We start from the raw sequence: 144,179 nt of genomic DNA, 5'->3' as shown, positions 1-144,179 counted from the left end.
ATGGTTGACGGCCTGAATGGGGAGGGGGGGGGGGCAATGTTCAGATGATTAAATCTATCTACATAGCCCTTTTCTTCTTGTGATGAATACGTACAGTCCACCATCTGGTGTATATTCATACTGTCTGGCAGATCTGGCAGTGTCCCCCTTCTAGTGGAGCTGAAATTTTTACATCTGTACATTTGACGAGTTCCATATAGCCTTATGGAATCGGGGACTATCTGAATGACTTCTGGTACAGTAGTGTTCTCCCAAAGGGTACTTGAAGCTAATGATCCACAGAATGTCCTCAATTTGATGTTGTTACAGCAATACATCACTATCATCTTGAGCTGAGCTTTGGCTTTCTTGAAGAGATGGTCAACAAAGTTGATGCAACATTAATGTCACTCTACTTGTCTGGTACTGTGTTAGTGAAAATTGCCACGCTGCAAAATTTTGTTTGTGCATTTTGCGCAACCAGAAACTACTGCGAAAATAAAAGCACATTAATATTTTTGCTTGCTATATGTTTCAGTAATTGATGTCTTGATTCCGCGGGATAAAAAAATAATCAAACCCACCTTACTCGACTGAGTGTGAAAATTTACTCACTCGAAAATATCCACTTTTACAATGATAGCCTCCTATGATGAAGCGGGTGTATTGGCACTGAACCATTTCCACTTCCTGCATGGGAGTCCCAAACCCTGCTTATATTCCAGGATGGGGTGAACTTATGCTACTTAAAAGTAGTATGCAGCATTTTGGTCTTTTTAGGACAAGGCCTGATGTTTTGTTGCAGGAATGCACTCGTGTTCCTTGCTTTCTTGGTGACAACTTTTTCTGTGATGGGTCCATTTCTTTTTGATCTTGAGATGTATGCCACAGCTGCACAAGATATCATATTTTTCTTAAGATGGATACCATATGGATGCTGTAAAAACTAAAACCACTCAACATGACAGCTTTCCTCCTTCATGATGGTGAGGAGTTGGCAATCAAGGGGTTTGAATAACATAGGCTAGTCCGACATCTGTCCCATTCTTGCATTTGCAGTTCATGCAACATCAATAAACGGCTTCAAAACAGAATTGAAATTATCAATGGGTTACTATTTAAGGGCAAATAGCCCCTTCACCCTAGCCGCACTACATTGGTACACTAGGTGTCACTACCAAGACGGATGCAGCGCTTCAGTAAGAGCAGGGCATCTTGAGTTTGCTCTGAGTCAGCCTCCGAGTCGATCCTAGATAAATTTAATTATAATGCATGCTGCAGCTGCATGCATTCATCACTGTACAGTGAAAAACCTGAAGGTGCAGTTGCCTTTAGATTGTGTAGTAAAATTTGTTGCTCTTCTCTCAACATTTTCCACATCATGTGTAGCACGCCGCCATCGTAGGGCTTGCATTCCAAACAGCATGCCACATGCCACACTCAGTAAAATGCAGATCTTAATTTCAAACTAACCTTCTAGAGTCTAACAAGTTGTCTAGTTCTAGTTAATCTAGAAACCATCACGTGGGCACTAAGCGAACTTAGAAATTTAATCTGTTTCACCAATCTATTAAAATTTAGATTAAACTTTTAGATTTAGAAACTGGTGAAGTGCTAAGCCTAAGTGCTTCACTCCTTCACTTCAGTTTCACTAAGTGAAGCCCAGGCAGTGAAGGACATCTGGCGATCTTCTACTGAGGAAAGAGCTAATGTGGTCACATCTCAGCCACATCCTTTATCTACTCTTAACTACCTGGTACACAAGACACAAGAGTGACATTGATTGACATCGAGGCATTGATTACGATCACACACAGCAAATGCAGTGTATGGGACTTCAATGACAATGCCATGAATGGCGAGCTGAGAGAAGACGTGCAACCATATCAGCATTTATAGGCCTAACGTTAGAAATAGAAGTTCTACTCACCTTCCGTTTCTCTATCTGCATCTTCCTAAACATTTCTTGACGCTTTTGTTTATTCTTTACATGAGCCAATGTTCTTTGTGGCATCTGGGGACACTCATCTTCTTTTCCGGCCTCCATTTTCGCTCTTCTAGCACGCACATGTGCTCAATCGATACTCGTTTGATAATCGATAATCGTACATCTGAATCGATCTTGTTGTTGCGCAACAACTCCGAACAATCCAACTTTGGAGGGCTACTACTAGTATTTCATAATTGTCAGCTATGAAGAGCACAATGTCGAGTGTGAGGAAAGAAGAACTCTTCTTCATTCCATTGGTACCCCCATAACCATGTTCCATAACCTTGAACATGGCCACCTGTCCAATAACTTGATCACTCTCACAAAGGCCAACCCACACAGTCCATTTTTCTCTGTTCATATTCAACATAGCTTGCAGTGACAGACCACATGACCACATCTTGATTATGAAGAGAAAAATGGATAATGGGTTAGGGTTTGTGGGAGTGACCAAATTATAGACAACGTGCCATGTTGAAAGTTTTTGACCATAAATGGTTAAAAGAAACCCTTAACACAAACTTGCAGTTGTGCAGGCTGGCCTGTTCATCTGCATGAGCACTTTCAATGACAGATATCATCCATTCAGTGAGACATTCATTGTGTCTTCAGGATAACACTCAAACTTGGAAATAGTGCAATTTGTTGTCTTAAAAATTTATGTGCTGTCATGCATGACATTCATCAACATAATTAGGTATCAATGGAAAGAGGAGGAGTTCTCCATTCCTCACAACCAACATTGTGCTCTCCATAGCTGATAATTATGAAGTAGTTACTCTCCAAAGTTGAATTACCTTTCTTGATATGCACTGTAGTATCAATGAATGGTTAAAAATGATATTGTTTTGAAGCCACTGATCTCCATGTAACCTTCATAGAGATCAGCATTTGAAGCACAGATGGGGAATCTCCATTACAATTAACTGCATATAAACAAAAAAGTCAATAAAATGTAGAATAAGATTGCTTAGAACAGAGCAAACATCATCCTCAAACCATGGAGCTACATGCTCATACTATATTTTCTCTTTATCTGAAGAGGTAATATGTTTTTGATGTTTTGTGCATGTTTCTCAAGAAATCTTGATTGTTAGTAGGTTTTTTTTTTTTTGTATCTTGTTATCTGGTTCACTTGCAGGTCTTCCTACAATTACTAGTAGAGCCTATCCATCTGAATGAAGTACAAGGTGTACAAGCAAAAAACAGTATGTAATCCATACCCCTCCCTTCCTCTCCCCAAGATGTCATTGTCACTGTTTGATGTTGCAACAGCTGTTTTGATTGTTCAAGAGGTCTGCTCTTATTCTTATATATATATATATATTTTTTTTTTTAATTGGACATAATATATAAAAGAATCCTTTATGTTTAAACAATACTGTAATTGCTGTTAACATGTTTCTTAACACTGGAGTTTGTAACTTATCAAATTTAAAGTAAAGTAGTTTTAATACACACACACATATAATATAAAGGGATTTTAACATCAAAATTGGGTAAGATTGACTAAAGGAGTTGAATTAGGTTGGTTTAGTCATCAGTTCATACATGTGCAAACCACCAAAAATATCATCATCTTGATGTTTGTGTGTGTGTGTGTGTGTGTGTGTAAAGTGTGACAAAATCAAAGGACAAGTCCATCATCATGTACATAAGGATTGAGAGAATGCAGCAATATTAGTAGAATACATCAGTAAAAGTTTGAGGAAAATCGGACAATCCGTTCAAAAGTTATGAATTTTTAAAGTATCTGTGCAGTCACTGCTGGGTGAGAAGACTACTACAGTGTATGACGTCACATGTGTACAACGATATAAGGAAAATAAAAAGAGAATTTCACAAAACTTGACTTTTTGATTAAAGTGCACACTTCTTTGACTTGATACTGACGTATATTAAGGGTAATATTATTCCCCCTGCCTTCTGAAAGAGAGAAGTCGAGTGTTCTTTTGTTGTGCGAGAAAAATGGAAAAATGTTGATTTTTTTTAATTCTTTCTTTATATCGTTGTACTCATGTGACATCACAAGCTAAAGTAGTCTTTTCATCCAGCCGAGACTGAGCAGAAACTTCACAAATTCATAACTTTTGAACAGATCGTCCGTTTTTCCTCAAACTCTCACTGATGTCTTCTACTATTAATGCTGCATTCACTCAACCCACATGTCTATGAAGGTGAACTTGTCCTTTAATACTGAATGTATGCATCTCACAAGGAAGAACAAAGATCAATGACAAATGTGGCACACATACTTGCACACACACACACACAGGCACACATATCATGCAGCCACTAAGGACATTATATGCTGTTAATGTTGCATAAAAGTAATATAAGTAGGCACATACAATGTACACCTCTACCTGTGAAACATGGTGCCACAGCAGATTGATACTCACACTGCTGAAACAAGCCAATAGACTGCATTTTCATTGACCATGAACTACCAAGAATTTAAACACAAAATACTAGTAAAGATTCAAACTTTGAATGCAAGAAACTCTAATTGGCTGTTTAAACATGGATTTATATTTCATACATATTTGACAACATAATCTCACATATCAAGTGATTGCACCTAATCAATTCATAACAATTCATTTGCTGCCATAATATTAACATGAAATAGTACAATTTGTACTTTGAGTAGGCCTATATAAAAGCAATATCAAGATATCATGTACATTTCTGTGAATTGGTTACAAGGCAAGATTACAATGGCCATGATACTAGTAGTAAAAAATTCATGCAGTGTCTTACAATCCTAGCCTTAACTTGTGTGGCTTCTGTCATACACACAATCACTTTTTTTTTTCCAGATTCCAATAGGCAGACCACTATTTAAACAAGCTAAAGCGATTATAAGCATATTGGTATGTATATTCTCAATAATAGTTGCGATCAAACTCTAAATGGTTGTCATTGTTGCAAATTGATAGTTTTCCTTATCATAAAGAAATTTGGAACACGTTCAAAATTTCTCAGAAAACCTACAATTTGCTACATTCACAAACACTCTTTTGAAAGGTTAACAGAATATTTCTGACACAAAAATACACCATACTTTCTTTGTTAAGCCAGGAAGAACACTAATTCAAATCAAAGCGTTTTTGATAACATTTTCGTGTATTCTTTAGCAAGGGCCCTCACTTTTCAATATTCTGATGCTGTTCCATCATGGCTCTCAGAAAGAGAAATGAACTTGCGGCACTTCTTGATTGCGTTCTGTAACTGGCAGTATAATCATTGTATGCATGCAACAATATTGAATTCAGAAAATTTCACAAAGAGTGGACCTTCAACTGCATTCAATAGCAGTTTCTGATTTTAAAATAGCCCATGATTTTGCCCACTGTTTAGTTTGATTACAAATAAACAAATGAATAAATAAATAAATCAATGCTATATTCAAACAAATTCATCTTTGTCTTTCTTTGTTTTTAGGCCTGATCTCATAATAACAGGAACTTCGAATTCCCATAGGTTAACACACAATGTTACCTTGGACCAGACAATTTCTCATTGTATCCAATCTCATCATTAACAGGATTCCCTTGTTAATGTATAATAACTCATTGTCGGTCAGAAAAAAAGAATGAATAAAGCTTTATCTCCATTTTCCTGTTGAACATTGAGATATTGGCAAACACACATTAAAATGCATAACACATAACATCATCCGATCATGGAATTGCACTGCATGCTTGCATTTCAATGTGATGTACAGTGCACTCCCGTTACATCGAACACGGTTATTACGAAATTTCGTTATAACGAAGTAAAACTTTTGGTCCCAAAATTAACACCAGTATAAGTCTATGATAAAAAATTCGCTTATAACGAACACGGTTATAGCGAAATTTTCGTTATAACGAAATCTTTTTTGAGCGCCACTGACAAAGAAAAACAAAAGAAATGTGCTCCATTATAACGAAATGCGAATTGCTTTCGAAAATACGTAGCGGAACAAGCATTTATAGCGTCTCTGCATGGGCGAACGCTTCACATCACTGTGTGTTCGCTCCTTGTGTCATGCTGTTTCTGAGGGGAACTTGCGTTTAATATTGTATAATACAATAATCCCATCCCATGTCACATAGCTTTCAAGTGTATGATGAGTATTCAGCAAACAGAATATGATACATATCCATGGTTTCCTTGTTTTCATTATATATTGTATTTGTTCGGTTTAAATACACTGTATAACGAAATTTCGTTACAACGAAAGAAAACTGCCGGTCCCGAGCATTTCGTTATAACGGGAGTGCACTGTACAATATGTACAGAGGTGTGTGCAGCTGCGTACCTTGCATCTAGTGAATACACTTTATGAGAGTTTCTTGAATTTTGCCACATTGGCTTTTAGATATCTTGCATAACAGAAATCTAATTCTGGCTGGTGTATGTGCTGAATTTTCTTCTCCTGAATTCCCTGAATTCATGTACATGTGAGAAAAATGAATATGCACCATGTTAACAATTAATCCATGAGCCCATCTTGTCCTTTATCATGAAAATTGTGCTGTTCAATTAAAACCACTCATATATGACAGTAATTGAAAAACTGTGTCTTCAACAAATGCCTGCACAAAAGTATTTTTCTGTAAGTTATTATGTCATAGAATCTACATGTATTAGAATCAAGTAGATGCTTTCCAGCTATGTTATTTCAAATTTTGAAGTCTTTTTGTCAGGACTGACCTGAAATCAGGCAGGCTTTTAGAAAAATATTTCTCCTCAATGAAACTAAATACATTGTATCTATATGCATTGATTTGTAAAAAAATTCCAACAGATTTTGGAATGATAAAAATATCTTTAGATGAAAAACTCCTGAAGCTTTCTGATGATAAAATTAATCTGGATATAGTTAAAACACTTGCAACACAAAATTTGTGGAAGATATCAAATCACAAGTTTGAAGCCAGTTTGTGCCACAAGATTGGCCTTGGTCTTGTTTGTTTCACTGGTTTTCTGTTTGAGTCAGCATACCATTCCCCTTTACACCTGGAAACAACTCGCTCCTCAACCTTCACCAAAAACCACAGTGAGCAGGGATCACCTTGATCCTCCCAACATACAACGTCAATGTTATCCCCGACTCTCATCTCTCCTACGTACTCTACTGCAAACGTCTTGACTAGGTAGTACGCCATGTCTGTCCTGAAACCTGAGAAGACGTTCCCTTCCATGGCAGCTACACTTGCACAGTCCATACAATACTTGAAGCTCAGCGATTGGTTGACGTGCTGATTGCTGTCTGTGTCACTCGGGAAAGCCGTGGTTGAAATGGTATAGGTGAACTCTCTCCCGGGAATCACAGGAGGAAAGTTGAACTGTGGATGCCCAGATCTGGTCGCTGTTTTCTGGTAGGCGGTGGCGACCTCCTGAGGCAGTGGGACTGGACGGCGTGTGGTCCTGTCCACCCGCACAGCCTGGCACACACTCCTACCAAGTTCTATCCTAGAGCTCTGGCAGATGATGGCATTGTCCATGCATAAAGAAGTCTTTCCAACATAACTGACCCTTACAGGCATATCCCAAACTGTAGTGACATTGGCCATAGAATGGAAAGTTTCAGATAGGTCTATCTCCTGGAATCGTACAAATAATCCTATTCTAGAATCTATTTGTATGCCATCCTTCAGTCCTTGAAACAAAGCCGCTGACCGTCCACTTTCGAAGGCCTTTGCAATTCTCCACAGGTCAATTGTGCCTGAAGGTGAAAAACATCAAAAGAATGTTAGTTTCTGTGTGAAGACAGTAGGCTTACAGTCTGACCTCAGTTATCCGACCATCACTTATCTGGATGGATCTCTCTATTATCCAGAAGTGGGCTGGCTTATCCTGGCTAGCCAATTCTCTTCATGCTTTTATGCATTTTCAATGCCATTATCCCTACTAATCATGGACTTTATATTCCTGTAGACAATCTGTCAGTGAACCTGTAAAATTTGTGCAGATAGTATTAAAGTTCAGTCAAACATTTGAAGCAGCTACGAATATGTTGGGTGTATAAACCACAAAATTCAATTCATCATCAGAATGTAAAATTGCAAATTACAAATACACAGAAATATATTGCATACATTATTCGATCATGAAGAAAATTACTTGAGCTCACACAGCAATTAATCCCGACTAAACTTGCTTTCAAACATATTTTACAACAGGCTAAAATATCAGCAAAACATGATTTAAATGTCAGCATATGTGACCGTGCATCACAAAACCAAGTTGCAAATGCTGATTTTGTTTGAGGACTCAAATTAGGTGAGATGGGTCAACATAGTCAATCTTGAGTATTTCATATTTTCTGAAAGAGCAACAATTTTTGTACATTGTGTTAGTTGTGGATCATAAAACAAATGAGAAATTGTGTTTTTAGCAGTTTTTTTCCAGAACACCTTTTTTGTAGAATAGTGTGATTAGGTGTGTCTTAGAGTCCCCTTTTCATTTCTCAAAAACCCTTTGCACTCTCCATGTTCAATTCTAATAACTTTTGACAGGATGATGCTACTGCTTTAAAAGTTATTGTTAGTCATAGATAAAATGTGTTAATAGATCCCAATCAATTTCAGATCAATCTGATGATCCCTTCATTGTTGTTGCTGCAGAGTTTTACATCCTGTTTTTTTGTTGTTTTTTTTAGCATGGCTCGGTAAAATTAATTGCTTGAGCAGACCCTATATACTTTAGAGCCCCTATTCTCTGTGAACACTTTTCTAGAGTACTAGTAGCCTGTTTGTTTTCTTTTAATATCTAGATAGGTTAGGAGAGTCAATTTGAATTGAGTTATTTCTTTACATTATTTTAAAGCTTAAAGTCTGTTTTTTTTTCAGAATCTGTCCTTTAAAAATATCTAATGTCTGGTGACTATTTGTAGGTTTTGTGAAGCAGGGTCACATATAAGTAGGTATGTAGTTTGAGTCAGACTGATATCTAGACTTTATGGCTTTGACAGATAGTATCAGATCTATCAAGTGGGTAATGTTACAGCAAATGAGGAGAGTTAGGGAAGGTTAGATATTCCATTACATCTAGACAGTACAAATTATTAGAAATATCGAGACTTTACCTTGGTGGAAAAGTCTCATATTTGAATACACTGCACTCCTGTTATAACAAACACAGTTATAACAAAATAGTGAAAATTCAGGCTGCAACAGTATCCAGTTTATGTTTTTTGTTTGTTCAGTTATAATGACATTTTGATATAACAAAAGAAAACCGCTTGTCTCAAGGACTTTGTTATAACAGGAGTCCACTGTAGGCCTATCTGATATGGACGTGATATCAAAACCCAAAGGGCCTACTTAGAAAGACTCACTTGCTTTGTTGAAATCTCCGTAGGAAAATTTCTGGCATTTAAGGCCCAAATTAATCTGCTGCACCTCTTCTGTCGTCTTACTCTTTGTTCTTTCCTGCATGATGTCTCCAAATTGATGTCAACTTCTGATAGTCCTGCTGTTTTCTTTTTCCCATTAAATAAAGGCCATGCACTTTAGAATACAAGTATCCTGAAACAGAAAATAATATAAAAGTACAGAACAGGCAAAAACTTTAGATTTTGTGCAATATACCGGTATCATGTTGAATGAAATCATGGTAACTGACTGATCCTTCAGATTACCAATAGAATTAGAAACTGACCAATTTTATGAAACCATTACTATTGCCACTGTACAGTCAGAGGAAGTGGTTCATCACTAGCAGAAATTTCAGTTGGAGAAGTTTCTGCTAGTGGTGTAAGCATTACCACAGTTAACTGAAGATTCTAAAGGTACAGTTGGCTGTTGAGACAGGACAGAGCCTCTACCCCAATCTAAACTAGATTCTTCTAGTACGGTACCGGTAACAACTACATGTATAAACTCCTTCACAAGTTGCATCATTCATAAGTTGCCAGACTCTTTCACAAGTTGCATCATTATGGCATCAGTGACAACACCCACAAATGGATCACCGACTTCCTTCACAACCGGAGCCAACAAGTAATCCTTGAAGGGTCAACATCAGGTGCTGCCAAGGTCACCTCTGGTGAGTGGTGTACCTCAAGGTAGTGTGTTAGGCCCGCTCCTCTTTCTCCTGTTCATTAATGACCTGCCTGAGTATGTCTCGCTCGGTGGCACCGTCAGGCTCTTCGCTGATGACTGCATGCTTTATCGAAGAATCAACTCAGAGGCAGACTCAAAACACCTGCAAGAGGATCTGGACGCCCTGCAAGAATAGGAGAGTGACTGGCTTATGGAATTCAACCCCCTCAAGTGCCAAGTCCTCACCATCACAAACAAGAGGAAACCTGTCCAGTGGTCCTACAACATCCATGGCAGGATCCTGGCAAAAGCAGAAACAGCCAAATATCTCGGAATCCATCTCAAGAACAACATGAACTGGACTCCCCACATAAAAGCTGTCACCAAGAAAGCAAGTAGCATCAGTGCATTCTTGCAACGAAACATCAGACCTTGCCCTCTAAAAACCAAAATGTTGTGCTACTTGGCATTAGTTCGTCCCATCCCGGAATATGCCAGCACAATTTGGGGCCCCCATACCCAGGAAAATATCCAGAGGCTGGAAATGGTTCAACGTCGCGCGATATGCCCGCTTTGTCGTAGGAGACTATCACAGGACAAGTAGCGTGACAACGATGTTGCACCAACTCCAGTGGCCATCTCTTCAAGAATGCCGAGCTCAGCTCAAGATGATGGTGATGTATCACATCCTCAACCGACTCACAGACATCCCTCATATCAATCTACTTCCGGTAACAACATCAAACCGTGGACACTCTCAACAGCTTTCAAGTACCCTTTTGCAAGAACCCTCCCTACTCTACCAGAAATCGTTCTTTCCTGACTCCATAAGGCTGTGGAACTCTCTGCCAGAAGCCCTCATCAAATGTACGTACCTCTGCTGACAGTTTCAGGCAGGAGGTACAGAAACTCCAGCTCCGAAGGGGAATGCTGTTTTTTAGCTGCACTTACCGTACTTAGTTATCATGTATAGGTCTAGACCTAGTTATTTTATATGCCATGGCACTGTCTGTACATACACCACACCAGACCCGCCAAACAGCGCGAAAATACACCAGACAGTGGACTGCACTTACTCGGAAGAAGAAGAAATTAGCAGGCATACGTCTATAGAAACGTCTGTGTTCATCATTCCAACGTTGCACCGGAAGTACTGGAACCAGGAAGAATGCAGAAGTATGCATATAGGGCCTACTCCATACTAGTCCCGACCAGACGCTGTTACAGCGACTGGGTTGTGTATACATGTAGTTAACTCCAATTCCAGAAACCTCAAAATTTTTGACGCATTCTCTCCCCCCCCCCCCCCCCCCCTTAAAAGTATCAAGGGTAAGGCATCATTTCTTCCCAAATATTACTTTTAAAAATCTTTATAATACTAACTGATATAAAGGCCAAAAGAATGGCTACTATACCTCGTTCTCTTCCTCGTGACCTCGGTGGTCTCCAACTTGTGGACTTTTACCAGTCCGATGTCCAACCGATCCGCCTAGCTAACGATCGCTTTGGGAGAACTACACGATCGCTGCATGCATGCCCGTACCCGGCGGGGCGTATAATGTTGGGGTCGTCACGTGGTAGCCGGTGCAGTTATCCCTGCCCTGCCCTGGCCCTGGCCCTCGGTATCACATTGCACGGTCGGCTCTTATATCGGGAAACGCCGAGTCGCCGGAGCGGGCCGGGGTACCGGCCGGGTCCGGGTCGGCGCAGCGCCCGGGCGTCGACCGCTAAACTGCTCTGTGGCTGGCTTGCCCGACTCTTCAGTTGATATGGATGTGACATTTTTAGGAACCGCATCGGCGCATCCATCTCCATCTCGTGGTGTATCAGGCACCATTTTGCGAAGTGGTAAGTGCCATCAAAATTTGAAGAGTTCACGTCCACTGCGCAAAAAACAATCTCAACCAAAACGCTGAGCTGAGATCTGTGATCAAGTTCACGACCCGTTTAGGGCGCGTTACATTTTGTCACAGTCCTATTCTATCATATTTGTGTAGTGTAATGTCAGAACACTCCTTTCATTTTGTTTTCCTTGTTTCTAACTTTGATTCAGTATTCCTTCACTCGTAAATAGTTTTTTAAAGGATTCAATGCCGTGAAAAGACAAACTAAAAAGCTACCAATTACAGGGCTGCCAACGTTGGAAACTAGTTGAGAGTCGAGTGAGACTCCCACATACTACCATATTTTTAGGCCAATATGCTACCCTAACTTAGTTTATATAGCATAATATAAAGATATAATATAATAAGGTAGCCCGACCAGACGCTGTTAGTACGCCGTGCGAATGTCGCTACTTACAGCGACTGGGCTGTGTATAGTTAATAATGAAGGAGTCAAAATGAGTGAGATCAATAGATATGAATGCAAATGAAATAAAGTTTTAGAGTGAGAAACGACCAAAATGAGTGAATCTCACTCTCAATGAGTGAGAGTTGGCAGCCCTGACTGAAGTGCGTGACTGACCAAATAAAGCAGTGTGGACCTTGATATCCCCGACTACACAAGTCGTACAGAACACGGCTGGCCCCACGTTTTAAATGTGTGTGTGTTTATGGGGGATGGGGGTCAGTTTTTTTATCCCAGGTGAGGCCACTTTCCAAGGTTTCATCAGCTAACAAGCAAAATAGAAAAAATGACCTTCACGGCCTCAGCCCAACTTCTGATCTGCTGCCACTTCAGGGTTACATCAGCCAACAAGCAAGCAAGCAAGCAAGAAGAAGAAGAAAAAAAAAACCCAAACAATTCTACAACTCGCAATCTGCAAAAGCTTACTCTTTAACAGTAACAGTCTGAATTCTATTTCTTCTTTTGCCACTTTTGGGGTAAATAAAAAAATGTTGGGGGAGGGAACAAAAGGGTTACAGCCAATGTATTCCTATGTATTGTGGAAAAAAAGAAAGGTAAAGGAAGTGCCCCGGCCCTGCAGATCGATCTTTTGGTCAATATAAATAATCTTCTACACCGAGCCTAGCTAGGACGGTCTAGAACTTGAAGTGTTGATGATATGAAAAGATTCTTTATGAGATGTACTGTACGAGCTGAAATTTTCGCGTACAGATATTTACGCGAATTGCTACTTGGGGGACATTTTTGCATGTTGTTAATTTTGCGGTTGCGAGGGTCTAACTGGAAAGTCTGAACTTACTTATTCGTGCATTGTTTTCGCTTGTTATTTTTGCAGTTCAAAGGCAATTCGAGAAATTTGCGCAAATTTCAGCTTGTACAGTATTTGCACTAGAATTTTAGCAGCTAGTATTTCTTTTCTTTGGACAGATCAAGGGGTGTGGCTAGTGGACTGTGGGGAAGGCACACAGATCCAGCTTATGCGGAGCAAAGTCAAACCAGGGAGGCTCTGCAAGATTTTCATCACTCATCTCCATGGAGACCATTCCTTTGGACTGCCTGGACTGCTGTGCACACTCAGCTCAGCCTATGTAGACCCAGAGGAGGGCAGGCGAAGGACAATTGATATATATGGGCCACAGGTTTGTATTAGAGTTATTCATTAGTTTGAATAAATCAGTAGGGCCTACCGGTAGATTTCTGGATGAGATTTCATTGTGTGTTTTTTCTCCAAAGCGTTTGGTTTATACCGGTATTGGAGTTCTTCAGTTTGAATAAATCAGTAAGTTTCGGTATAGGATTTTGTTGTTTGTTTTTCCTCCACAGCATTTCACTTGTGGTTGGTGATCATTCTTCAGAAACAGAGCTGTCTGATAGCAATGATTAATTCAATATTGTAGTGTCCAAACTTTTAGATGTATATCCTCCCCTCTGTAACTACACATGTATCACCCATCTATACACCAATGCTTCAGCCCATATTCATAATACACACACATATACAAAAACATCAGGCTCTCCCTGCCTATCACATACACTCTACTCTTACTTGTATATCTGCATCTATAATCCAAAGGGACATGACATGACACAGCTTTACATTTTCCTGCTCTTTCTCTTCTCACTGATTGGCCTTTACAGAACTAGAAACCTATTATAAAACTCACTCAAGCATAGATAACCATTAACATAATATGAATATTTGGTTATCAGTCTTTGTTTTCATATTTGCTTGTACAAATTTGTTGTTGTTGTGATAAATGAGTGGAAACAACAGTACGTGTGACATCATCTCGAAAGTTTGTTCTTCCTTATATTTGTAAATCCAAAAATGAGATTGGGTTCATTGTTATGAAAGTCCAAAAATGATAGGAATCTTTGTTTGCATCTTTGCACTCTCAGAGTGTTTTTCTAGTTGGAAAATGAAATTAGGTTCCTTAATCCAAAAAAGAAAAAAAAAAGTAAGTATACAAACAATCCTTAGGATTACAAACTTATTGTTTTTGGTTTAAAGAATCTTCAAAATAATTAACCAGTACATGTCATTTTGGGATTAACGACCCTTCAGAATAACAAATCTTGGAAGTAGCGAATTTTTGGAATAATGAGCTTTAGGAATAACAAACCTTTAGAATAAAGAACTGCAGCCAATTCCAGAAACCATTATCTTTCATATGTGTTTTCATACTGAAGCTTGAAAGTACAGACAACTTTATGATCTCTCTTAAATATGAAATTAACACAAAATTAATGAGATAGCATCGTATTCATCATTGCTTTTCAGCTAATGACGAGTATTCAGTAAACAAAATGCAGGGTACGCATGGTTTGCATGTTTTCATCATCATAGGCGCCGGAAGTGGGGGGGCAGGGGGGGCGGCCGCCCCCCCAATCCAAAAAGTGGGGGGGCAAAACGCATTTTTGCCCCCCCAAAAAGCCCCCCCCCCCAAAAAAAGAAGATAATAATAATAAATAAGAAATAAATAATAATAATAATAAAGATAAATGAATAAACAAAGAAAATAAAATAAACATGTATATATATGACTAAAAGGGAAAAAATATGGCTACAAACGGCAGCTTTTGGACTGTAAAATGTCAAAATTTTTCAAGCTCGCTCGCTTCGCTCGCTCGCATCCAGCAGTTGAGCCCGGTGCGCCTCCCCCTTAATTTCTAAAGCGAAAAACATAGCTACGACGGCAGTTGTTGGACTCTAGAATGTCAAAATTTTCAAGCTCGCTCGCTTCGCTTGCTCGCATTGAATCGTTATGCCACTCTCCTAATGTTGCTGACAGTAATTGCCAGTAGTTGCGCCCGATGCCCCCCCCCCCTTAATTTCCAAAGCGAAAGATAAATATAGCTACAAACGGGAGTTTTGGGACTGTAAAATGTCAAAATTTTCAAGCTCGCTAGCTTCGCTCGCTCGCATTGAATCGTTATGCCACTCTCCTAATGTTGCTGCCAGTAATTGCCAGCAGTTGCGCCCGATGCCCCCCCCTTAATTTCCAAAGCGGAAGGTATAGTTACAAACGGGAGTTTTTGGACTGTAACATGTCAAAATTTTCAAGCTCGCTCGCTTCGCTCGCTTGCATTGAATCGTTATGCCACTCTCCTAACGTTGCTGCCAGTAATTGCCAGCAGTTGCGTCCAATGCCCCCCCTTAATTTCCAAAGCGAAAGATATAGCTACAAATGGGAGTTTTGGGACACTAACATGTCAACATTTTCAAGCTCGCTCGCTTCGCTCGCTCGCATTGAATCGTTATGCCACTCTCCTAACGTTGCTGCCAGTAATTGCCAGCAGTTGCGCCCGATGCCCCCCCTTAATTTCCAAAGCGAAAGATGTAGCTACAAATGGGAGTTTTTAGACTGTAAAATGTCAAAATTCTCAAGCTCGCTCGCTTTGCTCGCTCGCATTGAATCGTTGTGCCATTCTCCTAATGTTGCTGCCAGTAATTGCCAGCAGTTGCGCCCGATGCGCCGCCCCATTAATTTCCAAAGTGAAAGATATAGCTACAAACCCCAGTTTTGGAACTGTAGAATATCAAAATTTTCAAGCTCGCTCGCTTCGCTCGCTCGCATTTTATTGTTATGCCATTCACCTTATGTTGCTGACAGTATATAGTTTGTCGATCGTTTCACACCGTCATTCCATAATCCATATAAGGAAAACTTACAATGTTCCTCAATGACTGCGTTGTTGAATGTATCACATTCCGTAATGTATTGTAGTCCCATTATTGCTCACGCACACACGCACAAGCATACAGATCGTCAAAATTACTTTATGGTTCCCCCCATGTTTCGACCCACCGTACGCCACTTTACATACATATGATAGATGTGTGTGCGTGTGTGTGTGTGTATGTGTGTGTGTGTGTGTGTGTGTGTGTGTGTGCATGTGTATATTGTGTAACATATGCATGGTCTAATCTTGAGCCCCCTCCAATGTTTGCCCCCCCAATCCAAAACTGCTTCCGGCGTGCCTGTTCATCATTATACCTTACTGCCTTTGTTTGGTTACAATGAAATTTTGTTATTACAAAAGAAAACTGCTGGTCGTGAGGACTTCATTATAGTGGGCCACTGTGTTGTACATCCTGAAAACCAGTTCGTGAAGTAGAATAGATTTGAGATACATTTATGGCCCTCGTGTTGAGCATAATGGGCCACTATTATCATGTCAGGTGATTATTACCAAACTGTAGATAAAATAGTGTTTATTTATTTTTAATTCAAGGTTTACTTACCTTCTTTTCTTACTCAAATGATAATGTGTTCCATTAAACCTTTAGCAACTAAGAGACAACAGCAGTGAGCTGCTAAGAGACAATAATAAACTATGGTGGTATATATTTCCTTATTTCTCACTAGTTTTATACAATCTCCATTGACTGGCCAGTGGAAAAAAGCAAATATATTTGTACGTTTATAGTAATAGATATTACTTCAATGTACAAGGTTTTCTGCCTTTGAAACAATGTGTAAAGTCTTGAAAAAAAAATTCATGGCATATGATTGACATTCCTGTACAAAATGTATCTCTTTTCTTCTTTTTTTTTTCATTTTGTTAAACAGGGATTGAGGAAGTACATTCGTGTGAGCCTTGAACTGTCTCGTTCAGAGTTGACATATTCATACACTGTTCATGAATTGAGAGTTGCCGACACAGAGTGGCCTGCAGACTGGGAAGTAAGACAAAGTTTCTAAAGTATTCTAGTACATTTTAATGTGACTAATCACTACATTTCCCTGAATACTTAAAATGAGACATTTTAGCTTAGAAAACTGAAATTGGGTGATTTTACTGAGACATTTTGTATTTGAAAACTAATACAGGTACTTTAATGCTGTAATCTACCCAATACATGCATGATCTGCATCTAAGCTTCAAAGCTGATTTTTCTCAAGTACTGTTGTCTTATAGCCAGCTTCCTTACCATTTCTGTGATAGGTTTCTGAAGAGAATGCTGGTATCACCAGAGAACAAGTATAGAAATCTAGAAATGTGATCATATGAAGATCAGAAAATCGTTGTTCAGCAACTTTATCAGATTTTTTGTAGTGATGCATCACATATCCTTTCTTCAAGAGTTAGGATAGTAAGGCTACTTCTTGACAAACATTTCCCTTTTAAGAAGAAGTACTGTTAGTAGTGTCACCAATTTTTGCTTTCTTTCATCAACAGTATTCAGTTGAAATTACTGTCGGTACTAGCAAATTATATGGCTAGTTATTCACCCATAAATTTGAACCAAACTTCAATGAAGAATTGGAATTTTCGAACGAAGCAATTAGTTGTATAGATTATGCAATGGGAGAGCAAAATAATGATATGTACAGTGTACATAGTGAATAAATGTATACTGTAAGTGTGTATGTTAGTTACTGATGAACTGACTGCTTTCTGGATTGAACGTGGGGTATTGCATACCGTAACAGAAACCATTTTGTGTGTGTCATGTATAAAACCGTGTTCAGAAAGTTTCTAATTAAATATTGGAATTGTCACACCATGATATGCTCCGTACTCTCTATTTGAATTACATCTACATAATCTAAGCACACAAAAAGACTTCATCTACTACTGAAAGGCATTCCATATACTGAAAGTTAATCACAGTTAAATAACGAGTTTAATCTTGGGAATAAGTCACAAGATTAGTAACAATAATATGGACCTTTATAAACTTTGACTTCCGTAAAAATTTATATCACAACTTCAGAAATTTTACAACTTTTGGGGTTTCAGCCTTCCATGCATGAAACTTATGATATTGACCATGAAACTGAAAGTGAAAGCTGAAACTTCACCCCGCAGCTTTTCCAACTGCTTGAAGTCTGTTTTTCTTTTCTTTTCTTTGTTTTGTGTGGCAATGCTAAATGTAGTCCTGGCACCCTTCCCATAATGCAGAGGAGACACTTCATCCAAATGAGCAGCAAGGGCGAGATATTTCCATGAATGAGGGAACCAGCACCTACCATCTGTAAGTCAATTATTCCTCATGCAATCCCCACAGAAGAGAAAAGTTGTTTGGCATTACTCACTTACTAAATGAGCTGAACTGTGCTTTTCAAATTTTCATTTTATATGTATGTCTATGATACACATGCATTTTTTTTTTAATTCTTGTATGCTATGTACAGTACATGCATTAATATGTAACCGTGCATCACAAAACCAACAAAAAGTTGCACCACTTGATTTAACTTGAGGAATCAAAAAAGTGAAACAAGTCTGCCAAGTCAATCTTGAATTTTTCATACTTTCTGATAGAGCTATTCTTCTTCTACATTATTCTTAAATTTGGGATCATAAATCGAATGGGAAAAATGTGTTTTTAGCATTTTTCTACAACCCTTTTTTTGTAGAGTAGTGTGATTAGGTATGTCTCAGAGGCCCCCTTTTATTTCTTAAAAGTCCTTTACACACTCTTCACTTTCAACTCCAATAACTTTTGAAAGGATGATGATACTCCTTTGAAAGTTAGCAAGGGTCTATGGGAAATGTGTGTTGTAGCAAAATCAAACCGTCTTCAACGGGTAATAGAGCACACTCAATTTTAGCTTAATCACATTATCCTTTCATTGTCGTTAATAAGGTGGTTTACATCCTGTTTTTTGTCCTGTTCATTGCACAGCGAGCATGACTTGGTAAAGATTAAAAGCACTTGAATAGACCCTGTACTTCAGAACCTCTTTTCTCCATTCACACTTTTCCAGAGGATGTGCTTTCTTTCTAATATTTAGATAGGTTAGGAGAGTCCATTTGAAATTAGTTATACATCATTTTAAAGCTTAGATTCTGCTATTTCAGGGGCTGCCCTTAACTAAAAATCCATGTCTGGCGACTTTCTGTTGGTTTTGTGATGAGGGTCACATTTGTGTCAATGTATATCATGTCTGTGTATGTTTATATGTATGTGTATGTGTTCACATATATCAGGGCTTAACAGTTACTTTTATATATGGTGGCCCGTTCGGGCCACTACAATCCTTTAATCTGAAAGTTTGGTGGCCCAAAAGAGATACGTAGTGGCCTGAAATAAAAAATGAACGTAACAGTCCATTTTAACTCTTAGTTGCCCAATCAAGCCACCAAAGAATGACCTTTATGGAATTTTGGTGTCCTGACATCACTTTTTAGTGGCCTCCAAGCCACTGTGAGCCGCATATGTGCATGTGTACTGGTATTGTGTATTATGTTATATATAAATGTCTAAGTTAGAGAATCCATGGGCAAGCGTGTTCTTTCTGAGTGCCTACTATTTAATATATTACTGTTTTGTCTTTGTAGATTTGAGGATGATCATTTCACTATCTGGGCAGCCCCTCTTCGTCACAGGGTACCAAGCTTTGGTTATGCTTTCCATGAAAAGCCCCAACCAGGCAGGTATCTATGCAGAAATAAAAACATTAAGATAGAATGTATAAATCTGTAAAGTGTTTCTTGTACATTATATGTGTTGTTGAATCATTTCTTTTTTCTTTCCTTTCAATCTGTATTTTCAATATTCAAAGGTAATCTGCTTTAGAATTTTACCAGATCTTTATTACATTGTGTCTTGGGTAGTGTAATTGTAATACTGCATTGTTAAATGAACAACGGAGAAGAGCACTCAGGTTTGCAAATTGGGGATGAAAATGACACATATAATATTATCAATCACAACACTACAATTCTGCAGCAGAGAAAATACATGGTAATTGTATTGCAGTGTTTTGTTTTTATGCCTCCGCCACGAAGTGGTGCCGGAGGCATTATGTTTTCGGGTTGTCCGTCCATCCGTCCGTCCGTCCGTCCGTCCGTCCGTCCGTCCGTCCGTCCTTCCGTCCGTCTGTCCTTCCGTCCGTAATGAATTTTGTGGACAAGGTAACTATCAAAACCTTTTGAGGTATCCTAATGAAACTTGGCATGTATGTGTATCAGGGGGTGAAGTTGTGCCTATCAACTTTTGGGTGCACATGCTCAAGGTCAAAGGTCAAAAGGTCAAGGTCAAATACATGAAATTTCACTATTTCCATCATATCTATGCAATGCCTGAAGATATTTTCTTGAAACTTAGTGTATACATGTATTACCCAATTAAGATTCTCTGGTGAAAGTTTGGGTCATGAGGTCAAAGGTCAAAGGTCAAAAGGTAAAGTAGAAATATTAAAACTTCACCTTTTTTCTCTGTACCTTGGAAATTGTTCAAGGTCTCTTCATGGAACATAGTACATATACATGTACTGACTGGCAGTGATTATCCAGAGAATTTAGGGTTCATGGGGTCAAAGGTCAGGGGTCAAAGGTCAAGGGCAACACTTCAAAATTTTGCTAAATATTTCCCTCATGTTTATGCAATGCTAGCAGGATTATTATTTTTTTTTTACACTAGGTGTATGCATGTTAAACCTAATAGAGATTCTCTGGAAAGTTTTTATTTTCTTTTGTTTATGCCTCAAAGGTCAAAACGTCAAAGATCAAGTGAAAGTGCTGAACTAAGTTTTTCCTCCATATCTCGGAAGTGGCTCAAGTTATCTTGAAACGTACTTCATATTCATGCATCTTCTGCCTGACAGTGATTATCTTATGAATTTTAGGGTCAAAGGCCAGATGAAAATGGTAACAATTTATTATTCAATACAGAAATTGCACTTTTTCTCCATACCTTGAAAATTACTCAATGCATAAACGTGTGAATGGGTCAAAGTCAAGTTAAAGTCCGTAAAACCCAAATACATACTCTCCTATTCATCCAATTAAACCTAGGTCAAGGAAGGTGAGCATTCAACACATTTGTGACAAACTTGTCATTTTAACATTTTGCCAATTTTTGTGAAAATGTAATCACACATTGTCCACATGTACTATTTAGACCTATTGGGAGAATCATGCATTATGGCGGAGGCATACCAGTCGCCATAGCGACATTTGTAGTTCTTAATAATGTGACTTTTAAAGTAAAATTTTACTATTTCACTGAGAAAAAATTTGTACACCACAACACTTTGCTCACCATGTGGCTGTGCGGTTGTCATTGGTTTTCTGCAGGCTAGATCCGTCCATTTTACGGGCAAAAGGCATTCCACCAGGCCCGCTTTACGCAAAGCTCAAGTCAGGCCAAGACATCCAGGCCCCAGATGGGACCACCATCAGACCAGAAGATGCAGTAGGACCCCCTCGACCAGGCAGAAAAATAGGTGTGAGAAATCTGTCTGGACCAGTTATGATTACAAAGTACTAAAAACTATCTATTCTTGCTGCTCCGAGGAGCTTCAAACTTCGTGAAACTGCTTCTCACATTTTGATTCATGTATTGCTATGTAGCAAGAGGCAATTACAGGATTAATGCCAGTTATTTCTGCCTTTACCATTGTTACATGTCCGATGGGTTACTACTATATTGCCAATATGAACTAAGATGTGAAATACACTTATGCAACCATATTCTAGTCAAAAAAAGTTTAAATGAAGCCTTGAATGATTGACCATTAATGGAGGACAGAAGCTTGGTTGCTAAAAGTCTTTTTTCTTTCAGATGGGTCAGCTTTCAAGACTCGGCAATTATGTAAACAACTCTCCTGCATAAATGTGGAAAATTTGTGTTGAATTGTTGAAGATGACATGGCTATTAAATATCTTAAATGCTTTCATTTGTGTTTGAGTGTGCTGTTTTGTTTAATATCAGTATGATTATGTTTGCGTGTTCCATTGATCAATACAATATCTCTCCAATAAAGAAAGGATATGATAACCCGTGCTTCTATGTTTTTTTTTCTCTAAAGTCATCCTTGGAGACACCAGCGATTCTTCCTGTATGATTCCCATTGCCATGGAAACAGATCTTCTTGTGCATGAAGCCACATTGGCCAATGAGCATCAGGCTTTGTGTCTAGAAAGAGGTCATTCTACTCCAGGTATGACTGGTGGAATATTCGCTCCTCCAAATCGGTTTTGAGTATTAAACTATATGCAATATATATATTATATAAAAAAAAATCAGACATTGTAAATATCAATGTGACCTTTCAAGTAATTTTCAAGTAATTTTGTTCCTTTGATAATCCCTGAAGCATAGTTTTCTTCACTTCAGTATCATATGAAAAGTTAAGCATTACTCAGGATTTTTGTTTCCTTGAGGATTGCTGTGGTTATATATATGTGCAGCATCTATTAATGTGTAGTTGTCGTCACAATGTCACTTTCTTTCTTTTTGTTTTTTTGTGGTGCTACCTGAGGCTTAAATTTGTATGAACATGTATGTTTTGCATGCTGTATATTTTATTTGTTTATTGTATTGATAGTGTTACAAAGAGAGAGAGAGAGAGAGAGAGAGAGAGAGGGGGGGGGGAGAAGGAAAGATCTAAGGAAAATATGTTGTGGATGTATTTATTTGTTATCTAAGTTTGCAAGACTTAAAATGAGAAACTATGATTTAAATATTGACAGTACTACTGCTATGTGCTTCTATTAATGATACTAATGATAATGATAGTAATGATAATGACTATGATTTTCAGAAATTATGTTTGTAATTATAAAGATGATATCAAAATTGATTGCTAAAATTCATCCCCATCACAAATATCATAGTATCGCAACAGTTTAAAATGCAAGTGCCTTTAATTCTTTTCAAATTCTGGTAAATCTTCTATTTAAAAGCATGGCCATAACAGAATATAAATCAACCGGCAAAATGTGTTTCCTTATAGATTCTCACCATTGGCATTTCTATCTATTTCAATAACCATGCCATATATTAGATTGAAGATATATGCACTCACTGTTTATACAAAGTTTTTACAAGCTAAACTCTTATTTGCAGTTTTATTTTCTCTTCATTTGTCTCACAGCAATGGCAGGAGAGTTTGCAGACCAGGTAAAGTGTAAGCACCTAGTGCTTAGTCACTTCAGCCAGCGGTATCATACTATATCTCATGAGACAAAGGTAAATTGCCCTATACTCTGTGTATCTGTTTCATCAGTGCATGGGTATAGTCACTATTTATGCAGAGCATTCATGGGACATTAACAGTGTGCTGGATCATTGCATGTACCAGTACTTGCAATTTGTTTTTATTGTTGTTAATTTTTGGATGTCTGTGATATTGTAAAATATAATGCATAATCCTGCTGAGTTATACCAAGCTTGCTTTTAGCATTATCTCTTATAAACACTAGTTCCCATTGTCATTACTAGTATATATTATAATTTTGGTGTATTTTTTGCAACAAGAGTATGAAGAAAACAATGTTCTAATTTGTTAATTGCTAGGCTGTGTATGTTAATGGTCAAATTTTGTAATTTTGTCCCTGGTATAGTAACACTGAATTATGTTACTGTTTAGTTATGTATTAAACCCATTGACGACGAGTCCCGAGTATACTCGGGCAGGTGCCTATGGGAAATATGTGTTGTAGCAAAATCAGTCCGCCCTCAACAGGTTAATTGAATGAAACTTAATTTAAAAAAAAAAAAAAATCTCTTGAAAAAAAGGTATGTTTGTGTGTGTTTTACAGATCATTGGCATTATTTCTTTTTATTTTTGTCCCTCACAAGGAAGGAGATGAGTCTGTCCAGAAACTCTTGGACCAGGCCCGGGCAGCATTCCCAGGAGGAAAACTGACGGCAGCAGAGGACTTAATGACCATCCCAGTGCCTGCCATAAGTTGACCCACGCCACTGGGCACAACAGTGAGAGAGACCCCCTAGGGAGTGGAAGTAGAGTAAAAATACACCTTTAACCCATTGAGGACGGGTTGATTTTGCTACAACACGCATTTCCCATAGACACTTGCCTGAGTATTGACCGATTCGGGTTCGTTGAGGGCAGCGGACATTTTATGGCACTGGGCGCAGCCATAGCAGTGTCTCAGCTGACCCTCCTGCTCTCCCCCACCCCCGGGCAACATGTTTATCACACACTTCTAACAAAGGTTCGCGCACTAAGCAAGCATTCGCGCACTCAGTACGAGACGCCCATTGGCTAAAGCAGTTTTTCATTCTGCGCGCGTGCTAATGTAGGGAGAGGGGTGGGGAGTGGGAAGGGGGGGTCGGCTGAGACACCGCGTAATGGCGCTGGCCATGCCAAAAATACACATAGCGCCTCACAGAATCGGTCAATACTTGACTCTTGGCCTCAACGGGTTAAAGACCCGGGAGAGTGAGGATTCGTGGAGTAGGAAGGAGGGCCTGGTTCCGTTACATTCGAGAATCCCCATAACAAATTGTGTACATCTTTATCACTGATCTTTATGTAATTAGCCTACACACACAGCCAAAGAATCTTGACTTGATTAGACTGTTACCAATGAGCGTATGCTCTGCTACACATATTTCGCTGACCGGTGCTGTTCGTGGTTTTCGTATGCACCGCGATGGTCAGCGAATGAATTGGGCAACCCACGAATCCCCTGTGTACCGGGTCTGTGAAGTAGACAACTCCTGTGATGCCAGGATTCATTTGTTCTAAATCTGTTGGCCATAGTGTGAGGATTTCGAGACACTTACAGTGAATACATGCTGCAGTGACACCTGCTCCTTGTGAGAGTCTGAAATCCCTGATGAATTTGCTCAGAATCACCCATTAGGTTGCCATGGTTACTGGAGTAACAGGAAAAGTTTATCATGGGAAGGCATTTATTCCCACAGAGAGTTTCTACCTCCACTAGACATTGATGACATATACAAGTCACCCTATTATTTCATTATGCTAGAAAAGTGAAAATATGTCAAAGTTTCTTTATATATTCTGTATATTATTGTTGTCCATAATGATGTCATGAGCTGTAGTTTTCTCCTTATCCAGCTATGACAGCACCAAAACTTTACAAAGGTGTAACTTTTGAATCGCTTGTCTGATTTTCCTCAAACTTTCACTGACGTGTTCTACCACTATTGCTTCGTTCACTCAATCCCATTCATACTTGGGCTTTGGTTTCCTTTAATCTCTGTAAGCTCTGCTCTGTGCAATGAATGAGACAAAAAAAGAGTGTAGAACTCCACAGCAACCACAATGAAGGGATTATCAGATTATGCTGAAATTCCGCACACTATCTAAACCCATTCGATTCATTACTAATGCAAACTTTCAGTGCAGTAGCATCACTACATGCTTAAATTGGTCCAAAGTACTAGTATGCTGTATACCGCCAGCTGCAAACATGATACTTATTCACCCTGCACTGCACATCACATTATTACCTTTCCGCGTAGTGTGTGATAAGGTGTGACGTAGGCCACATGTTTTGTGTGCGGGTCATGTGTACATCGGTACAAGATTGAAAGTCAAGCAATTCTTATACTTGCCTGCCATTTTTTTTTGCAATCTGGTGGTAACAGATAAAGCAGATAAGGGAAATAATGACAAGTTTTCTGGTAACATTCCCTCATACTATCGGAATCCCATTATGTATTTCTGAAACTAGTTGTGCAATAGATGTGCATGTAAAAAAAAAAAAAAAAAATCTGTACTGGGAAAATCCTCTCACAAATATGAATTCTTGTTGTGTCAGTGTTTGTGATAATAGGGTCTGCCTGTACATATTGGCCCGAATTCACGAAGGTGGTACAAATGAACCATGGTTTAAACCATGGACAAGTGTCAAGTGCCAAGTGTCGCATGGAATATTTCGTTACGAAACCAGTAATTTCGTCGATGAAATGATTATTTTGTACAAAATGACATTTTGTAACTAAATACGAAACGGTCATTTTGTCGACGAAATGACCAATTTCGTAACAAAATATTCCGTGCGACACTTGGCGCTCCATGGTTTTTGTCCATGGTTTAAACCATGGTTTCATTTGTACCACCTTTGTGAATTCGGGCCATTATATTTGTGTACATATATACATATATGCATGAATACACACATGTATATTTGATGTATATACAGACTAACTCTAAACTACCTAGTCGCCGAGGCAACAGCTGTATTTTAGTATTATAGATATGATTGATATAGATATATAAAATTATTACAGATATGAATAACAGTGGCATAGTTATCCATATACACTGTATTACAAATGGTCATTTGTATTACATGTAACTATATTTTTTTACATCCATTTTTTGAGTCTTTATTCTTAAATACATATATATGTACATACTGATGCATATTAAAAGTGTCTTGTTTTGTAGGGTTATGGATATTGTTATCCTTTTTACCATTGCAATTATTTATTTCCCTTTAATGTTAGCATCGGGTGAACACAGAAGCCCAAGGTTCATTGGCAAGGCTGATATTCAAATATAATAGCAATACATATCATGTGCTGTTGGAGTATATGATATGGTTAGTGTGTAATTGACTCAAAGTTGGGTTGGAGACGTCTTTGTGGTATTCCAGGGTACATCAGGGACACGAATAAGAAACAACCAAGTAGAGTCTTTGTTGGTTTTCACAGGTTTTATTGTTTGCAAATGTCTTGAAGGATTTCATTTGAAAACACAGAGCAGTGATCACAAAGCACAACCAATAAGCATCCTCTGGAAAAAAAAATGGCTACACTTGCTTGCATACATAGATTTAAAATCATTGCGCAAAATCCATAAATAAATCTTTTCTTCAAATAAAGTGTATACTTATTTACACAGAGAGCCATGCAACATCCAACACTAGACAATGAAATATGACATTTAAAATAATGAAAAAAAAAGAGAAAATAATCTGTATGATAGTTCATGCATATCTAGGCAAATTTTGAAACAATGTTTAGAAATTGGGATATCATTTTGGCAGAAAAGTCTGAATGTCCACATGAGCACTCGTGACAAAACTTGCATCGGGAAGAAAAATTAGAGTCGCTCATTATTCTATTCACTTGCTTTCACATGATGCAGTATCAATTCATACTGTAAAAAAACGAACAAAAAAAAAAAAAACCCTGGACACCGTTATGTCCAAGCCTGTCCGTACATATACACACTTGAATCAAAACACCTTCATAAGGTCTTGTACATCTTCCAGTGCTACTGTGTCCAGTAATGCTAAAATGCAGCAGATCCACAGTATGATTCCTGCTCGGAGAGGTCAGCAAAAGTGGACAAGCTGTTACTCCACAGTACGATTCTTTCAAAAAGACATTCATTCTTTGCTGCCCATATTGTAACATTTGGTATATTGATGTCCCAAATCAATACCTTCTTTACATAATTCTCCTCTATGATTCTTCTATTCTGCAAACAATGCTGACATATTCCAGTGCAATGTTTTCTACATGACTGAAGCTTTACATCAGTGCTATAGCCTGGTCTTCTGTCAAACTCAATACTAACACTTCAGTACAACTTTATCTTTTCAATGTGGTTACTCTTAACAGTCAAAAGTTATTAACACTCAAATTTCATGACATTGTAGGGGAAATACCATGAAATTGTTATTTTTAAATTAGTAATTACTCATCAAACGTGAAAATACACAATTGAGCATTGTCATATAAAGGTCCAATTTTGTGAAATCAGTAAAATATAAAAAATAGTCTGAGCTGTTTACTTTGTTGTATGTTTGCCTGTGTATGCTAATCTCTTGAGATTAATTATTCAAATACTGTCAACTTTGTGTATGTCAAAGTCCTGTAAGTCAAATCTATAATGAAGTGGAAGTAAATTCTCAGACCAAAGTTTGAAACGAGTGTGATGATTACATCATGTAAGACACACAGCTGATTCTTATATTTTAGTTCCATCAGGAGATAGGACTTGTGCAGAGTTAACTGTTTACTGTACTTGTACAATGGACATAGTGCAATATTCTTGTCAGAAATACAGCATTGGTACCATTATGTTGCCTAACTTCAGGACAGAAGGAGAGACTGAAAGACAGAATGAGAAAGAGAGAGAGAGAGAGAGGAAAGTCCCAAAATAGAAGGTCAAAATAATCAGAGCAGTACAAGAGAAGAACATATGAAAAGCTGACGCATTGTGACAAAGTACACTAACAAGGTTACTGATATACAATGCGAATAGTAATTCAAACTTAAAACCAATGAAGTAAGTCTGTCTTCCTGAATGACTAAATGATATGTTTTTGGAGATATGATGGTTGTGAAACTACTACTGTTTCTGGATTCAGTTGAAGCACACAATACATTTCTGATGATAGTGTTGATTGAATACATTCTAACGACAAAAATGAGATTAAATGAGAAGTATTACGTTAAAATATGATAAAGGAAGTTGAGAGTATGTAAATGATATGATCTTCAGGTGTCAGGAAATTGTTCATCCAGACTGCCTAGAAGAAAGAACAATTTATGGTGTGAATTCATAGGTTTTTGAAGCAGCCAGCTTCAAAATAATGATTTGAAGCCAGTGACTTCTGAAAACTTTATTTCAGAAATCATAAACTCCATTAAATGCGAGAAGTATAAGCAGATATATTTAAACCCTTACATTTCATAAGATTATAGCAGTAGCCTTATAAGAACTGTTTTTTATTTATTCTTTCTCTCTTTTTCGTGGGGGGGGGGGGGAATACAATAATGTAGAGATTAAACTGTGTATTGCTATCGTCAATTGTATACATGTATCAGCATACTCTTTGTACGGTTTTATAATAAACGTATTGCATGGTACATGTGTTGTGTGAATACTTTTCAAATGTGTTTAAATACCACTAGAAAAAAAATCATGCCTTTTGGATTGCTGATACCATTTAAAGTATGGGTATACCATAGAAGATTGTGTAATACTTTCTAACCTCTAATTACAGGATAAGGATGGTCCACATGAACATTCCATGTTACATTTCATGCTTGTATGCCTCCTACAATGTATCCTTCAGAAATGTTTCATATTTGGGCTTCTAAAACATTTATTTTTTTATGTTTTTCTAGTTTCGTTTGTTCATTTGCTGACAGTTGTTGCATTACACTTCAAAATATAAAAGAAAGAATATGATGATGTTAATATTCAATGTTGCTTTTACAAATAGTCCTGTACGTGAAATATATATCATAGTTTAATGAGTGTTTGCTAAATCACTCTTTTTAAGTTTTACAAAATGCATTGATCTTTCTGAGTATCATGCATGTACTCATTTGCATCCACACAGGTATAAACTAATGAAACAAAGGGTTAACACAGCCAGTCCATTTGCCTATACGGTATTTGGCACCGATTGAAATACTGCTAATCAAGTCTTTACTGCCTTTCAGTTCCAACTTTCTGCCATTTTACAGCAAGAAAGGAGACTGCTGTATAAGTGACCATCAATTGCATGTCCATACATCTTCGTTTATGCATGAAATATCTTTGCATGACATCAATGAATGAACACGTTTGCAAAAGATGCTTAACTTTTCCCACAATTGATAATCTCAGTGCTGCAAGCAGGAAAGCAAGAAAGTTACAAACTAAAACAAACCAATACATAATTGGCAAAAAAAAAAAAAATGCATCACAACTATACTGTCAAAATAATAGACACCACCTTTTTGATTAGAGTGTGGTACTACTAGTATACTGGTATCCCAATGTTTCATCTATGAAGAGAATTACATTTTACATCTATAAACTACATAAGCTGAAGTACAGTAATTTTTGTTTTAAAGTAAGTTGAATAGTATGCAAGTCAAAAGTGACCCAATAACTTCGAATTGTTATGAAAGTGTAACTACTGTACAGCAAAATTCCATGCAGTATTATTATATCATGTTTTCTCATGCATAACTCAATGGTCAGGCTTGATTGTAGGAAAAGGAAAGATATATGATAAAACAATCTACTCTTTCTTAGGTGGGTATAGGTTGCAATGCTGTGTATGACTTTCAAAAATGTCAGCAAAAGACAAGTTTTAATAGACATGTTGATCATTTTGTGTGTGTGTGTGTGTGTGTGTGTGTATTTGAGTGGCTATTGTACACATTTTGAACAAGCAGGAATGTATATTTCATTAAGGATATCACATTTCTACAAGAAAGCAAAAACTACATTTATGAAGGCTCTTGGGCTTAACATCATGAGAAAAGGACACAGATAAGTGTTGTAAAACAACTAATTATCAAGCTTGCTAAACTACATTACAGAAATCACACATCAAAGCTAGGCATGATATATATAGGAGGAACAGCATCTACATACACAGTTTTCGCTTGTGACAGAAATAGGTATGAGTATTCACCATCAAATCAATGTTATACTGTGTGGACAAAATAATGACCACATCACTTGGTGTAGAAACTTGAAGATGTACCACATGTGTGAACACATTTGTTTTCACTTGAGAACTTGCTACTAGGTCATTGAAAATGTTGCAATGCATGCGTGACAATTGTAGTTACCTCAACATTTTTTCCAAACCAGTTGTAAATGTGTTAAAAATACGCACAAGCCACAAAGTTACAGACACGGTCAGATTTCAGACAAGTGGTTCAGATGTGTTATCGACAATCAAGTGACTTGAACAAGAAAATTATATAATGCAGTCAGACACTTAACCGATTTTAGACCAACTGACCATGACATTTCAAATGTATTATTGGCTGATAATGGCATGAATCTTGATTTCAGTTGGTCATTGTTAGTAGTCTAAATAGCCAAGAATACTGATTTGTACAGAATGAGAGGCATATGCATCCCCTTAGATACAGGTCAAAGTTGGTAGTATTAGATGGAGCTATTCATTAGACTGAAAACAAAGAGGAAACTGCATTTCATTTGTAAGACAGATACTTGCACATGCTCCAACAGTCACACATACTTTTTTTTTTTTGCAAACTTAAATGATGACTATTAGTCTTTCTAAACTACGCTATGTAATATTTGAAAATGCTCCAAGATTTTGTTATTTCTTTTCAGCACATGATTTCCAATATTTGCATCTTTCAAGTGATCTACACATCTGCAATCAGTACTTGGGCAGTGCTACGGCTTTTAAAGAACATGAACAGAAATGAATGCATTTTTCATAGGTACGGAACATTTCATTTCAGAGAATGAACAGTGATAGCTGAGAAGACCAATGACCATTGTGTATGGCAATACACATGGTTTATTACATACTTTCCTCACATGTAACTGCCTCATCACACATTTTCTTTTTTCTTTTTTCTTTTTTGTGTACCTGATTCAGCATCAGCCCTAACAAGAATGGCTATTTTACAAGCAACTTTATTCGAAAGATGTCCCAGACATCTCATATCATGAACGATTTTTAGAGAACAAGAAGAAATCCACTTAGAAAGCTAAAACATTTTGCATGTTATCACTTATGCTCTTCACTTTTTTTTTGTCCTTAATCTTAAAAAAATTATGCATATCCTGGTATGTTATATGTTGCTAATTTGCTACTTTGAATATGAAAAGTCGCTTAATATGCTTGACTGAGCCTTACTTGTATACAGATTGGCAATACTGACAATGTCTACAAAAGGATATTCACTGAGAGTTTACAGAGTTTGAAGTACCCATGCATTGAGTTTCAAGATAACACAGCAACCATCCAAGCAGGAACAAACCCCAACATTGTTGGAGCTTCCACAAATGTAGTATTTACATTAATTAATTAACAGATATTCTGACATCTTAATCATATTCTGTTGTAGACCATGGCAAACCAGCTGATATCTGTGTGTCATATTATAATTTGATTGCCAATCTACGAGCAAACCGGTCAAATATCAGAATATCGTGATGTATGTTTGAGACCAACTTACTTTTGGTTATGAAATTGTGTCTCCAATATACACGTATGTGTAAACTGGTCGGCAATATAATCTGAGAAAATGATATGTAAGGATGTCCTATTTGTTTTGTTCACAAAGGAAACTGCCACTACACCTGTAAAGAGAATTTTAGACAAATATCAATACTGCTCTAAAATGACCGTATTTGTTAAGTGTGATTCACAATTCATATATAAAATGGGCAATAAAGTAATGACTTCCAATATGATGTTTTGCACTGTAAAAATAAACATGGTAGTTATGTTGACATGCATACAGATCATGCAAGATGTTGAGTCATTGGTATTCAAAATGATAAATACATACAGGCAAAGCACTATAGGAATATATGGCATTCTGCATTATGTTTGACAGATATCATTGCATACAAGAAATCTATGAAAATGTTTTTGTATGTATCATTGCATGAGATGCAATGACAGCCAAGACAGCACAACATTGCATCGTTCACATTTATGTCATAAAGCACAAGATATCTGATTCGATCTTTCTCCCTCATCTCAAGAGGAATGAACATGTTAACTCAACACGTTAACTACTTCACCAAAGGTTCAGCAAAGTAGATATATATGTTAAGTGAAAACTACTAAAATCACTTGTTAGGTACCGGTATTTGACATAAAATGCTCATCTTATGCAAGGAAAATGCCAACCTGTGCTTGCATATACATCATAAACAGTATAAGGATAGATCAAATATGCTACTAATTGTGAATTTCTCACAAAATGTGACTATCATTTATGCTAAAAAAGCTGCAAATGTCTTATGCTATATCTTGATTCTATCGATATCAAATAAGAGAAAGGTATTTCAACCCTCAAATACTACAATATACTTGCACTCTAATTATCCCTTAGATTCTTCAGTATGGAAATGCCAAGTTCTGAAATCAATTGATCGGTCTTATTTTTTTCCCTACATTTTCCGTACACAATAGTGCAGAATGTACTGATGCACTGAACTGGGGTTCCTTGGTAAATGTCAGTGATATTCAGCGTAATTTCACAGTCATCTTGCTTTATGACTTCTCTTTTTGAAACTTTTCTCCTTATTATGTACACCAGTTTTTTTTTAATGACATCTTGCAGTGTATAGAAACTTCTAACACTTTCACATTGCTATGGTTATAAGTGCAGGTGGCAGAATATTTTTCCCACCGGTCAGCTATTTTCTGCCTGTTTACCATTGAAATGCCAATATGTGATTCTTACTTGCTATTTGATGTATTCATTACAAATCATATGATACAGCCCACTGGTAGCTATGTACGCTGCTGCAAACATAAATACCAACATATTTCTTGCTTTTTCCTAATAATGACAGACCATCATATCTATTTGTTCCTAATAAAGCCTTCCGACACAGTCAAAAACATACGGGTCAATTACATTGAAATGAGAGCTGCTTTTTGTTTGACATGGGTATGTGGTATATTTTTCTTTCTTTTTTTTTCAAAGTATGTGCACAATCTGCATTTTGTTGCCACTATGTTATAAACCAGCGATTAGTTGTGCATGCTAGCTTGGTAGAAAATCCCTCGGTAGACCAGGCCAATCTCATATACAGTATCTCTCCTTGGATACTAATCGGAGGGGTACTCAGCTGATATTAATGCCAAGCATTATTTCTTAAGAAATACAACATCTAGACATGCCATACATCACAAGCTGTCACAGAAGTACTCAAGCAATGTGTCAGCCATTACACCAGACGCGGCAGAGTGTGTAGTCACGATTTCATTCATCATGTCACTTGCATTCAAGTGACAACTGCATTAACATTCACATGAGAAGTCAGCAGGCTGATAAATAACACATACATTTTTTACATCCTTAAGAGAAACAAATTGACACCCACTGACATAGTATGCACAAACAGATGCACTTAACCCATAGAATGTTCAAATTTTGACGGCAAAGTGAAACTTGGTTTAATAGATATGATTCACTTCCTTGCATATGATTTCTACAATTATCTTCTTTTTCTTTTTTTGCACATCTTCGCTGATAATAATGCTTCACATATTTAGATACTGATGTAAGACTAGGCATGTAGTACTACAAATGTGTTTTGAATGCCCGTAATACAATAACCATAGGGAGTAACATGCTCCTTGAAGGGATACAGATGATTATAAGGCTTTATGAAACACCATCCAATACCTTGGATATAATTCTGACTTACAATTTATCCAGGACCCCAGTTCAGTTGCAGACCACTAACTTATCCTATGCAATCTCTTTGTAAATACTGTATACGCAGAGGTCAATAACATAATACCATTTTATTTTATTGCAATAATCCCAGGTTTTCAGTGACTTTGCGTGAATAAGTTTTCCTCTCGCTGAACACAGAGAGGCCTCAATATATATATTTTGCTTGCATTTTGAAACAGGAACATTGACAGGCAGTTTTTCTTTTGTATACTTATTTACACCAGAAATACACTAACGATTACATACAGACCCTACAAAATACATATGTACACACTTATGGACAATGGGGGTGAGAAATTTGATGAACGCAATTTCTCTGAAAGCTGTCGGTACTTGTTGTGGAGATGGCGTTTGGGTTGAAGTATTGATGACGGGATTTTTTTCAATGAATGTCCTCTTCGTTTGGAGGTGGCAAGCTCTCTTGTGGTGGATCGGCTTCGTCAGATTCCTGAAGACATTAAAATGATTGTAAAGTCACCAAGATAGATAAAGACGAGTTTTGTTTAAATTAATAACATGCGATCCACTATGCTCTGATTGCAATCTGGGTGGTGTGGTTTATGTGTCTGAAATCTGTGACTATATTGATATTAGATAATCAAGCTGGCCTTTTCAAAGGCCCTTATGTATTGACATTCATAAGTGAAGAGATCTATGGGATATGTGTCAATGTAAAATGGAGCTTACATGAGCTTTTTGGAATGCTTTTGAATCAGTTGATTTTGTTATCTTTTTGTTTTTGTTTTTGTTTTGTTTTGTTTTGTTTTTTTATTTGTTAGCAGCATTCATGGAAAAGCATTGAAACTCTTTCAATGTTATACCTAAGTTTCCCATGTAAGCATTTTACTTCATCTCTAAAGTGAAGCTAAGGCATTAAATACATGTACCTCTATAGCCAAAAGTCAGCCATTTTTGTGAATTGGAAGTTCTGCAATATTCAGCCATTTTTTTTTTCCTTTCGTTGCACTTTTCAACTCACCATCAATATGTTTTCCACCTGTGCTATATCTTGTGAACATTTTATCTATAACATGGAATGTCAATTGTGTAAACAATGTCATGAATACACATTTGTGTAAATATATGTGACCTGCCACAACAAAAGGATCCTAAAGTCGCTGACGGCTGAGCCGAGAAAATCGAGTTTGAAGTCAGATCATCAAAATCGGTCAAAATGGTAGGATTTCTGTTTTAGTCATAATTTTGTAGTCTAATGGATCGTCTATCATCTGCTGAAATTTCTATAAGCTAAATGATCAAAGGAAAGGCAAGAAATTAACATTTTTCTGGGCCATGATTTTCCAACTTTCAGCAGAACATAATTGTGTCCGAAGATTTGGATTTAGTGCCACAGATAGACTCTGCCCCTAGCAACGAGGGAGTGATCTTTTGGTCAGTGCATGGCATCCTGGTTACTGATTGGTCGTGCGTAGATTGCTGGCGCTAAGCTTGAATGAACATTGCGGAAGTTGCTAGGAGCATACCTTCTATTGTCACAAGGTGAAAGCTGTCTTGCCTCCCCTTGATCATAGAGCATTGGAAGGAAAACTTTGAAGGCGGTTTTCTCGAAACACTGACTTCCTAAATCACGTGACATGTGCTAATAAAATTATCTATATTTCTGCAACCGAGTACTATTATGAGTCGTCTTAAATATGAAATTAAAGAAGAAGAGCAAGGGAATAATCTCATGTCATTTTCAGAAAATCGTCCTCCCCATACTTTCAGATCCTTTTGTTGTAGTGGGTCACATATATATATATATATATATATATATATATATATATATATATATATATATATATACATATTCATAATATGTTTGCGTTTGTTGTGTATTTACGTGTATCATAATTATATACATATGCACCTGCATACATAAACTTATGATATACCTTTATGCCAGGGTCCTGAGGTCCAAAGTTGTCAAGTGAGCCCACTTTACTCTGCGCATTTGTCTTAAATTCCAGTTTTTCATCTTGAATCTGATGATGGAGATGGTTTGACATGCATTAAAATTCTTGTAAAATTGCTGGTCACACAAGACAAAATATGTGTTGAAAATGTCTGCTATGACTTTGAAGTGCAAGGTTGAAGTATGCAAATAAATGCACAATACAGACGGTGTTAGTAAGAATCATCCACCCTATAGCAACTTTGGACTGTTCCAAAGTTACAGAGGGTGGATAATTCTCACAAAGGCCCGACTAAGCAGTGTGCATTATTTGTTTTTATAAAATGGCGACATGGATCCTTGTCATTCAATAATGCAACTTAATTGTAGCCACACCCACAGCATCAGTTCCAGGCTAAGTAGGCCTAATGTTTAACTGCGAAACTGCACACCGGACATTACATTATGAAAAATAGGCAATGCAGCAGAGCGCAGACGATCGTTATCTTGGAAATCAACAGGTAATGAGACAACTCAACCAAAAATTTAATTTCTGCTCATATATCATCCATATTCAACATTTCATGGCCAAATCATCTACAGTGGACCTGTCAAGGCTTTTCTAGATTACAGCCAGCCAACTGCATGAACGAAGTCATGTACAGTGGACTCCCGTTATAACGAAGTCCTCGGGACCGGCGGTTTGCTTTTGTTATATCGAAATTTCGTTATAACCACACAAATAAACAATAAAAATGCATAGAGAGGATAATGTTGTGGCCTGAATTTTTACTTTGTTGTAACGGGAATTTTGTTATAACTGTGTTCGTTATAATGGGAGTGCACTGTATTTAAGCAATGGTATCTCTGAGTGATCGTTAGTACCAGTCATTAGTACCAGTCACTAGTGGGCATGTTAGGCAGAATGAGATACTGGTCATGTGATTGCTCTCAGCCAATCATTTGATTAGGATCCATATCACCATTATATTATACTTTTCTTGCATATACTGGCAGAACAATTTACTGACCGACTATGTTGGTGTGTTACTGGTCACTTAGAAAGATTTCCTTTAAGAGGAAAATATTTACATAAGAATTGAACCAACCAGAACTTTCCATTTTTGTATGATAATGCATCATTCAGCGCTGCAGCCCCTGTTCATGATATAAACATTATGCCATGATTAGGATGATTTGGTGTTGTTCCATATCTCTAGGCAAGACACTTTAACCTTAAATGAATTTTAGGGCTGAAGTGTTATTTCTGGTTTGAGCTACAACATCACCCAAGTTTAATTTGTAAATGTGAAAGAGGCAAGTCTTTTTTTAATGAATGAGTTTGCTTAAGTAAGAATGAGAGTCACTCTCACCTTCAACTTGAATACATAATGTTGAAGTCTAATCAAAGTGGTAGAAGAAATTTCATACTTGTAAAATTCAGTGTGAAGATTTTTAGTTGAAAGTGATTTAGATAGTTACAATATGTGCAGTGATGATGACAGTGAATGTCATGATTGACAAAATCTTATAAGTCATAAGTTTTGGTTTGTTGATGCAAAAAATTTAAAAAGGGATTGTCTTTGTCACCTTTCAAGCACTGTCATCGTTTAGTCACTGCAAGTGATTTAAAGTTTCATACAGAGGATTTAATTTCCTTCTCTTCATAATGCAATACCACACCATGTTCCAGTTTACTTTGATAACAAAAGTAAAATCAAAACAAAGAGAATCAACCTGGAAATGAGAAATATATGAAATCGTAAAGGTTCACTTGTTTGCATGAAACAGTTATATTACCATAGCAACCACAAAGTAGATGTGATGATGATGGCATAGTCTCAAAAATCTCCCATTTACCTGTACACAGATTTTCACTAAATTTTCCCCTTTTTCCATATGCAATAAAAAAAAAGGAATGGTTAAATTTGATCGATTATCTATCGTTCATGACATTCATAAAACAAACTACTGAAGAAATTGTGAGTTGATAGCAATTATTACCTTGTGTTATGGGATTGTAATCAAAAACACATTTTTATTTTTTAATTGTAAGTACTCTTTAGATGAAACTCATACAATTCGGTTTTATAGCCTGATTTTATTCCGTGTATCAAAGTTTGATTCTTTGAACACAAACAGAGTGGATCTGTATTGCAGATTTATTTCTTTTGGAAATAAAACTTGTAAAACTTTGTGCACACACCAGTAGTTGATACATTGTCACCAAGTTTGTTTTAGAGTACTACTGATTGTACTGTCTCATGAAATCAATTGAACTTACAGATTTCATTACTTTAAGGCTGCTTCAAATGGAATTATTGCTGTCTTGTTTGTTTGAGTTTTATCTATATATCGAGGTCAATTTGAACAGGGATGAGCATTTCTCTTCAATACCTTTACGTCTCCCCCACCAGGCTTGTGGCTTGCATTGTCCAGTGAGCCAACTTTGCTTTGGGCCTTGGTCTTGAACTCTAGTTTCTCATCCTGAATCTGAAAAAAAAAGACATAACGTGGTGTCAGACAAGTGACTGGTTCTAGTTGATGTCATGCAACAGGATTATTCAAATTAATTTACTGAGAAAAATCAAGTTGAGACAGTTCTCAGCTTAAGTAATTATCAAGATTCCAAAGAAAAACTAGGCCTACTTGTGTTTTTTGGAAGGTAACAAACACTATTGAAATACCATAGACGCATTTCATTTCATTTATGATGATCCTGCTTTACATCAAAATTGTGACATCAAGGTAAATTGATAGTATATTATGACTAATTGTGAATGATTGGTCTGAATTGATTTGAGTTATTGATGTGATTTCTAATGTCTTTAGCTTTAAGCCAGTGTCTGAGTGGTGCCCCGCCATGTCCTACCTAGACAGAAAAGTAAAGAGGAAAAAATGAATGTTTTAAGATCGCTAAAAAGACATCAAACTTGTGCTTGTTGTTTTTGCAGTTGGCAGGAACTGACCTTTACTTGACCTCCACCAGGCTTATGTTCGATATTGTCCTTGGATCCAATCTTGGAAGTGGCCTTTTCCTTGAAGTCCAGCTTTTTGTTCTCAATCCTGACCTGTCCACCGCCAGCCTTATGCTTGATGTTGTCCTTGGATCCGATCTTGGAGGCAGCCTTGTCCTTGAATTCCAGTTTTTCTGAAGTGATCTTCACTTTCCCGCCACCGGCCTTGTGCGAGGCGTTGTCCAGGGAACCAATCTTGGAGGTCACTTTCTTGCTAAAGTCTACCTTTTTGGATTCAATCTTCACAGCAATGAAAAGAATAAAACACAATCTAGATATATCCACATTTTTATCAACTACATGGTTCATGGAAAAGTCTCTATTTTTTTTTCTTTCATTGATGCTTATGTCTTTGGAAGAGATGTGTGGGATGCATGCATGTGGGAATTTTTCAAAGTAATTTTGGCAATCATTAAATGGATCAATCATCTCTTTGAATCAATAATTTAATCCTTCTCACTTAAGTGATGAGCTTGTTTCTGAGGACAGACATCATTAGGGCAGAAACACATGATGCAAAGTGGAATCGACACTCGCAAACACAAATGGAAGTATTTTCACGCACAAACGTGTCAGGAAGTTCACTGGTATGTGAGCATACATTTTGTCCTAAACACAAATGAACACCTGAGAAAAGCATTCGTCAGATGAAGTTGTAATCCACTTCAAGAAACATAAAACCAAAATCAAAATCAAAATCAAATTCAAGATGCATACATGTAGAATTCATGCATCTGTCCAAGATATTTATTGAACACACAGATGCTTTGAGGCCAAAGATATATTGCCTGCTTTTTTTTAATCATAAAAATTCTGGCACCTCCGCAACTGAAAGAAACATAGAATATAATTTCTGGCATTTCTTTTGATATAGAGGAGTATCCGTTGCTCCCATGAAGAAAAGAATGGAGATGCTCAGGGAAATGGAACATAATATGAATATCTCTTCCAAAAGGATAGAGAACAAAAGAACAAAAACAAGTACAGTATATTTGTCATATACTGCCAACACTGCGTGTGGCATTTCAGCAGAATATGTTCTTGTGGAGAAAAGTCAAGGATTTGGTCGCGGTTGAACAAGGTACTACCTTGACATTTCCTCCTCCTGGTGAATGTTTGGCGTTGTCCATGGATCCTATTTTGCTCTTTGCTGTCTTTGAAAAGTCTGCTGACTGACTGACGATCTAGAAGAAATTTGTGTAGATAAAACATGAGGGTAAAACAAGCGTACAGTATTGGGCAGAGTATACACCACCACGAAAGACGCAGTACAGTTAGAGTGCTACAAGGCAGGTATACTTAATCAATGACATTTTCATGATTTTTTTTTCTCTCTCTTTGCAGCTCTTCTTTTGTGCAAGAATAATATACATATCAGCATGGCATGCATTTGCAGGATTTTTCCTCTTTTTTTTTTTGGAAGGAAATCTCTTGGCAAGCAGTGATCATTTTTGCATATTTCTTAATACTGTCTTGCAGTCAAACATGATATTTATACTTCAGACTTTGTTGTTTCTTCCATAGAAGGTCATTGGCAAAATTTTATGAACTGGGAAATGAGTTTCACCCAAAGTCTGTCATTGTTGAAGGAAACCTGATTTGAGTTAGTAGGTACAGGACACAGACATAACAAGTACTAAAGCTCATGTCCTTGCTTGTACCTGCAAACAAAAAACATGTTGACTTGTTTCTCCCATCATTCTTTCAAACATGAGGAAATTGCCGTCTCATTTCAAAATGCCACTAATGGTTACACTGAAGACGTTGCACAGGAACAGTGCGGACTACCTTTACATTCCCACCTCGTGGGGTATGCTGTGCGTTGTCCAGGGATCCTATCTTACTTTTCGCCGTTTTGGAGAAATCGGTTGATTGAGAAACAATCTATAAATATTGTGGAGAATAGAATAGAAAACAAAATAGAAGAAAAAAAATACATGAGGTGCAAAGTCACCAGAGACGGCAGATGAATAATCCTACTCAGCAATCCGGAGTTTTCTGACAGCAGAGGAAACAGCTTAAAGATGCACAAAGCAGAGAGTCAGCATAATTGAAACTGGTTCAAGGATTCTTTGCCATTCCGTAGTATCATTCCTTTCTTTTGGTTTTTGGTTATTTTTTAAAGTCACATGATGCAAATCAATCATGTAACTCTTTCAATCAATCTTCAACTTTTTTTCTCTCTCTCCCCCCCCCCCCCCCCCCCCTTGATTATAAAATTTCCAGGAATGGAAAGGAAGAGTATTTGCAGATGCCAAAAACATAAGTTACCTGATTGTAAGCTAAGAATGACTGGTTTGTCAAAGTAAACATTGAATCAATTTTAATTGCAGCATATGTTTGACATGTAATAGAACATCACAGCCAGTTTCAGGAGGAAAAGAAACATAGGTGGATATATTGCAGACAAATGCAAAGCTTTTAACTGCGATCCACCGCCCTGAAATGCAAAGAAAGAGTGGAGAAAATAAATCATTAAATACACATCAACAGAGCTAAAAGATCCTGAGCTCAAGATTTAATGCAACAGAAGCAACTGATAACTAGAATCTGCCTAAATACTCTCAAAAATCAGAAAGGAATTGCAAATTCTAAAGCTGGAAAATGAAGAGAGCTTCTGACAAATCATCAGCAAGAGCCATATCTTTGTTATCTGTATTTTGAACCCTGATCTTCAAAGCTCTTTGAAACATAACCATGAACTCATGTCTCTCATGACATATAAGAAACACATGTTTCCCTGTCTTAATTTCTGGCACTCTGTGAAAATGTCTTGTATACTGTCTTGATTCAGGCATAGCACCTGTACTGATTCACTATCACTCTGGGAAGGATCAATGGGTTAATAAAATTCATTGCACCTAATTTATACTGCCACCACACAAGGAGGTTCCTGCACTTTATCACCTCTGGTTACATGGTTAGCCTTATCTAGCAATCCTTCTTTTACTCTATTTCACTCTATTGCTGAACATCAAGTGGGTTACACTCTGAAATAAGTTATAACCAGCTCAACAAAAGAGAATGTACAGAAATATCTGTACCTTTCAAGACAGTTTTTTTATTTAAAAAAAAAAAACATCCAAATGATGAGCATATCCCAGAGCACTACATGATTACGGCCTTCCCCCCTCATAAAATATAACAAGAATTATTGGTGATTCACTGCAACCATTACTTTCAGGTTATCTGTAAAAACTGAGTATGGTTGAACATCCTTCTGTTGCAAAGAATTGTGGGTGTTTTTAATAAATATTGACTAAGAGTATAGTGAGTACGTGACTTAAAAGTTAAACATGCTACAATACAGCCACAATGTCTTGAAATAACATTAAATATTTCATTTGATCAAAGAGTCTGAGAACTTCCAAGAATCCAAATTTCATTGCCAAAAAATGTGAAAAATTAAATCTTATATAATGCTTATGTAATGTAATGTCATCTGATGTCATATGCCATTTGTATAAATTCATTAGGAATCTTGATACCAAGCAATTGAGGACAAATACCAATGGTATGATAATAATTGATGTCAAATTGAACAACCTGATATGGGTCATTAGATAATGGAACATAGATTACCTTGTGTGAAAATCATGTTATGACCAATACTCTGTCACGAAACCATATCTGGGTGGATTTTACAGATCTGACTACAAAGTAGATTTGAGTATCTATACACCAGCCATTATGATACTGCAACATTTACTGCTACTGATGCTACTGTATTCTGTACTACAGAACAATAATACTAGTTCAACACCACACCACCACTACTACTACTACTACTACTACTACTACTACTACTACTACTACTACTACTACTACTACTACTATTACTACTACTACTACTATTACTACTACTACTACGACTACTACTACTACTGTAAGAACTATATTGCTAATTACTTCCTTTTGTACCATTATAGGCCTACTCATTCTACATCATTTATCACAGACTACTCTAGCTACCATAACAAGCACCATTATTACCAGTGAAACTGTTAATGTCACTTACATGTAATAGAATGGTTTTTATTTTATAATTTACAAAAATATTAATGTAGAAGAATGTACAAATCTATAACCATTTTTTCTTCTTTTAATTTGAAAAACACTCAATTCATGACCGATTTAGTGACAAATCTCAACACGAACATGGGATTTCAGTTCAGTAATCCATATGGGGTTACACATGTCAGTCAATATAGCATACTGGTCATATAAACCATGAGTTGGTTAAAGAAACAGTGGTAATTACATTGAACCACAATTTCAAATTGCTGAGAAGATTACTGGCCAATACCTAGTGGAGTGACAAGTATATTGAGTGTATACTTTGAAAATCAAACATTTTTTTTTCATCTCTACCATTTCCTTTCTTATTTCAACCAGTTTATATATTGTTTTCTGTGCATTCATCTGCTTGCGATGTCAATCTTTGATGTTGTTTCATATGACGTAGACAAGTACTACTAAAATCTATGATGTGTGCCAAGGTGGTTACTTTCTAGTTCTACAAGAGATAAACGCCATGCTTCATTATTTTTGAGCCTAACAAAGTTTCTACAAAAACTAATGGCAGTCACTCTAGCTACAGTTGATACATCATACCTTGATGTTTCCCCCTCTTGGCGAGTGGCGAGCATTCTCCAGTGAGCCTACTTTACTTTTTGCACTTTTGCCGAAATCCACGGGGGAGTTTGTGATCTTTTTTTTTAATGATGGAAGACGTTGAGATGGAGAGCAGATAATGTTTCAAGTTTTAAAGGGGGAAATAAGACAAAAAATAAAGAAAAATAACCATGAATAAAGACAGGGAAACACATATAAAATATGGTACATAATTACAGACACCCTAACTTCACATATTTTGAAGAGGAAAAGGAATAGTATTATATCAACCTATCATCTACTTTTATACCAATTTGATATGCCTGTAACTAAGATTCTGTTTACATTCAAGATTATGTTTTATTGCATGGATTAATACTTGTTACAGAAATTCATGTTTAACATGTATTTAAAAAGAGCTTACTGAAGTGGACTGTTATTCATGGCACAGTGGACCCTTACTGTGAAACTGTATGAACATGAGTTGATTTGTCCCTAGCTCTTAAAAGAAGCCTTGTTTCAGGAGACATTAGAATAATTAGATATCACATTCATTTTAAATCAGCATTGATCAAAGATCCAGTGTTTAGAGCAGATTTCCTCTTATAATCAACTTGTTTTCTGTTGCAGTTGGTGTAGTGATAATAGTAGGCCTAAGTAAATTTGACAGTAACAGTTTGTATCACCTTGCTAATAATGAAATAAAGATAAAATATGTAAATAGTATTAGAGCCTGCATCACAGCTGCTATGGCAACATGAACTCTTTCATTTTATCTAAAGAAAGGATGAGTATAACTTTGCTTTAAAGATCAAAGAAACAGTTGCATTCCAACTATCCACATAATAATTGTGCAATCTTGCTTTATAACAAAATCTACTTTCTGCTTATGATAACAAGCAACGCTTCAGAGTCATTTTTTTTTCATTTGATGTAATTTAAGTAGTCATGAAGGTTATTATAAATCATTTGTGAACAGTTTGGTAATCATGACTGTGTTGAATTTTGATGATTTCTTTCAAGTCTCTCTCAATCATGCTCTCATTTTTTCACTCATATTTAATCAAATCACTTAAATTTGAGCCACTGTTTTTATTAGTCAGCAGTGGAGTGCTGTGATTACATATACATTACCAAAAATTGTAAATAAAACTTGTGAATGTCTTCTAAACATTTGAAGAGGAGAAAAAAAAATGTTTACAAAGAATTTTTAAGTGATTATACTGTGAGATTATTTTCAAAAAATACTTCAACTTCCCTTGAAGAAAAGTTGTGATATTGAGAAAATAATCAGCAAGCTATATTAACTTTAGTGCAGGCATTACTAATGATTTAAGTCACCCAAGGTCTAAAATAGTCACCTTAACTTGCCCACCGCCTGGCGAATGGCGGGCATTATCCATGGAGCCCACTCTACTTGACACTGACTTTGAGAAATTCACAGGGTCGTGCAGGATCTACGCAGGGCAGCACGGAGCATTGGCACACAGATTGGCATTATGGAGGAAGAGTAATGCAAAACAAGAACAGCAGACAGAAAGAGACAACAAGAACAACAGATTAAAGGATCAAATCACAAAACCACATTTCATGCATGCAAACAAAGCATTGAGTAGATACATTCACAATTTAGGGGGTCACTTGTTTATGTACACATCTAACCTCAACTCAAGAGGGCATCTTTGAAGTCACATTTATTTCTGCATTTGGCTGAGGCACTGACAGTATGACTAGGCTCTAAATTTTCTTTTGCTGTGACATGTACTTCCACACCCCAATCAACTCTATTGATACTACTTATGATAAAAATGTAATCTATGGGTTTGTGTTGTTGTTTTTTTTTTTTTGTTTCACATAAATTTACTTTTTTTTTCTCTCTGTATTTTTGTTTAGTGGTTGTTTGACCAATGGTTTTCAAATTATGACTGTTTCACAATCATTTTCTCTTCTGTTTTAGTTTTAGTTTTGTTTTATCTTCAGAGAGAGACTTGTCCTCTTATGGGAGACTGTGAACTATACATTTCTGATACAGCAAAATCATTCTGCTGCCCCCAGTGGCATTATTCACCATTTGCAGATGGAAAAAAAACCAGCTTTAGTGCTACAAAATAGTTCTAAAATGTGAGTTAGGGGAATAGAAACAACCAATGTAAGAATGTTAATCAGTAGGGCCTATAAACAATGTTAAGTACTGTTGAATTTAATGTGAACAATAGTTATAATAGAATTGTTTCTAGAATAAACCATCAACAGTTATGGTTTAATTACTGAGGAAAAATAGTGATATCTCCTTATATTTTAGGCTTTATTGCAAATTTGTCTTTAACGGTAGGATGTTTTGTGATACTACTGACCTACACATATGCATCAAATGTGATAACTGGAATATTTTAAGTCACTGCTCCCAATGGTAAACATTATCTTTAAGATAAATAATTGTGATCCCAAACTGAAAATTAAATCTGTTAAAGCACACCCATCCACACATGATGCTGCAAAATTGTCTTTTAGATATCATTGGACTATTTTGTACTCTTGCCCATTGAAGTCTTGGCAGAAGCACATCCTAAGCTATTATGCAGGGGTTGAATACTTCTTTGACTTTATATTCTGCATTCTGAACTTACAAGTCAGTCCCATCTCCATCTTCGCTTTGCAATCTTACCCAAAAGTGCTCGTTTCGTAGAAAATTTGAAATAATATGAAATATGCATATGACGCATATCTCCTGTAGTTGGGATTTGAAATGTTGTGGTAGTGATTGCAATCTACCTCACAATTGTAGACTTTTGCTGCCAGTCGTGAACATGGTTAAAAACCTATGACAAATTTCTTCAGATCCCCTTCATTGTTGATGACATTGACAAACTATACTTCAAATCTTCAGTTCTGATGTATGAATGAACAAATTCATCAAGCCGCATGTGCATGCCTGCCATGAGTAGCAGTAAGTACTCTTTCATTTTCATCTTTGCTTGATGGCCTAACTTTGTTCAATAAAATGCCATCTCACCATTGTTTTATATCAAACCATCCTCAAAATATTTCTTATTATGAACTTGTAAGGGAAATACACAATCTGAACCTGTCATTTGCATTTTGTACCCAGATTGCCCAATTTGAAAAATTTCATATAATTCATTTGTGATACCACTAGTAATGTGGATGCCTGACTCAGTTTTTCATTAAGTAACTTTTACTATGAATAAAAAATTGATTGTAAGATGTTGCACTCAATGAAAAGAGACTACCCAATTTTTCCATAATCTACCGTAAAAGTGGAAATTTTCGCGGTGTTGAAATTTTCGCGCATTTCGCGCATCCAGAAACTAGCGCAAAAATAAAAGCATGCGAATATTTTTACCTGCCATATGTTCCTGTGCGTAATGTCTTGATTCCGTGAAATTAAAAACATGCGAAACTCTTTTTACCCAGCCAAGTGCGAAAAATTGGTCGCGCGAAAATATCCACTTTTACAGTATTCGATATTGTGTCACCATGATGTTCCTATTGGACGGAGTCACATTGCTACACCAGAGAGGGGCATTAGCTCAGACGCATTACTGAATGCTGATCAAAAAAACTTGACAAGTTAAGCTCAGTGCCTATGCACATTCAAAGGGCTAATAAGCAATTGTGATATGTGTGATATCCATAGCTGGTCTCTTGCTACAAAGCATGCCTTTTAACACTGACAAAAGCAGCATAAGCTAAATGTCTCACTGCATGGAAATCAGCACAAAAACATGCATTTATACCCATGCAAACATGAACAAGAGAATAAATGGTGAGCTTAGCTGAGTTATACATGATGAAATTCTTGGTTCTAATACCAACAACATAAACATTGACAATAAATTGAGTACTGGTAGGTTATACAATTTTTCTTTAACTCTTTGCTTGCATTACGTCTTTATTGGGAATGTATATTAAACTATAGCACCACACATGGAGGAAAAAAGAAATGAAGAGAATTGCTCAAAAACAAACTTAAAGGTGGTTGATATCTAGTAAAGATATAGATAAAGATAAAGATATAGTAAAGATAGATTTCATAATATTATCATTTTCTCCATCATGCCCACCATAGCACAGATCTATTCGATTTTTCAGTGCTTGATGAGCAAGTACTGTCCAAGGCAGTGCAGAAAATGTCAGAGGTGACCATAAATGAGATCTGATGTATTCGGGAAGAAGTCTTTTTGTTTTTGTTTGTCTGCATTGGTAACAAATATAATTGATGGAAAAAGATTCAAACTTATGTGAGAGCAGCTTCGAGCAACTGTGACTTTTGAGACATGGTGTGAATAAAAATCAAGCCAGTGTTAATATAGCTGCAGTAAATATCATAAACATGCAAAAAAAAAAAAAGGATTCACTGCAATTTGGATTATGCAATTTCAACTTTGTCATCACCAATCAAAGTACCATCATCACGGGTTACATTTATTGAACCCATGTACTGTTAAACTGGTATTTTGACAGGTTTAGTTTTACAAAAATCACCTTGACTTTCCCGCCTTGCGGGGAGTGATGGGCATTCTCCAAAGAGCAGACACGACTTGTTGCTGATTTGGAGATTGTGACAGGGTCGTGGACAATCTGAAAAGAGTAGGGTGAAGGTGTGTGGCACCGTGGACCCAAAATGATGGGATTGAGAGGGTACAATTGTCAGGTCAAATTATACAGATTTGTGCATAAAATAATCAATGACACAGATAATTTTTTTTAAAGTTTACTGTTTCTTTGGCAGGAATCATCAATCAAATGAGGTGTGCAAGCATCGCGAGCAGGTGAGAATCAATATCTACTTCTTTTTCTTATTACAACCAATCCATAATCATTACAAATATTACAAATCTTTATTGCGTGTGTGTGTGTATGTGTGGATGTATGTGTGTGTGTGTGTGGTTTTATGCCTGTTCATCTTTGACCTCCATAGAACAAACCATGCATAATACATACAAGCTTAAAAATGCTCATGCAGCACTTCTAGTAAAAATGGCTGAACTTTATGAAATCAATTGCATTGATGTTCAAAACTTTGGAGTATAAAAAATCTTGTCTTTAGAAAAAAAAAACTCTCTCAACAGATGTGATAAAATCATGTTCATGTCTTCACATGAATGAATACTTGTTTGTTACCTCAGCTACTAGCTTGCATCCTGTATTCTCACTTGTCATTACAGTTGGAAAATACTTGTGGTACCAGTGTACTTAATAAAGGAAAAACAAACCCTCTGGACCTTAGTTAGATGAGTATACACCTGTTCACAATGGGAGAAAAATGCACACAAAAAATATGCAACACTGTGGCACAAAATACATAGACATGTGCATGCACCATATCACAAAGTTTTCCATCATGACAACATATCATGTAACATTCAGGTGACATGGTAAACAAACTGTTACACGGTTTCAAACACAGCAAATCAGCTTGAACTACAGTTGGTTGAGAGCTCAATGAAGTGCACTTGATGTATCCCATGGCGCATTACATTCATGCGAGGGGGCAGCATGTTTTCATCTTTACGGCTTGTTCAGCTTTCCGCGGCCGGCAGTGAATGCTTTAGGCTACACTGCAGAATTTGAGACAAACTTGTGATATTTGGTGCACATTTGCAAATGAGACTTTGCGGAAAATACTTTAAAATAGTATGCGCACATTAGCCTTTTGGCTCCTATTTCATGTAAACTTAAATAATCACAGCCACAAGTTCAAAAATTACCCACAGACTTTGTTAGGGAAAAAAAATTATTGATTTCAGAATTCATTGACACAAAAAACATATTTTGATGCTATGCAATATCATACTCTGAATGGCTTGTTTCACAATATCATTTCTGGTAGTTTGAAGCATGCATAAGCTCTAGCCATATTATTTTTTTTAATTATTTACAACTATTTATAATCTTCTTTAATTGCATTTTTCTAGCTAGCATGATTGAGATTTACAGCAATTTACATCGAGGTGTACAGGAAATAACTCTAATCAAAACAAATTAAAACTTTCATGGCCTTGCACTGTAAAGATTACCTTTCCAAAAATGCCCAAATACCTGGTAATCTCACTACTTGTCAATGCATCTAAATGCATGTTGTGTCAGCATGAGATAAAACCGTTTTTCTATGTGGAAACGAGTAGGTGTCTCCTTTACATTTACCTAGAAATCTGTGCCTTCTATTATTCTTTCTTGCCAATAACTGATATAAATATAACAGATATAATAAGCAATTTAAAAAAAAGTGTTTACTCTAGTGTAATTCACCCATTTCTGCTGATACAGGGTATGACAATTTCGTACAAAGAAGATATTTTTTTTTTTCAAAACGACAAAGTTAGTTCATCCCTTTCAGCCCTTTCTGAAGTGCCTCACATTTTTATTTCCATTGAAAGATACTTATGACACTTTAACAAGCTAAATGAGTCACTTTTTTTTCAGACATATGTATTTAATACATATGTGGGATGTCTAAATATATGATTTGTTGGAATATGTTTATGTGAAACCACTATGATTGATTTAGGTTGATGATAACACGTTCAGTTTATAAAGGCACACTAAATGGTTAGTCATGAAGATCAAATCAAGTCAGTTTGTTAGAACTTCATTCACAGCATGCAGACTGGAGAAATCCATCTGATGTATACTGAAATAATTTGTATGTCAAATTCTGTTTATGATATTATGCTACTGATTATAATGCCTTGTCTCCAAATCATGGTTAAGAAATGAGTCTGTTTTTGTTTTAGTTTTTTTTTTTAATTTTTGCCATGAAGATCAGAAATGTGCTGCAGATCACTAAACTGTTAGTTAACTTCCTTTTCATTGCATATTTGAAACAGACATTTGTTTAACAGTGTGGAGGTCACCCAATGCCAGAGCAAGCAAAAAAAAACATGATTTGAATTATAAAACAAATCCAAACATTAAGAGTGAATGTATCAATGAAATCACATAACAAAGAAAAAAAAGAAGTTCATATCTGAAAATTAGCTGTCTACCCAGCATATCAATGATTTTTTTTTCTTTAATGCCCAGGGTTGCTCCTTGGCAGATGGATTTCTATTAGTGTGATGCAGACACAAGATCCTGGTGTAATCCTAGTGTTAAGGTTAGTTTACTCTGCCTCAGACCAATCCATTTAAACAGGATGTGAGTTGATGGCACACATGCAATACCTTAACATTACCACCCCCTGGGGAGTGGTGTGCATTCTCCAGGGACCCAACACGACTGTTGGCCCGCGATCTAAAGTCCACTTTCTCATCAAAGATCTAGATTTATCCAGGGTTGTAGAAATGGGAGGGTAAGCAAGTACGTGGTAAGTATGATCAGCTCACCAAAATTACATCCTTCTATCAGTAGTCATGCTCAACTCATGCTATGACAAAATGAATATTAATTGCTACTTTCCTTAGCACTTTTATATGTTCCTGTGCTGAGAAGATAACATATCAATCTATTGACTTATCATCAGCTTTAGATGGAAACCAGCAGATGGAAACCATGGGTAAATTTTACAGATTAATTACCACAATTTCAATTCATAGCTGTTGTCTTTCGTTATCTATCATCTGCATTTGTCTTTATTCATGTAAATGCAGATGAAACCATAATTCATCTGAATTAACTAGTATTACTCTAATTGCTGGCTGAAAGAAAACAACTTGAAACAAACTATACATGAAGGAATGATGAAATTAAACAATCTTTCCTTGAAACACATGGGTTTTTTTTTTTAGTAACTATCAGTTTGTAAAGGAAATACTTGTCTCGCTGTCATTGTGCAACACTCATTGATTTTACTTTAAAAGATCTCCCTGGTATTATGACTTATTCTATGACATCTGTGATTATTCTCCTTTTTAATCACCATTGATGAGGAGAAAAAAAAGTGGATAAAGCTTATTATAAAGACAGGTCATTGTGGTTAAATTAGCATGTAAATCAACCATTGCTGGTAACTCTAATATCTAAAATTTTTCATGCTCTGCACACAATTCAAACTTCACAACAGTTTCTAATGCCATGAAATAACAGATACAGACATGATGGCTGTGATCAGTGATCTGATGATGGTTACAAAGACTTGTGAGAGAATTCTGTCTTCACAGGTTAATGGATGGCATATCCAAGCACTTTTCTACATATTATGTGATGTAGTGGTAGTATGGAATTTCATACAAAACACCAATCACATTGTCAGCACATCATGATCTCATGAAATTCCTAAACTCTGAAAAAAGACACACATTGAAACACAAAAGTACTGCAATCCATTCAAGTCATTCAAAATGTGTAATTGTTGATGAAAATTGACATTTTAAATTCATTGGTAAAATGTCATAAACTAAGCATGCTATGTTTTGATGCTTGGATGGTATTGAGAAACGTTTAGAGGGAAATAGTGTCAGTCAACTCTTGGCAGTGTGATGGTGGATGTAAACAAGTGGACGTAAAGTACGCGAACAACATTTGTGACAAAAGAATGTGACACATCACATGCTTTTCAGGTCAGAATATCATAACTTCCTGGATCACACCGACCTGCATCAAAAACATTATCAACAGAAAATGTAAATGAAGCAGAAAACAAGAAAGCTATTAGGGAATAGATTTCAAACAGATCAATTCATCTGTCATTATTTGAATGAAATAGTAAGAGTGGTAAATGTCTTGAGACAAACAATGATATCATTTTGTGTCTTTTTGATAATGTGACACAGGTTATATACTAGAGGAAACATATTTATTATGGCATATGCATTCTGGGAGGACCACCAGGAAAAAGGAGTCATCCATTTTGCATCTCTTGCTATGAAGCCTTTACAAAGAAGCTAGCCTGCAAGGAAAACAAAGTTTCTGATTCTTTCTATACTCAGAAATAGTTACCTTGACGTTACCCCCTCCGGCTCTGTGTGTGGTATTACCCATTGACCCACATCTTGACTGGACTTTGCTGTAGTCAGTCTTCTCAGTATGAATCTTTACCTGTTGATTAGGACATATCATCTTTTCATCAGTTAATGAAATATGGAAATACTTTCTTGAAACATTAAGGTTGTACAATTTTTATGCAAACTTAATTTTTTTTTAAATGTACAACTTGTCTGATACTAAGAGCTGGCTGTGAAACAAAATAGGATACTGTCTATGTAGTAAATAATACATTTTAAGCAATTGACAGATGATATTATGAATTTGAATCAGTAACTGATCTCTGAATTAATTATAAGTTAGATATTATAGTCCATATAGAACAGACTGTCCTAGACAAATACTATCCTGGGGTCAGGAAATTAATTAAAAAGATCTGTGCATTAAAGAAAAATATGTTTTCAAATGACATATTTATAATTATACCAGTTTGCAAGAGAAACAGAAAAATGATCCTCTAAAATTTGTTGCCAATTAAGAAACAGTTATATATCTAGCAATGAAGAAGCTTTAGAAATATACAAGAAAACCAAAGGGCTTAAAGGACATAATATATCTACCCACAATACCTCATGAAACACTTGCAATAGTAAAAATCAAGATAGTAAGACACAGCATCACCCCAAGAAATGTGGTTTCTGCAACTTTATGGATTAATACAGATTTAGCTATTATCTAAAGAATGTCCAGAATGGCAGCAGCCTTACATTTCCTCCACCAGGTGTGTGTTTGCTGTTGTCAAGGGAACCAATCCTGGATGCTGCAGATCCACCCCTACTTGGAGATTGTCGTAGACGAGGTGAGTCCCCATCAGCTGAGTTGGGGGGGGGGGGGGGAGGGGGAGGAGAGGTTGAGTAGAGATGAAATGAAGCCAAAAATCTAATTGCACATGCTTTATTTTACCTGACATTAACATAGAAAAGATGGTGAGACAGTAAACAATTCATTTTGGAAGAGTTCATATCCATTTTGGTTCTGGTAGAATACTTTGGTTACTAGTGGCAGGTTTGAACATAAGTAGGACAGTAAGAGTTTCTGGCATGTCATAGCTAACACCAAAAGGTGACTGGCATTGGTGTGTTTCATTGAAATGTTCCCTATTCTATGTAATACACAGTTATTTGACACATACTGTATAAACAAAATCACAAACTAAGTGATAAAGAAATTACTGAATTGTTATCTTTTGTGAGGCAATATCTGGTTGTACAATCCTTCAATACCATTCAAAAAAAAAATTTGAGGTGAAGACAAACAAGCAAAACAGAACATATAAGCAGAACCAGAACACCTCTAAGCACATTATATTATCAAAGATTACCAACTATACATACCAAAGTCATTATTTGAGCTTTTACTGACACTATTTAATAAGAATTTTCAATTGCTGATATACATTAAAGGTATTACAAAAGAGATGATGCATCACCATTCATCTGCTATGGAGATATATTGCTCAAAAAATACCTGATTTTCTTGGTGAAGACTTCCCAGACCTCACTTCTGCACTTGATGTCCTTGCAACTGGTGAAACTGTTCCACCAACCTTTGGCTTGACTGCTGACATCTTGGCCTGCAAAATTGTTTAAAAACAATGTAATATATTTTGACATTTTGTCACAAGCTGTATTTTGTGGAGCTGATGTAACACAAACATACTCTTGGTGGTATCTAGATGTAGAAGAATACATCCAAGAGATTATGCTGACTGGTGTAGAGAAAGAACAAAAATAAACATCAAATTGTCTTCATGAAAAAGCATTAAGACACGATGAGGCTGTACAGGAGCAGAAAGATGACAAACAAATAATTGGCTTCAATAAAGTTGTCTGTCTCATCAAATGCTGACTGAAAGACCCATCTTTACCATCTGAACAATTATTATTTGATGCTGGGATCTAGCCTGAAGAGAGAAGGAATGTATGTGTTAACATGCAAGTGAAAATTAATTTTATTTTCCAATGTCGTTACAAATCACAATGTAACAGAAAATCACATTCACAGAGATCATACCATTTGTTTGAAGAGAAATATATAGCTATGCTTCATGCATGGCTCTAGTCACTGCATTTAATAAAGTTTTCCCTCTGTGTTGGCACAATCTAAGAGAGCTAATGATGACATTAGAAATACTATATAGGAAAACTTCCCACACAGTTTGCAGAATTAGTAAGTTAGTTGATTTTGTCATGTTTGTGAAGGTGCATAAAGATATACGACAGATAAATATAATACCATCTCTACGAACTCAATTGATAGAATAGATAAGTGTCTCCGCTTGTAATTCCAAAACTTCAAGAAAATATCAACACTGATGTTCCTCAGTATATAAAAAATACACAAAACTCCCATGGCTTGACAATCAAAACAAAGAACTCAGAGATATCACTTTAATATATATATTTTTTTTAGATACACTACAGTCACAATCTGAGTCTGTAATGACAACATAGTTTGAAAATATTACCTTTACATACCACTGCATAGAATGTCATTCTAGTCTACATCATTTGAAACCTGTGTCATATGTGTTTTTTGTGTTTATACCTTATCAGGCTTTGGTTTACTTTCACTTGGTTTGGTATCTATCCTTGATGCTGCTGCTCTGGTTCTTCCAGGAGAGGCAGCAGCTGGTGCTGGTGATGCAGTCCTGCGGAGATGAGGAGACATCTTTGATGGTGTCTTTGTTGGTGTCTTTGTGGGTGTCTTGGTAGGCTCTTTCTTTTCGGTAGGCACTGACTTGGGTCGTGACTTTGTTGCTGTAGGGACGGTCTTCTTTTGCACTTGAGAAACCTTTGGCATTTCAGGTTGTTTTGCTTTCTCTGCTGGTGATGTTGTTGCTGCCTTGGCAGGAACTTTGCTGGCAGGAGATACTTTGGGCTTTTTGCTTTGTTGAGATGTGCTTGATTTCTGCACTTTTTCTTTTGTTGACTTTGATGCAGCCTTGCTTGTTGGAGCAACTGGTGCTTGTATTGGTGCACACGGCTTAGGAGCCTCAGTGATCACTGAAGGTTCCACACTGACTGGCTTTTCTGGCTCCTCTGATTGTGTAACAGCAGCTTTTAGCACTTCTTCCACTTCCTGACCAGCAGGCTTGCTCTCTTCAGACTCAACTGCAGCCTCAGCTTGAATTTGAGTTTCTTCTGATAGAAGTACTTGTGGAGTTTCAGGTGGCACCTGATCAATAATTTTCTCATCTTGTACTTGCTTTTGAATTGTTGCATCATCAACAGTATGATCATCTTCAGGGGGAGACACAGAGGACACTTCTGGTGTGTTTGGTGGTGTAACACTTGGAGCACGCCTTTCAGGTTCACTGTCTGCCTTTTCTTGGGAGTCCTCAAGTAGTTTATCAGCTGTGATTTGGAGGGTTGTGTCTGTTGACATTTCCTCTCTATCAGTTACAGGTTCTTCCAATGGCCCAGCTTCAGCTTCATACCTTGCAACATCTGGAGTGGAATCCTGTGGTGTGTCAGCTGGAATCTCAACTGCAATGCTTGGTGGTGGCATGTCTGATTCTTTGATTGTCACTGGCACTTCTTCATCAACCCCCTTTGAGAAATCTTGAACCTCTTGATGAAATGACTGGGTGCTTGATTCTTCATCAACCTCCTTTGACATGGCTTGAACTTCATGTCTGGGGGATTGAGCATTTGCATCTGCTGTTTCTACAAGGAATTCCTCATCACCTTCTCCCTGGAAGTCTTGAACTGTATGGTCTGGTGACTGTGACTGCATTTCTGTTTCAACCTCTCCTGGTATGTCTTTGACTTCTTGTGGCTGTGCCTGAGTGTATGATTCATCAACCTTCACAGATAATTCTTCATCAATGTCCTTCTGCAAGACTTGGACATCATGTTCTTGTGACTGTGTGTATGATTCTCCTTCAGAATCTTTGGGCATGTCATCAGCCTCATGCTCTACTGCTGGAGTATATGAGCCTTCAGTCTTCACTAGTGGGTCTATATCAGCATTTGCTGGCAAAGTTTCTACATCATGTTGTGGTGACTGACTTAATTCTTCCTCCACTTCTTTTGACATAGTTGGGACACTGTCTTGGAGTGATTGATCTTCTGCTGGCAAGTCCTGGGCATCATGTGGTGATTGAATGCTTGGTTCCTCAGTTTTCACTAATTCTTCACAACCTCCTAATGGAAGGTCCTGGTCTTCAAGTTGAGGACTTTCTACTTTTTGTTCATCAAGAAGAGACATATTGGCAGGCTTGACGATGTCGACAGGCGTAGTGATGTCAACAGGCTCAGCGATATCGATAGGCCCAGTGGTGTTGCCAGGCTCAGTGACATCAACAGGCTCAGCGATATCGATAGGCCCAGTGGTGATGCCAGGCTCAGTGACATCGACAGGCTTAGTGATGTCAACGGGCTCAGTGATGTCGACGGGCTCAGTGATGTCGACGGGCTCAGTGATGTCGACGGGCTCAGTGATGTCAACGGGCTCAGTGATGTCGACGGGCTCAATGATGTCGACAGGCTCAGTGACGTCGACAGGCTCAGTGATGTCGACAGACTCAGTAATGTCAACAGGCTCAGTGACATTGACGGGTTCAGTAACGTCAATGTTCTCAGATATGTTGATGGGCTCAGTAATGTTGACGGGCTCAGAAACGTCAGGCTCAGTAACATCTACAGGCTCAGAAACACCAACAGGCTCAGAAACATCAATGGGCTCAGACACACCAACAGGCTCAGAAACATCAACAGGCTCAGAAACACCAACAGGCTCAGTAACGGCAACATGCTCAGTATTGTCAACAGGAAGTTCTTCTGTTTTGAGTTGATCCACCGATGTCAGTTCTTCCGATACCTCTTCACTCTTTGTTTCATGAGTGACTGTGCTCATGGAGGATTGCTCACTAACTTGCTCGTTTGATTTGGATTCTGTTGGTTCACACACATCCTTGTCAATGTCAGAAATACTTTCTGCTAGAAGCTCTGGATTATTCATATTGTCTGCAGGAGGCACTTCAGAGGGAATGTTAGTTGACTTTTCACCTGGTAAGTCTTCTGCTTGAGTATCATCTCTGATTTCTGCTTCAACTTCTGTTGTCTCTGTGTCTGCATCATCATCACTTTCTACAGGTGCCTTGCTTTGCACCATATCTCCTTCCCCTTGCAAAGCCAGTGCAACAGCCACATTGTCTTCAATGGGGGAGAAAGAGCCCTCAAATGACTGTGGCCCAGCAGAGGACGGTTCTGCTTGGACATGAGAAGGGTCTTCCACTAGACCATCTCCAAGATCAAGCAGTGGCACTGGCTGAGCTCTTTCTTCTGATTCCGCTGGTTTTTTAACAGGTTCACTCACACTGTGGTCAGCATCACTGTCTAGGACCTTTGATTCTGAAGAAGAAGGGAGGCTGCCATGTAGGTCTGGTTCTATGATATCAGGGGCAGGCATACTTTCAGGTTCCTGTTTGACCTGTTCTGTGGTATCGTGGGAAGGGGTTACTTGTGCTTCTTTTGCTTGTTTTTCAGTGTCATGAGCAGGCATGATCTCTGATTCTTTTTGTTCTGATTCTGTGATCTCATGAACTGGCACACCTTGTAAAGCAGTGTTTTCTGGTCCTTGGCCATCTACTGAAGTCACAGGTACTTCTTCATATCTCTTTTCTTGTTCAGCCATTTCTGATGGCCTGTCCAGTAATTTCTCTTCTAGTTCTTCTGTTTGGCCATCAGTTTCTATGGTAGGCAGGTCTTCTGATTGTAAGGAACAACTAAGATCTTGCTCAGGTGGATGCTTTAAACTTTCACTTTCTTCTACCTTTGATGCAGTTTCAGTGATAACATCTTCTTGAGCCTTTGTATCAACATCTTCAGTAGGCAAAGGAGCTACACTGTCATCGATATATTTGTCAGCATGATCCCTCTCTAGATCACTGTGTGAAGGAATCCCGGTTACATTCTCTTGTAAGTCCTGTGGCTTTGATGACTCAGGTGATTCCATCTGCTGATGCTCCTGTGTTGATTCATCCACTTTACTAACCTCTTTATCAGCATCAGCAATCTCAGGATGCATGCTGTGGTCAGGCTCTATTCCTACAAGGTTTTCCTCAGAATTAGCTTTTAAAACTACATCAACAGGGTCAACCTCACCAGCAGTATCAACAAAACCAGACTGTTGGTCTTGCGATTCCTCACAGATACCCCATTGATCTCTTTCTACTTTTGATATTGAGTCACCATCTCTCAATTCTTCGGCTTTTATTTTGTCCTCATGAGAGATATGAACTTCTGGCTCTGCAACGGTAGCTGCAAAGTTATCAGCTGCAGGTGTGTGTGATTCTTTGCCTGAATCATCAGGAGGAGGACTTTCTTTTCTTTGACTGGGATCTCCAATAGGACTAGGAGGACCTGATCCATTCTGCTGTGAAATATCAGATGTTTCACTTGGGTAAGCGTACATTGCTGCATGAACATCTGGACCTTCTTGGCTGATCATTGAATGCTCAATGCTTTGTGTACTGCATGTGCCTTCATGCACATCAACAGCCTGGCTGCTATCTTGTTGAGTGTCACTTGACAATAAAGCTTGATCTTGTGCATAGCTATCATCCACACCTGGTGCAGTAGTTCCATCAATTTTAGAGGACATTTGGGCCTCAGACATGCATGTTTCTTGGGCTTTTTGTAATTCCAGATTAAGTTCTTCCTCTTGACAAGGAACTGCTCCTTGGCCTGCTTCATACAAGTCCACATTTTCACCAGACTCCAGTTTCTCATCATATTGTCCATTGGAGCTGGCATCTATTGCAGTAGTCTCTGCTATCCTGGGCACTGCACAAGGATCCATGCTTGCTTCAACTTGAAGCTCCTGGAAGTTGTTTGACACAGGAGCAATTTCTTGCTGGTTAGAACTGATTGACTCCATCTGCTGAGATTGCATAGGATCATAACCTGTTGCTTCTTCTTCATGGGGAACAGCCTTTACATCTGCTACCTCATTTGTGCTCATGCTTTCCAAGTGCTCCTGTGGTGTTTCAATGCCTCTGTCATCCATCACACTAGGTTGTACTTCTTTACTCTCTGGGGTTGCGGCATGTAATTCGGCGTCCTGTGGCACAAATTGCTGTTGGACAGTCAGGTCTGGTTTGTGCTCTACCTCTTCTTCTAATCCCTTCCGACTTGAGATCTCCTCTGATGGTGTCACCAAAAAGGAGCTGTCAGCGTCTTGAGTTGATTGGGGTTGACTGCTCTCTGTAGGAAGAGATGGCTCCTCCTGTTGTTGAGGCCAGGATGACTGAAGATCATATATATTTTGAGCTTCTGGTGAAGGTGCTTGGGGCATTGGCTGATCATCCGGTGATAGAAATGGATCTGGAAAGAAAATAAAATAAAAGACACAAATTAGTTAAAGGTTTTCCATTATTCCTCCTATTAAAAAAAAGCAAACAAACAAACAAACAAACATATGCATCAATCAATTCATTACTTGTTGAGCGATCTTTTCAGCCAATAAAGTGAAATCTAGGGAGAAATATAGTTTCCATCATGTTTTTTTTTTTAGGTATACCCACTAAATTATCTAAAAATCTATGAGACATACATAAGCTGTTCAGGACTTTGGTTAATAACACATGGACAGATAAAATGCACATATGTCTGTATGTTTATGTCTATAAGAGCAGGGAAAAGAAAGAGCAATATATATATATATATATATATACATATACATATATAATACATAAATATGTTGCCATTATCATTATTTTCTTCTTGTTAAATATCATACTTTCATAGCGCATTAAAGGGTGTGTACAGTTCTGGTCAAGGTGAGGATTTAGCTTTTAACGTTTTGCGAGATATTCAGAAACCACTCTGTGAGATGTCAAAGAGCATGCAATTCTAAGGGATATCAAAAGTTTACCTGATGAAAATCAGTTTTGAAACGGCTAAGATATCCAAAAACAAGTTGGAACAAAGAGATCCTAATAAAAGGCGTAGCCTGTCACCTTTTATTATTATTACTTTTTTGGATATCTCAGCTATTTGAAAACCAATTTTCATCAAATAAATGTTGAATCCTTCTTAAAATTACATGCTCTTTCATATTTCATAAGAGGTTTCTCATTATCTCACTTAGGAATGTTCAAAACATGAATCCCCACCTCAACCACTATAACTGTACAGCCCCTTTAATCATATTATATAGTTTCACTGTGGTATTAAAATCAACATTGAAATGGTATACAAACAAAACTAAGAATGGAACTCTACATATCATTAGAAAGAAGAAAACACAAGAAAAATTCATGTTCTACAGATTGATCCTTCCACGGAAACACAGCTTTATGGACATTTAATTAGTGAATGCCATTTGTGTTGATAGAAACTGGAAATAATCATAAATCTCCACCTATAAGCTATTAGTTTAGACACTTTGAATTATGTTTCTGACCTTGTATAACACATAAATATCACTACCTGAGACTTACAAGGTTTTAAAGGGATTGCAGTATGATGAGCAAAATCTTTATGCAGATCTTCATGCACATTTCATGGGCATATCCCCACAGTGCAGTATGTCTCTGGGTGACATTGAATTGATGACTCTGTCTTCCCAGGGAAGCAGTGTTTGCAGCATACATGGCACGAGGATATTAAAAGAGCAATGCAATTCAATTAAAAGAGCAAACAGAGAGGGTTGTACAGTGACTGAAGGAGGCTTAGGATGTTCTCTGTGGAGCCATGTGAGAGTGGTCCATTCCCACATCAGACTGTGCCCTCTCTAGGCTGTAGTCTAATTTGTCTTCCACAATTCAAACACAGATCCAGGAAGCTGCCTGACATCTCTGCTGTTTGTTGCCCATCTGAGAAGACATCCTACCCCAGCCACTGGCTACCAATTGTCAACATTTCCCTGATGCAAAAGCAGCAATGGAATGTAGTGCATGGTATTCCCCCTATGCATAGCTCAATGAGGCTCTTGAAGAAGCTAGGTGTATGACATTTAAAGATTGTTGAGTTCACATGCCCGGCCATGACTTTGCCAACTTCTCACTATCAATATAATTTCATGGCAGTCACGATCATAGATAAGCGAGGGACATACCAGTAAATAGAATTCTCCTTCTCAAATGATTTATGACTTAGAAACTGGGCAACTGAGTGAGTGAAAGAATAATGTTCATTTGTTTTGATATAAGGGCTTATAATTCTCCAGTTTAGTGAGTTACTCTTCTCAGATAACTTGAAATAAGATAAATGGCTCTTATAAGAATTTGTTGTATAGTCTTTCATCGTGAAGTGAAATACAGTCAACCTTGCTAAAGTCAATCTCGTATAAGTCAAGTCAAAAGTCAAATTCTCTTCTCTTTATAATCTAGGGATTTTACTTCCTCATAAGTTGAATTTTTTCGTATAGGTCAAAGCTATTTCTTCAGTCCTAATAGATGTAAAACCAGTATCTTAAGAATATATATACATATCATTTTTCTTGACAAACTATCACATTTTGGTGAAGTTTTGTTATGACACATTTGAAATAGTATGAAATCCCAAAGTAAGAAGTAAATCTTATTTTTAAAGGAATATTAAATGTTTCGATCACTGGGCGTAAGTAAAGACCAATATTGATTCTATTTAGAATAATTAATAGAATAGTAGAAGTTGTTTTAACTCAGTAGATGAGACCCCAGACTAATATCTTGAGATCCCTGGCTCAAATCCCGTAGCAGCACTAGTTGTGCTCCAAAAGCAAGGCATTTTATTCTCATTGCCTAGTCCTTCAGATGGGACTTTTAAAGCCACACCTGACATGGTTGCTTGCTTACAAGCATTCATACGTTTTGTTTTTCACTTTTTGCTTTGGTTTTGATTCTGTTGACGGAGTCGGAAACATGTAAAGAGCATAAAAGAACTGCACACCAAATGTTGTGGAAAAGCTGCTGAATATGTTACAATGTATATTAATGCTACTACAGAATCAGGCCATCGTTACCATCTGCACATCATATAACTGTGATATACCTAAAATAATTAGCAATATCATCAATACAAAGACTGTAACCGTAATATGATTGGGGTGATCTTCCTAGCCATTTGCCACTTTTCAGATGCTCTGCTGAGATGTTCATGTCTAATGCACAGGTTCAAGGTGGCTGTTTTTCATAAACATCGCACAAGCAAAGCAACAAAAAGCAAAATCAGTTATGAAGGAGGAAAGTATGTTTCCCAATGAAACAAGCTAATAACAAATTTACCCGGGAGACCATTCTTGACAGAGATACCAGTGCTGGTTGAATTACATTCTTGAAAGGAATAATGCTTAGCAACACCCAACCCCTATCCCAGCCACATCTTTAAGTCTAATTTAATAAAAGTGTGAGTTTGCTATGCAAAAGATGCTCACCTATTGAGTGTCATGGGTACAACAGTAGCCGCCGCCACAATATTTTGCCAGAGATAATTGTGCTTATTCCACAAAAAAGTGAGCTGAAGTAACTGAATTCTGTCTGCCAGTGACTATCTTGGTAGTAGGGCTACAGCAGACTGACATTAAATGCCATTCATAATGCAGTACTATTACTTTGTCTGAAAATGAAGTAGTGCCTTCTTGTCTTTGGCGGGAAAATGTTTGATGAGTCCTGTACTTTGATATTACTTGAAGTGCCACATCAATTATTCCAATGTTTGCTTAGGTCCCAGACAGGGCATGATATAAAATAACTCTACGACCAACAAGTATTTGAATTGCTGATCTTCTTACGATAACAATGATATATAACTGACCTGATCAGAGAGTACAGCTGCCTACTATGCAAATATGCATACTGTTACACTATTTGTTTATGAATGCAAACTTAGTTGCAGTATATATTGTATACAGATATTCACATGTGTATACAAATATTCAACACAAAATAAGTTGCTTTAAAAACTTTAATTCAAGCTGCTTATTTCTTTCACACAAAAAACAACAACCACAAAAAAAAAAAAAAAACATCTCAGCACCTTGAAATTAAAAGTCAGACAAATAAGACTAGTTTAAAAGTTTGTGGACTTTTTCATATAATGCCTTGATGGCTAGTGCTGGGTATATCCTGAAATGACAAAAGCTGACAAACATTGTATTCTGTAAGCATCTTATATGAATACTAAACGATCCCTTCAGGAAAACCAGTATGTGTGTGAGCTAATTGATGCTAATGGCAAGCTGCAATTAGTAGAGAGTATTTACACCACAAATACAATTAAAATGACAAATTCTCTGATTTGACAACAACATTACTACAGTTTTAGTCAGAGTTGGCACAATTTTGGCATATTGGTGCCTGATATGAAAAAGTCACTACTTTGTAATGTCTTCTTGGTTTGACTAAGGAGTTGCAAAGTTAACACAACAAGAAGGAATGCTCTAAATGATATGTCAGCTTAAAATGTCCAAAAGGACATTTATTTGAGTATTTCCCACAGACTACCATGGGAATGTATGGAAGGAGACACATGTAGTCATTCATTAGTGTGACTGCCGTTTTTTATCATTTTCAGATTGCTGTTCAGCCAAACTATATGTTACATCCTTATACAATACCGTTCCCACCTCCCTGATAATAATGCAGGTATGATATGGATTGGCATGTATATGAATTTATGTTGTGAATATTTTGCTTCAGTTTTGTTTATTATTCTACATTATACATAAGTATATCAGTATCATTAGTAGTAGTGTTATCACTAGTTAGGATACTATCTCATAAAATTCTTCGTGTCCACAGTTTATTTATGCGAAAGGAACTGTTTTGTTTCAGCAAAATGCTAAATACTGGTATTACAAAGTATTCCTGTCACATTCATAATCCCAGTGTTGAGTATTCTGGTGTTGAAGATGGTTGGTGTATTGAATATTTACAAGATAGATAAGGGATTGTGAGTGTAATACACTAAATGACACACATCTCATACATTCAATAATACATTTCTTAGTTTAACATAATATTTAAGCAAAGAATTTAAAATTAAATTTTTGAGAAATGGAATTCATATATGTCAATCACTTTCTAATCCCAAGAGATAATTGCACTTGCCTCATGCTCACCACAATCCATGTTTTCATGTCTGGAAAATTGTGCAATAAAGAAGCAATAGTGCTCTTGCAGTCATAAAATGTCAGGGGAATGGTCCATAGAAATGCCATACAGGAAACGGGTACGCATGGTGTCTGCATGACTGCAATGCATTATGGGTAGCAGCAGTATGTAGATAGTATACAGCAGTACATGTAGGCATTACCCGTGAACATTAATACACGCATGTTGTGCATGTTTTACCCGATCTATAATTCTGTAAGCCCGTAATCCCTCATGTCGACAGAATCCTATCAGGGAGTAACCTTCAGCCCCGTCTTTTGTCAGCGGAGCGCATCGACATCATTTCCCCCTCGCGCAGTGGGCTCAATTAATTGGATAACGTTCTGCGGCCCACCATATCTCCTCGCAGCATGCTCGTAAAATGAAAGTCAAGCAAGCGTCTGATAACCATGATTCATTAGTACGCTGCAGACATCGCCTTCTGACACCTGTCAACTCCCCATGTGACTCCAGCATATGTACACTCTTCTGAAGCAAAATACTTTCCCAGGATTAATCAGGATATTTAATATTCATCACAAAATGTGCCTGCCATCTATCTTTGATATCAAATTCAGTCTTGAGACATAATTTTATCCCTAATGGCTACCATTTATATCCTATATAGTACAACTTGAACTTGACATCTCAATGCACTCTATCCATACTGAAACAGACAGCTTGAAATCATGTAGCATCAGCAATCACAATTCTTTATATCCTATGAAATGCTTGGGCGATGAGCAATTTGCATTATAAACAATATTTTTCATACAAATACACCAATCCTGATGACCCATTAGTTGATATTGTGGTGCAGTTTCAATCATTTTCACCAAACCATCATAGGTTCTGCAAGAATTGTTCCATTGCAATTTAAAAAAAGCAATATGATTCCTGAGGTATACTTTCACTTTTAAACAGTCTTTGCTCAAAGTAGCACATTAAGAAGAAAATTATATTAATAGGCTAGTGTTTGGTAATGCCATTTGTTTCCAGGCATAAATTCTTAGCTAATTTGAAGCCACAGTCTTTTGTCTTTTTATGCAACAAAAGTCTCTTGCTAAATAATGAAAAAATGCATAAAGGGCTGGCAAGAAAGAACATAACAACTTCCAAATCTATTTTCCCTTCCAGTAATCACATGAGCAAATAGTACATTCCCATGTATGACACAAGGTACACCCTCTCAAATAATTTTGTCCTACTATGAAGCAATAAATATGCCCATAAAGATGAGCACAATGTCTGCCTACTGACAGATGCATGAAAACATCTTAAAGGTTAGCATGCACATCCAAATATCAACTCAGGGGCCATACCAAGTGCACGTCGGAAAAAATTGAGAGTGCAAATATTCTTCCTGTTTTATTATTATTTTTTCATTATTTCTTTGAAGACGAGGGAGTACTTTCATAGACATCTGTACACCTTGTAATATAATGATGTTATTAGATAAGAAGCTGGTTTCGTTTAATAATGGGTGGAATTGAATCTCATCATGTAAGGCCTATTGACTACAGGTCTCCAAACTCAATATATCATCCTCCCCACCCCCCAATAATGGGTGAAAAAAAAAGGAAACGAGAAGAGATAATCATCCGACAAAAGGAATACAAAATCTGAGAGTGGGAAAAACATGGTGGCCTTGTGTGCATATTCCTGTGGCGAAGTCTATTTTTGACCCCCCACGTGAATGCATAATATACGGCCATGGATGACTCATCACAGCGCCATGCATGGCAACCGCTCCCTGTCTCCAAGTCTGCCAACGTGGAAGGCGAGAGGAGAAGAAAGGGAAAGACAGAGCCTGGGAGAGTGGAAGAGGGGAAAGAAAAAAGGATGGTGGTAGGGAGATGGCAGGCAGATAAGGTGTCATGTTATTCGACTCAAATTTCATTGTTAATCGTAGCAAGAACAAGCTCAGCTTGGATTGTATCAAGAACAACAAGAAAGAATGGCAGTCTATTAGATTAATTGGTATGGTGCCAGCCTGGCGCCACTTCTGCTCTGTGTTCACATTCCCCTATACTTATTTCCATGCACCCTGATGGCATGCTATCTCTCTGCTGGGTAAAGGTATAAAAGCACAACAGACATTCTATTTACATGTACTTACACTTTAATTTGTATAACATCTTTCACAGTCAAGCACTATTACTTCAAGAGGTTGCTTGTGGACAACAAGCTAGCTGGTTATAACACCTCTTACATACAGAGATTCAAAAGCTACATACACACACTGTCCAGCATCTGTCGTTTACTGACAGATCCAATTCAAGCTGAGATAATGAAGCAGAGGATTGTGTGTAATGAGTGAATATGCTGACTCCCTTGCTGTTGTATGGGTGAGGATAGTGATGATGAAATCCTTTTAGCAAGGACATGTGGGATGAATGGAGTCACTGACCTTGGGGCCTTATGGTGGCGGACATTTCTGTCCTTGCTTTTTTTTTTCTCTCTCTCTGTCTCCTTTCTCCTTTGGATGATTTGGAATGAAGTGAAAGGATGCACACACAAATCCCAGACTTTTTCACCAGGCTCTTGGACAAATATTTGTGTGAAAATTCTCATGTTTCTGTATGATATTATGCTGTTGTGTCTCCCTGTCATGAGATGCAATAAATAATCAGATGAAACACACAGTCCAAGGACTCCACATCCGGATATTTCACAAGTGCTGTTATCAATAGGTTAATTGCTCTTTATTTCAGTTTGCTGGGTACCTTCCTCCCTTCACCATCTCTATCTCTATCTCTCTCTCTCTCTTTAAAGGGTGGTGGAGATGAACTGCTGCATTGAAAAGATACCTGTATGTGGCTGTATATGGCTGAGTAGCCACTCATTTTATGTGCAAGACTCAAACTGGTGGGGTCCGGAAATTATGCTTTTCATCTGACCATGGAGCAGGTGCATCGATCTGAAATTAATGTATGTTTCTGAGAGGAAGCATTCCTGAATCAGAATGATCCATCGAAAGAAAGCCTACATATAGTGAAAATGCCCCTCTACACACCTATAGTCGTATATTCCTAGCATCTCTGGTAAGATATGAGAAATCTCACAATACATTTTCATATAAGCTTGCCAAACTGGAACTTTGTCTTTGTGATAATGCTGCTTTCCAGATGTTCATTAAAATAATTTGATGAAATTCAAGGAAATACTGAGAATATTCAAAGACAAATCTACTATTTCAAGGGTCAATGAATTCCACATGGTAAGGGCTGGCAGGTGATCAATATTTTCAGACTCTCCTCTCGTACTCCATCAACCTTGCCTCAGGTAGCGAATATTTCTATTTCTGTTCGAATCGACAAGGAAGCTAGGTTTCCAAAGGCAAGGAATTGCATCCAGATGTTCACTGAATACGAAATACGCTCAGATTTAACATGTAGACCTATAGTTCTACGAAGACAGGCAATTCCTAAACAAAAGAGATATACATCTCTTACAGATACCTCTATCACGCTTGAATATAGGTATGGCTACATATCTGTACTCCTAAGAAAATATATGATAAACACCTAAACACAAATATAAATACATATATGTGTGTGCATGTGTGTGAGTGTGTGTGTGCGTGTGATAAAGACTAACTGTAATGTTACATTATTTACAATCATTATCTTGGTGCTACATTTTAATATGCAGAGAGAGCTACTTGGTGAAAGGAATGTCCTCCACAAAGGACATTCATTTTCTATTATTGATGTAATCAGTCATCAGTTTTCAGTGTACACAATAGCATAGCCTCGCAACCCATTACTCAATTTAGCCGTTTGCTGTTCTAGTTCAGTCCAAGTGAGAAGCAAAATACATTCAATGGAAATGAGGTTGACCTTCCAAAATGTGTATGCATCCCAGGCCCTGGGGATGGACTCCTGCCTACCAGTCTCTTCCCCAACAGAAGACCCGACTTGCTCTTCAACAGGCTAGCGCCAGCAAGATATGCAAATATTGGTCGGTTTCTTCAGGCAATTACCTGTCTGGGTTGGCTGTCTGCGCATGAAAGTCATTGTGATGTGCATCGGAGGGTGAGTGAGCTTAATGGATGCATTCTAGCCTTCGGAGTTATTGACTTCACACTCGAAGTCTGGGTCGAGAAACTTTAATCTCACAGCTTGCTGCGCACTGGCAGTGTGGCAAAAGAACCTTATCCACATCATTTCAGGACTGCACGTACCAGTAACAGAGACCAATACAGATATCTTCAAGCTGCATTACTGTAAAACACTACATTTTCGCAGCATGAAATTTTTGCGAATTGGAGCAGACAGCCTTCGTGGCATGAAATTTTTGTGAGTTGAATCTAAAATTCAATGCGTGTAGTGTAGACAAGAACTTTCACATGCATTTTAATTTCGCGAATCTTGGCTCTCGCGAAATTTGCGAAATTAAAATGCACGCGAACATTTCTCGTTTTACAGTACTGTACTTAGGTCTTGATAGTGTACATAGAGATCATTTATGTACAGTCATATATATGTTAAATATTCACTTAAGATGTATTTGATAATCATCACCAATTCAAAAGCATTCCTAAATACTCTTCCTGAGCTTTCATATTCTCAGCAAATAGTCTGTCATGAAAACAAATTTCTTCATCACAAAAGTTCATTATGCATAACAGAGCATGCAGTCCATGCAAATATCATGACAAGTATCAAGAATACAGCACTTGACACTGTTCTGTCAAATATTGATATTGAGAAATGGTTACAAAACTTTTATAACAATTTAATCAGATATTAGAAACCATCAATTCTTTTTTTTTTACATTTTCCTGTCACTGCTAAGGTCTTGGTTACTCCTATACAAATGTACATTGAATGTGACTACAAATGCTGTGGATTGGGCATTTAAGTGAGATACTTTTTTTGAATTTCAACAATTAGGTGCCGACCTAAAGTCAGAGAGAAAGAAGGCACTCATATACAGCATATACAGTGAAATCACTGTGTCTTAGAATCATCCCCATTTCCTTAATTTTTGATTGTCTGTAATCTTTCATGTGATTTCAAACCAGTATCATGTCTGCATCAGAGGTCATATTCATAAACAAGAACGGGTCCTCTCATAAATCCACTTACGCTGTTTTCCAACGCACACAATTCCCCCATAACCACATTCTAGACTGAGAACATAATGCATAGTGGTAGAGCGACAGAGAAAAACTTTCCACCGAAGTGAAGAAAGGAATGAAATTTAGAAGCACAGGTCCAGATGTCAGACCTTTTATGAAGTGGATTTGGTTTTGCTTGGCAGTCATTGTGTGTGCATAGCAGAGATGGGTGAACGGCAAAGCTCTGGAATGCATGACTCAGACTGTGAGAGTGAAAGCGTTTTGGTTTGGGGACATGGCCACTGATCAAGCTGGTTCTGAATCGTACATCCTGCATCATGAATGCTCCATGGAGATACCTCAGGCGGGCTCAAACTTAAATCTATTTACCGAGCAAAGACGATGACGATTCCTAGGACAGGCCACAACAAATGGTAAATCCGCCCATGGTCTCAAAATGTAACAAAATGGCTGAGAGCCATACATAAACATCACATACAACAGCATATTGTAGTATACCATATATTATAATGTATACCCCATAAATTACTAGCCTGTATATATATATATATATATGTGTGTGTGTGTGTGTGTGTGTGTGTGTGTGTATGTATATACATACATACATACATACATACATACATACATGCATACATACCGTAGGGCCTATATCCCTGACTGCAATGGAAACTGCCACTACTATCATTAAATCCAGTCCAGTACTTGAATGATGGCTATCATCAGTGCATGTAACCATGCATGAGAACAAATGCTGATGACCACATTAGCCTGTGCTTTATTACACGTTATTTGTGCTTGATAAGAAGTAGGCAATTCATTGCTATTTTTGTCAACTGTCAAGTGAATTGTGGACAATTTTGTGGATATCAATAAAACACAGCAACATAACATGTAAACACATAATAATGTGATGTGTCATCATGAAAGCCATATGATATCAAGAAAATAATTTTCTGGTTTTGGGCAGATATGGATTTGTTAGATGTGAAGCCAGTAATTATATGATTTGCTCTACCTCCTTACAAGGATATTTTTTCGATTAAGAGTTAGTAATTATAAAGGGTATATTGCCAAAGTCTGCTTTATGCACATTTTTCTTCCTTAGATGATCTCTGACTTTATGCCTGTAACGTGATGATGTACCACAAATACATGTCACACATACATGTAGATATGTATGGCATGATATATCCATGATTTTCAGTGCATATACTCACACCAGTGTCCAAGTGTGGATTTTGGAATGTCCTGTTATTGGATATCAAACACGCATAACCAAATCTGTTTGTCACGATTAAGTAATAATTAAATGACATAAACATGATCACAAAAAGTTTATTTGACATATTTTTTTCTACAGAGTAACACATCAGGACAGATCCAAACCTGACTTTATGGGTCATGTCTTTGTTTGAATTTATCTTCTCTTGATATGAAGTTACTCTTTTTGTTTATCATCCACACACCAACATTTTTCTTTGCCTTGCTCTGTACTCACACACTTGATGTTCCAGCCTCACAAAAGTGTTTTGAGGCATTTTCTGAATTTGCATGAATTGATTATCAGCTTTCATTGATCTACCCTGCTAACTCCAAAGCAAGGGCTGATCGAATACCCAGCAAAGTACATTAACCTTGTCCAAATGAGAAGCCGATTATGCTTAATTCACACAGCAGTGACCCGGGTGATCAGATATTACAGTATCACTCCACCCCCCCCTGCTAATTTCTACTATATATACACACTTGTGCTGAAAGTAACTAGCCATTATTCTTCACACAATGTTCCAAATTGAACAATTGAAATGTGAATTAGGCAATTTGCGAAGATAGATAAGGGAATATATTTTGCTTGGTGGTTTGAAGTTTCATAACATAATATGTTATTCCTTGCAACAGTAAAATTTGACAATAGATGTAACATGCTGTTTGTTACCAGCATCACTATTATTGGCAAATAAAGAAAAGAATTGTCCTTGATATATGCACAAAAAGATCTATCAGTCAATGTCATCAATAAATAACACACTTGAAAACAGGTGGACATTGTAGTTGTCAAGCTAGTCTTTTTAGAGGTAATTCTGTCTGTTTATGAATTATTATAAACACATAAACAGTTATACACACACAAATGAAACCCACCAAGTATGTAATTGAGAGGGGTAAATGTCACTGCTTCATCACATATTTGCATTTGAATAGTTAATGTCTTTAAAATTTAAAATTAATCATTCAAAGTTTGCATCATAGAGCATCCGATGGAGACTAACTACTTGTGACTTAAGTAATGAGTCATAAAATAAACACTCCCCGTCTTTCGTCATTTTAAAACTAACAATAAAATTGATCAATTTAGCATATGACTACAAGATGCTTTGTGTATTAAAAAAAAATAGATGACATAACATTCAAACACTACATAACCCCCAACCCCCACCTCAAGTTAATCACCTTTTGATACAATCTATATGTTCTAGCGCAATACCCACTGACAACTTCTGACAAAATTTATCACAAAAAGGAGGCTTTCATCTCGTGAATACCATACAAAATAGCATAAAACCAGAGGATGATAAAGAAGACTTGCAATGTGCCTGTATAGTTTATGTGTGAGCTTGCATCAGAAGACCAGTCTACACTTTGTATATAGAAGGAGGGAGGAATCATAGGGCACTCATAAATCATCACATCCGTCGAACAATAAATTCACAAATGGCAGAAATAACTAGGGCGGGTGAAATACTATATATCATCCTTAATCAAGGCAGCATGGTCTATGCGTTATACCTTCTATTCCAGATACACAATAGTTTTATTAGGGTATTGGATGGTACATATGACCTACTGAAGTAGCAAAACAGACGTGTTCTGCTAGTATATACTTAATAGCTCGTAGTTATTTATAATTTCTTCACCATTAAACAATGGTCTTCATAATCAATGCATAGCAAAACAAGTTTTGGCATTGTTAGAACCAGAATAAATACTTGCTAACTACAGATTGACATTCTTTCTCTCTTTCCTGTTCAATATCAATGGTTAAAATTGACATTATCCTATTAGGTAAGGGTCATCAGCAATGGTGCTGAATATAAAAAAGATTTGTGCAATTACCTGTGTTGACAGTGAAATGGTCCAAATGAAATGAAATAAAAAAAAAAAAAACAGGGGCTAATGCATCGGTAGATGTGATCATGGACCAATCTTGCACACTATACAAGGTCGAGGCCCACACCCATTCCTGCGATGACTTTTAACCAGACACTCATTAACATGCATGAAATTTTCCTCGTCCCACTTCATTCAGTGATGGCCTCAAAGAGCCATGATATGAGCATTCTGTCAAATAATACCGGGGTTGATCAATAACTTCCCTCCATGCCAACATATTGGTGATGGGACATGGTGCCTATATACTGTAAAACGAGGAATGTTTGCGTGCATTTTAAAGTCACGAATTTCGTGAGCGCCAAGATTCACGAAATTAAAATGCATGGGAAAGTTCTTGTCTACACTATATGCATTGAATGCCAGTGGCGATTTGCGAAAATTTCATGCCACAAAAAAGGCCGCCAGCTCCAATTCGCGAAAATTTCATGCCACGAATATATCAGGTTTTACAGAATCCTTCTACCACAAGCTTTCACACTGACTGGACATGTGTGTACCATGAGGCCTTTCAACATTTTATACCCACTGATATAAAAATAGAGCATTTATGACTACAAATACCCTTTTTTATAAACATTTTAGGATTTCTTTTGTCTAACTGGCTATGCACCAAATATCATTTCCTTCATGAACTCAAGACATTTGGAACAGTGACATGTAAAGAAAATATATCAGAATAAAAGAAAAATGTAAGGAAAACAACAAATAGCAAAAATCTAAATATGCATGACACGAAGCAAATAAGATTGCTCTCTCATATAATTCACTTTGGAGGAAGAAATGATGAATATGGCAAGAAAAGTAGGTACCCTCAGGGTACCTAGTGTTTTGATATTCTAGTGCTTTGCATATTGCTTTACAAAAATTACATCAGGCAAATGGGTACCGTATCAGAATGGACTCTGAAAAAAAAAATACAAAATGAAAATATGCTTACTTCAGGCAAAGAATTTAGTCCCAGCACAACTGAGATATTAATTGCATATTTGTAATGCAGTTATAGATCTAAATATAAAACGATATTTTGTTTATCTAATTTTCGTTACATGATTGATTTCTAAACTGAACCTTTTTTTTCTGACCAAAATAACAAAAGGAATGTTGAGAACTGTAATGAATCTGGATTTTTCCTCTTTTCTTTTCTTTTGTTCTTTTTCTATGCTACCCATAACATAACTGATATAAATGAAAATTTCCACATGGCCAAATCTATTTGAATCAAACTATTTAATAATGATGTGACTGGCTTGTTATATGGAAAAATGGAGAATTTTAATGTGTTGATATTATATACTTCGCCAGTTAAGGTGTTGTTGAATTGATATGCAATAGCGCCATCTATGATAATAAGCAGTATAACTGTGACTTGTACCACTGCCATGGTTCGTTGAATAAATGCTCCTCCAAGTATCAACAAACTAACGTTGTGTTTCTCCATAATTGCGTGGTGGCAGCGCTGGAATACTACCCACAGCCTAAGTTAAATCTTGCCCATCACAGGAAGAAATTCTGCTGAAATAAAACAGCCAAGTCCACCGTAAACGTAAGTTTTTACTTAGGACTTCAATAGCAACTAGTTTGTTTGTACGGTACAGTCCCACACACCCACAATGGCGTGTGCTACGGCCAAAGTGCCAAAGCAATGGTGCTTGGGTAAAATAGAAACCATCACCTCGTTTGAGAGTTGGAGACAGAATCTCCTGTACACCCTAAATCTCGACCAGCACTTTGCACCCTTCCTAGGCGAGTCAGTGACATGGTCCAAAAAGACCAAGACAAATCCTAATCGGGGCTTTGTTGATGACACTAGCTCTGTCCCCACAGATTCTCGCAAAACAGCTCAGCAAAAGGCTGTCATGCTTGATTTAATGCTAGGACAGATTGCCAATTTCTGTCCTGTGATTGCGAGGAACTGTATAGTCCGCAGTTCCACTTCACTCAATGACATTTGGTCGAAAATTCGTCTCCATTACGGTTTTCAGTCTACCGGTGCCCATTTTCTTGATTTTTCTAACATCAAGTTGGAAAGTGATGAACGGCCAGAGGACTTGTACCAAAGGATACTTGCCTTTGTAGAGGATAACCTGCTGACCTCAGGTGGAGGTATTACTCACCATGGCGATACCATTACAGAAGACGAAGAACTCACTCCAACTATCGAAAATTTCATAGTGTTGCATTGGCTCCAATTGCTTCATCCTGATCTCCCCCAGCTAGTCAAACAGCGGTACGGCACAGAGCTCCGCTCACGTACCCTTGCTTCTCTTAAGCCTGAAATATCTCAGGCCCTCACTAGTCTCCTTGAGTCAGTTGAGTGTTCTAGGGCCATGCGTGCCGCTGCCCTTCCTCCGCGCAATCGCAATCAATCTAACCCTAGGCGCGCTCAACCACAATCTCGTGTTCGACCTCGCGCTAAGCCTACTAGGTCATGCCCCCTCTGTCTCCAGGCTGGCCGCCCCAGCAATCACTTTCTTAGTGTATGCCCCTACCTCCCAGAATCTGATAGGCAGTACATGGCTAAAGCCCGCCAGGTTGCTAAGATTTTTGATAGTGACGAGATGCTTGCGGATGACATTGAACCCCAGGACACTCAGGTTGACCCAGATGCGGTGTCTGGGCCAGACTCCAGAGACTCCCCTGCTACACTCCGTGTTCAGGTGCGTCAGTCTCCTTACTTTGACGCTTTTTACAATCATCATGTTGTTCGTGTCACTGTTGACAGCGGTGCAACTGGGAACATGATGCGGGCCTCTACAGCACATGCACTAGGATGTATTGTGGCTCCCACATCCCAGTCTGCCCACCAAGCCGATGGATCATCCCCCTTGGAGGTCGTTGGTGAAACCCGTCTCACGTTGTCTCGTGATAGTCATGTTTTCCATTTTGAGGGCTTGGTTGTGGAGAATTTGGATGTTGAGGTCCTTGCTGGGACCCCATTTATGGAGCGCAATGATGTGGCTATTCGACCAGCTAAGCGGCAGATATCATTGGATGATGGCACTGTGTACTCCTATGGTTCCACTGGGAAGTCAAAAGTTGGCCATGCTGTTAGGCGTGCCCACGTTCTCCGAGCTCCTTCTAAAACCATGACTCTCTGGCCAGGAGAATTCCTTGAGCTTGCCTTGCCTCCCCAGTTTGCAGATGAGGAGACCTTTGTGTTAGAGCCTCGCACAGACTCTCCTCCTACTCCCTCCCTGCCAGAATTTTTCCCGGTTCCCCAGGTGGTCCCGAGTATCGCTGGTAAGATCCGCATTCCCAATCTGTCTGAGGCGCCCTGTATTATTCGGCGCAATTCGCATTTGTGTCAGGTCAGCCCCATGTGTATGGAGGATACAGGTCTGTCTACCCCACCCATCACAGGTCGGCTTGCAGCGCCCCCCACCCCGCCCCGTGGGGAAGGCTCCTCTGCCCAGTCTGCTGAATCAGTGATTCTCGATCCAGATGGGATTCTCCCAGCACAGACTAGGCATGCTTTCCAGGCACTTCATGCCAAGTGTGACAGTGTGTTTAGCTCCTCTTACAAGGGTTATAACGGTGCTTCTGGACCATTCCAGGCTGTTGTGAACATGGGCCCAGTCCAACCACCTCAGCGCAAAGGGCGGCTCCCCTTGTATTCCCATGACAAGCTTGTCGAGTTGCAGGATAAATTTGATGACCTGGAGAAACTTGGTGTTTTTGCTCGTCCAGAGGATATTGGTGTCACTGTTGAATATGTCAACCCATCCTTCTTGGTCAAGAAACCCAATGGCGGTCACCGGCTAGTCACAGCCTTTGCTGATGTAGGTCGTTATTCCAAGCCTCAGCCCTCGGTGCTCCCTGATGTTGATTCTACATTGCGTAAAGTTGGTCAGTGGAAGTACATTGTTGCATCAGACCTTGCCAGTGCATTCTATCAGATACCCCTTTCAAAGGAGTCCATGAAATACTGTGGTGTTGCTACACCCTTCCGAGGTATCCGGGTATACACCCGTTGTGCCATGGGTATGCCAGGCTCTGAGACTGCCTTGGAGGAAATGATGTGTCGCGTGCTTGGAGACTTGTTGGTTGAAGGCGTTGTTGTCAAGTTGGCAGATGATCTGTACTGTGGTGCCGACACACCACAATCCTTGCTGCAGAACTGGTCGCGGGTACTGCAGGCCCTAGCTGCCAATGGCCTTCACCTGTCCCCGACCAAGACTACTGTCTGTCCCAGGACTACAACTATCCTAGGGTGGATCTGGTCTGAAGGAACCCTCCGTGCAAGTCCACACAGGATGACAACATTGTCAACCTGCTCCCCTCCTACTACGGTGAAGGGCATGAGATCGTTTATTGGCGCGTACAAGATGCTTGCTCGTGTGCTCCCCAGCTGTGCTTCGTACGTGAGCCCCCTTGACGATTCTATTGCTGGCCTAAAGTCTCAAGACCGCATCCACTGGACAGATGAGTTGCATGGTGCATTCACCAAGGCTCAGTCCGCCATTCAGTCTTCACGGACTATCACTCTGCCACGCCCCTCCGACCAGTTGTGGATTGTCACAGATGGGTCAGTCAAGAAACATGGCCTCGGTGCCACCATGTATGTGACAAGAGATAAGAAACCCCTTGTGGCTGGTTTTTTTAGTGCTAAGCTGCATGGCCGCCAAGTCACCTGGCTCCCCTGTGAGGTGGAGGCATTGTCAATCGCCACTGCCACCAAGCATTTCAGCCCGTTCATTATTCAGTCACATCACCCTGTCTGTATCCTTACTGACAGCAAACCATGTGTTCAGGCCTATGAAAAGCTGTGCCGTGGAGAATTTTCTGCTAGTCCCAGAGTCTCCACATTCCTAACAACTGTGAGTAGGTACCAGGTATCCATTCGCCATCTAGCTGGCTCTGCGAATGTACCAGCTGATTTTGCCAGTAGGAATGCTCCTCCATGTCAAGAGCCCAAGTGTCAGATTTGCTCTTTCATTGCTCAGTTGGAGGGCGCCGCTGTTCACCGCAATACCATAGACGAAGTTCTGTCTGGACGTACACGCATGCCATTCACATCCCGCAATGCGTGGGCACGGATTCAATCTGAATGCGCCGACCTCCGTCGTACACATGCCCATCTCAAGCAGGGTACCCGCCCTTCAAAGAAATTGACGGATATTCGCGATGTGAAGCGTTACCTACAGGTCGCTACCATTGCTAGTGACGGCCTCCTTGTTGTCCGGCAAGAACGCGCGTTCCAGCCACGGCAAGAGCGTATTGTAGTTCCCCGCAGGGTGCTTCCTGGCATCCTCACTGCCCTCCATCTCCAACTGAGTCACCCTACCCCACACCAGCTCAAACAAGTGGTGTCTCGGTATTTCTACGCCTTGGACCTTGATGCTGCCATTCAGCAGGTCAGCCTAGGTTGCCACTGCTGTCTCTCACTTCGGAATGTGCCTCATGCTGCCACACCCCAATCCACAAGTGATCCGCCATGTGTGGTGGGTGTATCATTTGCGGCAGATGTCATCAAGCGTGCACGACAGCTCATATTCGTCATCAGAGAGACAGTGACATCGTATACCTCATGCATACTGATCCCGGATGAACGTGCTGGCTCCCTCCGCAATGCTCTACTCCATTTGTGCCCACCTTTACGACCGCTAGAGGGCCCTCTTGCTGTAGTGCGCACAGATCCAGCCCCGGGCTTTGCAGCCCTCCGGAATGATGAGTTGCTTCGTAGACAGGGGATTACCCTCGAACTTGGTCAACCCACAAACGTCAACAAGAACCCTGTCGCTGAAAAAGCAGTACGGGAACTGGAAGACGAACTACTCCGTGATGATCCACATGGTGGCCCAGTTACCCCCCTTGCCCTTGCTTTTGCTACAAATCGCCTCAACAGTCGGCTCCGTGGTAATGGCCTATCTGCTCGGGAGCTTTGGACTCAACGTGATCAGTTCACAAGTGAACAGATCCCTATCAAAGACCAAGATATCATCATGACTCAACACAACCGACGTCGTGCTAATCATGCTCCAAGTGTCAAGTCAAAGGCACCCACACGACCGCCCCCTTCACCAGACATCACCATTCACGTTGGTGATCTTGTCTATCTCCGCACGGATCGCTCCAAGATGCATTCCCGACCCCGCTACCTCGTTTGTAGTGTTGAGGATGAGTGGTGCAACGTTCGCAGGTTCGTCGGTAACCAACTTCGGTCCACATCTTACCGTGTGCGCCGTTCTGACTGTCTGAAGGTTCCGTCCGATGTCCCCACTTTACCTTCTCGGTCCCCTGAATCTGATGGTGATGATGTGAGCGACCTACCCAGTGTTGATGCAACAGATCAAGCGAGGCCCCCGCCACATCCTCCTGAGGTTTCTACAGTAGCGGATGATCACATGCCCCCTCTGCATCCCAGTGCTATCACTTCGGTGCAACCTGACCTCCGGCCACCGGAGCCCCCCGATATCCCACATGAACTGTCTACCCCACACGATGAACCTATACCCCCACCAGCTCCTCCAGACAATTGTCAGACACCTGGTGTGCCCTCACCTAGCCGACGATATCCCCATCGCAGCCGACATGCCCCGCCTTACCTCTCTGATTATGTTCTCGAATAGATCAGTGCCTCGAGGCCCCCCCCCTCCCCCCGGTTTTGTTCGTCAATGACATACAATGTAGTCTGAACTTTGTTGTTTTACACTATCATGTGACAACCCATGTACAGTTTGCGTAGTAACTAGTGCCTGGTGCTCATTCGATCCCCCAGCTAGTAATTTTTTTTTTCAAGGACTGTGATTTTTGATAAAACATTTGATGTTATGTTTCACATGTACTATATACAATGTACATTCATTCTTTTGTTGTTTAATAGGTCATCCTGATGATATGTGCTAGCTACAGGCTTATTTTTGTTCTATGGGGAAACTCTTTATATCAAGGTCCTCCAAGGAAGGAGACTTCTTTTTATTTGTTTTATTAGGTTGTCTGACATCATGCAGATTATGTGTGTTAGCTACTGGCATGTTTTTGTTATGCAGGGGAAATCTTTATGATAAGGTCCTTGGGACCAAGCTGTTTTGTTTGTTATCCGATATTGTACAATGCTAGTCAAGGCGAATTGTGCTATTGTTCCCAAGTGCTGTATAGTACGATTTTAACAGTCAGTTTATATTGTATCTTATACAGAATATAATGTTTCACACATGTCTTTTATAATTGTTCATGCATCCCCCTTTTTCTAATCACATGCCTTCTTTATTAGATACACGTATGTCGGTATATTTTTCGTCTGTCACCTCAGTTTCTCCCATTCCTATGGTGCCAGCTTTATTTCTCTTTCAGTTATGATTAATCCACTTTATATTCATGTTTGCCCGATGCGATCAGATGTCTTATCAATATTTTCAAGGTTTGGAATTTTTTTTGGTTGCACTAGTAGGTGATGTCACAGACAACAAAACTAAAAACAATGATTTGTTTTGTTTTGAGATTTTGTTTATAATAATTGTTTGAGCAGCAGTAGTAAGGTATATTTGTATATGAAAGTTGATACAATGTAGTTTTTAGGATACCGAGAAATGGCTATTTGTGCCGTGTGATGCTTGCAAAACATATTGTTCCCATGTTGAAGATTGTAAGCAGTTATTTCTTAAGATACAAGGTGTGATATTGGTTTTTTGTTACCCTACATATAAGTCATTTATGGACATAGGTACATGTATATGTATGTTGATTTATGATGTTAATTGGAGAAAGTATAGTGTAAAAGTTTTGTTTATTTGTTAGGTGACTTAAACATATATTTTATAGGATTTTCATATTGTGTTTGCTCTCATGTCACTATAAGTTTGTACTGTGAAGTTAGGTAAGTGTTGCGGTATGTAAAACTGTTAATTTTTGTATAATTGCTGCAAGGAGGAAAGAAGTGATTACGCCAGTTAAGGTGTTGTTGAATTGATATGCAATAGCGCCATCTATGATAATAAGCAGTATAACTGTGACTTGTACCACTGCCATGGTTCGTTGAATAAATGCTCCTCCAAGTATCAACAAACTAACGTTGTGTTTCTCCTTAATTGCGCTTCATATAATATGTCAGCATGCTCAGATGATGACTGAAAAGACATGATGGAGTCAATGCCTTCTGACTATGAATACTTGATAGTTTGGTAAATCCTGATCAGGCTCTTGCGAGGCGATAGAGCAGACATGGGTGCATATGATTATGTTCAGCATAAACTCTACCGCCTGCACTTCACAGCGGCTTCCTCTGATGCCATCCGAAAGATGTCACATGATTACTTGCATGTGTCGGTGAAAGCGATTACTTTGTGAAGTCTGTGCATGCATGTTGCGAATAAAGCTTTTGATGGACTGTTCTACCGCTTAGTCCGTAAGCAGACTTAAAAGTGCATTCTATTGAAACACATGCATTGCCGAGCCATTTGTTTATTAAAACGTGATTACATCCAATCAAACATAATCAGATAGACATTTGTATTCTACACACCAAGGTTATTATCATAATGTCCTGATGAAAACTGTGTATGTGAGTGTGTGTGTGTGTGGGGGGGGGGGGGGGGGGTGTTAGAAGTGTTGCGAGTCATTCCCACTGAGGGGTGGTCCAGCTACTAACAAAGTAACAATTGTACCACATTAGGATGGAGATGTACCCAATTCTGAAGTTGTACAGTAAGTCAGGACTTGATTCTGTACACTGCCTTAAAATTATTAGCAGTCTGGACTTGACTTTCATGAGGTAATACTGCATTTTGCATATCTACCTAAGATGACAAGTTACTATGGATATATGTTGCACTGTTGTGTAATACCACTGGCGTGTAGATAAAAAAGTAAATAAACCATGTAAATGGTGTAAATGAAATATTAAAGTGATGCCATCAAAGCAGTTGGAATTCATAATATCCATGCACATAAATTTCATAGCAGCAATTTATGCCAAGGAAAATAAAAACTTGGTGATCTGTAACTTCCAATTAAGTCTGTGCCAGTACCAATGAATACCTTTTGGGCCTGAGAAACCCTTCGGTAGTCATGGCCTTGTTCTTGGAAGAAGTCATGACATGATTACAATAACAGGCCAGTTTGGAGGAGGGGAAACAGGATGCAGGGACAGGCACTGGGGGCGACAGATGGCCCAAGGAATGGCAGAGACGAGGCCGATGACAGACATGTCTATCACAACGGCCTTGGGTGATGGAGATTGAAGAAAGATGCTGTCTCAAAAAGTCTTCCTTCTTCTTCAGGTAATGTCTGTCAAGGTAATAACCTCAATACAGTTGAATGGTAGCCTGAGGCCCTTACAAAAAATTTGGCTCTTTGAAGCCTGTACTAGCATTTCATTTAACAATTAATGTTTAATCATATTCATCTGAAATCGCTGAAATATGTCAATAGACAGGCATAGACATACTTTCCTCCTAAAAAGCTCTTCATAGATTTTTTTTTTTTAAAGTTGAAATCATCAGGGCTTATTATAAACACTACTTTTCAAAAAAAAATATACACATTTCCCTAGTCTGGTAGACATACTCCTACATCAATTACAGTGCCTTCAAACAATGAACCTGTGCTATGAGGCATAATGTGGTTAGATATCACCTGCTGTTAGCTAACATTTAAAAGTTTTTTGCCTCATCTCAGAATATGAAATTTAAAATCCATTGTCAAAATCTCAGCAATTTCATCTATAAGGTATACTTAGGTGAAGTGATAATTAGCATAAACGTACTTGTAATAATGTGTGTCGGACTGATCAAAAAGAACTTAGAATACTTTCCAATTCAAAGTCTGGTTTGCAAAATTTTGCAACAATATGCATTATAAAACCATTTTGGGATAATCTATAATAATATACTTTACGATTTTTTATTCATAAATGCAAAACTTGACAGGAAACACTCTTTACTTCAAGTGTAGACACACAACATGAAGGGCTCCTGATGTAACTGAAGGTTTTCTTTAAGTATAAGGAGAATAATAATGTCAGCCTCATAATGACACCAATATCCGGATCACTTCAAAACAAGGTGGCAATGTCATGCTGCCTGCTGTTTTCATTATTGTCACATCACAACATGCTCTTTGTTTCAGGGGATATTAGGCAAGGGAAGCCATTATCCCATCTGGGTGATGCTTAGTGCTCAAGCTAATGTTATCATTAGTGATGGCATAGGCTCGCCTCTCTCTAAAAGTTTCTTCCCATGTTGCATGGAAATTATGAAAAGAAAAGTCTATGTAACGACCTACTCCTGAAGAAGACGCATGGCGAACATCAAGAAAAAGAAGAGGAGCATGCTAAAAATTATCCTCGCATGTGAAATTTGGAAACATGATGTAACAAGCTGATAACATGACCTATATTTTCAAGGAAATGTCCAATCATTCAAGTGCTAAACATTACAGGAAAGATGGACAATTTTTTTTTACTGTTTGTTTATCTTTTATACTACAAACTCAATAAGAACCGGGCACAAAAACAATCATGGCACTTCTCCTGATCTTTGTGAGTTTCAGTCCGAGTATTGCAGGATATATACAGTAAACATACCCTGGCATTTGAGAACTTGGCTGTCGTCTCTCCCAAGAGGCCCAAACCACTCTAATTGATATGCAGGAGTGGGAATATGATCATCACCACCCGAAGGAGAGCGGGGCTTTTGAGAACGTTCTAGTTCGAGGACAATATCTCTTAACCCTCTCAAAATCTCAGACTCTGAAATACTCATGCAATACAGATGCCAGCAGTAATCAAAGAGTTAAGGAGAATCCACCTGAACCTTTCTACCTGGAGGGCATATGAGTGAGGATGGTCAACGGATGCTTTCAAAGGGAGTGACCATATACTCACAGATAAAGCAAATTCCTATTTACAACAATGACCAGTAATGATAAATCTCAAAATGGTAGAATAAAAAATTGTATTCATTTTGTCAAATTTGTCATCTAAAATTCAAACTGATGTCTAACTCTTGTTTAGCTTTTCCTTCAAAAATCTTAAAAAGCAGCATTTCCTGAATTTCATTAGATATGGCCTTTTCACTTTGAAAGGAGAATGCATCTTGATATGTCTAGGTTCTAAGCAAAAAAAAAAAGAAATACTTTGGTTATACTTCTAGTGGAAATGGAATATATAAAACTTCAGAACCCATGTAAACTAAAAGCCAATTTGACTCACTACGGAAACATGCAATTCACATTATGCGCATCCCTCCTCAGTAAATTTATGCAGGGAAGACCTTACTGTAGTGTGCTAGAGTGGAAAGAGACAAACAAAATGTTATGCTCAGGGGAATGATCTATATCAAGGAAGTGCATTTCTTGTACGCAGATAAGATGTACAAAAATTAATGATGTTTTGCTCATATACTCCCCTCGATCCCCACACAGAATAAAAGAAATAACAACAGACACCCTGCATCACCAAATGAATAGGAAAGAGGGGAAGATGAACAAGAGGTGAAATTACAGAGAAGAATGTCTGACGTAACTGGGTCGTAAGACGGGTTGGGACATGACATCTTTATACGGCAGTCAGAGTGGTCATTATCAGCCACCGAAAATAAACTATCCACAGTAGATGTACTCCCCTCTGTTTACATATCCCTGTCTCATTTATGTGGGTAGCGGCGTTGAGTTCACAGCTGAAAGTACTTTCAGTGTTGATGAAGATACCCGTTTGAGCACTGTGCATCAACAATCTTAACTGGTTTGTTGCAGTTCAATCACAATTTAGCAAGATGGGCAAGGGGACTTCAAAAATGGATTTTTTTTTCATCATGATTGCTAGTTTACAGCAGACATGGCAGAAGTAGCTGAGAAAGGAAATTCATTCTTGAAGAGATGCATTGGGATGTGTAATGCTCTAGGATTTATGTTGTTTTGATGGCCAGAAAAGGACTTGCATATTATGTTCTTCCTTTCTCATGAAATTGAAGTAGAAACTGCCTTCTATGTCACCCTTTTTTTTCTCAGTAAAAGACGTGCATTGCCGATGCTTTCTCCTGTGTCCTGCATCCCAGAACAGTCGTATATTAAAACCATTTGTCAAGTGCAAATGCCATCACTTCCACGCGAATTCATATGCGTTGTATGTTCTGTAGTGGGGCAGGGAGTTGCTAGGCAACGCTGACTGCCTGCTCTACTCTCACATTCCTTCTCGTCTCGACAAAGTCATGTGCCAATGCAAGATAATCATCGTGGGCAGTGTCTCGTAGACACAAGAAAAAAGGGGAGAAGAAATTCATTAGCATAAACCAGCCACCCTCTCAAATATTATATGAACCAGAACTGCATGGTAAAGAATATAAAATGCTTTGCCGCTACTTTGTGGCTTCAAGCTTCTGTAGGTCTACACATAATTCTAATTACCTAAGTGCATGCAGAGAGTGTGAATGAATCGAGGCTTATGTATTGTTTAACAATGATGCATCAATTTGGAGGGTCATAGTTTACCATGTATGTGTCAGAGTTTTCGTGACTATGAAACTTCACTGTTTTCAAAAGCCTGCACTTGCATGAGAGGAAAATTAGCTGAGACCTACTGTAGATGATGCACAAATAATAGCAACTTCTTGGATATAACGGTCTTTGGTGCAATCTATGTATTTATTTGCAAACATGATTTCACTATTTGCTGTGAATAAAGTCTACCTTTACATGTGGAAATAGTGCCAGATTGTATAGATACTGATGCAGACACTATTTTTCTTCACAGGGCCAGCTGAAGAAAGTTGTGGCTCGAAACTCAGCAATGGTACTTTTTCTCTTGCTTGCCTTACTCAGTAGGAGTGGTAAAAGAATTACCAAATGCCTGATTCCCTACTCCATTACACAATGATGCTTTGTTTGCATGAACATGTGCATTCCATATGGACACTATGAGCTCATGCTCAGTCAAATAACAGCAATTCATAGAATGGCAAATTATGCGATCTGTCCCATGGATAGTATTGATCGGTGCCTTCTCAACTTCTGTACCTCCATCATGGCTAAGAGGAGAGTCAAATTTTGGCGGAAAATGATGCCACTTCATCATGCACGCAACTACTTCGTTAGCAGGTGGAATTCATATATGGCCAATGAGATCGATACCGTTAATCATTGTGTGGACACACATCGGCTCCGAGTATTGATTGATGGTAACGTCTGTATTCACTGATTTGTGGTTCATTTAATCTTCAACCAAGACTCATTGCAGAAATGACAGAGCCATAATGAGAAGGAATTCACATGATGAAAGAAAAAGTGAAGAAAAAAATATGAATTTTAAAGTGAAAACATGAGTGTCTTACAGTGAAAAATACAAAGAAAAATGGCATGATTATATCCAAAAGCAAAATATCACTTAAGTTATATTTTCTTGCAGCCATACTAGTACTTTCACTCCGGCTTCAGTATTCTGCATTGTTATTAGAATATTGTAAAATGGTGTTATAGATAATGAATCAATAACATATTGTCTTGCATATATGATGAATGAATATAGATGTTCAATTATTCATAATGAACAAGAAGGTAAATGAGCTGTTAAAAAATTGGGACAATTTAATTGGATAATCACCTGTATCGACCTTCACAAGCCAAGCTGATGTTATTGTATTCACTTAGTTGTGCAATTACATGGCTGCAATATGTCATGTGTGAAGTCCTTCAAATAGATAGATATGAATAACATGACCATTGGAAGCATGTAATATTTATGATAGATGAAATGATAAATGCCCCCTATTCAGACGTATGCCATTTTATACCAAAACTCGATAATGAAACGACGTACAAAGAATCATTGTATAGCCGACAGACCGTTCAGACACTAATTTTGACCGTACTGGGAAAGGTCATATAGATGTGCAGTTTCTCACTGCGCATGCTGTTATGGTTATGAGTGACAGCTGTGGGGTCACCTTTCGTGCACGCTTCCATTAAGCCCCGCCCAGTTATACCGTTCTATGGTCGCCATACATTCAGACGCACATGGAATGCTGATTCGTTATCGAGTTCTAGTTCAAAATGATGCTCTGACCGTCGTTTCGCTATACGTCATTTCGTTATACGTCATTTCGTTAGTCGGCGTTCAGACGTATAAATTCATCGTATAGCTATCCCGTTTTGGTATAGCTATACCGTTCTACTATAATTCTTTTTTTTTGCGTCTGAATGCCCTGATGTATGTAACAAAGCCTTGGGAGATACTAAGATCAACAATTATGCTTGCACATTTGTCAAGTCAGTCCTGAACATGACACTGTCTCTATACTAGACAAATATGCACATTCTCCTTCCCATTCTCCTCCTCCTCCTTCTTTTCCTCCTCCTCCTCCTCCTCCTTCTTCTTCTTCTTCTTCTTCTTCTTCTTCTTCTTCTTCTTCTTCTTCTTCTTCTTCTTCTTTCTCTTCCTCCTATAGGTCTGTTAATTGGTTACTTCCTGGGCTTAACACCTCCCAGACAATCATTACTCAGATTAATTCTTTCATTGTGACCTTGTCCACTTCAGAGCAGACATAAAAAGGTCTCAGAATGCAAAGATGGTGCTCATTAATCATTGTGGCAGACAATAAGTGCAGACCATAGTATCCTATGATTATAGTCTGGATCATTTATCATTACGAGTATCCTTTTTGCTTTGGCATCATGCTTAAAGGAAGGGATGATCTTTTCACTGAGATTTCAAAGAAACAGTGGTGTAAGCAGGATCTGTGTAAGATATGAAAACACTTAAATCAATATGGAGGTTGCAATTTCCTACTGGATGATGTATTATCATTGGTATGAAGTCAGAAAATTTGAAGATACGTAATTACTTTGATGTTTCCATACTGCTGCAGACAGCTCTGTTAACAAAGGCAAATACCAATATACATTTGTCATCATTCAATCCTGTACCAATCACAGATGGCAGAACTCTGATTCCACTGACTAGATTCTATGAGTGAAAAAATTCAAATCAACTATATCTGTAGCACTGTTCTCCTCCAGTTGATTGTTTTTATACATGGTTCCAAGATCCTATCTTTTTGCCAGGGAAGTACATAGGGAGTACAACTGAAAGGAATTTTCACCTTTAATCTTTTAATTGCATTTCTAGATTTCATAATTGCATGTTGTGGATATTATAGGTTAATGCATTAGCTCCCATTCCGATATGTTGCATGGTCAAACAGGATACTATTAGGAGTGAAGGATGATTATAAGAAAGAATGGAGAAACTGTGTGAGTGTGTGCATAGATGGATGTGTGTACACGTGTGTGTGTGTGTTTGTATCTATGCACGGTAATCAAGCTAATGGTTGTTGCGAGATTTTGACAGTTTCTACACTCCCACTGGGCCATTACAGAATGTGCTAAATGTCTAAGTGCGTACTTATTAAGTATCAAGGGAACTGCAGTGTGTGCAAAAATATCCTGGGGTACCCATGCACAAATATCCTGGGGTAAGCACGATGCTTCAGCATATGTATCTGACTACAGCCGGTTTCAACCTCTTCCAGAAGGCAACATGGAAGGCATACATTTAAGCACACAGATATTTGCACAACATGCTATGAGAAATCAAAAAGTTTCAGCTTTTAAGAAAAAAACTTTAACCTGCAACAAGAAATCTAGTAACTGGTTATCAACATTCACATATATACACAAACAGTAATATGTTCTCAATAACTTTGATATTGACATTCTCTGGTTGTTTTTCTGTATTAGATGGTGTATTTTTCTATGACATTATAGCATGTTTCTAAAAATGCAATGGAACCTATCCACTGTAAGTTAATGTATCTAGCATCCTGGTCACACACTGATGATGAACAGGTGCACTTAATGCAAGATAATTAACTGTTGTTGTTGTTTTGTTTTAATCAGCTGATTTAGTGGATGCTTCAATGCTTCTATCTATCAGTTATTGTTGTCAAATGGAAATATACTCTACCTGGCATCTCATTATCACTGCTGTTTACAAATTTTTACACCTAATAGTTTCCTAGATAAGTAGGGCCTACCACTATATCATATTATAAAATGGGTTCAAGAATGTAGCCAATTGGAAGCGCTGAAATGAGTCACGTGTGCGTGCATTATTTTCTTCAGGTATGCACTAAGAAGAGTCTCTCTTCCACCTCCCTGGCCTGACGTACGTCACAATGTTTTACACTAGCAGTGCGCACTCAATCAGTTGTTACAAGTGCGTCACGCGCTACTATACGCGCTGTCAATCCTGTAAACAACTTCTAGTTCGGACCGCGGGCTGCCACAACAGCCGGCGGCCTTTCTTGTGCATAACAGTACGTGGCGTACGTATACTCTTATACGTACGTACAGTACTTATGTGCGGGATTTCCGAGTGCGACGTGCGTAAATGTTTGGGACGAACATCTTCGGACATCTTGACTTTTGAGCGAGTGCTACATGTAGCTGACTGGTATTGACCCACAAAGGTACGTGAATAATGCTGTTAGTTTTCGACCCATTTTATAAAACAAATGATGCACAGGATTATTTCGTGGCGTTAGTGAAGGTGCGGCGCGCTCGAGAGTATTGACAATGGTGCGACATGCACGAGGCGCACACTCTATCCTGTGCATCATTAGTATATCATTACATAGACACAGTGGTATGGGAAGCTCTCATAAGACCAAGAATATGAAATGCCTGGCAGTCTTACCAGATTTGATCATACACATTCTAAAGGGTTGTATGCAGTTAGGGGAAATGTTAGCGAATCAGATGCTTACACCTCTTGAGAGCCTCCCCCTTCTAATTTGGACAAGTTGCATCAGTCCATGATCTTTAGCTGGCAGGGCCATGGTGGGAGAGGAAAACAAATAGAGTGATGTGAAGACAGACTTTATGATAGTAGTGAGACTCCCTTACCCCTGCACCTGTTTGGTTTCAATTAGAAGCAGATACCACAGTCCCACTGGATGTAGTTGGTATCCCTATACCTGAGGAAATTTCATCCTAATATACATTCCCTAAGCTCATCTTCATGCAGAGTGAATCCTCTTTCTCCTCAGACAATATTGTTTTATTCTAAATATATCACTGAATGTTCATAATTAGTGTTCAGGTTCATGTGAAGGAGGGTCGCTGTTAAGAAGGCCATCGAGAAATCTAAGACACAGTGCCTCCTTGCAATACAATTGTCAAAAAATCTATCCCCACATGCTCAGGAGACAAAAACAAGTCTCAATCCAAACATATATTTTCTAAAACATATACTTTGAGCGAGATAATCTATTTGTCACACAATCTGTGAGTTTTTGTGACTGTACATCTTATAATCTAAGGCATGAAAGAGACACAAAATTTGATACTCTTGAGAGAAAGTCAAAAGGTTCAATGCTTCGGGTGAATTACTTTTTTGCAAAGCTAAAGCAACAAATTAAAAGAAACTGAGGTATGACAAAAGAAAGAAAATGAAAATGGTATTTAGATGTCACATCTAACACTGTAGAAACACACCATGCATTATTTAGCAGCAAAGGTTCTAAAAAATGAAACAGCCCCAGACTATGTGTGTCTGTATGAAAGTGTGATACTAAGAGAGGCATTCATCTTGAATCTCTGCATTGTATTCCTACTGTGAGCCTCTGAGCAGTCATTCTCCTGTACCGCTTCTACCAGTGGCCTGTGGCTGCATGATTGATGGTCCTACACACTGACAGATATCTCATGTGGGGTTAATGATTCATGATCATCCACACCAATTGTTTTTGAATCTCCCTCGCTCCTCTCTCTCCCTCGAACTCTCAATCTCTCCTTCCACTCTTTCTTGCCCTAGCTGGCAAGAGACAAAAATCATGACTTCCCCTTCCTCGGCTGATCAGTGTGCTCGCTCAAGCCTTAAATTTGGAAGCCTGGATACCTCACACTGACATTCACCCCTAGCAAAAAGATGCATGCTGAGTAACAGGACACCTAGCTTCCAAACTGAAATGGTCCATAAGGAGGATTTTTCATGTCACATTTTCATGGTGCAATACACCTGAATTTGTAACAAGGAATGGTGGAAGGGTTGTATCCAAATGTCATGATGAAGGAGAAATATTAGATGATACTGTAGCTTTGAGAGATTATGTAAGATCTTCCTTGCTGCTAAACGATACAATGTTGTTTACAATGTTGTTTTTCATTACCATACTCTATGCACATAGGGTAAGGCTCGGAGAATATGACTTGTCATGTTTGAAATCCAAATATTGTGGGCTGGCTTAGTTGGCACGTGGATTTCTTCCAAACAGAATCATGAAAAACAAATTTTCTTCACCTCAGCTTTAATATACCCCAAGAAAACAACAACAATCATGTGACATTCTAAAGAGCAGACAGAAAGACATCTTGTCTATCTTTAACATACTGACTTTGTATTTGCGTTTTTGCTGCCCAGGTTGTGTGATATGACAAATGCCAATTTGATCGAGGTGTGAGGGTACATGCAAAATTGACTCTCATATCCAAAATGACATTTGCCATCTGACCACACCCAAACCACAACGTCAGACATGAATGTGCTGAGGAAGATCAAGGGTCCATGAAATCTAACGCTAGGAACTGAGGATAATTTCCTTTCAGACATGCACTATAGAATATACGAGACCCTCAGACATATGAATTAGCTATTCAACCTGCACACAGCAGTAATTTTTTTTTAAAAGGAAGGAAACAAAGAAAGAAAAGAAATGACAAATAATGTCTCTGAGTTGCTCTTCTGAACTTTGAACAGATCTGTGTACATCATCTAGCATCATCCATCCTTAAAGGCATCAATTACCATTTGCAGATTAAACAAAAAAAACCCATTTAGTGTTTCAAAATAGTTCTATAATGTGAGTTAGGGATAGAAACAGTCAATGTAAAATGTTAATCAGTATAATCAATGTTTAGTATTGTTAAATATACAAAAGGTAAACAATAGTTATAATAAAAAAATTCTAGACTAAACTGCCTACAGTTATGGTTTATGGAGAAAAATAGTGATATCTCCTTATATTTTAGGCTTTATTGCGACATTTTTACATGATACAACTGACCTACACATATGCATCAAATGTGATATTTCAAACCATTTTTAAATCACTGCTCCCAATGGTAAACAATACCTTTAAGGTTCAAGACATGTGATTGAATTCTGACTGACTTGAGAAGCACAACATGATTCTATCCACACAAAAAAAATGTTCTCCATGTGCCGTGATCTATAAATCATATGCCATCTGCAGAAAATGAAAGGGAAGAGGGAGGGAATAAGTGAGAAGAAAATAATGGGCAGAGAGAAGAAAAAAAATGAATAACAGAATTACAATTTCAGCTCAAGTGAACAAATATATATGATTAGTTGCTGCCTCAAAGTCAGAAATTAGATTTCTGCTGCAAAGATCTAGAAGGTTTACTCCAGTGAATTCATGTGAGCTGTCTAAAATGTGAGGGTTCTGAAAATATTGATTACATGCTGGAGAATTTTCTTTTTTTTGTCAACATTATGTTTTCCTTTCTGACAAGGCTATATCTTTGATTTCTCTTAGATAATTTTATGTTTTTGACCTGAGAATTAGAGGTACTCCATGCTTTTGTTTCAAGTGGAGGTGGAATACATGTTTTGAAACGAAGTGTATTTTCTACTTAGACCTCACTTTTGACAAGGAAAGAAAATATTTATTGTTTCAGGATGACATTTTGTGAGCACATATCAAATTGAGCCCCTCCCAACCCCCCCCCCCCAAAAAAAAAAATGGTTGCAGATGCAGGTGTATGTATGTATGAGGGAAGGGGAGAGAGACGCAGTGGGGGGGGGGGGGGGGGGCACTAAGTGCCTAAACTCAGACAAACATCTGTGAACATCGCCAAATATAGTTTCACTATCCAATACTTGCAGGGAAGGACTGCATTATGGCGATGTTTACCAGGCACAGCCAGATTTCAGATGTTTTTCAATTTACCACAAATTTATGAAATTCAGGCTCTGTTTGGTAAGGAGGATACAGTATATTATGCCATGGAACACATCACACTCAACTTGTTTTGTGCAACCACCCATAACTTCCTGGTGAATGATAATTGATAGCCAGAAATTAACCTGCCCACTGGCTCTTTTTCATGTTTATTCTTTATTGACATTATCATCTTTAACAAGCAGGGGATATGCATCAAATTATGCAGTTGTGCGTAACTATATCAATTTATTATCAGTCTGCTACAGGCATAGATTCAGTCATATCTATGTATTTGTCTTTCTAGAATTTTCTTAGAGCAATGTCATCCTCCATCCTAATGCTGGACTTTCCTCAGCCTTGAATTGCCTGTTGTCTTGGAGTATATAGCGGCCCTCATTGTCATTTATTGTCCAAACCTAGTTACATGACATAGGATTGGAAAATTACTAAACTTGTTTTTACTGAGACAGCATAATGTATGGCCTATCATTAAGAGGCAACTACATATATTATGGATTTTTTTTTCTCTTTTAATGACAATTAAATTGCCTACTGCAGTTTTCCTTTGCTTGACAGTCAATTTTGTTCTTACATTATTTGGTGTACCTAGTTGGGGGGGGGGGGGGGGGGGCTAGGATTGTGATTTTGTAGGGTCTACATTATTGGGGCTAAAAGGTCTGTTTCTTGGAGGAGATTTTCCAAAACATATTTGTCGGGTGCTTGGATACATGCAGTAGATTACATGGATTTTTTTTTCTCAGTTTAGACTCTCAGGTTAAGAATATCATTTAGTGATGCTATGGTCAAACAGATCTGATTCAATGATCACTGCACAGGACGAAAAGAGAATATCATTATCACTGATGAATGCACAAAGGGCAAAGGTATAGATCTCAGCTTGTTTCATTCAAAACTTTCTACTTGGTATCCTCTTGCATTTCTTGCATTTTCAGAAATATGCCAACTTTGCTGTGCACAGCTAAATTCGGACAACACTATCAGCCCCAGCCAGCCCTGTTGCGTGTTGCATTTCTTGATGCTATAGTGGTAAGTGGGAAATATGGCTGCCATAAATAGCACGTCTGAAGGATCGAGCCAACAACAGCCTAATAGATGAACCAAACAGGATACTTCATTAATCCCTGCTTCCACGGCTGGCCCAAAACCCAGTCCTTAATATGTCACTACCAGGTAGCGTACATGAAGAAGAAAAATGAACGAGCAATGCCACACACAGCAAAATATGACAATGAAAAAAGAAACATCCACACTGGATTGACTCACAGCCATCATGTTGTTAAGCGAAAAGTAGGACTGGGTTACACAGCTATAGGTAACTCTCCAAGATTTAATGTACATAAACTTTCCTCTGACTTTTGACTTTTTATTCGATAAGTATCTCTCACATTGCCTATTATCTATCTGCATATAGAAGTTTGCATTAGACCAGAGTCATGAAAAACATGCAGGGAATACAAACACATCAGAGTCTGATTTATGGCATACTTGGAAATACCTATAAATGCCAAAGTGCAGTTTCAAAAGTCAAGAACTATGAGGAATGTTCTAAAATGTAATCACATGAAAATCATTGTCAGCCATACCCTAAACAAGGAACATCAGACCAGTATGGTTTTATGTTCTTCAGCAGGCTATTGTGTTGCTTTGTCCTGCATTTAATAGGTGCAAATCAAGTTGTGAATCCATTACTGGTCATTTAGCATCTAATTTTATGTATGATAACAAACAAATAGTACTCTCCTGCATGATTTATACTAAATTTGTGTCTCAGAACTTCACACTTCAGATTCCTGAGTATACGTTTTCACCAGTTGGTTTGATCAAAAGTTAAAAGACGGGGCAGCTCTTCTACAGCCCTTTAGTCCTTAAACCACTAGCAATGTAAAAACCTCAAACATGCTAGCAATTTATTTAAAGCCATGCAAAACAGCATTACAATTCCTGAAGTTCCTGTACTGAGTGGTGGTAAATATTGCAAGAAACCTTGAAGAGCTAAAGGGTTAACCCGTTGAGGACGAGTCCCGAGTATACTCGGGCAGGTGCCTATGGGAAATGCGTGTTGTAGCAAAATCAGTCCATCCTCAATGGGTTAATGACGATGAGATACCTATCCCAAAACCAGAACCTCCTTGCTCACATCAAGTCACCTGTCATGAACTCCATAGGTCAGATTTTTCTGTCTTTAAGGCAAGCATTCTCTGCCCTAGCAGCAGTCATATTACATGTCAGGCTTTACAGGAAACTTCTAGATAAATATTGTGCTATCCTAGTAGCTTGCAAATAGATCCTGCATATATCATGTTTCCTGCAAATTATACTATTCTTTATGACTTTCAAAATCATGCGCATGGATATTGCCTTTCATACAGAGCCAGAGCTAGCAGTAACAATAAACCCAAACACTCTAGGTTATAGAAATTAAATGAAAAAGAAAAAAAAAAAGAGAAAGTCCAATAACAGTGGGAACGCCAGTATTGGTTGTGTTATATACAGTGTATGTAGTAATCTACGTTTGTACACAATTGGCATGCCGTAGTCGATTGTCTCGGCCACGGCAATAAATCAGATCCAAACCTCATCCGAATCGTCTACGGTTTCTCCCTTTTATTTACTGGCGTGGTGGCAGCTGGATGCGAATTTAACGCCACTAATTTGCTCTACCCTAGTCCAAGAGAAAGGAGAATCTCGCCTCATATACGCAGGAGTAGGCGTTCTGTTGTAATTTACAGTGATAATTCGGGTGACGTATACAGTATTTGGGCGATTTATAGTGTGTAGTCCCATGTAGTGATATGCACGTTGCATCAACAAAGCGATGCGCCGCCGTGCCCGGGTCCACCGGCTCCCCGTCAATGCAGCGACGGGCAGCCCCGGCCGCTGAGGCATCCAAGCGGAGGTGTCCCGCGGGCCAGCAGGTTGGCCTTGGCCAGCAATCCGCGTTGTCAGACGCGACAAAACGTGAACCTCCACACTTCCCTGCTACAGGGCACGGGAAGGATAATCAGATACAGGTTGAAGTTCGAAGTGGCTCTGTCTGTAGTCTGATCAGTGAAACTGCAGCTGATATGCTTGGTTTAGAAATCCTTGTCGATGGGTCTGGATATGAGGATTACATTGATGCACCCAGTGGTCACTCGGGTGATCTTCCAGAGGTTGATATTGTTGGTATTGTTTCGTGTACATTGTACCACTATGAGTGTGACTTGATGTTTAACGGTTTCGTTGTGGATGATCATGTGATGAATGACGGTGTAGATGTGCTCGCAGGTGCAGATTTCATGGAGCAAAATGATATTGCTGTTCGTCCCTCGAAAGGTCAGATTATGTTTGGAGATGATACTATGTACACTTATAGTCTCAGCGATCGATCCGCTGGCTATGATTCACGTAACACTCATCACGCACAATCCGTTCATGTCGGTGTAATGGAGGAGATACGTGCGCATGATTACAATGAGTTTGAGTGTGAGATGGAAAGTACAGAGAATGCCGAAGCAGAGTGTAAGTCACACAACATGCAGCCTGAAGGTGTTGCTGTAGGCTTAATGGTGAAAGAGGCAAAAGTGCAAGATCCAGGGTTTGAATGTGAGATGTGGAATACTGAAGATGAAGAAATAGAGTGTGTGTTACTGAATTATGATGATGGACAGAATAAGATCACTGCTGTGGACAAAGGCGTTTGGTGTGAGTGTGAACAGAAATATGGGACAAATTCTGACAGTGATTCATGGACTTTTGATCCTGCAGGTGCAGATGGCATTGAAGTCTGTGATGTTGAGAGTCCCAATATGGCCATTCCCTCCACTGAGCCCTGCTCTGTTCCTCCCTTCACTGAGCCTAGCTCTGGTCCTCCCTTCACTGAGCCTCGCTCTGTTCCTCCCTCTACTGAGCCCAGCTCTGGTCCTCCCTTCACTGAGCCTCGCTCTGGTCCTCCCTTCACTGAGCCTCGCTCTGTTCCTTCCTCTACTGAGCCCAGCTCTGGTCCTCCCTCTACTGAGCCCAGCTCTGGTCCTCCCCCCACTGAGCCTAGCTCTGGTCCTCCCTCCACTGAGCCGAGCTCTGTTCCTCCCTTCACTGAGCCTAGCTCTGTTACTCTCTTCACCGAGTCTAGCACAAACATTTTCATGGGCAATACAAACCCTCACGCTGACATTGACAATACATTCACAGACACTTCACACCAATCACAAGTGAATTCACACATACACTCACACCCTAACAACCAAGGTCAATATATGCCCATTGACAATTCGTGTAATACCTACAGTGATCCTCAAAGTCACTATGAGCAGTACCAGTTTGTGGAAGCTACCTTACCTCAAGGTTTCTCCAAGCTTCTTCCCAGTCAGACAGGTGAGGACACTCTTCCTGTCACAGACCATGTCTCTCTACCCAAGGTGTCAACCCACATGGACATACGTGTATTTGGCATCGATCGACATTGCGCTAGCCATGGTTCTGCCTGTGTGGAGGAGACAACCGCGACATTCGCCCATCAGCCAGTCCAGGGTGAAGTACCATCTTCTACAGGTTCTCCTCCTGGCAAATACCTCACTCCTGCTGATGCCTTTCCCTCTTGCACGCCGCCAGACAGTGAACACCAGTTCATGATGGTCTTCAACGGGGTCCCCAAGATCCACCCAGAGGGTTCTACTGCCTACAACAATGCTGTTCGCCTCTGCCCCCCTATGGATGACGTTAGCCTCACTGATCTTGACACACAGCCAACCTGGAAGGCTCCACCATGGCACAATGGCCTGTGCCTGTCCTGTTTGTGGTCCGAAGGAGATTCCTCCCCCTCTCCCGATGATGGAGTCTCGCATGCATTCCACCTGATGATCCCCACCGAACACTCATCTGATGATCCCCGAGCTCCTACCCATGGCTTCGCTGATGTGGGTATCACGGATGTCCTATTCCCCCGCGTGCTCCGGATCCCCCATCCCTCAGCACCCCCTGACTCCTCCCGCCCATCAGCGATAACCCATGGTCCTCCCATGCCCCTATCTCCTCCAGGTTAATTGGTCATTTAAGTTTATTTTGTGTATTTTGTACCCATGTTTGTAGTGTGTATATACTGTAGGTGCTCAATGTGATGTGTATGTTTTCGTAATTCACATTTTTCCACATGCATCAGCTGTCTGTATTGTAGTTTGTATACCGGTACCCACCTTTTTGTCATTGCGATAGTGAATCTTACGTCTTGTGAACTTCTTTGGGTATCATTTGATGTTTTGATAATTTTGTGAATCTGTTTTTTCTTACAGTTTCTGTTGTGATTTTTTGAGTTCTGAATCTATTTCAAGGAAAAGATTTTGGCCTTTGGATTAAGGATGCGATGTGTGTTTTTGTAGTTATTACCATTTTGGCTATCGGGTAGGCATATGGTGCATTTTTGTTTTTACTGTTCCTAGTATGGCAGCTATGTACCATACTGTGTTTCATTTATACCAGTATTTAATTAGACATGTAGATAGACTGGACATGTACGATTTTTGTCAAGGTTGATGTCAACATACGGATGACTTTGTATGGCAAATGCACAAGCCTTCTAGTTATTTTAATGTTTATTATTTCTCCAGAGTTTCATTTTGAATCACACACTATCTGATAATATTGTTTTGCAGTCTGTGCAAGTACATACACATATCTTATGCTGATGTTGTATTTAGTTAGCCTAAAATTTATATTGTCCTTTTTTTACTGACGGTCATAGATTGTTTAATGACCTAATGTATAGGACACAGGAGTGGAATGTACTGGTATGTATAATTTTTTAAAGACAGTACACTTTTGTATTTGTCTGTTCGACTTTTTTGGTACATAATGTACAGTCGTATACACATCTATTACTATGTTGTTGTGTAAGCATGGCACTTCAAAACTCTGATAAGTTTTCTTGTTGTTTTTTGTACTAATGTTCATAAATGGTGGCAATCTTCCTTGCTACCTGATTACTGTTCATGGTAAACTAGACTTGTATGTTTCCAGTACAGTATTACAGATTTGCAGTGTTATCATGCTCATACCCCGTATTAGCACAGTTGTGTTCATTTTTCCCATAAGATTGGCACACATACATGTATGTATAGCTTAAACATATTTACCGGTATGCATATTTACATAGTGTGGTTGTCTGGATTGATTATCCACTATCATTGAGCAGGATCGATTCATGAAAACAAAAGAGTGTTTTTCACGTCTGCACTGGTTTAATGTTACAATCCATATACAGATATGTTTTTATAAGTACCATGTCCATTGTACGTGCTCAACTTAGTGAAGAATGTCATGTTTTATTCAGATGACCGTGTATAGTTTATGTATCTGATTATGATATATACATGTATGGGTTTTTTTTTCAATTTTGTTATGCTTTATTAGTGTCATGTTAGCGTAGTTAACTAATTAATGGGGCAAGAGAAGATATTGGGATACAGTACACAATAGTGAGATTGTTGTGAAATGTGATTTGTGTTCAGTTATCAGAAATCTAGGAACAATATGATGTTGGTGAGTGGAGTTTGATGCACATACAGTGTAGTTTATATGAATATGATGATTTTGTGTTTTTTTTTTGTGAAAATCATAAAGCAAGTCAAGTTATATTTGTGTGTCGATATACATGTATGTAGAGGTTAAATGGTAAAGATTTTTGTTGGACATTGATAGTCTGTACGATCAATGTGTTTATGCATAAGGTTATCAATTGTTTGTTGACAGCGATAGAGTTTTGTTATTAACTACAGTATAGTGATTGTTATCACAGTGATGGGTGATATGCTAATTGTTCAGTTGTGGTTTTGTTTAGTGATTAGTTTCCATTTTTTAGAGTGTTTGTAACAGAGGCAAATTTTGAGGTTGTATAAACATATGATTGATTGTTGAATGGAAAGTAATTATTAAGCTGTCAGAGAACAGAGGACAGAGGAAGAAAGAAGAAGTCACGCCAGTATTGGTTGTGTTATATACAGTGTATGTAGTAATCTACGTTTGTACACAATTGGCATGCCGTAGTCGATTGTCTCGGCCACGGCAATAAATCAGATCCAAACCTCATCCGAATCGTCTACGGTTTCTCCCTTTTATTTACTGGCGGAAGCTGTTTGATAATGAAGCCTGGACAAGACGTATCATCTAATCATACCTAATTAAGTGGAGTGCAGATAGGAGATATGCGAGCAAACAGGAAGATGCTATTATAGAAACAACTAATGGAGCTAGAATTCAGATGTCGGAAGGAGGTGTTGTCAACGGCAACATGATTCAGTGGTGTCGGCCTCTCTTACCTTCTCTGTATGAAAAGAGCAGCAAGTTTATATCATGATGTAAATAAATATGATGATGACAACCTTGGGATGGTAAATGATTCTGTCCTATGATATTCAAAACATTTTCTAGACGCATCAGCAAACTTTTTTCAAATCTACATTTTCCTTGGTCTTTGCTCACACATTATGCACAGCCTAGCAAAGTAAATACCAAACATAAAATGCTACTTTTAACAAGGACCAAACACATCTAGGCTTCAAATACTTTTCCAAGGTAAGGTACACTGTAGAGTCTTGTGTGATGTGACGATTGCAATGAAGGTGTGAGGCAAGCGAAGAAGAGTGGTTTTGTAATTTCACCGTGTGATGGTGTGTTGAGAGGGTGTACATTGCATCACAACCCATGACCTATCCACACATCCTGAGCCGAGCATGTCCCATATTCATCCTCGTCCTATATCACAAGACATAGCCTGACAGGCAGGCACGCTGCAGCCGGCCTCACCTCTCAAGCTGAACATTCATGTTCTCTCGCCTGCTCCTTCTCACGAGGAGCGCCCGAGACGTGTGATGCAGCAAGTACATGCAGAGAGATGACGCTGTTTGCCAAGGAGGTGTCACATATCCCTTCTCTTCATTTACTTAGGAAGGTTGTGATGTATGAGCTTTCCCTGCACTCCAGAAATGCTACAGCCCTATTCATTCTGTTTGCTCCAGACTACTGTACCTTGCATGTCTTGTCTGCCGGTCTCAACATACAGTGCCACTTAATTCAATCAAGCACAAAGCTTTGCGTCCATCCACTACAGTTTGCCTTTTCCACATCTTATCAAAGTAAAAAAAGAAAAAAAAAGAAGTACCATCCTGTTAAAGGACAAGTTCACCTTCATAAACATAAGGATTGAGAAAATGCAACAATATTAGTAGAACACATCAGTGAAAGTTTGAGGAAAATTGGACAATCGATGCAAAAGTTATGATTTTTTTTAATTTTTGTGTTGCAACCGCTGGATGAGGAGACTACTACAGCTTGTGAGTCATATGCGTACAACAGTATAAAGAAAATGTAAAAGAAAATTCAACATATTTTCACTTTTTTCGCATAATAAAAGTGCACTTGACTTGCCTCTTTCTAAAGGCAGGGGGAATAATATTACCCATAACATTTGTCGGTAACGAGTCTGGGGAATGTGTACTTTTTTCAAAAGATGGAATTTTGTGAAATTCTCTTTATATTTTCCTTATATTGTTGTACGCATGTGACATCTAAGTTATTCATACATTGCAGTAGTCTTCTCATCCAGCGGGTACTGCACAAAAACTTCAAAAATTCATAACTTTTGAACGGATTGTCTGATTTTCCTCAAACTTTCAATGATGTGTTCTACTAACATTGCTACATTCTCTCAATCCTTATGTTTATAAAGGTGAACTTGTCCTTTAAACTTGCTATCTGTTGCCATAGAAACATGTCCTTTTATACAGTATATTACCCAAAATGGTCCGACATGTGATCCATCTTGTGTTAACCTATTGATTGCTGTATGAGGGAGTAGAATCAATCATGAAACCCAAGTGTGCTTTTTGTTTGCACAGCCACTGAATGTTTTCATAGTCTGTCTGTGGTTCTTTGATGTAGGAATCTGTGGATGTAGCAGTGGGTGGAGTCATTTTACAGCCATTCTGTGAGAAAAGGAAAAAAACTTGACCCCACTTCCTATCAAACTGCAACCTAGGAAACCGATTCCAAAGGATGCCAGATGGTTGCATGAAATATGTCTACACAGACTTTCCTCTGATGAGTCATCCTTGTGCCTCTCATTCAAAGATGTGTCCTTCTGCTACTGAAATTGTATTTATTATATTTAACTACTACTAACAACAAATCGACTAAAGTTGGGATAAAATCATCTTATCAATTTTCAAAACAAAAACAACAACAACTATTCATGGAAAATCATTGAGGGTTGATTTTCTGTGTTTTGTCTTGTTTTGTTTAGGTTTGTTTGTTTTGTTTTGTTTTTAATATCTGGCAGCTAGGAACTCATCCAAGAGTGACTGCTCTGTTAGTTTATAAGCCTCGTAGACAGAACTTTAACCTTGACTGTGCAATGGAACTTGGGTCTAATTCAAATGCATTGCTTCTTTCACCTGTTCAAAGGGGCATTTCATGAAGCATTTTGATGGCTGTTTTTTTCTGACAAATTTGCTCTCAGCCAATCAGATGCAAGGATTTCAGTAGCTTATAACAGTTTGTCAGAAAAAAAAAGATCAGCAAAGTGCTTCTTGAAATGCCCCCAGGACAACTCCTAGATACAGTCCCCAACACTGAAAACAGTGCACTATGAACTAAAACATTCATATCCATTTCCCTTGTGTTACAATGTCTGTTGCGAGTAACCAACTTGATGCTAATGACAGCAAGATGCCCACAAATGATTGATGTATTGTGGTGGTCAAGCAGGAAACCAATCATGGCTATGATTATGAAATGCAATGCGCAGTTATTTCTGAAACCCTAGAGAGAGATTGTATTACAGAATCAGAACAGCTCCTCTAAAATGTTCTTTGGAAGAGAACGTTACACACAGTTGCTACTCACTTTTTTTAATGTCTGTGAGCAATTCAGCTAATTGCAGCTAATCTTCTCTTCCCATGAGGAAAGTGTTGTTTTCATTTTCTTTTTGTTTCCCTTTTGCAAGTGTGGATTTCTTGACAGCACAGAATCTGAAATGTAGTCTATTGTTTTGAACGATGAAATGACGATTGACTGAAGTTGCAGAAGGAAGTAGCACCCAGTGTAGGTTAAGGTTGGTGCTTATTAAGTTACACACAGGCTTGAGGTTGTCCAGAATGTTCCAAATATAAAATCATATTCTGTTACTAATTTCTTCTTTTTTTTTTCTTTTCCGCTTTTTACACTATATGGAAACATAGCTACCATGGTCATGTTTCATATCTTTCAGGACTGGGCACAATGATATACTTATAATGCATGCTTTGCAATTTTAATAGAAATTTGATTTCTCCGGGAAAACATTATTCATGAGAATCAATACTCTTGGATCACTGATTCTTACGTTTTTGAATAACGTTCAATGAATAATGTGGAGAGAGACAGGAATATTAAATGCCACTGTGTTGTGAGTAAGCACATGCTAACACTATCATTCTCTACCAGAGTTGACAATGAAGCTTTGCATTTAGTTAAATTCTCCCTGTAGGCAGTTGAGTCATAACTTCTTTTTGATTCATGCAAAAATACAAATCCTTCTCTCTCTCTCTCTCTCGCTCTCTCTCTCTCTCTTTCTTTTCCTGACCTTGAAGAAACTAGTGGCACTTAATATTAAACAATTTCTTTGTGACAGTAATCCAAAAAGCGCCCTCCTCTGTTGTTTTGCTTTTTTTCAATGGAGAGAGGTCAGACAGGGGCATCCTACCTTGCAGGCACCCCTTGAAATGTAATCTAAATGCCATTGACACAGGGGTCCATATCTGTCACCCTGAAAGAATTCCCTAAAAGGAAGGAGGTTACCCCTCTCACCTCTCTTTCTATAGGGCTTTTTACACTTGCAAATTTTTGCTTAGTCCCGTACCAACGGTGGGGCTAAGGGGGGGGGGGGGGGGGGGGGGGGGGCCTTAGCCCCACTGTTGGTACCGGACTTTCCTTAGCCCACTTTCTGTTTACACTTGTTTTTGCCAAAGTGGGCTAGCCCCATTGATAGTCCCGTACTATCTGGCCCTTCAAAATAGCAGGGTTAGCACCGCAATTGCGGTGTTAACCCCGCAATTGCGGAGTGTAAACAGAACGAAAAAATAATCAGGGGCTAAGCGACGGAGACGAAGTTCGACCCCCCACCGACCAATCAGAAACGAGGTAATCAAGTGCTGCCGGTGTGTGCGTGTACGTGTACAGTGCGCAGCGTAATAATGAATATTCATGTGGTTTGGAAAGTACGGGACTAAGAAATATGAGTGTAAAAAGGTCAATTTTCTCCTTATAGCCCCAGACAAGAGCTTAGTACGGGACTAATTGGCCAGTGTAAAAAGCTGAAAAAATTGGTACGGGACTAACGATAGTCCTGGGTCAGAGAAAGTACGGGGTTAAGAAACACAAGTGTAAAAAGGGCTTAACACTCGCTCCCCCTCCCTCTCTTGCCCCCCCCCCCCCCTTCTCTCTGCTTATGACAGGAAAGCACAACACTAGGAACTTGTTGAATCTTGTGGGAAAATGTAGGTATCCACTTAGCAAAGTCTACCTGCCACCTTTCATTGTGTTCTCTGTTTTCATTTTTCTGCCCTGTTTGATCTCTTCCTTTCCTGTCTGAAATATTTCTCTTTGAATGAAAAAAAAAAAGAGGGGAGGGACTGAAAAAGAAAGACACTGGCATATTGGAGGGACACTATTTATTGGGGTATTTTACCAAGAGATGATATTAGAACAGTACAGGTCGTGCAACGTTCACTGACCATGGAATCCCCTGGTGAGTTTTTCTGACAAATCCATCACAACAAGTTGAATAACTTCCATTGTCAAACCAATCATTCAAGGTGCAAGGTAGAATGTAATGCAGGACACGGTATTACCAACTTACAGAGAATTAAGGTATGCCCCCTGCAATTGCTCCATCAACTTGTTTCCACGCAGCTCTGCATGAGTTCTTCAGGGGTGATTTTTTCATTGTTGTTGGAAAGTACACTTGAAAAATTATTTGGAAACCTCCATTTCCTTGCTGTCTGTATTTATCCAATGGATGATTATTCTATCCAATGTTTATGAGAGACGTGTTTTGTATGAAGTCAAGGAACAAAGTATTATATTTTGCAGACAGATGGTAAAAACAGTGTATGGGGTGTATTTATGCATTCATGGATTCAGTGGCAAAAAAAACAAACAAACAACAACAACAACAAAGACTTGCTATGTGAAGTTCTCTCCACTGAAAATCCACTTAAAGGACAAGTCCACCTTCATATGCATAAGAATTGAGAGAATGCAGTAGGCCTAATATTAGTAGAACACATCAATGAAAGTTTGAGGAAAATCGGACAATCAGTTCAAAAGTTACGAATATTTTAAGTATCTGTGCAGTCACTGCTGGAAGAGAAGACTACTACAGTGTATGATGTCACATGCGTACAACTATATAAGGAAAATAAAAAGAGAATTTCACAAAACTTTACTTTTTTAAGAAAGTGCACAGTTCTTCGACTTGCTACTGACGTATGTTAAGGGTGATATTATTCCCCCTGCCTTCTGAAAGAGAGAAGTCGAGTGTTCTTTTGTTATGTGAGAAAAATGGAAATATGTTGAATTTTCTTTATTCTTTCTTTATATCGTTGTACTCATGTGACATCACAAGCTATAGTAGTCTTTTCATCCAGCCATGACAGAGCAGAAACTTCAAAAATTCATAACTTTTTAACGGATTGCCCGATTTTGCTCAAACTCTCACTGATGTGTTCTACTAATATTGCTGCATTCACTCAACCCACATGTCTATGACGGTGAACTTATCCTTTAAATGATTTTCAGTTTAGGGAGATGCTGAATCTACTCCTCAAGGGGATATTTTGAAAAAGGAACGAAAGCAAAGATGAGGAAGGGTGATAATTCATGAAGTGATTACTTACCGTATTGTCCACCGTCCTGTTTTCCGTTCTCCATCACAGCTGGCGAAGTCTGATCCATGCTCCCGTGACCGATGTAGCCATCATCTGCCTGTTCTCCAGCGACATCGTCAGTTTCCGTCTCAGCCATCTCAACGTCGTTGTCGATGTGTCCGTTGGCGGCGACGCCCATGGCATCGTTACCATCCCCTTTCCCGGCAACACCATCCACCTGCAGCTGCTCCAACTGCTTCTCTTCCTTACCGGTCTCCATCTTGCCTCCAGTCCCCTCTGTGTAGTCTTTCTCGTTCCTGTTCACCTCGTACTGTGCCGAGAAAGGATCGTTCTGCAGCACACCAGTCTCCGCTGGATTGTCCATCGTCTCCTCCGCGTGCCTGTTGGAATCAAACGTGATGGATGTGACACATGGTTGGGATGTCTGGCAGGAGCTTGCCAATCTAAGGAAGAAGTGAACCTGCTAAAGCCATCAGCCTACCGGAGTGTGACGTTCAATATGAGCCTAAAAGAGGCACAGGAATATAACTGTCATGTTCAGTCTCAGCTAGAATAACTATGCTGCTTTTTTGTAAACTAGAGTCACTGCCCTACATTTACTTTAATTATAATGTTTGCTCATTTTATGGCAATTTAATGTATTATGGTTAGTAATCATGCTTATTGAACTATCCACTGTATCTCACATCTCCACCTAGGCATTCACATCTGCATGTGATGTGGCATAAAATAATGCTTCACTGGTGTTCTTTACACCAATTAGTCTTGTATTAATCTAACAAAATGATGTAGCTTGCACAGTAATCAACATCAATTTAAGAATGCAGAATTGGAAAGTTTGATGCACAATTTATCATAGGAACAAACAGCTGTGCTGATAAACTATAGTATGCTGGAAAAAGTACAAAATTAGTCGAGTTGCAGAGATGCATCCACCAGTGCATTAGGAAATGCTGGTGTTAAAAGGATCTCCAGCCAAATTTGATTGTAGGAGTGGCCTTGTACAGCTACTTTAGCCATGGAGCTATTGATCATATGCAGGCAAAGTGGATGTTGCTTCATTAAATATAGTCAGGGGAAATAATGGCAGCAGACTCAGCTCCATTCAGTAATGTCTGCATAAAGGTAATAAGTCCACACTCACAAGCAATGAAAGATAATACAAATGGAAAACCGAGAGGGAATTACGGTCAACATAAGCACTATTGTGGCTTTAAGCTAATATTGCTTCCAGACTGTTATAAGTTAATGTGAAAGGCAAAAGTACACTCTACTCGGAGTTAATCAAATGCAGAAGCCAAGTTGATATAGGTGAAGTTGGCTGTTAACATTCGAAATGTGAGTTCATGGAGGTAAATATATAATGAATGCTGGTTCAAAGGATTAAACAATTTGTCATATAATATATTTGTCATATAATATATACCTAGACTCTGGATTACTTCATGAATTCACACCAATAAATAAAGAGTTAATTGCTTCACTGAATGTTTTTTCAGCAAAGTCCTAACTGCATAGATAGTATGATATCAAGATACATGTATTCAATATCATTAACAACAGGGAGGTACTCAAGGAATTCCTAGCTGTACCCTACCATTTCATAGCACTAAATGACAGAAAAAAAAGCATGATTATGATTCATGTGTGTGATCTAGATCTAGTGAACTCTAATGGCTTTTGTCCAGTGATATATATATATATATATATATATATATATATATATATATATATATATATATATATATATATATAAATTTCCTGACAAGCACAGACCATATATTGTTCAAGAACTTTTGGTTTACTTTAGTAATGCAGAGCACAAAACACCCCAGTGCATTTCTCTACTGATAATGTATGCGTGTGTAAGCATACCTTGAATTCAAAATATATTAAATGTCTGACCCAAAATATATATTACCTTGAAGAGGATAACATTAGAGAGAGATAATTAAAGAGTCATGATATTACAATATATTGACTCGTCAACAACAATCACAACACCCTGATGCAAGTACACACACACACACACACACACACACACACACACACACACACACACACACAATCCCCCATAATCCATCCATACTCATATATGCACACACACACATGCAGGAACACATATACACATTCAATATGAAGTAGCTAAACATATAATGTGTCTTTGGAAATAATCTCTCTAACAGAAACTCACACACATTTCTGTTTGACAAAAAGATAAATAAAGAAAGAAAGAAACATAGCTCTATTCGCCTACACTCAGTTTAAGCATTTTCCTAGACAATGTAATGCTAGATACATTGTTCCAGTGCTTCCAGCATAAAACACTTTTACAATTTCAATCAAAGGATTGTGTCTGGCATCAGAACTGCATGATTGATGTGCCTGCTCAAAGAAACTACTGGATACCAATATCCTGTACTGCTCCTTGATTTTTTTTCCTTCATGTCAACAAATGCCTAGAATGCCTTACTGATGCTGTGTTGAGAAAATGGAACATAAAATAAAAGTAAAATGAAAATTTGCATGAGTTCTATGTTCAAGGCTTAATCAGCTGGGTAACTTAATGTAAAATCATGAATTTTGAGCGCATGAAACTTTCTCAAATTTCACGAGGAGCAAAGATTCATGGAAATAAAATGCACATGAAAGTGGTTGTCTGCACAATGCATTGAATGGCAGTGGTGATTCATAAATTTTCATGCTGCAAAAAAGGCTGTCGACTCCAATGCGCAAAAATTTCATGTTGCAAATGATCCTGGTTCTACAGTATCAGCAAATACTTTAGTTGAAGTCGTGGATACTTCCCCATTTGTGCTGAAACTGATTTCACTTTCTTTATCCTTAACTAAGTAATCAGCATACATATACATCATAGTCTTCGATGCTTTCCCATCCGTGCTGAAATACATTTCATCTTCTTCATCCCTGACATCATTTTTCCTCCTCTTCTACTGCTTTCATTGACACACTCTAAGTACATTTTTTTTGTTTTTAATTTCTGCTAATGATATTGAGATAATGTGATTTTTGTTAGCAGACAGTGATATTTGATGCAAAGTACCATGTGACCGATCATGTGACTTTATTGATGATGTTTACATGATGATATAGGATGATGGGGTGATGTTCATTTCATCAATTTCCACAAACGTCTCATCTGTGCTTGATACTCTTGACATGCTCCATGTTTCATGTCATTCTCATGATCATTATTAGCTTTCATGATGCTTTCATCTCATACACCATCACTAATTACCTCTCCATGCATGTGCCTTCCTCTCATAATGTTCCCCTGTTATCAATCATATTTACTAATCCTACATAGGTCACATAAAGTTTGCTGACACCTCAAATGCACTACTGCAAAGTTTTGTTTAAAGGACAAGTACAGTAATCATTAAATTTGAAATGTATGAAATAACTGAAAGTTTATAAATTTCAGAAGGAGTATCTCAAAGGATAAAAGAAACTACAGTTGAACCTCTCGTATCCGGACAAGTCGGGACCGGGGCTCATCCGGATAAGGGATTTGGCCGGATATGGGAGACTCAATGCTTTATACATGTACATATACATACACATGTACTGATGTAGCCCATTGTAGTACCACATGTAGTAATGTGTATACTGCAACCTTTTCATTGTTACACTCAGTAACAGACCCCAAAATAGAGGTTTGTGTTTGCAAGAATGAAATCATTTTCTTTTATAAATTCTTGGGATGATTTACCTAAATGATCATTAAGAAATGTATCAAGTATATGTAATTCATGTGTTTGTGTAGGAGTTCTCATGGAGTTGGGAATCCCCCTTTCCTCCCGTAATTATAATATTAAAAAAAAATCACGGTGAGATTGCGTCCGTATAATAGAGAGATCCGGATAAAGGGAGGCCGGATAATAGAGGTTCAACTGTATGTTTATTTTTGGGGAATAGAATCAGCTTATGGTTACAGGTCAACAGGATGATAATTATTCCACTAAAAATGTAATATATATATATATGTATATATATATATATATATATATATATATATATATATATATATATATATATATATATTTGTTGCATGATAAAGCAATACATCAGGATGCCAAACAACAGCTGGTTTTTTTTTTCTGTGAACAGAATAAATTAGGTTTTGTACATGGAGGTATTAATGGTAATTTGATGAAACAAAGAACACCATGAATATGTAATTCATGCCTACCTTAGATAAGCTATGGAAAGTTTTGCGCAGTCCTTTTAAATTATGTCCAAGTTCACAAACTTGACTTCCCCGTATTGTCATTCATACTCACAGAAATCTATTTTGACAGCAAACTGATATCAATGTTTTTCTATATATCTTTATCAAGATTGTTCCTCTTCCCAAAAGAAAGGTAAACAATATTTTGTTCTCTATCAAACTCTAATAACGAATGACTTCCTAACAATCTTAGTGTCATCTCAATAATGCTCTGGAAACTCAGAGCTTCTGGCTCTCTCTGGAATTTTTGAGGAAAAATATTAATTCCCTTCTTGAGCTTTTCTGCTGTAAAAAGAAGGTCTCTTGGGTAAACTTAATAGCTACTCTTCTGTCACATAAACTCCCATCTCATGTACCTCTACTCCACTGACAAAAAAAACCCCAAGAGAGGTTGACGAGCAAGCCCAATGATACCTTTATACCCTCTTTGGTATCATTTTCCTTCCTATGTCTTTAAAGAGTGAGTCATATTCATGGAATGGAGTTCGGGATATCCACTTCTAATTCCAAGTTGAACTGTGTCAAACTTGCTGCTGCCTATCACATTGCTTCCTAAATTTGTCTCCTCAAGAAAAGTAGTTAGCACGGTTGTGTCTGAATTATAATCCCTCAGAATTCTATATAGGCACTCCTCTTAATCTTGAACGAAAGGGAACATCCTGTATAGCCAGGTAGCTGAATCATGATTGATAACGATGCAATAAATCACTTCTAGAAATCACTCTAAACCCACAGGAGCGTAGAGATGGAAACATGCATTGTGAGTGACCAAGTAGATTCAAAATGCAAACAGTATTTTAATTCATTTCTTTTTTTTTTTGTGAATGCAAGGAAGACTAAAATATTTCCAATTTTCTGAACAGAATATCAATGAAGCTATTCAATCAATCTGAGAGCAGTTAGAATTCATCTTTCAGTCAATGTTTTGTAACGCACAGCATAATACACCAACATACTGTGTGTGTTTTTTTTCTTATGTGCTATCTGAGCAATAGCTACATCACATGATAGTATATGCATAGAATTTTATAGCTTCCAAGTTTTTATTAATGGAAGTTCAAGGAATGAAATAAGGTATACATGATAATTCATAATAGTTGCACAATGAATGATGAGGTCATTCAAAAGTTTTATGATACAAAGACCTTTGAAACAAAGATCTTTGGAAAAAAAACAATTTTTAGTTGTGGTATATGTTTTGAGAGTAACAAATCCAGGAAGTTTCCAAGACATGACAGATTATACTGTACTGTTAAACCACACATTTTGTAAATTTTTGCAAATTTTGTGAAGAGCCAGGATTGGCAAAAGTGTTTGTCTACACAATCCATTGAATGACAGCTGTGTTTCTTAAAAGCTTCTTGCCATGAAAAAGGCCGTCAGCTCCAATTCTTGAAAGTTTCATGCCGTGAATGTTTCTAGTTTCATAGTATATGAATGGAAAGAAAATGTCATTTCATCAATTCCCTTTATTATATGATTTCATTATTTTACTTCAGATTATTGTCACTGTTAAATGAAGACATGGGTCTAATGGACAATAATGTAACATGAAACTCCCATAATGGCAGAATATGAAGCTTTTTCATAATTATTAGTGCTTTAATGTAGGTTAGATTTCAGGTGTAAGACAAAGAACACACACAACACACACACACATATATGGCATTTAGTAATAAGGTAACTGAGGATTAAGCTGTAAATGACAATAATGGCTTTAATGACTTAAAGTAATACTTTGAGCGCCAATGAATACTAGTATGTTATTGATGATGAGGAGGATAATGATGATAAACTCTCTACTGAGAATTCAATAAATTGCAGATTATGACACAATTCCATTTACCATAGTAACTATTTTATGTCTAATTACTTTACCACTCAAGCCTGGGTTGATGGTTTAAAACTAAAGTTGAATTGTTATTGTTGAGTTATAAAAAGTTTACTGTAAATATCTGAGCTGCACTCTGATATAAAATCTAAGATATCAAAAAGACCATGAATACCCAAGTATGTTTGTGACAAATGCATTTGACTGGGTGCTACAGTGCAGGCCCTTTGACAAAAGTTCTATGTTTATCATTGAACTGTGTTAGCTCTATGAACATCTCACCCACAGGAATATAACCCGGTCATTGAATTATGCCAGCGTTTAGTGCGACCCAAAATATATCAAGATACATGAAAATGTACACCCACAAGACTAGATCCCACCCTAAAGACAAGTATTACCGTATACTGCATACCATAACCATGCCAATGAATTCATGAATACACTAGTATGAAGATAATCTGAATAACATGAACAAAGAAAGAGGACATACAAGAAATACAAAAGCACACATTCAGTCAGGCCTATGTAGATGAAAAGAGCAAACTACAGATTAGCAATTATTCTTTGAAAATAGAATTTAAAATAGTCACTAATAACAATTTTAATCAGGAGGCGGTCTTGTAAATAGAAAAGCATCAATCAGTTAAATGTTAATTTGGACTGGAAATATTTACCAGGAGAAGTTGTGAGGGTCTTCATTTTTGTTCATTCCAATTAATGAGATAAATGTAAACTGGGAAGATTTCATCTTTTTTTATCATGATCTCTTCGGGTTTAATATTTTGAGTTGTAACCAAACAAAATGCATACACACAATATAGTACCCCAAACAAAGCTTGTTCTTATCTCTTGTGAATGTAAAAGATGTGGTAGAATATTGATGAGATGCTTGCCCTGTGTTAGGAAGGGAAAAACTCATCTCTTTAAAATCGTCATCTCATTAAATCTTGTTCACATTGACACCTCACAATTTCAGCATCACAGTTTACCAGTTTCTGCCACCTGCTACTCTGTGTTCCTGCTAACCCCTCATCTGCCATCTGTCACTATGCAATATGCCTGAATGCTGGCCAAATCCAAAACCCATCAGATTTACTGAACTGCACAGATTACCCAGCAAAAAAATAAAAGAAAAAAAAAATATAGGCCCTACTGAATATAATCTTATAGGTGACATTGAGATGGCTCAATGCCTGTGTATAATATCAATATTGATTTCCCTTTTCCATCCTTTGATTTTAATGATGATGTAAGCATAAAATTGACAGCATCCTGTTTCATGAAGTCATTGACAATTATTGCAGTCACATTGATTGTAGTCACCATGGCAACAACAGCTGACAGATGATTCCTAGCTGTAGAGCTGCTGTCATGGTAACTGTAAATATTGCAAGATGCAATCAATACTTGAAAACACTTAATGAGGCAGGGCCCTGGTTTTCCTAAATACACAAAAAGGAACATCTCTTTTCCTCTGTTGTGTGTTTTCTCTCCTCCCCCCCCCCCCCCCCCCACACACACACATACACACCAAAAGTACTTTTGAGTACAGTTTCTCCCTTTAAAAATAGAAATGTTAGTACATAAATGCAATATGTATGTATATATGTGAAGCTAATGCAATCTGATACAGCATGCATTATGATGCACATTAGTACCACTCTTGGTTCAAAACCAGTGCATGAGTGAATATCCCACTAATTTAAAACCACAAGTTGCCTGAACATTTAGGTTTTTATATATCAATACTTTTTCTCAATTGCTTTTTTTCCTTCTTTAGCAATGTGGTGAGATAAAATGAGGATTAGAACCCTGATAAAGACATGAGTATGCTATGTAAGCTGATGACAGTAATTCAATACCCCTGACTGAAGGTGTTATTAGTGGCCTTGTGGATCTAAGCTCTTTATCTCCTGAGCTAAACACTTGCATATTTTATATGAGAATTCAAACTGAGTAAAGTATCATGGTGAATACATTATTGGAGACACGGCAATCATTTGGATTAGTGACCCTAGTCCCAAACCATTTGGATTAATGCTGTATGGATGGTGTATGTGCAGAGAATGAAGTATTTTGTTGATAAAAACCTTGCTCATGCTGAATAAATCCATTCTGCTGGCAACCTGAAATTGATCCACTTTAGAGCTCCGGAGGTGGACATGCAAATAGGATATGAAACCATTCTTGTTGATTTGACATGGAGATGATAACATTTAAAAAAAAAAAGATGGACACGGTTTTGTCATGCTAAAGAATAGCGAAAGATGGGAACACAAACTTAGAAGTGATAGCAAGACAGACATGGAAATAATAATACAAGTCTGAAAATGTCACGGGAAGAGAAAACTAAGCCACCTGTCAGGGCGGTGGTCACAATCTCTGTCTGAATGCACTGCACACTTCAGACTGCATGCAGTACAGTACTGTCTGTATGTCATCTATTTAAAAATGAATGCCTATGCCAGACAAGAGATGTGAAGAGATTATCACACATATCACCATCAACAAATCATATACAGAGAGTAAGACTATATCGGCTCACACCGAGACACACAGCAAGTACGACACAAGCACACTGGCCACCACCAACAAGACGTGGGTGGAATATTATGTATGCTTGTTGCAGGTACTCAGCAGGCGGCTCTCACAGAAACTGCTAATGTAACACTTGTTAATGCACAAATACAGCCTCCCCCCTGGAGAGAGAGAGAGGTGCCGTTGCCACGGAAATGTGGAGACGGGGGTGAAAGGGATGGGAGAGAGAAGGAATGTGCCAGAGAGGAGCACATGAGGGGATGATGAGACGAGGGATCATCAAGTGTCAAAAGAAAGATGATGAGGGATCTTAGTCTGATGAGATAAAAGGGGCTAACAAAGAGGCAGACAAAATGGAAACAAGGAGGAAACACAAAAGAGATGCACAGATGAATTGAAACTAATGAGTGATGTTAACTGAATGAGACAAGAACATGACAGAGACAGACAGATGGTATGGTGGTATATTAAGAGAGTCGGAGATGCAAGAAAATGGCAAATGAGGGGTAAAGTTTTTTTGAGAGAAACTGACAGGTCAACAAATAGACAGATGGCAGGTGAAGAGGCAGGTGGTAACATTATGCAAACAAACAAATTTAGACCCGCTCCTACCAAATGACAGTGGAAGAAAGCTTTAAAGATAGGGAGAAATATAGACAAGGAGTGGGAGACAGAGGGGGTAGAGCAAAAGAACAGAAAGTAGTAGAATAGAATGTAGAAATACTGAGCCATCTCAAGAGAGAAATTATAATTTCACCACTTAGAAAGACTTATGAGCCATTGTGTTCTCTAATCAAAACACAAAACTGCAAGCAACTAATGAGAATGGAAGTTAAAACGAGAGGAGAAAAGGAAATAGAATGAAACAAGATGAGTACAGGATGATATTGTAGGGGAGACATACAGGAATATAGTATACTCCAATATGGGAGATGAGAAATAGCAAACATACAGAGATGAGAAATAGAAAACATATGAGAAGGCAGGTTGAGATGGAATAGCCAATTTTCTATGTTCTAGACTTCCATCATCTTCCGAACATTCTTTCCTGGATGACATTTGCATCTGACAGACATCTACGTCATTCTCCACTCTCGCAAACAACATGCACATATTCAGTACATCTGGGCATTTCATGTGCATTGCATCTACCTACATTGTGTAAACTCGGTGTGTTTCACCAACACATAGCTTTACCAATATTACTACACCTCTCTGTTCAAAATTACGTCATGTTATGTGTATGGGTTAATATGTCAACTTATTATTATCCAACCTTTCAAGAATTTCATTTCATATAATTTTTTGAAAAATTTATTTCATCATCGACAACAGTGTCTTTGTAAGAACTAATTTTCATAGAGAGCATGGTACACTATCTTGTTGAAAAAGGGAGTGTATAATACATTTCATGCATAGAAATGATTGTATAAACAGTACCATTATGTATCAAGTAACAGTACCAATATATGTATCAATATTCATCAGAACTATTCTGAACATAAATCAGTGCTCTTATGCACATCAGCTAAAGTAGATTAGTTTGTGTAAATGGACTGTTTAAAGATTGAAGTTTAATGCTTACATCTATAAGGCACATTTACATTGAAAGGGAATATGTCATCATAACTGGGAAAGGCAAAAGTGCATTTACCTCTATCAGCTCAATTAACAAGAGTAATGGAGACAACCTGTACTAATCCAAGTTCTTAGAAAAGATCACATTTTACGGACACTTTCATGCATTCTATACCAAGATGAGCATTAGTCATTTTTTTTTTTCATTTGTTATCCAACACACAATTGAGACACATCATACGTACATTGTATGGTACAATATCAATGAGAAATGATTCAAAACTTTGGTGACAATATTTGCAAACATATAAGAGTACAGAGAGCATAGTCTACAAAGGGACCATACACGTTTTTTTTTTCTCTCTCTCTCTTTCTCTTCATGCAGCATCATGCATGATACCTGCTGTGGCATCATTATGCATTGAATGCCAACTCTGACGGCAAGGGTTCTTCCAGACGAGGCATGGTTGCTATGGCGTTTGCAATCACATGATCAAAGTCAGAGAATATAATTTTCTAGATGGAGGAAGACCTTGATCTGAAGCTGGCTGACAATAAACAATTTAAGAGCCCATCAAGGGGCCAGCTTTATGCAGAGGAAGAAGAATAAGGCTTGATTGAGGTAAAAGCTTTGAGGCAAAGACTGACTCATGGAAACATCTAGAAAAAAAAATGTCAAAACATATTTTGTGAGAGTATTTGGTTGTGCTTCGAGACTGTACTAAACTTGAGTTAGGCTGTTACCATTAATCAAAGCATGGTCGTCATAAGTGGATAAGTTATATATGAAAGAAAAAAATGCTGGTATTTACATTATTCAGAAGGAAAGTCATGAGATCTAATGACTGTGTTGTTCAGGTCAACGCATAATGTCACTTGTAACTTAAAACAAGTGCAAGGACGGGAAAGACATTATTTTACTTTCATAGGCAGCATTTTACTGCTCGCATGTCTTCAAAAGAGTATAAAAGTACCACAAACATTATCAATCTTACAAAGTCAATATCAGTAACATAAAATATTATTTTGATATATAACATTTGAAACTCTATAAAAAATGCACTTGGTTTTAGCTTGACATGCATACGTATGAAGAGTTGAAATGCAATGTAATCAGGTATTTCTAGCAATCTGATATATTTGAGACTACATCATTTGAAAACAAAGACTAGAAATGTCGCTATGGCGACTGGTATGCCTCCGCCATAATGCATGATTCTCCTAATAGGTCTATAGTACATGTATGTGGACAATGTGTGATTACATTTTCACAAAATTGACAAAATATTAAAATGACATGTTTGTCACAAATGTATTGAATGTTTACCTTCCTTGACCTATGTTTAATTGGATGAATAGGAGAGCATGTATTTGGGGATTTAAGAACTTTAACTTGACTTTGACCATTTCATAAGTTTATGCACTGAGTACTTTTCAAGGTATGGAGAAAAAGCGCAATTTCTGTATTGAACAGTAAATTGTTATCATTTTCATCTGGCCTTTGATTTATAAGAGAATCACTGTCAGGCAGAACATACACAAATTCAGCATGTACTAAGTTTCAAGATAACTTGAGCCACTTCCGAGATATGGAAAAAGAAGTAAGTTCAGCACTTTCACTTGATCTTTGACCTTTTGACCTTTGACCTTCTTGGCAAAAAAAAAAAAATCCCAGAGAATCTCTATTGGGTTATACATGCATACATCAAGTTAAAAAAAAAAATAATCCTGCTGGCATTGCATAAATATAAGGAAAATAGTAAAATTTTGAAGTATTGCCCTTGACCTTTGACCCCTGACCTTTGACCCCATAAACCCTAAATTCCCTCTCAGATAACCACTGCCAGTCAGTAGATCTATGCATATATACTATATTCTATGAAGATACCTTGAACAATTTCCAAGATACAGAGAAAAAAGTTAAATTTTAACATTTTACTTGACCTTTTGACCTTTGACCTTTTGACCTCATGACCCCAAACTTTCACCAGAGAATCTTAATTGGGTAGTACATGTATACACTAAGTTTCAAGAAAATATCTTCAGGCATTGCATAGATATGGGGGAAATAGTAAAATTTTAAGTATATGACCTTGATCTTTTGACCTTTGACCTTGAGCATGTGCACCCAAAAGTTGATAGGCACAACTTCACCCCCTAATACACATACATGCCAAGTTCCATTTGGATACCTCAAAAGGTTTTGGTAGTTACCCTGTCCACAAAATTCATTACGGACGGACGGACGGACAGACAACCCCAAAACATAATGCCTTTTTATGCCTTCGTGGCGGAGGCATAAAAATAATCAAAATGTATGTAATAATTTTTGTTTGATATCTTCCAAAAATATTTCTTGTTATGTAACAAGTGCAGTTTAATTTCCCAACATTTTGATGATGTCCTTACTTTATAACCACCCCCCCCCCCCAAAAAAAAAAATGAAAATGGTGAATATCTGTTTTTGCATTCAAAATCTTTATACACTCATCATGAAGTGACATATGACATACATGACACCGAAAAAAAAAAATGATTTGCTGAAGACTGTATGGATAAAAAAAACAACAACAACAAATGAAATATCTCTGAAAGATGGCATAAGTGCACAAAAATACAACAGACTTCCAAGAGACAGTTTCAAAGTTCCCATGAGTTTATAAAATGCCTCCCATCTGGTCTGCCCTGTCATTACTCGTTGGTCACTTCGGTCTGACAAAAGTAATTTGGCAGCACTTTAGAAAATTGACCAACACCCTGTCTCATCACCTAGGGAAAGAAACCAATTGATGGTTCTCTGTGGGATCTGTTGGTCAAATGCTGTATAGACACCCATTACTACCCAGGAATTTGTGTCAAAATTTCAGCACTGCTTATCCTCCGTGCCTCGGGTAGGCTTGAGTTTTCTCTATTTCTTAAAGTTTCCTTATTTCCTTTCAATTTGTAAATTGTGAATTTCTTGTTTCATTGACCCTATCCTTTGTCAATATGTAATGTAGGGATCTTTCCTCACATAAAAATGTCTTTAGAAGTACAAGAAATAATTCACCCACAGTTTTTGTTCTCTACCACCATCATGTATCAGTCTCAATAATGGACATTTTCCAAACTTTAGATTAAATCATTTGTGCCAGCTTTGGCTCACATCCACTTTCTAACATTATATGTCCTGATTAATAGTGGAAAGCAGCACATCATAAATGTCTTAAAGGTCCATATAAAGACATAACCATTTAGACAATACAATAGTCACCATGTGGCTTGATTATCTCCCAGAAATTTACATTTCACTCACATCCTAGGCAAATTCTAATGTATCAGACAGTGTATGCCTTAAACCTACAGTACATTTTTAGAGACACACACATCTGTTTGTGCAGTCTTGGATACATGCCAATAAATCATCATGTAACATATTAAAAAAACACTCATTGTATGTTCTTAAAGTTTAAAAATACTTTCTTATCACATTAAGATCAATGGCATGGGATCAAACCAAGCTGACTGTGCAAAATTTCTGAGGCTTCTGACTAATAACAGCTTATCCTGGAAATCTCATGTTAACTATATCTACGTCATAATCCTTTCTAGGAACATCAGTACTCTTAATAAACTTAAACATGTTTTTCCTAGCCAAATTATGCTGAATGTTTATTTAACATTGATAATTCTGTTTTCAATTGTGGAATTCTTGTAGGGAAAACACTCAATAAAAATCTAATTGATGTTCTTTGGTGTATCCAAATATGCACTGTAAGAAATATGAACCATGCTGAATACTTATTTGATATCAAAAACCTATTCTTCACAAAAAAATAATGAAAACAACAGATTTGCTTACTTGCAATGTTGGCATAATCATTTATGTCTCATTTTTCCACTAAAGGGCTGCTGGATGCTTTTACGCTCACATGTTCAGAATACTTTTATTCACAGCATTATGACAGATTAATGAATTTCAGCTTCCATACTAAAAAAACAAAACAAAAACAAAACCAAAACGAAACAAAACATGGTAACATACAGGGTCAAGGGACAGGAAAGTTCCCCCCCCCCCACACACACACACAAATAACAAGTTGCTAATCTTTATATTACTTTAAATCAAATTTAAAAGACCTTTTACTCAATGGATATATTGTGGACACTGAATAGGTCTACAATGTCTTAGGTAACATATTGCTGGTATATCTTTGTCCCACTCCTCTAGACTTGTCAACATGCTGGTGAGCATAGTCCAAGCTTGGCCATCATGCTCTCAGAATTCATCATCATCAAATCTACAGCTATTTTTTTTTTCTCTACCAAGAGCATCTTTGCAGGCCCCAATCACTTGCTTATTGGAGAATCAACTTTTTCTCTTTTTTTTTTGGTCAAAAAGGAATATAGTTTTAATGTTACAGCATTAAAAAATACACAAATTATGTCCTATTCTGAAGAAGAAACAAATGGAATGGGTCAGAGATGTGGTTCTCCTTTATTTTGCTATATATTTTTTCTTTTCATCTCTTTTATACTATCATTATAATTGGTCTAATCATTGTTATCAACTCTTGTTCTTTCACGCATACCATTTTTTTTGGTGGTGCCAACAGTTCAATAAGCTTGATTATCTGTAGGTCCCATTATATTTTTCTAGTATATGTACAACTGTAACCATTATTTAAAACATTTGTGCAATTTTTATGTCAATTAAGTAGTTTCTTTGATATTTCTTTTCTTTCTCTTTTTCCTATTTTTTTTTTTTTTTTGGCCTTTTTTATCCACATTCGTCTTGAATTTGAACTGGCAAATATGGTTACACAATATCCTTGTGTCTTATGTAATCTTGCTGTAAAAGCAAATCAAAAAGGTCTTCTATGCACATCATGTGATCAATGGGTTCATATTTCTTGTAGTAATGTACCAATAAATTTGTACAATGATATATCTCATCAGTCTATTGGCTGGGAATGTCCTCGGTGTATTATGCAACATCTTTTTTTTTTCTTCTTCTTCTTTTTCTTCTTCTTCTTCTTCTTCTTCTTCTTCTTCTTCTTCTTCTTCTTCTTCTGGTCCCCATGGAAGACCAGTGACTCTACAACAGTGTCGCTGAATATGGGTCTTCAAGCCGTTTTCCACTATCTCATCTATCACTTTGTCTTTGTTATTATTGTTTAGGTTCTCTGTTTGTAAACTCACACTCATACTGTTTAATGATGTTAATTTTCTTTTGTTTGTATAACATTGCATTTCTGTAAACTCTGTATATTTGTAAAGTTATTTCATTGTATGCTTTTTATGACGGGAAATAAAACCAAACCAAACCAAACAAACATGTACGTTTCATATTGCCAAGTTACCACTACAACTTTAATGTATATATAATCTACATACTTTTGCTATTGCTGTATGGTCATAGTGCAATAATTTGGGCTTTAAATATTATTTTACAATGTAACATTTTATGAGAAATATGAAAATTAATTGAATTAAATTGAATCTGTACTTGTGCAATTCTGAAAATTCTGTGAATGAAAGAAATCAAATCTCTATACACCCTTTCTACACACCATTCATGCTGTGTCTCTACTTTATGCATTACAAAATGTAATGTTATTACAATGCAGAATTCTGTGGACTTTTTTGCTCTTGAGTATAGCCTCTTTACTTTTTAAAATTCATGTGAATCTGTAAACATCAAACCATTTTTTTCCCTTCATGATAAAATTGCACAGCATATTTTGGAGCGACTTCCACACGGTTATTTCTGGATAAATCACCATGGTAATGAGAAGCCTTCACGAGTGATCCCTGTGGTACTATCTTTAGACCTTGTATTGATCAGTTGAATGGTCTGACTGCATTGTGGTTTCATTGGTGTTGGCAGCTCATATGAGAGGCTTATGCAATAGCAGCAGACAGCTTGGATATTCCCCATCTCATGTCCTCATCTGAGAGAGCTATTTTGGTCTCTGGCTTTGGTTTTGCATTTGTTTTTGTCCGTGGTTAGGATCATGTCAATGTAAGTCACAAGCTGTGATATCACGCTTGTGTAGAGATTTCAGGAAATACTTGTAGGGCCTATATAGTAAAGGTCCGTTGCTTTTGTGCTGGAAGATGTGTGCCCATTTAAAGAAAAAAAAAACATAGAAAATGCAAGTGTAAATGGAATGAATTATGGGAGATAAATGGTTGTTGATTTTAGATGTTCAAATGCATTTCAACACTGGTATTCTTTAAAAATATTCTGTCATGTGAACAATATAAACAATTATGCACCCATTGACTAAGTCAAAGGAACATGTACTTTTAATAAAATATGACATTTTGTGGATTTCTCCATATATTTTCCTTATATTGTTTTGCATACATGAAATCACATACTGTAGTTGCCTCCTCACTCAGCAATGGTTGTATTGAAATTTTAATAACTTTTCAAAGGATAGCCCAATTTTCCTTAAACTCTGCTGATGTCTTCTACTGATATTGTTGCATTCATTCAATCCACACATTTATTTTGGTTTTGTTCCACTTTAACCTTTTCGGAGCCAGGGACTTTGGACAATGTGTATAATGCTACAGGGTTTCTGTACCAATCAGTAGCCAGGGCAAACAAAGAGTTAATGGCAAAAACCTTTTTTTTTTATAGCATACAAAATTTCCACTATTCCAAAAATAACTATTCATGCTTAATAATATCATATCGACTAAGATACTAATTAGGATATTTGAACCCTAATTTGAGCAGACAGATTCAGGAAAACAATGATTAAGAGCCAAGTCATCAGGAAGTATGCCACTGTAATGTTTGACTTTTTAATATATTCAAATAAATGCCGAGGAAGCAATTAAACCTTGAGCAAATTTACTCTTGCTTATCCCTCATCCAAGCCAGCTACTAAAAAGTACATATAAATCTTAATGCAAACATCTTGACAAATTTTCTAACAATGTATCATACTGTTGTTTTATTTTTCAATTCTTAAAGAATCAAACCTAGGTGAGTTAATCACTAGAGAATGTTGGAAAAGCACAATTTACATCATCATCGGGAAGACATCATTATACATGAAGAAATTAACCTCTGTCAAAATTTTCACAATAATACAAAATTGAAAGCACATAACTTTGATATCACATCAAGAATCCATGTCCTGAGAGAGAATGATTAATATAGTAAAAATATCTTAGTTTTCCTGCATATCATGTGAGTACTCGTAATTAGAAACTATCAAATATTTTTTCACACTACATGGGTTTTAAATTAACTTGATTTTGACAGCCACACTGTCATTTCATATCAAAATAAATTTATTCTTATTGTTTTGATTGCAGCCTGTGTTCTTCCCTTGTAAGTGCATGCCTTTAATTGCTTTTAGTGCTCCCCCATATCATAAAATAACATCTTAACCTTGACCAAGGAAGGGAATTATTTCCAAGAGAGTGGATGGTAATATTTATAGCAGGCTTATTACCCCCATTTCACATGACCAACTTAGTCTGATGTGCAGGCGTGTTATGCTTTTTTGTTTTTGTTTTGGCATTGGTATGCATATCTATATGAACTTATAATCAAATGAATTTGTAACTGCAGTCTATCACTAGTGAAATACGGCTTATTAAGATATTTTGGACATTGAATTTGTGCAGCAACTTTTCATGCCTTTCCATAGAGACAGAAGATATCAAAATTCTGTATTTGTTTCTGACAAAGGTGCAGTTACATAATTTCAATGGAAGGATGTGTCAATCATCTTCTTAAGGAAGTGAAATAAACATTTTTCTTTTGTTGGAGTATACTAACTCCGCATGTAGAGATTAGTTTACGATTGTGAAAGGGTGCCAGGCACAGTTGTCTCCTAAATCCTACCACATGACATCATTGTAAACAAGAACAAGATTCAAAAATCCTTCCAGACCTCCAGACTTTTACTCTTTGCAATTAGGAAGGGAAACATGGATTTGGGGCTTGAAATAAAATGTCAAGTAAACCTGGCTACCAAGGGGAAAGTGGACATAGTGAGAGTGGGGGGGGGGGGGGGGGAGGGGCTCTCATTCAAAGGAATGGGTCTATAAACAGGCAAAGCTTTTAGCTGTCAATCAGTAAAGCAAAATGACAAGGAGCTCTATGAATCTGAAATCTGAATGACATAATGAACCACCGGAGGCTGGGCAGTGTTTGTGCAGGCACAATATGACTTCAGCGGTAGAAAAACATATCTATGGCAAAAGGTCCTTCCAATACCAAACAATGGTTTTCCTTTAGGTGTGTTTCTGTCTGTTTGTGTGTGTGTGTGTGTGTGTGTGTGTGTGTGTGTGTGTGTGTGTGTGAGTATGTGTGTGTGTGTGTGTGTGCGTGTAGACATGTGAGACAGTGAAGGCTAAAGTTCTTAGTGTTCATTCAAACGAGGGAGAAATCAAAGCATTAGATTCAGAACACTGAGCTTATGGATACCAATGATTATTCATTCTTATCACATGCCATCTTATGTCACATGCAAACAGCATAGTACTCATTGAGCCAAGAGATCCATTAGATCCTTAATCACGTGTCTTTTCTAGCATCTACCTGTGCTTGCTATCTTGAAAGTTTATAAATTAATAAATTACATTTTCATTTCCACAAACCTGTTCCTCTGATTTTACTAAATTTATCTCAAGAAAGGCTAATTTCACTGAATGCACATAATCCTTGTAAAATATGAAGTTTGAATATCCTACTGCCTATATTAAATGTTAAAGTGGGATTGGCAATATTATGTTACTGAGGTCATTAACTTTGCAACATCGCTGCAATGTACTGCTGAGCAAGGAGTTACCTCCTGTGACACTTCCTGTGTTTTTCTTGCCACGAACTCTGGATGAAAACAAAACTTGATAGTCTATTTTTCAGACTTTCTTTGTTAAGGTCTCTAAACTTATAACATGGATATGCCTTGTAGCATAATTTACACTAAAGCCCATTAGAGAAATGTACAAGTCTTAAAAGGGAGCAAAACCTTGGAAATATCATACTGTATGTGGATTTAGTGAATTGAGCAATATTAGTAGAACACATCAGTTTTAGGGAAATCACACAATCCATTCAAAAGTTATGACTTTTTAAAGTTTTGGTGCTAGAAAAAAAGAAAATAAGTATGTTCATGATATCACTGGTGGACAATCATATAAAGAAAATATACAGAGAATTCAACATATTTCTGTTTCCTAGCACGATGAAAAAGAACTTGACTTACCTCTGTCAGAAAACAGAGAGAATAATAGTACCCTGAACACATGTCAGTAATAAGTTGAGGTAATGTAAACTTTCACACAAATGAAGTTCTGTCAAATTCTCTTTAAATATTTTCTTTATCATTGTCCATACATGATGCCACAAAGTGTTGTATCCAGTCTTTTCATCCAGTGAGGGTGGCACCAAAACTTTATAAAAGCATTGCTTTTGAAAGGATTGTCAAATTTTCCTCAAACTTCACTAATGTTTCTACTAATTTGATTTGATTTGATTTGATTTGATTTATTTATTCTCTGTATGCCATTTTTTTTTTCAGATACATCAACTTTCTGCAATTTCATTAACAAAGTACAAAATATCGGTAGTATACTTTATACAATTTTCATCATTTTCATCAATTATGCAATACATCTGTAGTATAATTACATGAGTAACATGTTAATAATTTGCATACAGAACGATTGCCAATAATAAGCACAACGCTTGACTGTTTGGCAACCGATAACAAATAACATTATAGCGAAGAAAAACAAGAGGGTCCAACTAATATTGCTGCATCACTCAATCTACAAACTGTGTATAATAATTTTGGGTTTCATTCTCCTTTAGATAAGTAGTAGTGATCATACTTCTCTTTAAAATGGAAAAGCTATGTTAACGAAATGGAAAACTATGTGGCAGGTCCACCTTTGTGGGGGAGGGGGGAGGGGAGGGGAGAAGAGGGGTGGGGGTATGGCTTAGAGATGTGGTAAATAGCAAGAGTATGTGCAACATTGGCCTTAGCATCTGACAAATCCATTCTGCTTAGAAATTGTGATAAGCTTGGCAAGGAGAACAAATGTAGAGGAAAAACAAAACAAGCTAACGTATGCAGCATCAGTTTGTTATACATACTTGCAGGATACACAATATCTTATTGTTCGCATTGATGTCTTCAGAAACTACATTTCCATTAACCCTGTAAAGCCCAAGGGGGGGCACATTGTGCCCCCCCCCCCTACCAGATTTTCGTTTGCCACTCCTTCGTCCTTAATCCGATTTCAACCAAATTTGGTGACTTTTCCTAAAATCTTATTGCGAACATTTTGATATATAATTTAGCTATATTTGATGTTGCTGGTTGCCATGGCAACCATAAACTGACAACCATGTCAGTCAGATTTTGCATCTTTTTTCTGTTCCCATTTCATTTAATAGCATTACAGTGTATGAAATGGATGTTTCTTGGCTGAAATTTGTTGAAGAAGCAAAATTTGAAGTAATTATGGTCCTGGAAAGTTTTTCTTATTATTTCCTTTGTTTTTATGTGACAAAGGCATAAAACAATAGATATAATACAGATAATTGAAAACAATAATATTTTCTACAGATTGCCCTTATATTTTGAGTTATTTTGATTCCTTCACCCAAGTTATGCCTCTAATATAATTAGTTTATCATATTATTAATTTGCAATCTCAAAATTCCACTATTATGCAAATATGAAATGTTATAACTATACATGTTCCAATCCCAAACATTTCATCTCAGGTCTCATAATGTATCACTATGTTGATATGAATAGCGCCCCCATGTGGTGACCTTGAGAAATTTCAAACATAACAACTAATAAAATTCCACTTGCTTATCATTTGTGGCAAATATGAAAATGATTGGTCTATAATAAGACATATATAATGGGGATAAAGAAATTATACCGAAAAATCATGTTTTTAGCATATTTCCTATGTATTTCTTTATATTTTTATAAATAGCGCCCTCCATGGGTTACCTTGTGAAAACTCAAATGTACGGTCATGTAGAGTATGAGTTACTCTACCCACGTGCCAAATATGACGATGATACATCAAATAATAAAAAAGTTCTATAGGGGGGGCACAATGTGCCCCCCCTTGGGCCTGCGAGGAGTCAAAATAGCTTGGGCTTAATAGGGTTAAAATGGTCATTGTGGCAGTATTACACTAGTATCTCTGAATGGTGAGGTTTATCATTTATCTGAAAAGTGAATATCTGTATGAATTAGTTGGAGGAAACATTGTACTGACATCACTGAATTGTGGGTACAAATCTTGAAACGATGCCAACATTGCGAAACCGGCGGGGAATGTTTTGCAAGTCAAAAATTCCCCTCAGCCTTTCTCAGAGTTCCTGCCTGGCCCCCACAGTAGCTGTGTTCTGTATTGCTTGTCTGTCTCCTCTGGCACTCTGTGTTCTTTTCTTTCTTTACATCATGGCCTAAAGCTAGAGCAAGGACATAGGCTCATATACCCTGCATCAATTAAAAGTGGCAGCATATCACTGCAGTAGTTATGAGAGCAATACGAGTTAATTGAAGGCAATGTGTACCCAATTAATCCTGATTACGAGGGACAAGGTAATAACAGTGTATTCGTAGACCGTTTTTCTTGTCAGGATTTATCTAATTATCTTTTCAATTGAAAAGAAATAAAAATAAATGAACTTGTCATATATTCCAGCATCCCTCCTATAATATATAGATCTCACAGTTACACTCTGTTGCGTGAGATATGTTTTTGAATTAAAACATATTATTTTACATTTCTTTTATGCAATAGATATAAAAGAGAGCAGTGATATAAATGATGTCTAAGATATCATGGTATCCTGGTGTGCGTGTTTTTTTTTTTCTCTTCCTCATGCAAACCTTCATTTAACCTGTTGAAGGCTTGTCCCCAAGTATGCTCAGGCAGGTGTCTATGGGAAATGTGTGTTATAGCAAAATCAGCTCAGCCTCAGTGGGTTAAGAAACTTAAAGACAACATGACCATGGAATACATGTCTTTTGTTATTTAATGTCACTTGAGGAATGTGAGTAGAGCACTGAATTTTATGGTGTGCACAGGGTATTTCAGTTACAGCCATGCCTGAATGGAATGCCAAAAGATGACCCAGTTCTTCATCAATCACCCAACAATATTTCTTTGGGGTGCAATATGAATAAAGGGTGTGCTTTTAATAGAAGCTGGGTGGGATTTCCATGGATTCTAATAATGGGGCACTGTTCATTCAATTCATGTTGACAAATGATACCTGCAGTGCACAAAAGAAATATTTTACTACAAAATGAATAATAAAGTTTGCTTTGAAACAGGATTTTTCATTAAAGGACAAGTTCACCTTCATAAACATAAGGATTGAGAAAATGCAACAATATTAGTAGAACACATCAGTGAAAGTTTGAGGAAAATTGGACAATCGATGCAAAAGTTATGAATTTTTTAAATTTTTGTGTTGGAACCGCTGGATGAGGAGACTACTACAGCTTGTGAGTCATATGCGTACAACAGTATAAAGAAAATATAAAAGAAAATTCAACATATTTTCACTTTTTTCGCATAATAAAAGGGCAATTGACTTGCCTCTTTCTAAAGGCAGGGGGGAATAATATTACCCATAACATTTATCGGTAACGAGTCAGGGGAATGTGTACTTTTTTCAAAAGATGGAATTTTGTGAAATTCTCTTTATATTTTCCTTATATCGTTGTACGCATGTGACATCTAAGTTATTCATACACTGCAGTAGTCTTCTCATCCAGCGGGTACTGCACAAAAACTTCAAAAATTCATTACTTTTGAACGGATTGTCTGATTTTCCTCAAACTTTCAATGATGTGTTTTACTAATATTGCTACATTCTCTCAATCCTTATGTTTATGAAGGTGAACTTGTCCTTTAAGAAGATTTCTGTAGGGAATATTTTTATAATCAGTGCCTAAAACATGGATAATTCCTTGTCCTGCATCCATTTAAGTACGAGTTATCTTGTGTCATGAAACACTGATCTCAGCCAGTCATCCCTCTAGGATGAGCTCATTTTGCTATAACACATGTTTCCCATAGACACCTGCCTGAGTATACCCGGGAATTGTCTTCAATGGGTTAGGATGTTCCTCATTGATCTTCAAAACCTTTAATCATCATGAAAATCAATCACTAAAGAAGATATACGAAATATGGCCTGGCAATGTGAAGTGCAAGAAGTCAAACTAGTGCTTTCAATTGGGAAGCATTAAGCTTTGTAAAACTTTCTATGTCATGTTTCTCGCTCAACACACTGGCTGCATTTACCCTTGCAGTACAGATAAACACATCCTACTTTGAATGTGAATTGGCCAGTGGCAACAATTATTTCAAGCAGTATGCTCTATACCTGTGTCAGTGCATTAAATTGAGTATTTCTAGCAGTTACCCGAGGCAGTAAAGCTAGCATATTGGGCCTCATGGTTGTCATGGCGATTTATGGCGCAGGTCGTCTGCGAGGGTGTTGAATTACTTTGGGTCTGTTTGGATGAAAACAACTTGACAATGTCTGCTGCAGGGAGAGCCATAATGCCCAGAAAATGTAATTCAATTTGATATGGTGCAAATTGCAATTGTCATTTTAAAAGGCATATAAGTGCCCTAGATAGAGGCAAAAACAAACTTTTAAGAGATGAGGAAAACATCAATTGGTAGAAACATGCAAGAAATTTGGGCAGATAAGAAAACATTTATGGCCATAATCATCCCATCATACAGATACCTGAAAGTACCCATCATTATGTGATGTCTTATAAGTACAAAACATTTATCCATTTTCATGGAAACAATAACAGAATTGTTTGTTTTCATTTTTGTATAGATTTTAAAAAGATACTGACTCTCTATGTCACACCTCATATCAGAGTCATAAAAACCATTTGAAAGCAAATGGAAATTAGCAACAATCATATCATATTCATACTAACAAGGTGAGCAGTGCCATACATGTGAAGACATGGTCATATGATCAGACTGGAACATTGAATCTAAGTAGTCGTAATTTTCTACCATAAACATACAGATGGTATCCTTCACCTTCAGATTTGCATTCATTTGTCACATTGTGATATGCTTTAATTCAGAGTAGACCTCTTAGAGGATACTTTCCCATGAAACAAAAATGTATGAGAGAAAAAAAAGGGGGGACAGAAGGGAGAAGTTGGAAGGAGAGATGGAGGGAGATGATTGAGTGAGTGAGGGAGAAGAGAGGGAGATGTTGGAGAAAGGAAGACATCCAGGCAGGCAGTGAGGTATAGATCAAACACAGTGACAGGGCATAAGATATTGACATTAGACATTTAGAAACAGACAGAGAGATGGGGGTGGTGGGGGGGGGGGGGGAGGGGGGGGGGATAGGAGACATCCCAAGACAGGAGAATGGGAGGAGGAGAACAGACATGGGAGATGGAGATGAAAAGTATACCACCCTATACCGGTATACTACCAACATTTTGGTGGGTGACAAGGCAGGGGGCAAATTAATGTCATAAATCAATATATCCATGACATATCCATAGCAAAGCTATTCTGATATAGGTCCAAGGGATGGAGGGGGGGGGGGAGTGAGAGAGGGAGAGAGGAACAGATAATAGCAGTCTCAGTATATACACATACAGCTGTGCTGAAGTATTATATATTCCAGTGCATACAAACTTAGCATCTTCATAGACAAATGAGAACAGGATGATGGAAAGACAAATGGCATCAGTGATGGGGGAAATATTGACATATATTCTGGGACAGACTGAGTGGGGGGGGGGGGGGAGGGAGAGGGGGAGGGGAGATACTCTAAATGCATATAAGGAGCAAAGAATGACAATCAATTTATCCGGGCTCAAAAGTGGCCAGGCAACGACAACAAGCCTTTGGTGCAGGAAAAATCAATGAGAGTTTATGCAAATGCTGAACTTCTTAATTACTGCCCCCAGAGTATGGTAGTGGCCCCCTCCTGTTGGTCCACTAATGAATAATGCTTGTACCCTGGTTGGCCAATAGTACTGTGACAGCTAGGCTACTAAAGGCAATGGGAATTAACATACTAGAAGCTGCCTTCATAAAAGGGCAATTACTAGCAACTCTTACCTTACGCTGATACATGAATACATCTGGAGAATTTAACAAAATTGTAACAAAGACACGCACTTTCCAGTGCTCCAAAAATCTGCCCAAACTTGTCTGAAACTGTGAGCACTTGCTGGATCGCATCCCTATATATAAACACAGTAAACTAAACTCTTCACTGTTTGTTCTCATCAAAGCACTGATTTAATATCCTGCCTATTTCTGGAAGTACAGTATAAGTCATAAGTTGATGTTGATCAGAACAGGCCCTAGGGGATATCACCGTCACAAATGCGTAGTACATCACATTAAGGTCATTGTAATTGCGAAGATAACATTTAATACGCATAAAACAGGATAAATATGGCACATCCTCGTTGTATTCAGACTACACAACCTTGAAACAGGGAGGTGGAAGACTTCTTCCACCTCCCTGCTTGAAACTAGCACCATAAGCAAACAAACAGTGAACGATGAAACATGATGATTGTATACACATAGCACTGAAACAGAATGCATCACAATGAATACAATCACAAGATTACCATATTGTAGTGAGACTCACCTGACACACTGAAGGAATTCCCTCGATCAGGTTCTCCTCAGCTAATGTGCTCCTCAGGAATCTGTCCAGATGATAGATGGAATTCTAAATGCCTACCAAGTGATGCTGGGAAAGGAAACCCACACTGGAGAGATGAGATGACAAGAGATGCAGCGATGCGGGTGAGAGAAGGAGCCAGCCGACGACTCCAACGCCTCCTCCTGGCTTAGCCCCCAGCCGACCTTCTCCAAAATGGCAGGATGAAGGTTTCTCTGATAGTTTTCTTTTCTGAGTTTTAAGAGGGACTTGTCTGTAACCTTGCCGCATAAAAACTCAAATAGGATTTGGCTTCTGAAGGATGACACGCCTATTGTCAACCGCCGCATTCAGAGGGATGGGGCTATTGTGTGAGAGTTGCCTCCTGTCTATTCTCTAGTCACAATATGAAGACCAACTGGTGGCAGACAGACATACGTGCCAACGCACAAACCTTCCAATCGCAACAATCTCATTTGAATGCGTAATTTGCAGCACGAGCGCTCACCGGCTATTACTTACGCAGTGTGAGGATTTGTGTGTGTGTGTGTGTGTGTGTGTGTGTGTGTGTGTGTGTGTGTGTGTGGGTGTGTGGATGTGGGTGTGCGTGTGCGTGTGTGATGCACAGGGAGAAATTTCACTCCCTCACTCCTATAGTGAGCCACCGGAGAGAGGCGCGGCAGGCTAAGCACACGTCAGACATATGGGCATGAGATAATGTATGGGGCAGCAGCACGGGCAACGAGCGAGCGACATTCAATTATTGGACGATCCCTGCCCTGCAGTGGATGCAAGAGAACAAGTCACGCAGCGGTGCATTTGAATGGGAAGGAGCACCCCTCTTGCTCACTCTCTTGTAGAAGCTGTGTGAGTGAGCAGGGCACTGCTGCAGGCTATCCTTATTGAATTCTACAGGATTCATGTAGGGGACGCTTCTGTACAGGACACTTAGTCTGCACTCAAGACCCTGATAGATTTCAGGCATCACCAAGTGCAATATATTTAACATGGGCCTGATGTGACTGCTAAGATTGACAGTGAATCATAGGTTAACTGTGCCCTCTATCCCATTTGGCATAAGTAAAGATGACATATTTTTCTCACAATGTACTGTTTGTGAGAGGAAAGCCTGAAATCCTAGACTAGCCAAAGAGACAACGGTTAGTAGAAAGGAGTAACTATTGTTGAGGCGTAGTACCATCAGTGGCTTGATGGAGCGGCTTGGGTATCTCAGACATCGCAGGGAGTGTATTATTGAGGAAATGGTTAATTTGGATGAGGTTGTTTGTATGACAGCACTAGACGAGCATTAGGACAATCTCATTTTTCCCCCTTTTTTATTGGTCTGGGTGTTCCATTAGGCACACATCCAGGCAGCATAAAATTCCCCAGGATCTAAACATGGACAATAATTTCATGTCAAACATGATTGACATGAAGATTGTGAAAGGGGTTAATAATGAAAAATATGATATCATGACAATGCAGAATGCACACATAGGCCTATGTATGGCTGGAGTAAACATACAAGGATGTACAAGGATTATTTGATATTCCTATTTTGATATTTGCTTCGAATTTTGATCATCACCTAGCTGTTAATAGATCTGCACAAGCCCTCAAAATCTAAGTCAAATCCATATTGCATTTGGTTTTAAAATAGCCGGTTTGAAATGCAAGATAGAGTTGCAATCAGGGATTTTGCCAGCTTAAGCCATGAGGAGTCTATTTCATTGGGTACCTGAGATTTGAAAATAAGATGTAGCCTATAATGCATGTTAACATGTGTCCGACATCACTCATTTGGTTGGTCAGAAATCATATGAGTCAAGGATTAGCAATTTACAATTTCTATGGTAAAATTTCTGAATGGACCTACCATGGAAGACACTTTAATCAAGAGCCCCAAGTCCCAAGTTGAGCCCAAGAAGGATAAATCTCCATAAATCCCTGTAAATCTCCCTGATAAATGCCCTTACAATCTTATGTCCCTAATACTCTCTTTATATGCCTTACAAATTTCCCTAGGAGAAATGCCCTTCTGCATTTAAACTTTAATGATCTACAATATTTGTCCCTAATAGTCTCTTTATATGCCTTACAACTTCTTCTTTTTTAAAGCGATGTGTGCACATGACATTTATGCCTACTTTTTCTATCTTTGATACATTACTATAAAATATATAATAGGTATATTTTTAATCATACTTATTATATTCATATATATGTGCCTATAAATATGTATGAATTTATATATTTTTCAAAAGTTTGTGTTATGAGGAAATTTGTTGTGCTGATGGAAGTGTGTGATGTGATATCCTCTACAAGATCTTCTCACAGTGGGTACCATTCATGCTCCTTGCTTTGATTTTTTTTTAAACAAATCTACCCAAGGAGTGATATACCCTGCAAATTCCTCAGAACTTGCTTATAGATAAATCTAGGCCTACGGTACATGTGTGGTATATCACTGATACATATGTGCATATGGTATATATTTCACCTGCACCTGCCATGATTTATAATTTACCATGTTCTCAGCCACCTGTCAGCTAAAAAACCATTATACATCATGCATACTTCATTACACACAGAATCGCAATCATACATACACACAGATATCATCATGCTTTATTCAGAGAGACATCTTCCCTTTGTTTCTCTCACTCTCTCCATCTCATCAGACTAAAGAAAAATGAAAACACCATCTACCTCCCATTCCCCATCTCATTACAAAAATCATATCCTATCTGGGCATTGATCAAACTAAACAGAAAAAGCTGAAATGTTACATCTAAAATATCGATATTGCAAATATGACAATTTCTATGGTCTCTGTATCCTCCAAGCTTGTACACATTGATGCATTACTTTCAGTCCAGCTCTGAAACATTGATAAGTGTTTATGCTGCACGAAACCAGTTACCAAGTACGATCCAGCTACTATGGGGAAAAAAGAGAAAGAAACAAACAAATGAAGTGTGCTCATCATTTGACATTTCCCCTGCCAATGGATTGCCTATGGAAATAATAAAACATATCCAGAATCAGCCTGAAAAAGAATAACAAAAATCTCAAGGATTCATATCACTCTGAGCCAGATTTATTTTTCATTTCAATTTCAATTTCATTTTCAATCTATTTTCATATTTCTCAGTGACAAATACATCAAACATAACAAGATGAAATAATACATGACACCCAGTAAGGAAGCATATTAGAATATTGCAAACTAAATACAGAACATAGCGGTCAAATCAATTCATTTTGTACTTGTGTATTGTTTGCTTGTTTTTTGTTTATTATTGTGTGTGTATATTGAGAAAACAATCAACCCTCTGCCCTTAACCCTTTCTGAGCCAGAGACTTTGGACAGTGTGTACAATACAATGGGGTTTTCTGTGCTAATCAGCAATCAAAGCATACAAAGGGTCAAACAAGAATGAAAATGTTTTCCATAGGATTGAAGCAACTGACAGAGCACAACTTATGAATCTGAACATCTTTGATGCTCGTCTCAAATTGCAGGGACAGAGGGCGTCCACGTGGAACCCATAATGAGAGTGCTAGAAATGCTCTTTGAGTTAAGTCATATGCCAACAGCATCTCATCTGAGGGGCACTGGAGCCGTGCTTGGGGTGAATCGCACATCTTGTGCATTATACACACGCTGCTGTACAGTGAGCAAAGCAAATGCATAGAATACTTGAATGCCTTGCATATGACTTCACACTTCCTGTATCCCACAATGCAATGGGTGACCTTTCACATCTCACATTGAGCAAAATGGAGGGAAGGAGGGAGCGGGAGGAAGAGAAAGGGACAGACAGAGAAAGAGATGGAGACGGATGGAGAAAACGAGAGAAGGAGAGACAGACAGACAAACAAACAGACAGAAAGACAGACAGCTGAGACTGAGGGAGGGAGAGAGAGAGAGAGAGAGAAAGACATACTAAGGGGGCAGATAAGGGTCGAGAGACAGACAGACAGACAGACAGGGAGAGAGATACAAAAAGAGAAAGGGAGAGAGAGATGGGGGAGAGTAGTAATGATGACTGTGAGATTGATTTTGCATAGAAGATGAAATTAGCTTTCTCCATCCTATTATGCAGCCAAGTTTGTAATCAATCAAACCTTTTGGTGATTTTTGTTTTGTTTTGTTTGTAGGAACAGAAGAGGAAAATCTACAGCACAATGTGAAAAATACAAACACAGAATTATTGATATCAATGTTGTACTACCAACTCTCATACATTATTTACATGTTTGCAGTGCAGTGCATGAACTTACTTGTCAAAATTTTGCAATGCATCATAAACAGTCTGAAACAAAAAAAAAGAAACACTACAAGGCATATTGTCACATGTTACCCTCCCCTTCACCCCAGTCATACTCTCCATTCATTACTCCACCCCCCCCCCCCATAAGAATAACAAATATGTCAATTTTGTTGTAACAAATGTCGCCTTGAGGGAAGAAACTCTAGTGTGTACTTTGACCTTAGGGTGGTGGAATTTCCCTTGCTTAAAGTTCATTGAGGTATATTCAAGTAGAAGATTCAAGGAGGATCTTTTACACATCACTGAGCTACTCTTTCCAGGCTTATGAACACTACGAAAATATTGATGGTGTACATGCTTTGTTAGATAAAAATCTTTAATACAATAGAGTACTTGAATAGTTTATGTATGTGATTTCTTCTATAATGCTATTTACCTACATGTATTCATAAACAATGGAAATGAAAGTGAAAATAAAATTTTCTTCTATTATGCACTCAGATTTTCAAATCATATGCTTTGTTACTAAACTTCACTTCTAAAGTGAGGTATGATATAATCATGCACTTTGTCTATAGATTAGTGCTTATTATGGAACAGTAATAAATGTGAAATGTACTTTTACATGAGCAACCTTTACCAGAAAGTATTGGTTGAAGCTTTGTGTAGAGTATGCTGCTAATCCTCACACACCTAGAACAAAAAATAGAACACGCTGAATAAGTTAGAAAGTTCTGGGAATGCACTTTATGATGGTCTAATAGCCTGTCCAAATCAATATTTGAGTGCAGTATGACCTTTATATCCAACACTTCTACAGAAAAAAAAATATATATATACATATTTATATTATATACATATATATATATATATATATATATATATATTATATACATACATATATAATAATATATTAATTTGACTAATTTCTTTATGTTATAGCAAACCAAATGTTTTCAATAAAACAAAGGGCTCTGATTAACTTGCATTGTCACATTACACAAATTAGTTAACATTTTTATGGTAGTCACTGTTTTCTAGAACAAACCTTGTTAGAATGGCTGCCAAAATATACTCCCTGCTAAAAACAGAAATTAAAGCTATATCTATGACCTGTCACAAGTGCTTTGGCTAGAATGACACAAGAATTTTGTTTGCCGACTTCAGCAGCAGACTATCGTGTTTTCTTAAAGGATCAGTGATGGGAACTGGTTGTCATGGCAACACTTCTTCAGTTTCCTTCTACTGTGACTTCCCGAAGGAAACTGTAACATGGGGGGGGGGGGGGGAAGAAGGAGGATGGGGGTCTTGGATGGGGAACTAGGGCGACGTGACTTGCAACACGGCAAGGAGCTAGCTGGTGTATGAGGTCTGGCAAGGGTGAAGGTAGGATGATAAAGAGAGGAAAGAGAATAAAATGATAGATTCAGTGGGTATGGGTAGACAGTGAGAGAGGGAAAGATAGGAGACAAAATATATAAAGGAAGAGAAAGAGAAATATATATGAGGTCTGGCAGGGTACGATGATGAAAAGAGGAAAGAGAATGTAGTAGATTTGAAGGGTTATGGATAGACAGTGAGAGAGAGAGAGATAGGAGACAAATATATAGAGGGAGAGAAAGAAATATATTATGGGGAGTGCTTGTGAGGGTGTTTGCGTCCATGCTTGTAGATACTTTCTACAGACAGTTATACTCTTAGGAGAGATTGTTAGTCAGTTAGGATGTGTGCATGAGGACAGACTGTTTCTATGCCATTCCTCCTTTTTCTTCCTCCTCCAGTTTGTGGTGATCAACACAAATTCTCTTACAACCAATTAAAATTTTTATTTTGTCCCAGCTTAAATTGTCATATTGTATACAGTGAGGCTGGATTATGGAAGGTTGGGTATGATGACTTCAGCCTTGAGATCAGGCATTATTCTGATGTTTCTCACGGTTATCAGATTACATGATCATGGTCACCATCCTGTCTCCACCTTTGCTATGATTTCTATTTATTTCACATTCAACCTCTTCTGTTTGGGATTTGATTCATCAGGTGAAAAGCAGTTAAATGTGAACAATTGTAAAGAAAAAGTTTAGTCATTTAACTTTCCTCTTTATGTAAATGATCTTACATTAAATCATATCATGGGATGATAAAATTATGATATTGCATGATACCATCAATGCTTATGCATGTCAACTACAATTGTATTCACTAATTTCTTCCCAGTTGAAGTCATCTATCACAATCATACTCGATCTGATTATTCTTCTATTATTTTGTTTTCTGTATATATCATATTACAAAATGTGAGCTGTATTTTCTGCCATGTTTTCTGCAGTATCTTTAATTTCCTAGTTCTCATGTCCTGACCACAAGGTGTAGAGCTATATAGATAGCTCAGTCACCACTGGTTAGTAGATTAAGGCAAAAGCTAAAACAAATGTACGGGGAAAAATACAACCCACCTCAAGCGAAATGTCATCGCTTGTACGGATTATTGCCAGAGAGGGCAGTATACTACTTTATTGGCTTGTGCAGGATTGAAGGAGAAATTCCATGGTCGCGCAAAGGACCAAAGCAACGACGTATCGCACGATCGGAAAGCTTTGACACAACACGACGTTCGATCAATCTTTACAAGAAATTCAGGTCTACGTCGATTTCACCAAGCAATTCCTCTGACCAAGAGATCAAAGTACTAGTCTATGTTTTGAGAGCGCCCTGCTTAGCTTTTACGACTCAGATTTGGACAAAACTTCGTGACATCGTGTGTTTGTTTGTTGTTGTTTTGTTGTTGTTTTGTTGTTGTTGTTGTTGTTTTGTTGTTGCAAACGTCGCGTATAAATTTTGAGGTGATGAAATAAGATTCGTCATTCCGATGGTTCGTTATTCTGAAATACAAAAAAAAAAATCCATACGTTATACCTAGATGTACGTTCATCCGAAAACAGCAACAGCAACAACAAAAGATTCGTTAATCCGAACATTTGTGGCGTTATTCCGAAAGTTCGTTATTCCGAAAGTTCGTTCATCCGAATATAAAATTAGATTCTTTATTCATCAAGCTAATGAAAGAAGGTGCGTACTAACGAACTTTCGAAAATACAAACTTTATTTTGTTTTCGGAAATTACAAACTTCAGAATAACTAACTTCATTTCATTGTCGTATTAACAAACCTCATATTTTTTACAGTATTTGGATTAACCAACTTTTGGGATAACTTCATTTCATTTTTGTATTAACGAACCTCATATCATTTATTTGGATTAACGAGCCTTCGGAATAAGGAACTGTAACCAAATTTTGAGAAGAACTAAATGGTGGTATTGGGGATACAGAAATGTTTCCCCCACAACAATAACAACAACAACAACAACGACGACGACGACGACGACAACAGCAACAACAACTACAACAACAACTACAACAACAAACACCAAGAAGCCCTCAGTGTATAGAGGCTGAGTCGTATCCCCCTTTCTTGTCTTGAATTATGTTACTACATCATTTTGTCTTCCAATCACATTTGAGACCTGTCATGTCCCTAGCTCTGCAAACGTTCCAATACTACAGTATGTCCCCCCAAAAAATTACAACGGGACCCCCCGCAATGATATCTTTAGAAATAGTGAATCAATCTAAATACAAATTCAGGATATGAAACTATAACTCATTGCCCACATCTTACAGAAAACCCCATTCGATTTGCTTCAGTGGTCAAAGAGAAATGAGGAATTTTGTAGAGGATGTCGGGGATCTCTTTTGTCCAAGTTCTGTCTATTATTCACGCACTAGAGCATTGAATTGCTAAAATTGGAAAAATTAGACTCATGACATGCTTTACAACAATCTACATTTCTCTGTGACCGCTTAACCAAATTGAATGAGGTTTTCTGCCAAATAGAGCTAAGATGTTATATTTTAAGGCCCCAAAGTAGCACTTAGAGAGGTCGATCATTTTGGATGTTATCAATTCGAAAGTTTGATTGTAATTTTTTAGGGACATACTGCAGTATGTCCCTAAAAAATTACAATCAGATTTTCGCATTGGTACCATCCAATATGATTTTTTTTTCAATGCTACTTCAGGGTCTTAAAATATAACATCTTAGCTCTATTTTGCAGAAATCCCCATTCGATTTGGTTAAGCGGTCACAGAGAAATGGGGATTGTAGTAAAGCATGTCATGAGTCTGATTCTTCCAAGTTTAGCACTTCGATGATTTTGTATGTGAACAATAGACAGAACTTGGACAAAAGAGCTTCCCGACATCCTCTACAAAATTCCTCGTTTCTCTTTGACCACTAAAGCAAATCGAATGGGGTTTTCTGTAAGATGTGGGTAATGAGTTATAGTTTCATACCCTGAATTTGTATTTAGATTGATGCAATATTTTTAAAGATATCATTGCGTAGGGCCCCGTTGTAATTTTTTTTGGGACATACGGTATAATCGTGAATGCATCTTCACTGAACAAACCATGGAGGGGGGGGGGGGGGGGGGCGAAGGACAGCCAAAACCGTTACACGTCCAGTCCTGCAACAGGAATAGATGCGTTTCTTATTCTGCTCATTTAAGAATTTCACACGTTTGGGAAAAGTTAAGCGGGGGGGGGGGGGGAGATTACTGGTCTTCGGCAGCCTTCCCTATAGATTGAAGTCACTTCCGCGACACCATTGTGTATACAAAATCACAAAGGGCTTAACTATGATATGTAAACTAATACGAATAAGTATAAACTCTTTATGAGTTAAGTGCCGGGTTTTTGTTTGCTTAGTGTTTTTTCCTCTATCCTTGCATACATGTTTTGGAGCGGAGGATTCATTCCATTCTTTTTTGAAGTCATCGTGGAGTGTATTATCTTTTAAACGTGCCCCCCCCCCCGCAATGTAGTCTTCGATGTTGCATGTCCAAGTTTCATTGCTTAAGTATATATCCTGACAGAAAACAACATCAACAACAGCACGATGAAATAGGACTTAACATGATCCAGTGCAACGCCTTTCTTTTTTGAGAAGTGCCACTTATCCGAGATAGTATTGAATCGCGGATTGGATGACTTCTTGAACATTTTTACGGGTACATCTTTATCGCTTAATTTTGATTGCTCACTTTGGTTGCCATGGACAACGAAATGCCGTGAGTAAACACACACACAATCATATGAAGTTCATGATTTGTCACGCGATTGCTCTCGTTTCAATAAAGACTTTAAGTCATCAAGGTCTACATGGCAACATCTGAATACCAGTGTGAATTATAACATGACAAACAAGACCGTGGTGAGTTTAGGAGGCATATAGACTATACACATGACAGCTAGATTGATAATTCAAGTATGAAATGAGGTAATGGGGAATGAGAGAAGTAGAGTCAGCTATCACAACGGAAGTCGTTTTTTGTTTCAGTAGTTATTATAATGAATATACTCCATCAGGTGCATTAAATGATCTTGTACAGACGGAAATGCGCTTGTCTCTACATTGTTTAATAATAAAATACTTCAGCTGTCGTTGTACCAGTTCATGCTGTCTCTAAGAGGGCCCCGATGAAAACCAGCTAATGCATGCTGACTTGGGCCACCCTTTTAAAGATGTGAAATAAATAATTCAATCAATCAATCAATCAATCAATCAATCCATCCATACATCCATCCATCCATCCATCCATCCATCCATCCATCAATCAATCAATCAATCAATTAATCAATCAATAACATCAATGTTAAGCTAACTGTAATTTTGTCAGTAGCTTTTCAAAATGTCAAGCACAATACACGAGAACATAAACACTCACATACACCAATACATAAACACATATGAAGCATCAAAGCGAGTCCCCTACCTGCTATACGACAAATCAAGTCTTTGGGCAGTGCTGACAGTTATGTCATGTGCAGCTAGGATGAATAAAAACTGTTGTATTTTCGTAACCCCATTTCATTACTTGCACTGGAAAATCCTTTGGAAATTATTGGCTACCAATAGAGCATTATTTGATACTTTTTCTGTTAACACTCGACTCCTGCTCCATACTCTCCATTTGCTTTCTCTTCGCATCGGTCCACTAATTTCCGATTATTTGTTCTTCTTGAGTTCTCTTAAAACACGATTAAGTACGACGTCCGGCCTCTGTACCCCGTTTTATATGAGGCCGTTAAAGACTTGATAATATGAAAATTCTGTAGTAATGCTCTAACGTGGTCAAGTCCAATTGCTTATTTATACCATTAATTTTTTCACCCATATAACTCTTACTCGGAACTCTTTCCTTAAAAGGATTATAGTTTTAGTTGAGATAGAGATTCAGCTTTCAACTTTTTGTGAGATTAATCAGACATTTCAAAAACGATTTTCATGAAAAACATAAATTCTTTTTTTAACAGAATTGTATGTTCTTTAATGTCTTATAGAAATAAGTGATTTCTAATTTGCTCGCAAAAAGTCAATATCTGAATCCCCATTCAACTAAAACTATACTATCCCTTTAATTTCATCTATTCTCATACGTAAATTGTTTTCAATCATTAATATTTCATCTCTGCCATCCTCACTCGATTCTTTCTTTACTTACTTTTCATCTATATGATATACCTTCTTATATTCTTATATAATCATTATCATTTTATCTCCACACTCTCACTGAATACTAATTACTTAATTTTATTTCCATCTATTTACGTAAGTTTTTGTTCTTACATCATCATCACTTCATCTCTTACGCTCTAACCCAATACGATCTACTTAATTTTAATCTCTTTTCATACGTAAGTCTTTGTTCTTACATCATCATCACTATACATCTCTTAAGCTCTAACTCAATACGATCTACTTAATTTAATCTCTTTTCATACGTAGGTCTTTGTTCTTGCATCATCGTTGATTTTATCTCTGCTACTCTCACTCGATATACATACTTTACTTCTCTCGTACGTAAATCTTTGTTCTTTGTTCTTGGCATCATTACTACTTTATCTCGCCCACTCTCACCCGATACTTTTTATTTACTTTTTATATATTTCACGCCTTTATCATTATTATGACCTTATCTTTCCCACTTTACACACACACACACACACACACACACACACATATATATATATATATATATATAAACATATATATACATGAGATTAAAGCCTAAAATGGTTTTATGACCTTATCTTTCCCACTTTACACACACACACACACACACACACACATATATATATATATATATATATATATACATATATATATATATATATATAAACATATATATACATGAGATTAAAACCTAAAATGGTTTTATGACCTTATCTTTCCCACTTTACACACACACACACACACACACATGTATATATATATATATATATACATATATATATAGATACATATATATATATACATATATATATAGATACATATATATATATATATACATATATCACTCTATTCTATAGCAATTATTTGTTTATATGATTATATCATTTTATGCCCCTCACGATTATAGCCTCTTTGGTGTCTTCATTTGTATTTTAAAAAGACTGCGGTGAATGAAAACTACACCTTGTGTTAGAACGCTAGCATTGACAGGTACAGTATACCTTGCAAGTTAAGTAGGATACCGTAGATACGACAATTTGTATACAACGACATTATAATACGTACTAAACAGGATCAACCTATCGTGTTCAAGAGAGCGTCGCTGTGAGCTTATGGACGTCATGTATAGCATAATTAAGTTTCGGTTATAATTTTCTTTTAAGTTAAGTTCAACCATGCATGGGAGTAGTCGATGCGAGACTACATATTTTTAAAGATGATTAATATTTGCGCAATACGATGATACCTCGTATATACACTGTGCCTTTAAAACTAAATTACGTGCAATCCAGGGATGGGATTTTATTTCTGGTGTCTTCCCATCTCCTCACGTGCTAATTTCGCGAGTGATGGAAGCCGCTCTGAAAGAATCGTCAATATTTGATGAATCCATACGTAGCATCCGAGGGCACTGCGAATATATAACGCATATTACCACTCGTTAGACACACAAAATGTATATTGATACATCCAAAACACGGCCTTACCGTGAACTCTATCCGTCTTTTCTACAAATTTATGGCTATCTGAGATATTTATTTGTAGAACAGGCAAACTTTTGCATCAA

The 144,179-nt window shown here is 37.8% G+C and overlaps 3 protein-coding genes across 11 annotated transcripts in view; 1 reads left to right on the top strand and 2 right to left on the bottom strand.

The window, feature by feature from the left end:
• Positions 1–2,049, bottom strand: part of LOC139740332 (ribosome production factor 1-like) — an 8,847-nt gene extending 6,798 nt beyond the window's left edge. Inside the window, exon 1 of the mRNA XM_071650927.1 lies at positions 1,910–2,049. Coding sequence (XP_071507028.1) covers positions 1,910–2,026 — 117 coding nt within the window. The 5' untranslated portion in view covers positions 2,027–2,049. The remainder of the gene's footprint in view (positions 1–1,909) is intronic.
• Positions 2,050–11,732: 9,683 nt separating this feature from the next.
• Positions 11,733–24,162, top strand: LOC139740331 (zinc phosphodiesterase ELAC protein 1-like). Its single transcript, XM_071650925.1, has 9 exons — positions 11,733–11,856; positions 13,285–13,496; positions 16,932–17,045; positions 18,243–18,340; positions 19,651–19,746; positions 21,391–21,539; positions 22,125–22,256; positions 23,193–23,287; positions 23,900–24,162. Exons 1-9 carry the CDS (start codon positions 11,778–11,780, stop codon positions 24,011–24,013), a joined length of 1,089 nt encoding a protein of 362 aa, XP_071507026.1. The 5' UTR covers positions 11,733–11,777; the 3' UTR covers positions 24,014–24,162.
• Positions 24,163–31,399: 7,237 nt separating this feature from the next.
• On the bottom strand, positions 31,400–131,879 carry LOC139740309 (uncharacterized). Of its 9 annotated transcripts, XM_071650895.1 has the most exons (15): positions 131,741–131,879; positions 105,881–106,251; positions 55,268–60,051; positions 54,188–54,293; positions 53,428–53,534; positions 52,676–52,774; positions 48,281–48,376; positions 45,136–45,231; positions 43,775–43,870; positions 40,949–41,044; positions 40,249–40,344; positions 39,113–39,400; positions 38,541–38,636; positions 36,145–36,234; positions 31,400–34,697 (listed from the first exon to the last, which is right to left on the bottom strand). In XM_071650895.1, the coding sequence occupies exons 2-15, from the start codon at positions 106,233–106,235 to the stop codon at positions 34,632–34,634; spliced, it is 6,471 nt and encodes a 2,156-aa protein (XP_071506996.1). In that variant the 5' UTR covers positions 106,236–106,251; positions 131,741–131,879; the 3' UTR covers positions 31,400–34,631. The 9 variants fall into 9 exon arrangements, with proteins under 9 accessions (XP_071506996.1, XP_071506997.1, XP_071506998.1 ...); XM_071650896.1 differs by lacking the exon at positions 40,949–41,044; XM_071650897.1 differs by lacking the exon at positions 43,775–43,870.
• Positions 131,880–144,179: the final 12,300 nt, after the last annotated feature.

Source organism: Diadema antillarum, unplaced genomic scaffold, assembly GCF_040938485.1.
Source record: "Diadema antillarum isolate AM-2024a unplaced genomic scaffold, OU_Dant_1.0 seq00000847_RagTag, whole genome shotgun sequence".
Lineage (NCBI taxonomy): Eukaryota > Metazoa > Echinodermata > Echinoidea > Diadematoida > Diadematidae > Diadema > Diadema antillarum.
Note: the sequence above shows the minus strand (reverse complement) of the source record. Positions and strands in the feature narration are given on the sequence as shown.

Bases quoted from the DNA above. Each gene is read 5' to 3' on its own strand.
- LOC139740309 (XM_071650895.1), bottom strand. From the start codon at position 106,235: ATGGACAATCCAGCGGAGACTGGTGTGCTGCAGAACGATCCTTTCTCG. The intron at 54,294-55,267 runs GTATAAACACAA...ACAATTTTGCAG, and splicing joins GTAAACCAAAGCCTGATAAG to GCCAAGATGTCAGCAGTCAA. The intron at 43,871-45,135 runs GTGACTATTTTA...TTAAAAAAAAAG, and splicing joins CAGGCGGTGGGCAAGTTAAG to ATCACAAACTCCCCCGTGGA.
- LOC139740331 (XM_071650925.1), top strand. From the start codon at position 11,778: ATGGATGTGACATTTTTAGGAACCGCATCGGCGCATCCATCTCCATCT. The intron at 11,857-13,284 runs GTAAGTGCCATC...TTCTTTGGACAG, and splicing joins AGGCACCATTTTGCGAAGTG to ATCAAGGGGTGTGGCTAGTG. The intron at 22,257-23,192 runs GTATGACTGGTG...TTTGTCTCACAG, and splicing joins AAGAGGTCATTCTACTCCAG to CAATGGCAGGAGAGTTTGCA.